At 41.8% G+C, this 144,179-nt stretch overlaps 2 protein-coding genes across 2 annotated transcripts; one reads left to right on the top strand and one right to left on the bottom strand.

Annotated features, from left to right (window-relative positions):
• Positions 1-31,852: 31,852 nt before the first annotated feature.
• On the top strand, positions 31,853-101,401 carry PTPN14 (protein tyrosine phosphatase non-receptor type 14; the record flags this gene model as incomplete). The annotated part of the gene is made up of 18 exons (XM_084262157.1): positions 31,853-32,026; positions 39,169-39,338; positions 64,159-64,256; positions 66,466-66,533; positions 69,339-69,409; positions 71,149-71,236; positions 73,447-73,535; positions 75,149-75,236; positions 76,028-76,110; positions 78,447-78,504; positions 81,823-81,901; positions 83,218-84,707; positions 87,581-87,724; positions 88,762-88,980; positions 93,041-93,169; positions 94,045-94,279; positions 96,383-96,546; positions 101,273-101,401. The coding sequence occupies 18 exons, from the start codon at positions 31,853-31,855 to the stop codon at positions 101,399-101,401; spliced, it is 3,576 nt and encodes a 1,191-aa protein (XP_084118283.1).
• Positions 101,402-110,505: 9,104 nt separating this feature from the next.
• On the bottom strand, positions 110,506-141,087 carry SMYD2 (SET and MYND domain containing 2). Its single transcript, XM_084261544.1, has 12 exons — positions 140,791-141,087; positions 137,720-137,783; positions 129,359-129,469; positions 127,681-127,741; positions 125,047-125,171; positions 121,468-121,535; positions 119,583-119,685; positions 117,130-117,240; positions 115,324-115,444; positions 114,454-114,628; positions 112,954-113,062; positions 110,506-110,914 (listed from the first exon to the last, which is right to left on the bottom strand). Exons 1-12 carry the CDS (start codon positions 140,970-140,972, stop codon positions 110,834-110,836), a joined length of 1,311 nt encoding a protein of 436 aa, XP_084117670.1. The 5' UTR covers positions 140,973-141,087; the 3' UTR covers positions 110,506-110,833.
• Between the last annotated feature and the right edge of the window lie 3,092 nt (positions 141,088-144,179).

The raw sequence follows: 144,179 nt of genomic DNA, 5'->3' as shown, positions 1-144,179 counted from the left end.
ATGAAGTTTATAAAATATCAAAGCTATATGGCTTATGAGTAGTTCTGTCTATAGTCTTCCAAATGTGATGTGCTTTATTACAGGCTGTGTACGATATGTGTATATCACCACAGCAATTCCAGCATTTTGTGTTGGAAAAGCAACGTCTAGACATGGCCACAAGCTTAACCTCTGCAGTTTTTATCTCTCAGGAGTCAGAAATGTGTCAGACAATGAAAAGGTCTCTTTGTATCCAGGAGACTTTGAAGTACTGGAATCAATTACAGTATTTGTCTGTATATGCCTTTAAAGACTACATGTCAAATCTTTCAAATTACATTCTCAGTGATTTGTATACTTTCATCTCATTCTGACTTAAGAAATATGGCAATGTGGAGTGGTTCTGATGATCTGGTGGAAGACGTTATCAAGTATGTGGAAGCAGTGTTTAAATGTAGATGTGCTAGCTCGTGAACAGTGAGAACTTTACAAGGACAAACTGCAAGGTCAGAGGAAAACAAAACCAAAACACCACCAAATTGACATGTCTGGTAGGACTGAGCACTGATTACTCTATCCTTGGCCTGCCAGGTTCATGATAATAATTGTGCCTTCTGTCCCCTGACCAGGTAGACTCTAAGGCATAGGTGATTGAGACTTGGTTGGGTTAAATTCAGACGTCTTCCTGGAGATAATTATGGAGCAGTATAAGCAGACTACAGGGTTTGAGAGTCTTCTGCAAGAGAAGCCACTGCAATCCACACAACTTCTAAGATATAAAAGTTTAAGTGTTGCAGTTGGGTATGTACTGGCATTGTAACACACCGCACATCATTAAGTTACGTGCTAGGAGAATGGAAAGTTACAACTCAGTTATTCAAGACTGTTGTAAATTTAGTTAATACCTCATACTTCTGACACATCTGTCAGTGTGGTATCATGATTATTTACCTTGGCACTGTAAGCTCCAAGCAGGAAGTCCAGTTGGTGAGCACTGCATCCCAAAGCCTCCAGCGTATACTTACTGGCCACGCTGCCGCCAGCGTAACCTGCAGCCCTGCTTACCAAACCAGAGTGTTCACGTGAGTAGAGGTTTGTGGGATCAGGATGTCACTTTAAAAGGAAATTGCATTTCCAAAGGTGAGTGTGTGAAAGGGGTCAGTAATTCTTGACAGCTTGTTGCAATGTTCTGTTGTATTAAACCTGGAGGATTATTACTTGCAATGTCAATTACAGTAGTTTTTATTTTAAAACAAAAAAAAATGTAGTGGTAAGACGGATGTTCTTAGCCTGAGTAAAGCATACTTTTTAGCTAGATCTGTGAATAAGTAAATACCTAAAATAATCTTTGGTTTTGTCATCTCTTTGGTAGCATGCTTGCTTCCTGTGTTATGAAAGTCGTCACTAGATTAGCTGTGTTTAAGCTTCCTGTCTCAACAGGGTTTTTTCCATTATTTTTACAATCTCTTTCAGGAGGCACTGATATCATGTTTCTGTAATAAAGGTTACACTTAAATTATGTTGGGTTTTTTTCCTGTTGAGATTACTCATTTTTCTTCTCTCCACTTTCTGTACGTTGTCTAAAGTAGCTTTCTAACTCTGCTACTTTCTCAGATTATTGTTTTTTTGACGGCAGATGTTATTGTAATAGCATGCAAGCTAAGAAAGCATCATACTAATTCTGTCTGCATTTGGTGTCCTTTAATAATCTGTAGAAAAAGATGAACAACTGTTTAATTGTATCACTACTCATCCTTACTGTGAAGGACCCCAGGCTTTTAAATGAACTTCTGAGTATGGTGTCTTTCTGTAAGAGCAGCATCCTTCACTGTGCCAGAGCTTGATGACTTTGTATGAGTCAAAAGAGGTCTTTAGCATATGGCATGACAGTGTGGGCATTTTGGTTGCTTGCGTTCAGTTTGTTAGAAGTCTGTGTTTCAGGAAGAGTGGTAAACTCACCTGTGTGATATCTCAGGTTAAACAACAAAAATTGTGTGAATTATGTTGTTTACCTGCTCTAGCCAATCATTATGCTACTTTTCTTGGCCACTTCTGGGGAAAGTGCTGATATTTAATAAATGAACCTTCAACTGTGACCTCTGGCTGAAAAAGTAAGTATCTGAGATGCACAGTGCCGTATTTGTCTCATCTAGGGTGGAGATTTGTTGTACTTATTCTCTTACAATCAAGCATGAAAACTCTGGACACTGAAAATAATTGACATGCTGGATTTCACATGTGCTCATTTGCATAACAAAGCAAAAGGTAAATATAGATGAGGTTTTAAAGCAAAATGTGGAGATGAATTGTTTGACCAGTTCCACCTCCAGTTAGACTATGTGTAAGCATTTTGCCATTGCTGCATACCCACCTCAACCTTCTGCATATCCCTTATGGTTAAATCAATTTCCAGGGCATATATATAGATGACATTTGCTTGCCCAGGTGTTTGTTTGCTTATTAATCTTGGTGAGATTGCAACTTTTAGTTTAAGCAAAAATTGAAGTAACACTTGAATGTCACAGTCTTTAGGCTGGTCTTGACATTTTAGCCCTCTAATGAAACTTCTTTGGCTTCGCAGATGCAGCTGCTGCCTTGCCAATTAATGTTTCTTCATGGATTTCATGTCAGCCCTTGTGTTACTGCCATTGACTGTGTATAAGCTCCTTTTGTGTTTAGCCTTCAGATGTAGTGTTGAGTTAGGGAGTTATCAAAATATTGACTTTTTTTTTTTTCAAATTTTAGTTTTTGGGTGGCTAAATAGTTTCGTTATACTTTGCACACTAGTTGTTACCTAAAAATTCCCATGATGCTTTGTTTCTGTGGTCACTAATTCCTTCATTGTATCATCTAGGCTCTTTCTACTCATGGTAGAGGTGAGTGGGAGGGTTTCCCAGAGTCTGACACAAGCATGAACTAATCAATTCTATGTTTTCCTCATCTGTGGCAGCTTAGGTACAGTAACTTGAGCTTGCTTCATAATAATGCTTTTTCTTTGTAGCTACTGTCATTTATTTCCTTCTGAAAGCTACAAATTATATTAGTGACAGGCTTATATTTTGCATTTTTAGACTACGACCACAGTAACAAGTACCTCCTTCGTTCCCTTTAAAAGATAGTTTCAGGGTCATCTTAATTGATTGCTTTCACTCACTTGCCCATGTTGTACTCTTCATTTGAGCGTCATTGTCTTGATGGTAATGAAACAAAAGCCCAATTAAGTCTTACACTCTACTGGGAAGTAGCTTGCCAGATTTTGACAGTAGAACAAAGGACATTTCATTGACAAATTTCTTCAGAGGCAAATGTCTCAGTGGAGGTCTGTAAAGCAGCACATGTGCTTGTAGGCACTTACCAGCTATCACTTTTAAATTATTTTAAATCTGTGGCTGAGCCTTCTGCTCTGCTTCGAAGATGTGACTCAGAGCACTACTTGTGCTGGAGAGCTAATTTTCATCTACCAACAACGTGGAAGTCCCCTCAAATTGTCATCTTCCTAAAGTAGGTGAGATGAGAGCAAGCGACCTCTTAGCTTCATGGAATATTTAAAAAAAGGGCTGTATGATAAATATTTTTTCTTTTGTATCAAAAGCATTCACTCAACTGAAGTCACTGTAGTTATTACTTTTAATATTTTTGTTTTAAAAACTTTAAGTCTGAAGAGCCACTTTAGGAGTGGAAAGAGAAGAATGAATTGGAACAATGTTTCTTTCCAAGCTGTGCCTTGCATGGCTGTTGGCGTTCATCCTGCTGAGTCAAGTGGTTTGAAAAAGGGGAGGAGACGTGCAAGATGAAGAGCAAAAAAAGGCCCAGAAGAGCCTGCTTCAACAGGACTCTAGAATAATTATTGGACCACTGCCTTACTGCATTAAAACTTTGCAATATGTATGACAAGAGAACTTCAGTTGGGTCCCCAGCTTTCTCTTTTGCTGCTAACTTTCTATTTGAATGCTCTAGCTCTGTATCACTGTGTATCAAAACCGGGACAACAATTGTCAACAGCTCCAAGTATGTGTATAAATTATTATGTTTGATTTCCATCAAGCCGTAAACACTCTTTGTCCTTTGCCTTTTACAAGCTATTGGCTTGGCTATTCCTTGTGGACAGGAAAGCTGTGTTTAATGCTGTGTAAAGTGGCCATCAGTTCCTTGCTTTTATCTGTGTTCAGCATAAATTATTTTCAGCAAGGCCACAGAACGGTGTTGGCCAAGATTTGCAGGTGTCCCTTGTGGAGAGCTATTTCAGGATAAAGGCTTAATCTTACTGTTACTTTCCCCCCTTCTCTCTGTTTCATCTCTCCTTGAAGAACAGTAATCTGGAATGATAGGAGCCCATGGTTGGTCTCCTCCCTCCTCCGTGGCTCGCTGTTGTTGGTTTGGTTTGGGTTTTTGTGTTTTCAGAATTAACCCTCAGTTGGATAAGCTGAAGTGTATTCTTTACCCTTAAGCTTGGTAACTTGGTATATGCTGCCACTGCAATATTTCTAAGGGGAAATTCAGCCCCTAATTATCAAATTAGATGCACATTCTGGTTCTTTGGCATGACTTTACTTCTGCCCATCTGTTAGGTTGGCACTCTGCCCTCTCAGAAAGTAGCCGACCAGTTTCAGCTGAGCAGAGGAGCCAACCAAAGATGGGTTAAGAGAGGCAGCCCGCAGAACACTTTATGTTCGATTCCTCTTGCCAAAAGCTCTTCCTGTTTGCAAACAATGTCAGCTTAAGCCCATATGCTTCATTACATGGGATGACATCTGTGGAGACAGATGCAGGGATGGCAAAACAAATGACATTTGATAAGGAAGGGCATATGTTATGAAACCAGGCACCGCTATGAGTTTAAGACCCTGTCTGTGCTGCACGTGTGTACACAGAAATATAGATTGCTTGTGTATTTTGTTGTGCGAGTGAATTCACCAGCCAGGGTCAGGTCTTTGAAGTGCAGCAGTGTTTCAGGTTTTTTTAGGTGTAACTGTGGGTCGTATGATTTGGTCGTTGCAGATTATTAGCCTAGATCATTATTTTGCTCCTAGTACTCTCTGAATTGTAATGTGCATTAAAGGTCCAGTAGTTTCCACTGTGTAAGGAAATAGGTCTGGTTAATGCCAATGAAAGCCATGTTTTGTAGATGGAGGATTCTGCTGTGGATTGTGTCTCTGAAGGATTTCACTGTTATCTTCCAAAATGGCTTCAAGGAAATGCACTGATTTCAGCATTTAGAAACACATTATTTGGATGTGAATTTTACACATCTGGGTAGACGAGGCATAAAAAAACCCCTTCTTTTTGAGCAATGTCTTTGCACCTTTGCTAGATTATGCTGCTTTTTCACCAGAGGTCAGGTTTCTCTCTAAAGCTACTTTTCTCAGGTACCTCTGCTTTTTGGATTTACAGTGTGAAAATTACATTTAAAAACCAGAAGTTAATTTTAGTTTTGGAGACTTTAAAGAGATACCATCAAATTAAGATCTAGTTAATTCTTTTAACCTGACTTTCATGTTCTAAGCCTGTCTGAGGCAGAGTGAGTAGTTTGTGCTACTTCATCATTGTTATGTGTATGATACAGCAACACATGTGCAAACAACCAAGCACACAGGGTTGTTCTTGGATCCTTTCAGACCAACTGTATCAAAGAAGTGATGGAAAGTTATAGGAGAGGAGAAGGGGAAGCAAGCAGTGGCCCTAGCACAGTAACCTGGAGGGTCAGTCCTCTGTCATGAATCTGGGAAGACATGAAGAAGTAATTTCAGAGAGCCCTCAGTGAACAGGAAGGGAAAAGAAACAAGGGAATTCTCCAGTAAAGCTGTTTTGGTTGCCTGTGATGCTGCCTCCACAAATTCTGAGATTGAGCAGAAGAGTGATTTTGCAGTGGCACTTGGGAAGCAGAACAGGTATAAGTAGATATAAAGTTGGCTTCAATCACAACAGCACCATGCAGGAAGGGGAAACAGCAAGTGAGGGTTCCCATTAATTTGTGGTGAGATAGGGAGGACCTTAGTGCATGTGGGAAAAAGTGCCCTTCTCTGACTGTAATGTATCCTCACTTTGAGGGTATCAGGAAGTCCTTGAAGGAGAATTTGCACCCTTCTTGTGTTCTTCAAAATGCTGATGAAAAACAGTAGCAAGTTTTCATTAAACAAACTTTGCATATAATCTATCTTAACAAGCTGAAGAAATGATATTTTAAAAAATTTTCACTTTGATTTCCATGGTCAGAGAAGTGCCAATCGCAACAATTCCAAGCAAAATGTTTTGATGCTGAGGTGTAGCATAAAGTGATATTTGGGAAGTTCACAGAGGAGTTATTTCTTTCTGTCAGATTTTGGCATGACATACTATTAACTGGGTTTTTAATTTAAAAATTTGACATACAGTAAACATATTCTGTTGTTTTAGAGGACAAGGGGAAAAAAAAAGTAGTATTTGAAATGTAGGTCTTATCAGCCATGCTTGAAAACTACATTTTTAGTGTTTGGGAGAATGGAAAACACCTTTCAAAGAAGGCAAAGAGGTACTGGTAGAGGGAATCTCTCCACTGCAAAATCAAACTATCTTGCACATGGGTATGTTTTCCGTATCTCTTTAATGGAATTAATATTTGGTGTTTACAAAACTGAGAATGTGTTTTGGTATTTTGCCTGGCTTTTTATTGAAAAACTGCCATGCAAGTGAAATAATGTATTTATTTAGATATTTAGAACTTCAACAAATAGGTGCAGAAATGGGCCCCATCTCTCTAACAAGCTGTTCTGAAGTTCTTATACATTTGCATTTTTTCCCTTGTTTGAGGAGCTTGTTTTATTTTCCAAATCAGGTCTGAAATTTTGGAGAGTAGGTGACTTGTAATTTTTCATTCACTGGGATTTATTTTTGGAGCATTTCTTGGAATAATGACATTCTTTCCTTGGCAGCTTAAGGACAATGTTATATTTGCTAACTAAAAAAGCTCCTAAATTGTATATAGCTGTTAAAGGCTCGGGCTGGACATGGTTTGTTGAATTTACAGTGTTATCATGGGGAAACCAATCTGGAGGAAGAGGATTTCCTTATTCATATTGATACAATCACTTTCTCTGCACAGCTTGCTTTCTGCCCTTCCAGAAGGGTAGTTTCACTTCCAGTTTGGAGTAGACAAAGGAATTCACCAAAGCAGTGAGGAGAAGTTTCTGGTTCTCTGGTTGGTCTGGGTTGTTAAGAAACTTTGAGTAGCTCATTTCTACCTCTTGTGTATCTCAGTTGTTTTATCCGTAATAAAGGAATAATAATAATAATATCATCCAATTCTGTCTCCCCAAAGTGCTTCTTCACCTTCATAAAAAAGGTATTGCCAGGTATATTTTCTATATGATGTAAGGTATTATTCAAGTTACACTCATTCCTTAAAGTTCCTCTATCTGAAGTGTATAAATAAAACTTCCCCATGTGATTTCAGAACTGGTTTAGTATCTACAAAATGCAATTTGTGATAGCTGTCCAGACTAGATAAAAATTCAGTGCAAGTAATGGATTAAATTGTACAGACAGAGATGTGTTCTGGCATTTCTCTTCTCTGTATTAAACAGCTAAAAATTGGATCTACTTGTAAAATACGTTTATACTAAATTGTCTGGATTTTGCAGAAACCCAGGGCTTCTGGTGCAATCCTCCATGTCAGTGGCGTTTATACACTTTGCAGTAAAATTGACCTTATTTTGCGAGAGGTCGAGGACATCCTTATGCAGATCCCTCTGCATGTGCATCTACCTGTAGCTTTTCCTGTTGAAGGATCAAAAAAGCATTTTATTTATTTGGTTTCATGATGAATTGCTTTAAGTTATTGCTCTAGGCAAAGTAGCCTGAGGAAAGGCTTTGCTTGGCCTGCGCAGTATTTTAACAGCAGCGTTGCTGGAAACAGCAGTCACATGGAAGAAACATGTTTGATTTTCCCCTTGTTTTTCTCCTTTGTGTGTTGACTGTCAGTGTTGCTGTGCCTTCTGTATTTCAGTGTGCTGCAGAGAGATATTCTGGGTGCTTTTTTTTGTGGCTTTTGAGGTTGGCCTGAGTTTATGGGACAGGAAGGGGACTGCCAGGCACATGAGGCATTGCAGAAGGTGCTTCAGTAATGGGAATTGTCTTTTGTTTGCTATTTACTTTTGGAGAATTGCTGCTCTTGCCTCCTTATGTTGCTGTTAAGCGTTTTTAGTGTGTTGATTTTTCCATGCAGGCTCTGACATTCTGCCAGCCATGGGACCAGACTCTCCCCTCCAAGCCCTCTGGTCCAAGGCAACTAATATAAGCTGTTGTGATTTTAGGATCATCACTCAGAGTTTTGAGGAAATCCATCGCCTGGTGTTACCAGCCCAGCAGCTGCATAGGACTTCAAAGCTCTAGCTGACACACTGGAGAAATAACTTTTATTTACAGAAACTCTCCTGTCATCGCTTATTAGAGAATTTAGATGTTACAGGCTTCCTTAGGTAGATTATCTCCAGTAGTGATGGCTTGCATTGAAAAGCCTGTTTGCTTGCCCCTGTGGTACAGTTGTGGCAGCTATCTTGAAAGGAGGAGTGGGACAGCTCTGAGATACCATCTGGACCAACTTGAGGATCAAAACAATTCTCTTTTAGAGAAGCACTGAAAGAAATTGCAGAACTCGAAGGCTGCCACATCTTGCTAACCAGGTGTTCTATGAGTGCTGAATACATTGACACCTGCCAGTAATAGGGAAAACAGTGAGGTGTATGACTTGCTACTTTTTTGAAATGTCCTAAATTAAAATGACAGATCTACTTCAAATAGGTAGCACCATTGAATTTATTAAAAAAAAAAAAAATGCCTGCATTGTACTGGCTGTAGAATAGAGCAATAGAACATTACCAGAAAAAGAGGGATTTACAAATGATCATGGAAATTCCATTCCCTTAATTATTTTCTTTAAAGAGACAACTGGCAGCTTAGCTCATGGTTGTTACAAGATTCAGAAGGGTTATGACACTGCAGATCTCTCCTAAGATATTAATCCTAACCATGATAGCTAATGATATTAATCCCCTGATGCAAATTTTCCGCCACTGTGATCATTTGTGCACAGCGCTTTGGAGGCCAGGGAGAAAAAAATGTTAGCAGCTAGATGGTTACTTGAGGAACATGCAAGTTAAACACCTGACATCTTGTGAGTCACCCTCCAAGTATGTGTGATGGAGTGATGGTTAACTGACTGCTGCAGTTGATTAAGACCAAATGTATCTGAAATGTGAAACACTTTATTTTTGAAGGTAGTGAGGAGTTCACTGTAACTCCTCACCCATGGCTCACAGACCTTACTGTAATGTGTCTGTTGTTAAAATAAAACCCCACTTGTCCACAGGAATAGGTTTGTGCATGAAGTATGCATTTGCTATTGCCAAGTAGTTCCAACATTTTTAACACATTTTTAAATGTTGTTGTTAATTGTTTTCTAATTATAATGAGGCTCAATGAGAATTGCTACACCTGGTTGCTTGCTGATTGATTCCTTTTTAATGAAGAAACTTGTCTGTTCAGAAGTTTCCACGCTCTCTTGACTTAAAACTGCATCCGGGCTCTGATTGTGAGAGCAAAATGCAAATGTTGTACTGACTTTTTACAGTCCATATATTCTTCAAAACAAAGGAAAGTTCAGTCTTCCGGCACAGATGCTAGGCAGGTAAGATATTAGCATAAGTCATGGCAAAATGCCTTTTGTAACACACATGTGTTGAGAACACACAGGGTAGGGATTGAAGGAGTTTTGCCCTACCCGATGCAATAGCTAAAGGCAGAGGTTGTTGTTCATCACAAAGTTTCATTTAGCTGTATCAGCTTTTAGGAGAGAACAGGATATCATCTAGTAAGCCTCTAACAACTGCTGTAAATAATGAATCATTTCAAAATGTGATTATGGTTGTAATCCTGAAGCATGCAGGTTGGACCTGGGCATTGACAAACAGGTCTGTTGGAGAGGCAGAATGCCATTTTGCCTCCTGCAGCTGTGTTGTCACTGACCATTACTTGTACAAGCAGCTGGTTATTCAAGTGCTTAAATATAGATCGAGGAGCTTAATAGTAAATAGCTATTTAAACAATCAGTGTTTCTAGTACAATACATAAGCCAAGATTTACTGTTGCAAAAGATGTCTGAGCAAACAGTAATGATACTATGGATTAAAAAAAAATGAAGAAAATACAAATAGTGAAATTTTGTTCTGGATTCGCTTGCAGTAACTCATTGCTGGAATGTGAAACAGTAGTCCAAAATTAGCCAAATTGTTTATAGATGGATTATTGAAATGATGAAGCTGTTTGGAATGTGGGGTTTTGAAACAACTAATCCAGGGCAGTGCTTGTGTTTTGGTAGTTTTGTAGATGCTTTTGTATCTTTGGAAGGAGTTATGACCATTGTTTCTGGTACTGTACATACTTAGTGCACAAGCTTTTAGTAAATTACCATTGTTAGACTCTCATCTTGTTAAACAAACATAGATTGAAACAGATTCCGTGCTGTAAAAACAACCTCATGCACGCCAACTTCTTTGTGCATGTGGGTTATGTATCATTTCCCCTCAGGAATTAACAACATACCTTGAACTCTACTTTTTAATTTGATTGAAAGAGAGAGCCTTGCACACAGAATAAAACCTCTTGGACTCTAATCTCTTAATCTCCATAAAATGCTTGAACGTTTAGCTTTGATAATATATGAAACAAATCTGGTGGTCCGTAACATTTCTGATGCGCATTACCACCACCCCCTGCCCCCCACCCCCTTTTTTTAAAGCAAAAAGAAGTCAAAGCAGACATTAAAACAATATATGACAGATGGGCTGGTGTTGGTAAAAGTTAGCCCTCAAGCATGAAGACATTCCATAGCTCTAACTCTCCCTTCTAATATGCTGGTGGAAAGTCATTTTGGTGGCCTGATGATGATTCCTTTGTCAGTAAAAGTTTCCCAGCCAGTGGGATCACCGTGTACTTTGTGGACTTCTGTATTAGGGCTTCTGATGCCAAAGAAAGGACTTTCCAGGAGTAATGTCAAGAAATGGAACTTTTTCAGCTATTAAGCTTTTGCATTTGGGGACAGAGCTTCTGAAAATACGTGATGTCTTCCTCGTGTTTGGGATCAGGAACTGGTTGAGATCCAAAACTGGGCAACTGAAATGAGATGTATGTAGTAGTCCCAGCACTACAATAGCCTTTACAGTCAAAGAAACAGCTATGCAAAAATAATCCTATGCAAGGCAGAGGAAGATCTTTCAACTCTGTTTCCTACGTATACTTCCAAAGGGACGTAGTTCATGGGATACTTCAGGATCCAAAATGGAACTTACTTCCCTCCCACCTTCCTCCAGGGTAGCAGGAGAGCACTAAGCCCTGTTTTTTGGCATATTTGCATAGGTGAGGTGATCTCCAAACATGTTGTAACTATTCTGCTATAATTAGTCTTGTTGCAAGGAGGTTCAGCTTCTGGTGTTTAAGTCTGTAGGGCTGGAAGAGGGTGTTTTTTTTGTTGTTGGCTTGGTTTTTTGGTGGTGGTGTTTTTTCCTTTTGGTAGGTGCAATGGTTTGATCCTTCCACTCTAAATACCTCATATGACTTGAATGTCCTTGGTTGTTCACATGCAGGCAAAATATACATGTTCTAGAAGCACTTTTAGCTTGTCAAGTAGATACCTACCCTTTGAATTGAGCCACTTGTCCCTGATATTTTTCCAACTTTTGGGATCTTACACTGAGATTTAAATAATTAAAATGGCTTCAGAGGAGGACTGCCTCTCTGAAAATTCTGCTCCAGAAATGCTTGTAGGACCGAATAACAAAGAAAATGCTGGCATTATGTGATGTGTGGATTGGATTGGCAGGAAACTGGACCGTGGTTAACTTTTACTCATGTGTACTGAAAACAAACCGAACCCGACACCCACACTGTTGGTCTTGGTCTTTAAAGTTTTGTTGGCAAAGCTCTGCCTTTTAGGAGTGGGGAAAACAAGTCATACCCACAATAGACACAGTTGTGCTGGCAAAAAAGCTCAGTGTAGCCTCTGCCAGTTGAGTGAAATCCTCTGGCGTATGTATTTTATTCCATTCACGGAAGAGGCTTGGCTACCCCTTCCCTGTGCCCCATCCCTTTTTCTCCAGCCCAGCAGAAACTGTGTCTCTGCTAGTGGGATTCATGGAGATAATGCTGCCGGTGCAGTCCCTTTTAAGCATTGGTAAGCCATTAGAAGAAGCTGCGGTCGTTTCAGATCTTAATTTGGTTTAGTAGATAAAGAGAAAAATGCTATCAGAGCAGATAGAGAGATCACTTGGGTGCAGAAATTGCATGAAAAGAGTAACACAAGTCCTGTCAGAAGTGCCACAGCCTCTGATGAGATTCCTTGGGACTTGTCATTGTAAGTGCACTGACTTAACTTTCTCAGTGACATGGTTTTGCCTGGAGGCAGCAGTAAACCATCAAAATATAACAGGATATCCTGGCATGACAGGGAGAAGATCTCAGGGATCCAGGTCTCCCAAGGCTGTGACCAGCTGATGTAAGCTATTACCAAGTGAAAACTCCTGTTTTGGAATGATTTTTCATTGTTTGTTTGTTTTCTTTTTTAAACAGAAAAAGTTGTGTGGTTTTTGCACACCAATAACTGCTCATGGAAGATAAGAAATTGCAGCAGCCAAAGCTTTAGATTTATTGCTGTGGTCAATTTCCTGTTATTTTTAATAGGATACGGTCCCTCCACTTCTAAACTAGTGAGCTGTATCAAAGGGACTGTATCATGTTTCAAACTGCTCTGGCTTTTGGGTCTTGAACACATGCTTGTGACCAGGGACTGGGCTTCCTAAATAACTTTGTCTGGTTTAGCTTTTTTTTTGTGCTTGTGTGTGAGTTCATGGATACATTTCAGCTCCTTGTTACGGGGATTTTTAGGAGTCTTTGGTTTGCTTTAAAGTCATATTGTTTGAATGGAAAAATTTTCGGTCGCGGTTTGCTCTGCACGGACAGTGGAACACAAGGACTACCTGATTATCAGGGCACCACTGGCCCAGCGCTCAAGCCTGGGTCACTGCATGGGTCAGAAATTAGGGAATTCTTGGCTGACTGCTGGGAGGGAGATTCAGCTGCTTTGCAGTGCCTGAGTGGCTGGAACAAGGGGAGGAAATCTGGCTGGTAAACTTTTAGCAGATAGAATTTGGGTTAAAAAGCAAGGTTTTAACAGAGGGAAATAAGCGTCACGTATCAGTATTTTCCCTTGATTAATTTTATTTGGGTTCCTTTGGCTATTTTAATTCTAAAACATTTTGAATGCTATATGTAGTCAAAATAGTTCAATGTTCACATGTGTGATAAAAGTAAGGAAACAGAAAATTGAGCTGGTCACTAACCAAGAACCACATAGTTAGAGAGGAGGAAGATCCGCTGGTCCTAGTTTATAAGGTCTTGGTAGGACTTTGAGACGGGAGTGTTAGTGCCCTGCGTAACTTGCTGCAATTATGCAATGCAGTTGTAATTTGGCAAGCTAAATTCGTCATTGTGAATGTTCAGTGGCTATTTCTAGACTATAGTAAATTTCAAAACTGCCCTTTAAAAAACGCTTTGTTACTTTGTTTTTCAGTTGGACTTTCTACAGGCCTTTTGGGTTTTGGTGGGTGTGACTAATTTTGTCCTCAGACCATCTACTTAAGTGAAATTCAATTTATTTGTGTATACTTTAATGATTTTATTAATCAAGATAATTAAACTGCAGAGAACATTGAACGATATGTGTATCCCTGAACAGTATTTTTGCCAAGTTAAAGGATAGGGTATATATGTCTTGGAATTTCATGTTAGAAGCTTCTCAGTTTGGATAACAACCTTTCAGTGTCCAACCTTAAAAGATGGTGGGCATTGTCATACTTTTGAGAACATGATAATCCAGTGGTTTTTCCTTTCTCAGTCCTTCTGGATAATATGCTTTTGCCTTCTGTTAATGGTATTGGTAACAAATAAAAACAAGCATTTAAGTTCATCCCAAGATTGCTAATTTGATTTCTTACAATAAATATTTGTGATTGGTACATTTCTGTGGTGAGTTTCTATATGTAAGTGCTGAGGAAGCAAAATAAACGATTTTCAAGTCAAGGTGACCTGGAAAGTCTAAATAGGATTCAGGATGTCTTGAGGACTGGACTTTTGTCTGCTGATTCTGGACAAGAGATCAGAAATACAAGGCAGGTTTGACTTCTGAAATTGATAGTAATTAATCTTTTCAAGGAACTAGTTAACAGTGTATTTAAAGAATGAAAGTGTTTTACAAATTGCATAATACTACCTGAAGGTGTATCTGAATTATAAAGCTTGTTTATAATTGAAGCTAGCTAACTCAGTGGCTAATTAGACAGTTAGTAGTTCTCAGGAACCCTGTTCTGTTGACAGGAATAAATTTTGCTGGAAGTGCAGAGTAGTGACTTTTAGTAAGGGAGCACTACTATCTGTAACAGCTTTTTCAGTATATCTAATGGCCTTTTCACATCTTAGTTTTGGCACAAGTTTTCCAGCACTGATGGTCCCATTTATAAGGACAGTTCCTGCTCCAGAACCCGTAATGTGCTGGGGTTTATCTACTTGATCTTTGTAGATGCTTGCCCTTTGTTTACTGGGACCTCTTCACACAGAAACAATGTATCCTATCGTGAACATAAATATTTTCCTTTAAAGGTTTCAATATGTTTATTATGTTGCTGAAAACTAAAACAGAAAATAAACTTTAAAATTCAAGCATGCCGGACTTGTTTGTACAGTTATGGTGGGAAAGAATTGAAGCTTAGCACCCAAAATATTTCAAAACAGTGCATTTCCAAAGGTTTTCTGTAGCTTTGTGTCAAGAGAAAATGCATTCTCTGCAGAAGCTTTTGTGTTGCCAGTTCTTTTTTTTTCAAAAAAAAAAAAAAAAAAAAGAATGTTACTTTTGATTTCAGAAAACTTTACTAATAGTGTCCAATGTTTCCTGGCTAGTTTGCTTGCTTGCTTAAGCAGATTTGTTGGCTGCTTATAGCGTTCCAGACCATCTACATTTCTATCCAGGTATTTGTTTGGAGAAATGTGACTTTCTTAGAAAGTGAACAAGTTTCAATTGTCTCTTGGATTATTTTTTATTTTGTTCTGTTTTCCAGTCTGTATTCCTGTTGGGATGTTCATAGTACTTATCAGTTGTGGGGTTTTGCTCCTTTTTGCTTGCAAGAACTATAATATGTGCTAGTGTGTTTGCATGCAATAAAACTGTCTAGCTGCTCTCTGCTTCCGGTTCTAGATACAAAAATTTCCCAGCTAAGTTTCTGAAGGCTTCTGTAGAAATTCTGTAAGTCAAAGAAGCAATGACTTTGGGGAAAAAAATGCATATAAATTACATGTAGATATTACAGTTACTTTCATGGAGTCGTATTGATGCCATATAATTGTGCTCAGTGCATACTAACATGGTCAAATTGGGCTTGAAAATGGTTGCAAAGGTTCTAAAGGTATGATCCTTCTCAAAGCTTTTCTGTTTTAGAAAAATTAGCTTATCAAGCTGCAGTACAATCTGATGGCCTTGATTGTAGTCTGTCCATTACAGATGCAGAGCTCACCAAAGCCTCGTTTCCCTCATGGGCACTTTCCCAAATCAGTCCTTACTACCTTCTGTGCACATCATGTACTGTCATAGTTCCTTTCTGTGTGATTTGTAATAACTATTTGTTTCTTACCATCTTTTTCCCTGCTGCTGGAGCAGGAGAACTGTTTGTCTTTCTAAAATTAGATATCCATGGATACATATAATATTTTTCTCTGTTTAAACTTGGCAGATTAAATTGCGTATGGAAAAGTGTGTTCCACTACAGGAAGTCTGCATGCTGCATTCTTCATTTACAGGAGAATAAAATGTTACACAGATCATTTCACTCTTTGTTCTGTAGAAGGAAAACAATACTTATAAAAGCAGGTTTACACTAATGTCTATAGCCAGGCTCTTCCTCTGTTGTCATTGTGGTGTACTGAGGGTACCACCCTGTGAAAGGGACCTAACTGGATATCGGGGTACTGCTAGGCATGTCATTTTAATACCACATGAGAGTTTTTATGTCATTCCTGTCTTCTTTCCCAACTGAAAGAGGCTGTTTAAACCTCCTCAGCTGTGTGGGCCGTTATTTAACATAGGTCTTCTTGCCTGAACCTCTCCCTTCAGTACTCAAGATCCAAGACAATCTTGGTTTGTAATTTCTTAAGACTCCACAGGTAGTAGTGGTAAGAAATTATGTACTTCTTTATTACTTGGCTATAAAAGTAGTTAATTTTGTTTCTAGAACACATTAAAATATATTAAGAATATTCAAAGGAAAATCAAAGTGCGGTATTGGAAGGCTTTTTCATGTTTAGGGTAGCAGGAAGCCTTGATTCCAGAATGGACTACCTCACCTTGTTAACTTTTTGAAACTGCTGTAATATTTTTCACATCTGTACATATATATATATGTATTATTCTCAATTCTGTGAGGTATCAGAAGAGCAAAAGTGAACCTCCAGGAGTTGATAACAATATGCTAATGTGGACTTATTTTCATGGAGCGGTCTAATTGCTCCCTTCTGCTCTCTGAATAATAACCCACATAAATGGATTAGCCTGACTCTTGAAAATAAGTAATGAGCAGTCATGTTGGGCTTCTGTAGTAAAGTTGCTAAAAGAGAAATTAGGTTTGAGGTGGTTTCTAGCTTTGTTTTAGATCAGTGGTGAGTCCCATATTTTTGTGCATTTTTTTGGTTTAGAACACAAGCCATTTGAGTTAGGGCTGCTTTTTACTAGCACTCTGCAAGAAAAACATAAGATGAGTTTTGGCTGAAGTTAAAAAAAGTGCAGGTCTGGTCTTCTAAATTGTGTACATTACATGGGATTCATCCCACCCACTATTTACGCCTTCAGAACAATTTTGAGTCTTTTACAAATTGGCCAACATCTGGAAAGATTTTTGCCCTCTCCTGTCTGCATTGAAGAGATGTTTTCTCTACGTTCTTTGCTTACCTTTGTCAGTGGTTTTCCCCCCAACCTCTCCATTTTATGCCAAAGTGATAGTTTTTTTTCCTCTGTGCAAACTAAATACTTGCTCTAACTTAGAAAGAAAAAAATTAAAAGGCTGGGGTTTTTTCTCCTGTAAGGGTGAAAACTTTCATACCTCATTGTAAGAAGAGGGTGCTATTTGGGGTAAAAAATCTGTTCAGTCCAGTGACCTGAAGAAGGATCCTGCAGATATGAACTTGATCTTCTGGCTCTACTAATTAATTTAATTTCAGTTGTGAAAACATGGTAGAAGATTTTGTGCTGCCTTTGTCACTGTCAGAAGACGTGTATCTGCCAGCACATGCATCCCACTGCCAGTTGAAGTGATTGGTTTACTTGAGTGTTAGGAGGTAGTAATGAAATTTGTCTTATCATGAGTAGCTGGTGTCAGGATGTTACATCTCCCAAGCTGGTGCACTCGTAGTAAGAACTGAAGATACCTGTCACTCTTCAGAGTTTAATTCACTGCTGTTTTTTATGGTGCAGCTGGGCCATTGCTTACAATAGCTGTGAACAGCTAACGCTGCATCATGCAGGATCTGATGGTTCAGATGGGATAAAGTGGCTAGAAAGAGGAACAAATGCTTGCATGGTGTGGTGTTTAATGGTCCCCAGTGACACTTTGTTGGGAAATTAGTGATGATTGGTTTCCTCTACCAGAACACCTGATAGAGTAGGAAGATTGCAACAAGCACATGCTTCTTGGACTGTCTGTTAGATTTTTATTTTTTTTTTTTTTTGTGTGTGTGTGTGTGACCTTTTGGGATTTCCTGTCAGTCCTGTTTATCTGTGAGGGTTTGCTGTTTGGGTTGGGGGTTTTGATTGTTTTTTATCTATTAGCTTTTCTTCAAAACTCTACTTTTTTTACTTCTTACTCTTTCTTGATATTACTGTAATGTTTATGGTTGGATACTTTGCTGTATTCTTTTTCCAGTTGAATTTGAGGCTTTGTGATTCTAACAGTTCCATATTATTTTTGGCATAAACCGTAGTATTAAGAGCCAGCTATATTTTACACTGAGCAGTTTGTATATTGAAGTGTAGAAAAAGGACTGAAAAAAATGTAATGGCTTGATTTTTGGGGTATGTAATCAATGGTTGCCAATGAAAACCGGTGTTATGAAATCCCATAAGGATATGAACGATTTTCATTAAATCTTCTTGGCTTGTGACTGAAGAGAATCAAAAAGGTACATGAATAGTCATGTAACCGCATTTCATGTTCCTTGCTTCTAGAAACTATAAAAATAGCTGGGTACAATAACAATAAATTCATTATTCTTACAAGGATATCCTGAATTTGACATGCCAGTATATGACTTTGAACTGTAGTCTCACTTAGAAATGGAGGTTGTTTTGAAGATAGCCCTTCAGAAGGATTCTCCTATTTATGCTATGTGAACGCCTGTGTTATATTTAGTCACTGAAAATGCTTTTCGACTGAGTGTCCTGTGTTCTGCAGTGGCAGGGGGACTGGCTAGGGAAGATAGGAGCTGTGCTTTCTTTCATGAGGATACATAAAACTATCTTCCAGTGATCCCATTGTCTCTCAGAGTCCAGGCTGAGATGTGCTTCCTCCTGTCTCTCTCCCACAAGAGCAGGTTATAAATCCTCCGTACACTGAGGTGTGGGACAGGGGTTTTTACTGCAAACAAAGTCTTTATGTAGCTGAAAGGGAATACTTCAATTTTGTCATAATTGCGCTGCATACATTCCAAACCAAAGGCAACGTAACATCTTCATGAAATCTACTGTGTGGTGGGCTGGATTTCTTTTTTATTATTTTATTTTATTTTTTCTGAAGCAGATCTGGTGAGAACTTGGAAATGGAGAACTGAATGTCTTGAGTTAAATCTTGTATTTTGACAGCAGTCTATCAGTATCAAGAGGGAAGAGTAGAGCTGGTGCTATCTCTTAGCTGAATTGCACTTCATGGGGTTTGTCAACAAATTGCAGGAGTTTCTCATTCCTTACTCTGCATGGTCTTTGTAATGGCTTTATCTGTAGCTTCATCCTTGGCATCAGTTCTGTAAATAATTACCCTGTGACCCTTTGGTCCTTAGTAACTCTTTCAAAAGCACAGCTAATCATTTTTTATAAAAAGGGCAGACCGGTTAATTCTTGGCAAGTTTGTCTCGGAGCCTTGTCTCTGCAAATGGAAATGATGAACTTTAACAGTAATAAACAGCTTGGGTGGAATTGCAGTGCACTGGACACTTGGCAGGGAGCGCTTCTCTCCCACTGACACTGTTGCCTCATGCAGTACGTGTTGCTGTAAGACAGCATCATGCGTGGGTTTTATCTACTCTGTTTTTTTCTCACATGCAGCAACTTACTACTCCATGATGACAAGAATTTATATTATCACAGACATGTCTTTGGGGTAAATTGTTGAATAAAATTCATACTGGTATCACATCTTGGTCTGCAGTTTGATTTCTGTTCAACTTTCCACCATCCTGTGGTGGTTCTGGAAAGGCTGTGGTTGGACACATGCCTCAATCCCATGGGTACAGGTTAATTGATTTCACAGGAGTGGTGGCCACAGTTGAGAGCACTTTGGTAGGCATGAGTGTCTTCACAGCTCCCAAGGACAGATTTTACTTCCTTTCGTTTAATGCAACCAGTACATCCATGTGACATGGCCTACTTCCGCAGTAGAACTGGGGATTATGAAATTTAAATTCCTTTTTCTTCCAAGTGGATGTAGACATAAGGTTTCCTGCTGTCCATCTTGTGGCTTGTGGGCTTGCTGTGCTAAATCATTTAGCTCCTTTAAGACATGAGTGTGATCTGTTCATGTCTACATTAAGCTGCAGAGGAATTTGAATATCAGGCTTCAAGCTAAAGAAGTGAGATGCTTCCAAATTGCCAACCAGAGACAGAATTACAGGAAGAGCTGTACCACATGGGCTTTCTCCACTCATTTTATTTGTTCCTTGTTTCTTCCCTTGCTTCTCCCTGTGTTCCAGTTAATGCTGAGTGTAAATGTTAGGGATACCCCATACCCTTAGACTTCTGGGAGTCCAGTTATGTGATACCAAGCAAAAGAATACAATATGTGCAGGGAGATTGTTTAACCATTCTTATTTATTTATTTATTTATTTTACTCCACCTTCTTCTGTTCTGGTGTTTAAGTTTTATACTTATTTATAAGAAAATAAGCTTACATTAAAATATATATATATTTTTTTTTGCTTATATTCAGTAGCACTTTGATGGCCCCTGCAATGGATCAGAGGCCTACTTGAGAGACTTTGATATACCCATACAGCAAATACACCTACCTGTGGTCATACAGAAGGTGTTTTGATTTTATGAGTTGTGTTTAGATCTAGGTTTGTTTTATAAAGGTTGCAAGTTAAATTTGGAGTGAACTTAGCTTTTTTTCATGTGAGAATTAGAAGAGAGACTGAAAATCTAGCTTCTGTTTTAAATCTGAATTGCTTGTAAAGAGCAGCAAAGTAAGAATATGATGATACTAGCTATTAATGGTTCTCTCTCTCCATGTTCATATGCAAAGTCTATTTTGTAAGCTAGGAAGGGTCACAAGCTTGTAAGTCAGTTTTGGCCCTTTGTTGGTACAGTCATATGCTAGAATGTTAACATAAAAATGGATTAATCTGGCCAAGGAATAATGCTGGTTTCTTTTATGGAAGAATTCCTCTTCAGCTTATGACCAAGTAAAAGTTTCTGCAAAGGATTTTTTCCTTCTGAGGTGTTACAAAGCAAGAACCTTCTCTAATAAGGTCAGTTAAAAAGAATTAGGCTTTAATCTTATTAAAAGCTGATAACCTCAAGTATGATTCCAAATAAAGCTATCATCATTAGTAAAGGGTGAGACTTATGGCGAAAGGCAGTAAAGCATTTATGGAAGCACTGAGAGCTAAGCAAAGAATGGCATGGCATGATTTTCAGAATTTATTACTGTGGTTTTGTGCATAAAGCTGCAACTTGTATTTTACGCTCCAAAACTAATAGAGTTTTACTAGCATTCTGAGCAAAGCTGTTCTCTTGAATATAATTAATGACAAATAATACATTAGAGGAAATAAGCAGCCAATCTAAACTTATACACTCTAGTACTGTTATAACTGAAAAAGAAAAATTTTATTTTTATTCAGTGAAACAATATGGAATTACAGTTTGTGCAATTTCTTCCTCTGTCAATGCAGTTAGCAATACTTATTGGAATACTGTGGAAGTAAATTAGTAATTTTTCTCCCAAGCTTTTGAAAAACATTCTGGTGTTGAGGATTCATATTAACAGCCTGACTGGTATGTAAGGCATAAGAGTTTCCCTGCTAGAAATTATCAGGAAAAAAAGCATGACATCTGTAGTTAATATCTCAGTTCCTATGTGCTAACCAGGTAACTGTTTTCAAATCTTGTTTATCAATACGATCTGCAGCAGAGATGAAGGGAGAACGCAGAGGGCTGCTCGCAGAGAGGGGTCCTTTTGTAGCCTTGTAATTCTGAGACACCGGTCAAAGGAGTCAGTCGCTTCAAAGGAGGCCCTCTGTACCCCCCCGCCTTTAGCCATAAATCTTTCTTCTAAGTATTTTGACTGTTTCAGGCTAGTGTTTAAGCCCACACAGTGGGCACTGGAAAATAATCCTTTAATACAGAAAGAAAAGTACCATTAGCTCATTTCCGGCAGCTATTCTGTATTTCAGATGAGGTGTTTTGCTGTGGAAACAAACGCAGTTATTCATAGGCTGCGGCTGCGTGATTTACATCAAGGCCTATATTCAGTAAAGATAACAGATTTACTTTCTTCATGCATGTGCTTGCAATATAATTCTTCTTTGATAGAACTCAAAGGAATATTTTCAGCATTTTGTAGCATCCATGTTTTAATACATTGAGCAGTGGAGAGGCTTTTTTCCATGCAAGTTCAAAGGTTCAGGTTATGATCTTGCATGAAATAGCTACGTATGTAAATAAACATGTTCAGATATGGGCTAGGATGTACAGTGTACATGCTTTTTTGTTTTATTTTTTCTCTCCTGCCCCATCACACTTCGCTCTTGTTGCTTATCTGCAGGCACACTTCCTCCATTGCATTATCCCAGTTCATTATCCAATAACTGAATGGGATCAGCTGAACCTCACTTGGGAAGTAGACCATTGCTTTGCACTTCAAGAAAGGGAACAAAGTTTTATTCTTCCTGCAAGCCTCCAGGTCTAGATCTTGCTTCGCTTGGTGCCAATCTGGTTACTGACATCAGTAGGGACAGCAGTGGGTCCCGTAAGAAAAGGGCAGATTTGCAGTTTTGAGGGGCCACCACATTGGTTACATTTGATTTGTTGTAAGTTGAGTGCTTCTTGCTGATCTTTCCCTTCTCCCTACAGTTGTACATACGATTCTTCAGGTTTTACAAGGCAGGTTTTTTGAGAAAACGTTTTCTTTCCTGTTGGGCAAAGGAATCTGAATACGTTGGAACCTCCTTACATTAAATTGGTACCTTTTTGGCGTTTCCAGTCTTTAGAGTTGGAAGTAGTGTGATGCATTTTGTAATCTTTTGTTATAACCCAGGTTTTCCTAGTTTTGGCTCATTTGAAAGACTATCATCTCCCAAGCATATATATATATTGAAGAAACCAAAGGAGAATGGGAGGTACACAAGCATGACCACTGTTTCAGTAGAAATTGCAGAAACTCAGCTGTATTAAAATCAAAAGAAAGGTATAAGCAGAAATATCACATCTTTATTAAGCACTGATGACTGCATATTGCCAGGGTAACCCACCTTTCTGGCAGGGTCTTGGCTGAAAGCAGCATTGCCTGAGCGCAGCTAGGCAGCTTCCATTCTTCAGCTGACACTGGGGCAATGGTACCTGTGGAATGAGCCACAGAGGCAGACATTGCCACCTCACAAGTGTTGTGGCTAGTTGCTTCTTAATATCCAAGTGCTCTCTTGTCACCATCCTCTTGCAGAATCCCAATACAGAAGTGAAACTGTGGCCGGCTCTTGAAAACAGGTTTGTTTTTTGGGTTTTTTTTTAATGAAAGCAAAATAAGTGATATTTGACCTTTTTTGTCTTCATTTTATAAAACTTTTATTGCATCATTTGAAATTATAGAATAACTGGCACCAGTTTGTGCTAGTGCATGTTTATCTAGTGTGAATGTACTAGGGTATATAACTTCACTCCATATCTGATTCAATTACTTGCCTGTATTAAAGTTATTGCTTCTGCTCTGTGTGTTACCCTGTGTTTAGAACCTTTATTAGCAGTTTTACTCGTGTCTTTGTAACATGAGAGAATAATGAAAACATGCTGTAAGAAGTTTTTCTGGGGGTTTTTACTAAGCATATCCTTCCCTGTTTTTATAATGGTTTTGCATGCCTATCAATCACGTTTAGCAGGAAATGTAATCTCCTGTAGTCACCATAACCCTATGGAGACTGAACGAGTTGAAAACCCTTCACAGAGGTGACTGAAAGAAAAAGTAAATTATGCTGATGCTATGTTGCTCCTGATTGTAGCCAGTGGGGTAAAATATGTCTAAAAAGTGAAGGATCCTGGCAAATCTTCTGAGAAGTTTTAAGGCACTTGGATATAATTGAATTTAGACAGTTGACCCTTACAAGAACATTAGGTTGTCTTGATCTTTGATTGCTAGGAAGTGTTTAGTAAAACTTAAGGATGCCTTTTCTGAAGAGTGGCCTGTAGAGAACCGGTGTGGTTCCAGATCTGAAAGAAGGATGTGCCAAAATACCAAAATGTTGATCTCACTTTTCTGAATGGTTTGCCCATGTGGAATACATAACCTATCTACATTTCACAATATTAACTCCACTTAAGGACATTTGATTACAGAATATATTACTCCCTTTGAAAAAGAAAAAAAAATGTGTGTTTTGAATGAACTGGCTATGTAGGAGAGTAACGTTTATTCTCATGTAGGCTTGCCATACAGGAAGAATGGAAATGTGTTCTGGGGTGTTCCCTTGCCTGCTGAGACTAGCACCCTTCCTTGGGCTGTGATTCCGCAAATCACAGCTGACCTAACTGACTGCTATTAATTTAGGTGGAATTGCTCTTATTTTTCCTTCTGACCTGTGTGGTTCTGCTCTTTGCTGTACAGGGTGAGCTACTCGTGTTGTCTCCAACCCTGAGCAATTTAAACTCAGTAGCTGAGCTGAAGAGGATCCTATTCTATTACTAAGTTAGGGAGGTGAAGTGGCTCAACCAGGAGGAGGTCCCAGCAGGTTTCCAGAGCTGGCATAAGATAAAGTGATGAGCTCTGAAATCAAGGAGGGGAGGGAGAGGTGAAGCTGCTGCAGATGCCTGGCATGGACAGACAGACAGTATTTCCTGCTTGGTAAGGAAAACTACTGGCGTCTGGTGTTTTGTTTTAACTCTAGGGCACTAAGTTCTACAAGGTGTACAGGTGAGTGTTAAAAACTTCACCTTCATTACTGATATTCTTGTGGATTAAAACTGATCACAATGGCAACCAAGGTGTCATTTAGGTTTGTTACTTTACACAGTGATTACTCCTAACTTGAAGGTTTACCACAAAGGACCCCAAAAGCATCCTTCACTAGTATTATAAAGACCTGTTGGATTGTTGAGGGTGTGTGATCTGGAGTGATGAGTAAGACAGTAAAAACTAAGGCACTCACTAATTTGCAGTTCAAATAGTTTCAGTGATAGAGGCTGTCAGACAGTGAGATCCACAAAAATACTTGATGCTTGTGCACCTTCGTGCGAAGAGTAATTAGGTGCCTGCCTGATAGATTTGTATCCACATAACTGTGTAGAGCTGTTCTGTGGGTGCACAAGAAAGGTGGTTTTTACATAAAAAGAGTGGTGCTTTTGCAGGGGAAGAGAGTATCTAACAAAGGATGCATCTACTGACATTTATGCACTTCAGTCACTGAGTATGTACTATTGCAACAAAAGAGAAGAAAGGGTAGAACTTTAACCGGTCCTAAGTGGAGTGATTCTTTTGACTTAAACCTCTCTAGGTGTTTTATTTGGGCTACTGAAAGCAGAATCTGACCCAAGTGGGATTTGGTGAAAACATATGACAACTTACATATAAAAAATCTTTTATAGCAAAGATGGATCTGATGGGAAATTGATTTATATATATATATTTTTTTTTTATTTTTTTTTATTTTTCCTGGGAAGGGAAACCTGTGGTGGAATTGGGAAAGTAAAAGTGCTGAGATGATTTTTGATCTTTGGCTACTGTGTATTGGTGTCTGCTGATGCACAGTAGCAGTAACAGTAGCAGTTGTCTTCTGCTTTGAATGTCCCGAGGTCCCCGGCATCTATTCATGCCCACAGATATGGGATCTCTAGAGGCTTAGAGACTTTGAAAGGTCAGCATAGGTTATTGCAGTAGTTATAAAAATGAAAGTATAATTTTACACTTTTTCCAGAATGTAGAGGTGAGAATGTTTATTACTATTTGGATTATGGTAAGACTTAAATCTCCCCAAGAATTTTTAAAGATTTAAATGCCTGGGGATGAGGTCTGTGTCTTGCCAGGGGCTGCTTAAACAAGTGGTTGAAATCAGCAGCCTTGCAGCAGAAAGCTTATATTGTGTAAGGGTTAAAACCTGCTTTCATCTGTCCAGAGATGAATTTGACTCATAAGACTTTATTGGGCTTGATAGGAATTCCACACATAACTGTGAGGGATACAGATACCTTGATGGGTTCAGGAATACTCCTTGCCATGCTCTACCTGCATAAAACTCTCACGTGAGAGCAATCAAGGGAGAAAAAGCTATTTCCCAGGGCGAGATTTCCTTCTCTAGACAAACTCAACTGGATGGAGATGGATTGTGCCAGGCGTCCTGTCTCCCATACGCTGTTATTTTTACTCTTCCCTCAAACTGTAGGCTCGTAGGCTGCTCGCAGCTTACTTTAAACGCTGCGGTCTTGTGCCCAGCCCAGGGTTACATACTTCTGTTAGGTGTGCTGCTGCTCCTGCAGCGCGAGGAATGCTGGAGGGGTGCCACGCGCTGTTGGTAAATACGGGCTCCAGTTTGACAGTAATTGCTTTCTTCCTGGAGTTTCAGAAATTACGTATAAAAGCAAATGAAGTGAGAGAAAGCATTCTGCTTTCAATGCCTTTCATATCAGATGCTATTTGTTACTTTATTTTGCATTCCTTTGAATGTAGTACAGTTAAATCTATGAAGTCTGTAATAGAGGGGCAAGTTGTGTACTTGGAAGTGTCCTGAGAATTATCTCGACCTCAATTATTTATAAGCCTTTCTTCTCCCCTGGCTTAAATAAATTTAAGGAAGGAGGAGAATGCCGTGTGACTGGAACAGTGCCCTTCAGCACACAAAGCAGCTTCTGATGTATGGCCTCTTCCTCCTGAAACACTTAGCAGCTTCCCTTTGCTCCCTTCAGTCTGTCTTTTAAAACTACTAGCAAAAAAGTCCAGTCAGTCCCAGCTGAGAGAGCAAAGGAAGAATTTTTCATGTTCCTGGCTTATTTTGGTTGTAGGTTGTGAAAGGGTGTAAAATATTCATTTATTTGTGTTGTAGTGGTTTGGCCTGGTTACAGGTACTGTCTCATAAATAAATAAATAAATGTTTTGGAAAGGTGCAAGTATCTGTGTCAGGTAACTTAAACCCCTCTGGAGACTTTTATACTTTATATAGAAACTAACCAAGCTTAAAAATCAGAAGGAATTCTGGGTTACATACTGGCCAGTCAGTAGCGTTACTGCTCTAGTCATGATAAGCCTTTTTCTCCCTAAATCACTACAGTTGTGCCGTCTATGGATTGAAGGTGCCCAGCATTGTGCTTGGAATATACTCTTTTTTTTGGAATATACTCTTTCTTGTATAAGAGACGTGTTTTTTACTAGCTCTGTGTATGTGAATAACAGTGTTGCATTGCTGAACAATGGGGCAGTGGTATGTCTTGAAATGTTTTTTGTATAAGAAAGGATTTTTGCAAGAATGCTCAATGATTCCTCCTCTGTCCCCTTGCAAGATGCAGCTCTGCCATGGGGGAATCAGATACGTTGGAGAGATCATACATCCTTTGCCTTTGCACAGCCAATATACTGGCACGGCTTCCATGTGTAGGATTGAGTGAGATTATGGAGCCCACCATAAACCACCTATGCTCACTTCTTTAAGCTGCTTTCTAGTGAAAGTTGTTAAGAGAGTTTATGTTGTGCTTGGGATGAGATCATGGGTTGAAACTTTACTTTTGTTGCATGTCAAAGCTATTTTAATTCTTTATCCTCTTTTCAATCTTCCCCATGTTCCCTGTTGACTTTTTCAAGTAAATAACATAAGAAATAGAATTTCAGTGTCTATGGTAGTAAAGGAGTTGGTTATTTGTCCAGGTTTTTTCTTGATTTTGCTGAAACAAGAGTGTATTAAACTTTACCAAGACTTCTGTAAGTCAAGGTATCTCTTCTTTCTACTGATGAAGTTTAGGATGAAGTTAAGCTTTCAAATGAGCATGTTTTGCAACGCAGTCAGAGTACTCTGGCCTGCTGCTGCTCCTGGAAATGATGTTCAGTGCACCTCTGTGCCTCCATTGCCCTGACCAGCCTCACATGGGGCTTCTACCCCATTCTCGGCTCACAGGTCTGGGACCTCCATTTCAGGTCAGCCTGGGGCTGTCTGTCCCTGTCTGAGCTCTGTGGTTGCTGCTCTCTAGCCCTGTCTCCTCATGCCTCTGGACCTGTTTCTGCCCTGGCCGTGCCTGGAGCTGTCGGTGGACTTGCTTCCAGCAGCAGCTCACCTACTGAAGGACTATGCTGCAGTGGGTGAGGACAGAACTCTGCTGGGGTCACCCGTGGCTCCCAGCTTATACCCCGTCCTCGGGCAGCACTGATCCTGCTGCTCCCTGGCAATACCCCTGCCCGCACTGTCATCCACGTGTACCTGTCCAAGCCTTGCAAAAGTCTTTAGACTCTCAGACTGTTAATTTCGGAGATATGTGAGACTTTTAGTGGCAGGCTTTTGGTTTTTAGAGGGACCTTATTTCAACTTCTGATTTTGAGGTTTTACTTTTGAATTGGTATTCATATCAGGTATTAGTGATAGGTCACTTAAAGATGAGTGGTTTGATGGGCAGGTAAATTGTTTGTGCTTCTGCAAAGTCATTTTTTATATTATTATTTTTGTAGTTGTGTTTCTGGAACATGGTTGGGGATGTTATTTTTTTGTTTTATATGCCTACTGAGTAGGTGCTTTTAAACCAAGGGAATTTCCATTTATCAGAACATTTAAATTCCCAAGCTTACGCTCCTCCTAAAACCCTTGTTTAATTCAGCATGCTTGTTAGAGTAAGCTCAACTTGCAGAGAGCAACTGATATATAAATTTGAAATATGACATGGGGAAAGGAAGAAAGAATCCAAAACAATCAAAATATGGGATAAAAGGGGAAAATACCTGAGGTTCATAAATAGCTCAGTCTAGTTTCTTTCCAGAAAAATAAACCCTTAAATATAAGATTTCAGTTTAAAAGATTTTTGTCTGTCTCTTTCATGCCTGAAATAATCTTAAATCCTTTATTAAAAGTAAAATGAGTTCATGGTAGCCTTTTTATAGGCTTGCTTTAATTTTTTTTGTTTGTTTTAATTTGTAGTGAAAGTGTGAGTTGGGAGAGAGGAGTGTTGCAAACGCCTGCATTGTTTGGTTAACTTGGTTAGGGACGTGGCTGCTCTTTGGCAACCCTTTCAAGCAGGGAAGGAGATCCTGTAATGAAATAATCCCTCACTTGGAAGACCAAAACCCTTCTATCTCCAATCTTCTCCTTTTTTGGGTTGTCTGCAAAATAACCCTGAATTAAAATAGATGCTTCTGTTGCCTGTAAGATTAAAAACCATAAAGAAGCTAAATACCCTGTTTGCTGTAGGAACCTCTAAGTGATCTGCATCTTTGATATCTTATTTAGAAAGTCTACCAGAAGCTATTGGAGTGTCAAATTAACAGAAAACCCAAACAGAAAGTTGGACAAACATTCAGGAGATGTGTAAACAGAAAAGGTAGCCATGCATTGAGTTGAGAATTAATAATTGTTAAAGGCTGGACCAATTGGAGACGGTTTAAACTGTCCCAGGCTCACCATCCCAATTCATTCTTTAATTGGATGCTAATTTAAGTGTGACACTTCATGTGAAAGAGCTGTCATCAAGCATTCATTTACATCTTAGGGCAATTAAAAAGTAACAAAAACTCTGTTACTTGAAGTGCATCCATTAACCTGTTTGTATGTCTGTGTCTTTAGAAAACGGTGTTGGCTGATCGCCCTTGGCAGAATTGAAGAAAAACCTTGACTTTTCTGCTTCTTGAAAAACAGAGGAAATAATTGTCCTTGTTTACCTGAGTTTATGGTATAACCGTGAGCAGTTAATCTGCAACCCACGTTTACATGTCTGTTAACACAGGAATCGGTGGCTTTATTCCAGAATAGCACATTTGTACACAAGTCTTGTGAGATGGCTTGTCCTGCAGTAGCTGCTATAGCATTCATTGTGCCTACTGAGCAAGGCCCATTGCTTTTTTCATGCTAGCACTGATTTAATCTTTAGGCTGCTATTAACCATACAGTTACTGTACTGCTCATGTTCTGCGCAGAAATGTGCAAGATAAGGTGGTTTTCAGTTGAATTGGCGAGTTGAAACTCTCTATGTGTCCAACTTAAAATAATCTGCAAAGCCTGAGACTGAACAAAAATGCTGGCCTTGATAAGATGTAGTCCTCCACACCCTTCCTTCCTTGTAATTTCCCTTCCATTCTTCCCACTTTTCAACTTTGTGCTGTAGCTCTGGATAGGTTGGTAGGCAAGGTAGTTGCCAAATAGTTGGCTAGGGGTTAAAGCACAAGCTGGTCCATGCGTTGTAGCACATAGATCTGCTGCCGTTCTCCTGAGTGATGTTGGACAAGCTGGCTAATGTTTGTTTCAATTCCTCTTCTGTGAGTCATGGGTAACATGTCCCTGCCTCATCAGATTGCTGTGAGGATGTACTCATGTGTCTTTGATGGTTTCTAATGTTACAGTGATGCAAGGTATAACAGCTCTCTGGTGCAGTCATGTGAAAATAATACATTATGTCTGTGCCCATGAAAGTTAGAAATGGGAGGTTTAACTACAGTGGCTAACTTGATAAGTTTCTTTGCACTTCAGTCAAACAGTCCATGCCCATTCTCAAAGTCTCCAGTTTTGTCTCTGATAAAGCTAGTAGACTCTCCAGGGCAGTAGCACACCTAACTAGTGAGAGGTAGCTTGTGGTTTTTTGTTTGTGGGGGTTTTTTTGTTTGGTTTGTGTTGGTTTAACTCTCTAATAGCTGCCAAGATATACTGGCTTTGGAAAATACACTTTATCAAATATAGGAGAGTTAAAGTTTCTGGTATAATGATAATCACTGTAGTCAATCAGTCTGCTTCTAATAATCTCCATAGCAACTACATTCAGTAAAAAGTAAAAATAACTGATTCATGCAGTTCTGTGCCAAATGATACATGAGCAATGTACTACTACTATGTTTTTGAAATGTCATAGCCAGCTAAACGATGCATGCTCTACTTGCAATGCTTTCTGTTGCTTCTCTTAAGAAACAAGGGAATGGGAGCTAGTTTTTGTTTCTAGTACTAAGAGAAATGTGCTTATAAATGCCACTGTTAGTGTCCCGCCATCTCTTTCTCCAGAATAGCAAACCAAGGAAGGCTTACGAGCAAGTAATTTTCTTTTTATTTTGTTCCTCTGCATGTGGAAAGTGGTATTTTTAAGCTGGTTATGCCAGTACAAATGCTTTGCTTTGAACTTGAACCTGCTCCTAACTAAACTGGGTTGGGTTGTTTGTTTTTTTGTTTGGTTGGTTTTTAAAGTGGACCTTGGAGATGAGGATCATATCTTCTTAAATGCCATTATTTCTGTATCTCTGGTTGTTCTGCCTGCATTGTATTTTGGCTTAAATTGCATGTGTCCCTGATAAATTTTAGGAGTAGTAATTAAAAATAACATCTAGAATATGTGTTCTTTTCCTCCCACTCGGTTTTATCCTGATCTTTGGCAGCTGCTCCTGCAGTTACTCATTCCACCTGAAAGGGTGAAATGCAGAATTACTTTGGAGCTGAAAGTGAGCAAAATGTCAGGGATTGCCTCAGAGGAGCCTTCTCTGAAATGGCTGGGATGCTTCGTGCCTTTCACATGCATGCTTAGGGTTTGATTTTTTTCAGAGGTGCTGAGCGCCTGCATTTCCTGCTGACTTCAGCCAGCCTTTCTTCTTTCAAAATCGTACCTCTTTTAAATGCCTCTATTCCTTAGCTTTTTAAGCTAGCTTTCAAAGCTGGCCTGAGGGCACCAAAACTCAACTTGAAGATGATGTTATAGACCCCTGTGGTGGGGGTAATGGTGGGAGAGTTAGCACCTCTGGATGTGGGCCCTGTTAGAGTTGCTGCTTGTACTGAGCTTCTCAAAGAATGGCTTTGCAATTAAATCTGTGCTTTAAATTCAGCACCAAAATAGATTTTTGAAAGATCTGTTGTATAAGGTGTTCTTTTGGGAGATGTGTAAGTGCCTGGCAGTCCTGTGGGTGGAGGTGTTTATTTTATAGTTGTAAATGTGACTCAAGCTTTTTTTTTTTTCTCCCCCCACTGGTCTTCGGGAACATCTTATTTCACACTTAACTCTACTTACTTGTATGTATTTTGCAGGAATCCCTCGAAACTCACGCTGGGAATGGACAGCTACCTCCATTTCTGGAGGAGAGTAGTGCCAGTTGAAGAAGCTTGCAAGGCAAATCGACGAGTGTGCTGATAACTCTTGGAAGAGCACAGGGAAGGGGGTGACCTTCCAGGCTAACAGCCATGCCTTTCGGGCTGAAACTGCGACGGACCAGACGCTACAACGTCTTGAGCAAGAACTGCTTTGTGACAAGGATTCGTCTGCTGGACAGCAATGTGATCGAGTGCACCCTCTCCGTGGAGAGCACCGGGCAGGAGTGCTTGGAAGCTGTCGCACAGAGGCTGGAGTTACGTGAGGTAAGAGTAACCCGGGAAAGGCCATCTGTCACTGTATAATTTGACACGTTTTTAGCTCAGGCAGTGTGCTCATTTGAATCATGTTATTCTCAGAGCTGGCCAGATACGATCAGCAGCTGGAGCTTGGACAAACATGTTCTGGTTGCATGAAAACTGAAGGCAGAACGGCGCTCAGGATTTTGTGTTGTTGCTCATTCATCATCGCTCTGATAGCTCTTTGTAATACGAAGATGAGGTTTCTTCTTTTCTTAGAAAGCAATGGCTGTTACTTGCTCAACTGGGATGCCAAAGGCCAAGTTACAGGAATTTTTATCTGAAGGTAACCATGGCTTCACCAACAGTGGGAAGGAGACCACAGGCTTTTAAATACCCCCCTTCATATAAATATATTATTGTTACTAATATACTGAAAAGAGGCAACAGCTGTATTAGTAGAAGTTTGAGGACGGTGGGTATTTTTTGTCATTTTGTTACCTGAAACATTTTACATCTGAGACTCTGAAAGACTTCCTTTACATTCTCGGTGTTTCTGAAAAGACTGAAGAAACCCAGTTTTACTGAAATCCTGTACTTACCTCTTGCTGTAGAGTTCGTTATTCGTTTTAAGAGTTGCAGCCTTTTTCAAAATCTGTCTCCAATGTGCACAGCACAAATGAACTGTCTTTTACTTGCACAGAAGGTATCCTGCGTGTTTCTAGGCTTTTGCAAATCACAAGTGGAAAACCACTGCCTGAAAATTGCTGTGTTATCATCTGCCTGTCCTGGCTGATGCTTTCTGTAAGCATAGCTGGGAAATGTAATAATCTTGCAGTGTCTTACATTTGTTGCTCCCTGGCCCTTTGTAAGGGCAGCACCTAGAAGGTAGCATACAAATAACTAATGCAGATGAAAACTAAATGAAAACTCCTTTTTGTGCATCTAATAATGATAAAGAATGGGAGAAGAATCTCACTCTGTGTGGGTGTGTGTGCAGGATAGGCAGAAGAAATGTGCAGGCAGGAACAGGGCAGAGAGTCAGAATATTGCATAGTGATTTTTCATACTTTTTATTTTAATGTGGGCTTCAGTAGAATTATTTTCCTCCTCCTGTTCTAGGGATGAAGAATTCCTGGTAGTTTTCTTCTTTCCTTTTTCTTTCTGTTGCTGATGCTTTAGGGTTTCCTTACAGAGATGTGAGGGTCCTTCCCTTTCCTTCCAGTGCAGAAAGGAGTGAAATGAGTGAAGTGATTTTCCTTCTATTCCTTGTGGATTTATCTAGTTGGTACAGCAGAAGTCTGGATCTAATGATTCTCTCTGGAGGTCCACCTGCATTTGAGAACAACAGTCCCATCAGCGGGTTAGCATTCTTTTCCATAAAGCATTTTGTGATTTCAGAATGGGTTTTGTTCCGCTTTGGAACAAAGCCCAAAGTTTCAAAATTTTCCAAAGAGGAGAGACTGGACAGTAAAGTAGCAAAGGAACTTGTTTTGGTTAGTGTTAAATTTCATGGGGGGGTTCTGTTGCTTTGGTTTTTGTCTTTTCAAAATTATTTGTGTCATGCAAAAAGAAATATTTCAGCACAAAAAGTTTGTGTTTCAAGATAAAAAATATTTTAACAACACAGAAGAGAATGCTTTGATGTTGTTGGAGCACTTTCCCCTTCTTTCATCACCCTCCCCACTTTTTTTTTCTAAACAAAGTTTTGGCAACGTTGAACAAATTTTGTAAAGTTCAGATTTCAATAGTGCAGCATTTTTTTGATAGAAGGCTTTGGGGCTTTTTTTAATTTATTTTTTCCTGATTGATTCTGGTAGCATCCTTTGCTGCTTTAAATGTTTAGGAGAGAATTACTGACCTCTTTCAATTTTGAGAGGGTCTCCCTGTATCCTCTTCTGCTCCTTTCAAGAGCAATAATTGCAGTAACTGTGCTTGGAGGTGCCTGGTGTTGGGTGCTGACCTTTCTCTCAGACCCAAAATTCAACTCCTCTTCTGCCCCTGTTGTCTTCCTGTCATGTTTTGTAGGGAAACAAGGCTGATTGCAGTCATTTGGTGACTCTTCCCTTCCCTTTCTGGGCTTATCAGCATCTTTGAACCTGCTGACCAATCAAACTCTACAACAGGGTCAAAAATATTTTGACAAACTCAGATTTCTGCAAGATATGTGCAGCTAGATAGCTGAGTAGACGAGAGAAACCCATTAAGTGTACCCAGGGGAAAATTCTTGCAAGTGTCCATATCGGAAAGAGGCATGTTCAATTCTCCAAATGCAGCAAAACTTCCACTGGAATATGCTTTAGAAGACTGATTAGTGTTTATAAATATCTGAAGTGTGGGACACTCTTGGCCAACCTCTTCTCAGTTGTCTGTGGAGACAGGACAAAGGACCATGGCTTCAAGTTGGAGCACAGGAAGTTCTGCATCAACATGTGGAAGAACTTTTTCACAGTGAGGGTGACAGAGCCCTGGGACAGGCTGCCCAGGGGGTTGTGGTGTCTCCTTCTCTGGAGATATTCAAGACCCATCTGGACGCCTATCTGTGCGATATGTCCTAGGGAACCTGCTTTGGCAGAGGGGGTGGACCTGATGGTCTCTGGAGGTCCCTTCCAACTCCTACAGTTCTGTGCAATACTTTCTCTTAGAAATCTTATTGCAAACTATGATGTACAAGCAAGAAAGAAACTACACTTCATTAAATCCCATGTTCACAAAACAGTACTGAAATCCTGTTTGTCTCCTTCATGCAGTCTCAGGTAAGAACATGTATTCTCTTAAAAGCAAAGATCAATTTTTGCTTGATACTTCAGTTTGATCTTGCATTTAAATAAATTCCAGGTGTACCCCAACTTCTACCTTCATGTTAGGATGCTTCCTTCTCACGCTTGAGGCAATTTCTTAGAAATAAACAAAAAACTGTCCAAACTCCCCCTGCTAAAAAGCAAACCTGTTTGAGATTACTGTATGCATTGTTGTGAAGGACTGTCGATCATTATACCACACATGACTGAAAAACAGTGTCTAATGGATTATGCATATTTCTATTTGATCTCTGGGGAATGCAACTCCCTCCCTGACTGAGTCAGGGTTCAAGAATAGGTCAGTAGAAAGTGTAGCTGTGTAACTACTGTAAAATCTCATTTTATCCTTTTCAGCAAAGCTCTTGACAAAGCATCAGGTCTTCTAGCTGAACAGTTGCTGGATCTAATAAAATGAGCTCTTATGCCAGCATTACGTAAAAAGTAAAGACTAGAAGAGGAGAGGAAGGGGAGGAGAGAAAAGACAAGGTCAGAAATAGAATTTATAATCTTGTATGTGTGCAGGTGTTAAAGGATTTTTTTTTCTCCAATATTATGGCATTTTTCCCTTCATGTGAGACTAAGTGAACCTGCTTGAAGTAGCAGAATAATCTGTACAAATTTGTGGTGAGATCTCTCCTTTTTGTTTCCTTAATTCACCCTATAAAATAAGTTTAAATCTTGAAATTCTGACTTCTTGTAAGGTGGCGAGTCCTTTCCAACAAGAATTATTCTGTTGAGCTGAATTTCACAATGGCACCTCCAACACTGTGGTGGGTGGTGATCCAAGCACCGCAGGTAGATGCTAACTGCTGCGCAAGGGTGGCCGCTTGCTGCCACTCCTCAGGGCATGACTGAAAACCTGTGTTTGGCAGCCAGGTTGCCTTGAAGTTTGGCTGGATTTGACTCTTCTTGCCAGCAAAGCTGGGAATGGGGTTCAGGAAGCGCTTGGACAAGAGACCTTCTAGGAACAATTAACCGCCATAAGTGGTGCCTCCCTCTCTGTGCGAGTGCCCTGGGATAGCAGGGTTTGATGCCTTTTGCCCAGAGGAACTGCATCTCTGCCTCTTTCTCAAGAATAAATATTTAGTTGACCGCTTAGCCTCATGCTTTAATAAACATCAAGCCTGTCTGGTTGGATCCTTTTGAATGAGATTTGCTAGTTTAGTAAGTGTCTGTCCTGTCCTGGTGCTGATAGTCTTTCTCTTTTTGCCTGACATAAGGCAGGGGTAGTTCTGGACTTGGGAGTGTGGCTAAGTTCAAGTCCAAAACTAATATATTGCCTTCTGAACTGGCAGCTCAAATGTCACCTCTTTTAAGACTTCTCAGCGCAGGTTTTGTGTATCCAGTTTTCTGGCTCTCCATATTTTGAAGACTGCCTTTTCATACAGTACTGTTGCGGTGTGTGGGTGCCCTAGTTCTTGTTCACTGCTTTAGCAGAGGACCGCAGTTGCTGGAGGAGTATAAACCAGTTTCCTTGTACCATGAATGAAGTCATGTGGAATAGGTAAGACAAAGTTTAAAAGTTTGAGAGAAAATTAATGTAAACTCTTTTCTACCAGAGCTCTTCATGTATTTGCAGATTAGGCAGACCAAAAGCACCAGCAACTGAAGCTCTTTGCAGAATGGATGTGTGTGGATACATTTAGAATTATGAAAAGCTTTCCTTCAGTCTGTCAGCTGTGGCTGGAAGAAAGATTCTGTATTTTTTTATTCTTTAGAAATGAAAGCATCATTCACTTTCTTTGCCACTTCGCTGGTGTACCTGCTAGAGCAGTCCATGTTCTTTCAGAGCCTCCCAGGTGCAGGTGTAAATACTTATTCCATGAAAACTGGAATGAAGTCAGTGGTTCACTGTACAGACAGACATCAATCCAGCTTTTAGAATCAACCTAGTTTTCCATCAGATGCTTATAGGGGGGGAAAAAGATCCCATTTTTATATCTAGTCATCTAACTTGTGGGGTGTATGTACTGCAGAGATGTTTTGTGGGTAGGAGTGTATGGCAACACATGACGAGTTCTGTAAGGCCTTCTGGACAGTCATTTGGCTGGTCCTAGCATACTGAACTTCATGGCGCAGCTATTTCCAGTTCCGTGTTCCTCTGTTCCTGTTTGGGAATCAATTATGTTCCCCAGGGAGAGAGTCTCCTCAGGCATTCACAGCGGTGGCCACAGAAGTCCTTCCCCACTGTGGGTTGTTACAAAATGCTAACATTTTCAAGAAGGGGGTAGGTGGCTGACATTGAAACATCTGGGTTGGATGTCTCTCCAAAGTGCATGTGCTTGTGACTCTGCTCTGCAGTCCCTGTGCTTCACCTGCGATTGCTCGATCCTCTCCAGGTGGCTTTGCAGGAAAAGAGTTGCCTTTTTGTCACGTGAAATGCATGCTGCCATGGTCGGTCTGATCTATCTGCTGTAGTCTAGAAGCTTAAACACCGCATTCCCTTCACTTTTTATTCCTTGGAAGTGACTCAGGATTCTGGATTTGTTACTTGAAGAGCCTTTCTACTGTAACAAATCTAAATTTTGGTTGCCCCTCTGCCCCCACTCAAAGGGGAGGGACTGTGCTCATTTGAGCTCTGCTTAATGGCAATACCCTTAATCCTTTGAATAACTCTTATAGACTTCAGACTCCAAATCATCACAATTGCTAGATGCTTTGCTTGACACTGCAAGTTTGGATCCCAGGTGAGGTGAATGCTTTTTAAAGTAACACAGGAGTACTGCTTTCACAGCTCTGCACTGCTGCTGGCTGAAGATGAGCTGCCCTGCAGTGATTTTCAAGAGTTTGTGTGTTAAAGGATTTCCCTTATGAGGTTGCAAAATCACTGTGCTTTTCATGCCTTCATGTGCATTCCTTTGCTTTGCTGTCCTCACTGCCCTGCCTTCCTTCATTTTAATCTAATTACTATCGTGGTGAGCTCATCAGAAACAACTTCTTATCTGGTGATGATTCCAGAGGGAGAGTAGACATGTATCAGTGAATTGGTTAGGTTTAGGCTTATCCTATGGGAGATTCTGGCTTCTTGATTTGTTTGTGCCCTGGATTGATTGGTTTATTGAGGATACTGTTCAATTCTAGAAGGATACACTGCACTGATTCTCTTAAAAAAACCCACAAAACAACAACCAAAATACAAAACCTAGCTTGCTTCATTGTACCAAACTGAGCTTAAAAAGAAAGGCCTGCGAGTGTTAGATCTATACTACAGGTTTGTCAGGCTTAATTGAGGAATCAAGTTGAATTAGTTATTACCTTAGTTAAATGTTAGTCTGGACATTCTCCAAGGTTGAAAAATATGTACGTAATGAGACCCTAAAGTAAGTACACCTGCACTCCAAATCAGATTTTTTGCATATGATTCTCTCTTTCATGCCCTCCGCTATAAAACAGTTGGAGCAGTGTTGTCCCTGCTGACTTGTTATTTCTCAGCATTTTGATTTTTCAGTATCGCATTAGTTGCCCTGGTGTTGTATGCTAAGTCATGCTACATGCAATGGTTTTTAGAGAAGTGTCCTCACCAAAGCAAAACAGGCTTTTTGCAAAGTGTAATGGTTACAATTTTTCTGCTACTTTTTCACTTTAAATCATGAACATCTGGGAAATCCAGTTGGTGAATATTCTTTCAGGTGCTTATTACCAATCTGTAGTATTTGAAGCTCTCTCCACCAGCAACAGTCCTATGTGGCTTATACAGGAGGCACTACAGCAACTGAGAGTTACAGGGATAGGAAATAGCTGAGGTTTTCAACTTGGTATTTCTGTAAGAGCCTAGAGCAAACAACCCGTGTGTGTGGTGCACGTTTTAAGTGTAATAACTTTTCCATTATAAAACCTTGTGAGTGCATTAAAAAATGCAAGCATGTTGTGTATTGGGTAAATAGTCCTGGTATTGGTATGTGCATTCGGAGATGCATGTGGGTCTGCCCTTCTTTTATAGTTGGAAGAGTCCTTGTCCTTTGCCTGGAGTGAGCCTGATCCAAAGTCTTGTGAAGCCTTTGTGCTTTGATCCAGCCTTTGTTTTGCTGTCTGTTCACAAGGCACAGGTGTAAAAGAAGAAAGACTCAGAGACTTTCAGTAAATCATTTATGTCACCTGTGCCATAATGTCAGCTAGAGCTCTTTAATATGTATTTGGGAGAGATGGTAAGGGGCAGATAGTACTCTGTGAAGCATATTATGTTGCAATATTAATTTGTCTCTAGGATTGTCCTAAAAATTAAAAAGGATAGTAGAGAAGAAGTTGCTCTGACTTTGCATGTGGACAATTTGCACAATACCATCTGTTCTTATTTGCATTCGTGTCGTTGATTGTGCATGTGATCTGGCTGAAAAAGGTAAACCGACACTATTTCGTTTCTTTATCTAGACACACTACTTCGGCCTTTGGTTTCTCAGCAAGAGCCAGCAAGCCCGCTGGGTTGAACTGGAAAAGCCTCTGAAGAAGCAGCTGGACAAATTTGCCAATGAGCCTTTGCTTTTCTTTGGGGTAATGTTCTATGTGCCCAGTGTTTCCCGACTGCAGCAGGAGGTAACAAGGTACGTGGTTTCCTTCTGTTATCATTATTGCGATGTAGGTAGGAGGGAACGGACAGTTGGTCTGTTTCTGGCATTCAGTATTTGCTTAGTTTATCATCTGGTTCTTTTATTTTACTGACAGTTTCCCAAACAGGAATAAGAGAGAGAAGTCGCCACGTGATTACATTACATGGGGGAAGGCAGTATTGGGGAATGATTGTATGTGACCAACTGTAGAAACAAAAAGGAAATAATAGACCTATGTTTAAAAACCTGACATAAATTTTAAAGGGGACTGTGGTGACTGTACTTTTTTTTTTCTGTAACCTTCTACTGACTAAAAGGAAGCCACAGGCAAAGGACACATACAGTTTTAGTTTATTATTCTTACGGCTACTTGTGCTTTGCTGAAAGTGAACTTTGGCATCTTTTCTGGGTTTTGCTCATCCCACTCCTGATTCTTCCCCTTACGCTTTACAAAGGGATTAAAATTGTTAGAGGGTATTATATTAGTCCTTTGATTATGAGCAGGGTGCATCTTTGCAAACAATTCAGTGGGAATTACTCTTTTATTCAGAGTTCTGTGCTGCAGTTGTAACAATGCAACTGTTTTGAGGGGCTATTCTTGTAAACCACATCACTGGGTGGTTTTTGCACATCTGTGCTGTATTCAAATTTTAAAAAAAAGATTATAAAAAAAGCCCACCTCACCCAAAAAGGGGTGGGATTGTTTTCTTCTTAACCAAAATTATTCATCTATTCTAGAGCCAGTTGCATCAGCACTACAAGAGGTAAAGCTTGGAATAAGGGTGAGGTCTAGAGGGTGGCAGAAGGCTCCCAGCTGGAAAAAAAGTTCTGTTGTTGCGCACCTGAAATGCATCATGTAGTCACAATGTTTAAAAACCATGTATAAACAGTGGAGGAGAGGCTTCAATTCTGGAAGGTGTGCAAGGTGTGAGGCTTTATTTTTTTCCTTTTGTATTGCAGATTGTGTGTTTTAAAGGATTTTTTTTTTTCTTAACACTGAACTGGAGAATTGACTTTGGTAGGATGCAAGAGATTTGGTTCTTAAAATGTCAGCTGTCAAGCAGTCCCTTGACTACAGTGTATGCAGAATTCTTGCCAAGCAGTGGGCTGAAAGCATCACAAAACTTACATTTCCCTGGGAACAGACTGAACATCAACGCTTGTCTGTATCTGTGTGTTCCTGCTTTGAACATGTTGGGAGAGGGAAGCCTCATACCTTTTCCTTCAGAACTATTACTGTGCAGTCAGAATGTCTGAAACCTTCTGTTGTTCGCTTTTCTCAGCCCAGTCCCGGCCTAGCTGTGTGCAAGGAAGCATTGTAGCTACTTGGATGCTATTACCTCTTCAAGCTGCAGCCTGCAGTGCTGATTGCTCATTCATAGCTCACCTGCAGAGGTGTATTTGCTCATTCTGCCCAGGTTGGCAAAAACAAAACATTTCAGTGACAAGTGAACTTCCCAGCACTCTCAATTGGTGTGGCTGCTGAATTGGGGTTTTTTTTCTTTCTGAAGTGATTGATAACATAAGCTGCAGCGTCTTAGAAGTGCCTCTTACTTCTCTTTAAATGTCTGTAGCAAAACCAGCAACTTACTAATGGATCTCAGATACAGAATAGCCTGTTAAGATTTTGTTGTTGTTGTTTCCTGGAGTGTAGATGATCTGATGGCTGTAAACCTTCAACTGGGCAATTGTAGGCAGATGTGGCAAATCTCATGTTTCAAGTAATGAGTGGTGGGGATGTGGAGTTGTCTTCTGACAAAGGGTGAAGAAAGGCTTAGTCTAAAATATGACTAAATGGGAAGATGGGAGGGATTTTTAGTAGCCTTTTTTTGCCTTTGTTTGCTCTTGGTGGACTGATAAAACATTTGTTTTGAAATTGCAACTGGCTGCTTTTAGAATTAAGTTTGATCATGGTCTCTACCATGGTGAGGTAGGCACTAGACTCACATACTCAGTGCCTATGTATTTAACTTGTAATTGCATACAAATGACAAATCTCTCTTAAATGCAAAACTCCTGATCAGATGCTTCATCTCCTCCTGGGAAACTGCAGAACCACCACAAACAAACCAACCCAACCCCACAACAAAACCATCAGCAAAGGCTGAAGCTGAAAAGGTAGTGACAGCACTGCTAGCAGTGAACTTGTTACTGTTGTAACCTCCTCTTGGTGAAAACCTCCCCACTACTGAGCTTGTCTGGCCATGTTTGGAGCTTGAGGTGAAACCCATCTCTCAGTCCAGGCTTTTAGTTAATTGTAGACTTCAGAATTTCCAGGGTTGATTAATATTCACTGAAGATGATGAAAAGTCATCTGAGAATACTACAGAAAACACTTAGATAATCCACAAGTATTCAAAAGCCAAGGAACTGTTCTACTGAGATGGTTCACTTTGCCTCTGATCTGTGTCATTACAGACTTTGGCTTGATAGCTGGTTTTGAGAGATATGTCCCAAACTGAATATTTCTTCCTGATTCCAATTAATGTAGCCCCTTCACACCTCATGTGCTGTCATTGCAAAGAGGAAAAATGATCAAAGGTTTTGTTGGTTGAGAGGAGCATTACTTGTGGGGTTGCTCAGTGGGCTTTGAGGCAATGTTCCTTAATCATTTGTATTTGAAAGACTGTCTTACTCTTCAAAACAATCTGTGGACCATTTTGTATTCTTCTGCTGTTTGGCAGTTAGGACCAACCAGAGGAATCCTTGTAGAAATAAGTCATTTCATATTTAGGTGAAGCCATAATAATTTATTTATAAAATCGTAACTACTTTACATTTTATCGTTACTGTTGGAAGCCTAAGAGGCTAATTATGCCGCAGGCTCCTGCATTTTACGTGCCTGGAGGTGTTGGTAGTGGTCAGGAGCTCTTTGCAGTTTTGCAGGTAACTTCCTGTACTGCACAAGCCAAATGTGGATGCAGAGATAGGGGTAACACTCCCTCATAGGTGAACAGAATGTATGGAAACCTGTCTGCATGTGACATGCTGGGAGAGGAGTACAACAGTAATCTAGCATGAAGTCAGTGCTGTCCTTCAGAGGTGCAGTGGGCACGTGTCAGCTGACATGCTGAAGCTAAACAAATAGCAGTGATAGCTAAACAAATAGCAGTGATAACCATAAAGTTGCAGAATTATTGAGGTTGAACGGTACCACTGGAGATTGGCTGCTCATAGCAGGGACAACTAGAGGAGATTGCTCTAGGACTGTATCCTGTTGGGTTTTGATTATCCCCATGGATGGGGAGACTCCATACTGGAGTCCCTGGGAAATCTGTTCTAGTGTGCAGTCACCCTTACAAATAAAGAAGGGAGGTTTATGTTTAGAAGGGAGTTCTTGTATTTCAGTTTGTGTCCGAATGACCTCATCATTTAAAGATGTGGATGGGGAGAATGGGTTGCCTGGGTTGGCCATGATCACTGGTTATTGAGGACCTGTAGAGGTTCAGGTGCCTGTCATATAAACAATCACAAACACAGCTATAACTTAATGTGGGGTGTCTAGTTAATATGCTAAAGATGTTTCTGATAATATGAGAAAGAAGGGCCTGGGGAATCCTTTGGAAAGAAAGTAAGAAGAGAAGACTGCCAGAGCATCTTATTCGGCTAACAGCTAACAGCTCTTTGAAGTCAACCTCTGAGGCTTGAAAGATGAGGCAGAGAGTACTCAGGGGCACACATTAATTGTTTTAGTAGGTCAGATCGACTCTCTGGCCTGCAGTTCTTTGCTGCTTCTTTACAAAATTGACATTTGTTTAAAGATGCAGACATTAGTGGTGTGGAGTTTTTTTCCTCCTCAAAGGTAAGTGGAGCACTGGGGCAGGGTAAGAAGTGCCAGCAGGACATCATCAGTCTTGTTCAGTGAGTGATTTTGAGCACCAGTGGTGAGGTTAACCAGGACAGCTGTGTTCTTTGACAAAAGCTTCCTGCAGATGTCCTAGGGTAATGTACCAAAAGCAGCCACCAGTTGTAGAGTACCTGTCTCCTGATCATGACAGTGTTACTGTTATACCTTCTTTCAAACACAGTAGCATTGTACTCTTGGCATTGGGTCCTCTCCTGGCCTTCTCCGAGGAGAGCTGTTTCCTATCCTCTAGTCCTCTTATTTCTGTACTTTTCTACTTTGTTTATTTTATTTTGGGTTGAGGGTCTCACCTGTAGGTATCCCCTCATCTTAATCCTGTCTCCTCCAAGACCTCAGTGACTCTATCTCCTCCTTGTCTAGTCCTGCATTCTACCTGCACTCAGTCTCACAGAAATCTGGGGATTTATGAATTAGAGGGCCATGATAATTTTGCAAGGTGTCAGTAGGAGTTTCACCATGTTGTGATTGCTATAATTTGAAAGTTCTAGAAGAATTTATGATAAACCATGTTAAAAAAAACCCCAACAATCAACCCACCAAAAAAAAACCCCTCTCCAGGCTTGATGGAAGCTACAGCAGGAGTCATTTAGGTGGGAGTATGGGGGTTGGCACATGAGCAAAAGGCATTTTTCATGGAAGGATACTTAGACAATCTCTTTTTAGTCATCCAGCTGTTCTCAGAGTGAGCAGCCATCGCAGGTGGTGATGCTGCACATGCTTTTGGCATATTTAAAGCACCTGGGATCTGCGTACTGTCTGATATAAAGCAGTCTTTGTGATACCCTGTAGAGTAGATATTTGCATAGATTAGAAATATAAATCTGCCTTTTATTTTATGCTAACTTCTCAGAGGGGAGGCATCCTTTCAACCATTTATTTTTTTTAAAAGTCTTTGTACAGTGTCTAAAGTAAACAAGCTTGCTTTCACTGTGCTCTTTTTCCAAAAACAGAAAGCCCACACACTCTTGGTGCTTTCTGAAAATGTGGGTGCGATGCTGCTTTCTGCAAAGTATCAGACAATTCATGGTCCATTCCCCCCTCCCCCCCCCCAGTTCTAAGGGAAAGCTGAATTTACATGTTGTTCCCCTCAGTATCTCCATCTTTACACGTGGTATAGCTGTGCCTTGTGTGAGGAATGAAGGTGTGCTTTGATCTGTTTTTTCTTTCTTTTTTTTTTTTCTTTTCTTCCTTGGAAGAAGCTTTCTCTATCTTACTGTGCTATCTATATCCAGAAATACCTGATGATGTTTGTGCTGTTGCAGACTGGGGCATAATCCCATGAAGTGAGAGCAGTGCCTAGTCTGAATGCTACCAGTGGGGCTGGGTCCCCATGGTGCTGTGCACGGTAGGTCTGGTATGCACGACTGTGTAGGGAGGGATGTGTTCCAGCATCTGCACTGTGCTGCATTGGGCTTTTGCCCCAAGTTCAGCTGTCAGCTCTGCTTTTTCCCTGAAGAACGTGCTGTACAGCTTTCCTGTGAAAGAAAACATGGAGTGTTTGGAATGGGGTGGCTGCACCTGCAGAGTGTGGGAATGAATGTGTTTGCAGGTGGAAAATTAGAGCCTGTGGCTGCCAGGCCTGTTTTCTGAAGGGCCTGTCAAAAATTGGCCTGCAACTTACTCTTCTCTAACCAGCTGAAGACTTACTTCCCCTGATGTTTTGCTGCCTATCCTTCACCATTTCTTGTAGCTGTCTCTTTGTGTTTCTCTTTTAAGGAAACCCCCCACTTTTCCCTTTCTTTATTTTTCTTCAAGTTAGGTGAAAGATTTTTAAATGAACATTCTTCTAAAACCTACAGGGCTACAGACTCTTAGTACTGCATGAATTTCTAAATCATGTGAGGGTAAAATAGAGGGGGCAGAAATTAGTGTTTGCTTCATATTTGCAGGGAAAAATGATCTGGAAAATCTACTTCTTTTTTTTTTCTTAAATTCTGGACTTTTTTTCCTTCCCCTCAAAAACGTCCTTCTTAAATGTCTCGCCTAGTTGAGCTTATCTTTGCTTTTAGTCTGCTTTGCTTTCCTTTTTCTGAACAAGCTAAAGTTTCACATCCTCCTGTGTTGCTAGCTTTTAATACAAGTACAATCAGCTGGAGTTTTGCTGTCTTTATGTGGTGCTTTTAATTTCTGTGTTAAGGCTGGATATCACATATCTTCCTGTGCCAGCCTGGTTTTGTGGCGAGCTCGGTGATGTGGAACTCTTGGCTGTTTCTTCACCTCTGGTAGATAAATAGGATTTTTTTTAATGCCAATGGTTCTTGGAAATTCAGCAACACTTAATTCTTTTTCCTGCAAAAGCACAGAAAAGTCTCATACAGTATGGAAGAAGAGAGATGTGTAGCTAAGTTAGATGGGCCAGCAAATGAGTGAGAATGGAGTGACATAACACAAGTAGGAAGGTGGACTATTTAAGAAAACACAATGCCTCTCTTACCAGGAGGTTTAAGCCAGGATGTAATGATTCAGTATTGCCAGTCTGAGAGGGGAAAAAAGTGATTTTCAGGCAGCAGAAGCCTTATTGCCTAATGTGTCTTTTCCCAAGAACCTCAGTCATTTAATGTTTACTGTGTAATTCCCACCACATGTTTTAAGAGCGTACCTACTCTCTCAGAAAGATGGTATCCGGGAGCCGGCTATACAGATTCCAGAGAAAGAAATGCAACCAGTTTCTCATTGTCCTCTTTTCTGGGAAGTGTCCTGACTGCTGTCAGAGCATGTGCTGATCAGCTGTGCTGTGCTTACAGGGCAGCTCTGCTCACCCCATGCAGAAAAGGCCGTGACACATGGCCCACTCTCAGCACTAGGAAGAGCTATGTTGGGGCTGCCCAGCTGGGAAGACGATGCACCTTTTCACTAAGAAGCAAGACTATTCTCTTCAACAAAGTATCAGTCATCAGAATGGTCCCATTTTTTTAAATGTTTATTGTTAAAAAGTCTCTGTTGGTTTGCTTTGTCTGTTTCATAGATTGGACTGGATCCTTGCATAGAGTAAACCAGCGTAGCTCCATTCTTCTAATAGAATATTTTCAACTTTATATATGTTTCATATATATCATATTTCTGTTTTGCAGAGAGCTATAGGTCAATGGGCTGTAATTTTAAATGATTCCCATGAATTAAGGCAATCACTGTTATACATGGAAGTTGTATCAGATGAACAGAAAAGGATAGGGTGTTCTGTTGGTATGGCAGACCTTCAAACTGGAAGATAATTTCATCCCATGAATCCTTCCAAACCTTTTTCTTCTCAGCTAAATGATTTGGAGAGTCAAATTACTGGAAAATTTTTACAGGGGAATGGTAGGGAACAACTCTAAAGTGGCACAGGGTGCCAACTGGCCCACATGTGGTAGTACTAATTATTTCTTTTACAACTGCAGAAGTTACTATACAGTGCTGCAGGTCAGTGCTGTGTCATGAAACTCTGTCAAAGAAGAGCTAGGACAAGCACCAATGTAGAAGTCTCATTCATGAAACAGTGGAGTGGGGTCTCCCAGATGAAGCAGCAACTTTGAAGCTGAAATTTTATAAATCAACAGGAGGCAAAGAAATTTCTGCTGGAAGAGAATCCTATTTTGGTTTAGATTGCAGTCGCCACCCTGCCTGACCCTACAGGTCCCGGTCCTGATCACAGTCCTGGGGCTGACTCTCTTGTGACTGGAACTGCACCCTATTTCCCAAGGCTGGAAAAAAGGCAAGCTCTAGGACACACTGCTTGGTTGGGGGGTGGGGGGGGGAGGGGGGTTAGTCGTGATCTCCCAGGGAGTTCTGACTCCCCAGGGATCACAGCTCTCTTCTGTTGGACAAGACTGTGGATGGGTTGTGAAGCAGCTTAGTGGTGTTGGCCTTTGGTTTCGTGGGGTTATTCTTCCTTCCAGCTGCAGTGATTTGGGACTAAACAGCAAGGTGCACAGCCTCCCCAGCTGCAGTCAGGCAGGGGAGCAGCTCTGGAGCTGCCTGTGAACTGGATGAGTCTTAAGAGCTGTGGGTGGCCACCCAGGCTTAGACAGTCTGGGGTATTTGCATTTTGGTGCTCCTTTGATGGTTTTATTGTGTTGTTTTAATTATTAGACTTTTAATATTAGTGGCTACTGCAGCATTAAAAAAATACACAGTAGACTTGTAGCCTGACTTGCTGTAAACAAGCTGATACTTAATTAGCTTTAATGTTGTTTTCAGACAGCAACAACAAATAATGTGGAGTATTTGCTTGGGTCTTCTTGTGTTCATATTATTGCAGCATATGCATTGTTTTGTTTTTCAGTAATATTCTTGACTTGGTTATTTTTGGATGTGTATTTTAGTGGATGTTTAAACTTTAACTTAAAAATGAGAAGGCAGGCCTAAGATTCAACATTAATTCCCTGTTTATAAAATAATTTGCTGAGGAGGGCAAACCCTTCTCCCAGCTGACTTTCTTCAGTGAATGGGGAGCTTGTTCTCTGTGTGTTGGTTATTGAAAGCCGAGCTCTTTGTGCCAGATATTTTAAGAAACTGTTGACGCTTAGATCTAATCTATTACATTATACTGTGCTTTTAGAGCAGAAAGTGAATGTGTTTTCATGTGTGTGGTTGGGCAGTACATATGTAGCAATTCTAAAAAATAGCATTGCGTAACTATAAATACAATGTTGGCTACTTCAGCCTGCATTCTTGCTGTAGGGTGTTTTGGAGGCAGTGGCTGTGAGGGTTAGAAATGTTGTAACAGGAATGTCTTGGCATTAGGCAGTATCACATTTACATCTGATCATGAAGAAATAATACTTATTTTATGTTCTGGGGCTTAATCACGTGTTCTTACATATCAGTCTCCTGATGGGAACTGGTTTTATGTCCACTGTTAGTAGAAAAGAGACTTCTGGACTACTCTAGTCTTTTTATTGGGCCTTTTTAAATGGCCACAAAGGTTACATTTGGAGTTTCTACTCTTCTCATATCATATAGCTACACCATTTATGTACAGTGCCAGAGCTTCTCACTAGTCTTAGGCGGACCAGCTTGAATCCTTCCACGACAATCATGCTGGTGGAGACATCCACATTTGGGACATGGCACTTTGTATCTTCCTTTACAACCCATCTGGGCATGTGTGCTCTTAGGGACACTTGTTTGAGCCTGTACATTGGTTGGTGGCCTGGGCTTGCACTGAACGTATAGCAGCCCTTGCTGACTCCCTCTGGGGGGGGGGTGAGGAATGTGGATGGCTTGTATCACAGTTGGGAACCAGAAATTATTCAGGTTATGGGGGTTTTTTTAATTCTGCACCTGGGTAGAATGATGCAACAATTTTACTGTCCATGCTTGAGACTTTATTATGTTAGGATTTTCCTTAAACTTTTCAGCTCTTGAAATGAGGTAATGATAGGAATTTCAGTCTGGGATATTTCTTTTTTTCAGGTGTTCACAGTAAAACTCAAACTAGATTGGTAACAGAGCAATGAAATAAAGGCATGAGTGGTATTACTCCAAGCACTGTGTAGCTTTCAAGAAACAGAAGGAAAAAGTGCACCTAATCTTACCAAATAAAGCAGTTTAGTTCTTCATTAATGACATGGCTTTGAGGGAAATTGATTCATGGCCCATGAAACATCAGAGAATGCAGTGCATTAGTTATGCAAATATTTCAGAAGTGCAGAGGTATCCAGATGGATAGAAAATGTAGGTATGTGCAGCAGGACAGAGGAGGAATCATATCCTTCAATCTCAGGCTGGAAGGGACTCATAACAAACATTGAGCCCTACTCCCTGTTCCATGCAGGACTAATTAAACTAAACTATATGACTAAGACCATCATCCAGATGCTCCTTGAACTCTTGACAGGTTTAGTGCCGTGACCAGTTCCCTGGGGAACCTGTGACTGACCACCTTCTTGAAGAACCTTTTCCTAAAGTTCAACCCGAACTTCCCATGACACTGCTTCATTCCATTTCCTAGTGTCCTGTTGCTGGTCACCACAGAAAGCGACTGTTTATGGTTAGGATACATCTGCAAACTACCATGTTAAAATATCTTGAATTGCATAAGACAGTCGGAATTGAACCTTAATTCCAGAAAGAAGAGCTGAAGGTCCATGAGACTGTTTGAACCTGGTACTTAGGACATTTTATTGTCCTTAAGGAGAAGGAAATAAATGAAGCATTTTGAAACTTCCTTTAGAGCTGTAACCAACTTCTGATGCAGGAGAAGGAGTCTTCTGCCTTTCTGCAAGGAAGTTAAAGCATTTTCAGTGCCCTATGTGTTTATTCTGTGATATCTGACAGTTCGAATGGTGCTGATGCTAGAAATGTGACCTCCTCTTTTTATTGAGGAGCTTGCTTTCTGTAGGAAGCTGTGTGTTTGCATGAGTCACACGTACTGCTTTTTGTTTCTCAGCCTGTGAGGAAGCTGCCCTGGCTGCTGCTGTTGATAAACACTTGTGTTACGTGGATCACTGGGATAACCTGGAGCATCGGTTCTCTTCTATTTAAATCCTGTCCTTCCTGGCCCTTGGCTTTCCGTTGTGAGATTTCCCAGTGCCACACACACATACGGTTGCATATTATTGGCTGTGCTGTTAACAGTACCCATTTTGTGTGTGTGTTTATGGAAAAACAGTGGAAAGTCTGCTTGTATTATCTGAATGTGTCCACCTGTTCTTGTTTTGTGTTTGAAGCAGGTTATCTTAAATAGTGCTGAAAAGTGATTTTAAACTTCATGAAAACTGACGCTTTTTGAAATTAGATTGAAAGTTGCATCCTGCTTCCTTTGAACTGCAGGCTGCCTTAAGGTAAAAGGGTGAAGGAATGGATAATAAGCTTCTACTTACACAGCTGGAGGATTTATTCAGAAGAAGTTGTGTTTATCAACATGTCCAAGCTATATCTACTCACACCTTCAGCTAGGTATTTACTCTTAGCAACTGTCAGGCATAAGATAGGATGTGAAGATACAAAGTGGCAAACAAAAACTGGACTTTTTTAATTAAAGCTTCATTTCTAAACAGAAATAATATTTTGTAGACTTGAAATTCAAGTCTAATATATACTGATGGATGGGAGCATCCTGACCTTGCCATGATGGACAAAAGGGGCTCCCTGCCTCCTTCACAGAATCACTAGGTTGGGAAAGACCTTTGAGATTGAGTCCAACCATACCTGTCCTCTACTGAACTGTATTTCTAAGCACCTCATCTACCCATCTTTTAAATACATCCAGGGTTGGTGACTCAACTGCCTCCCTGAGCAGCCTGTTCCAATACCCAATAACGCTTTCAGTGAAGAACTTTTTCCTAATGTCTAATCTGAACCTGCCTGCTGCAGCTTGAGTCAATTCCCCCTCATCCTATCACCTGTTGCTTGGGCAAAGAGATCAACACCCATCTCTCTACAACCTCCTTTCAGGTAATTGTAGATGGTGATAAGGTCCCTGCTGAGCCTTCTCCAGACTAGACAACCCCAGTTCCCTCAGCCCCTCCTCTTTTGCTCTCCAGCCTCCTCACCAGCCTCGTTTCCCTCCTCTGGACACACGTTAGGATCTCGATGTCTTCCTTGTAGTGAGGGACATAGTATTCGTTGCCTTCTCTCTGAAACAAAGACTGAGCTTTGATTGGGAGGTTTCTGTAAGCTTAGTGAAGAAGCTTTTGCTGTGGTGGCTGCTGGAAAGACTCTCAATAGGATCAGTTTTGATGGATTTTGTTCCCTGAAGGTTGTTAGTGTATTGTCGTTGTCTTAAACCAGACAGAAACAGCTAGAAGCAAGTAGAAGGATTTTCCTGTAAGGCAGAATTGCTCCTTTCATGCATGAAAAGAAAAGATAATTTGAGCTAAATTAACTGTCACTAATTCTGGGGTGAAATAGTTCTTTATTTCTTGATGCACATATGCTTCTTTAAAGCTAAGATACCTTTTTAAAAATCTTTTTCTCTTTGTTTCATTTGCTACTGACATCAGGAAGAACATTGAGATTACAGTAGTTGAGGAGTTTTTCCTGTATCTTAAAAAAACTAAACAGCATCAGAGGCAGGAAGAATTTAGTTCCTTGGCTTTGCTGTGCTTAAGTTACAGGTTTTAAAAAAATTTGTAAGGACAGTATTGTTTTCAAAGGGAATGCTACCACGTGCTGGAAAACTATGTGCTGGTAAGGTTTCAGGGCATCTATTATGTTGTCTTTTCAGTGTTTCCAGTGGTCTCAAACCACATCAAAGGGTTGATTCTGAGCTACTAGGTGGTGGGTGTTAATTCAGTCTGCTGTTGGGATTGGCCACAGCTAAGAATATACAGGGTCTGGAAGCATTTGATAAGTGCGATACTGGATGCAGTTGAGTTTTGTGGGTGTGTTGTTACATAACATCAGTATAAATGTCTGTATGGGCATCCCTCTCAACTGATGGGATGCACAGAGCAGAAGATTTGGTTTACAGCAGCATGGAGGAGATGTGAAAAGTAATTTGCTAGCCTGAAAATAGCCCATATTTTATTTCACTTTTATGAAAATAAACAAGTTTATGGAGCTTTAGTATGAAACAAGTGATGTGCTGGTACTAGAACTGTTTCCTTTTACTTCCTTAATTGAGGAGAAAAAGTAGAAAAAGAAAATAAATTCATGTTGCCCATAAACTAGAAAGAGCATTTGCATAAAATGAGACTCTTTCAAATCAAAGACCAAATGACACTTGCTTACTTAGGAAAGAGAAGCATCTTGTCATCCACTTCACTTGTGATTGCCCCGCCAAGGCCATGCCCACCTTTTCAGAGCTGGGTTCTGACCTCTGACATTAAGGTGTTGTTAAGCATAGCATTTCTGGGGGGAGAAGGTATTGTGCATGTTTGAGTCTATTTGTCAAATTTTTAGGCAGAAGAAAGGTCTGAGTTATTTCAGTAGATACCTATTTGTTATTTCTTACTTGTGGCTAACAGTGGGAGTTCAAGAGATACTCTGGTATTCCTGAACACGTAATGTCTGTCCTCATCCTCTTCTAAGAAGTTTTATTATAATAGCTATAGACATAGTTACTGTCACAAAGTGATTTTGCTTTCCCTAGGAAAAAAAGCAAGTAAACCAAAAGAAAAATTAATAGAACTGGAAAAAGGATAAGAAAAGCGGAAAAATAAGAAACACTCGTCATTGCTAAGTGCTTGAGTCACAGAAGTGCCCATCACCCTTTATGCATGTTCTCAAATGAAGATAAAAATGATCATTCCTCGCTCACTGCTTTTGTCATTTAGGCCATTGCAAAGCACTTCAGTGCCTTATTTTCCCCTTTAAGGCACAGTAGCAGTGTATATCACTGCAGAATGAGGTTGCCTGTTCATTGAGGAGAGCTGTGTGCACAGTGAATGTTATGGTGTACCTCATGGGCTGGTATGCTGCTTCTGACTTGTCTCCCGGTGTAGTTTAAGGCGCTGTTTTTAGCAGATGAATATGTTACCAAGGTTGGGGCTAATATTCTGATTATCCTCCCACGTGATGCATTAGCAGTGACTACCTCTGGGAATTGCAGGCTGCTACAGAATATACTACTTAAAGTCAACATGACACAGACCAACCCTACCTCAGTCATGTAGTTTTTCCTCATGGACCCTCAAGAATGAAGGTTGCTGTAGACTTCCTGTGTAATCAGTGAGAAGAAATGGGCATTTCCACAGCATGATTCAGGACTCCTCCATTGGGCGATTCCTCCATTGTGCGTAACTTTCCACATTCTCTCTTTCTTCTATGTGTCTATGAAAAAGGGAACTGTGGCTCCCTGGTTTTCTGTTTAGAAGGTCCAGATTGATGTCTGAAATGTGGCTATGGTACCAGAAAGAGGGTTCATCCAGTGGCAGCAAGCTGTGAGCAGACCAACCTGTGCTTTCTGATTGGCGTTTCTAACTACTTTTTAAATTCTGAGAATTCAGTAAGCAATGGAAATCTTGGTTACAGTACCACTGCCAATTTTCAATTAAATTTATTGAGTTTTGATGGCTGTACTGCAGGCTGGAGCAAACCTTCTCCCTTCTCCTGTAGCTGAGAGGCAAACCACAAAAAATAGTTCTTAACATACCCTTTTGCAGGGAGCTGAATACCTTTAATATCTTTTGCCTTGCTGGCAGGGTATAAAGCTAAAGGAGCTGGATGTCGGCACAATCCTGAAGTCTGAATGTGTTTAAAAGAAGTGTTTGTGTGGAGGCCCTTTTGCAGCTGAAAATCTCAACAAGAATTTGGCAGAAATCTCAGCGTCGGAAGATGGCAGATTCCTGTGCAGTGAGATGTTTACTGGTTCACTGTTTTATCTTTGGCAGCTGGTTTTCCACTTGATATCTTCAGCTGTTTTTGAAGCTTTTACAAAGAATAATTATTCATTTCATGAAATTGATCTACTTTACCCACCCACCCAATGGGGCATTGATTCAGATATTTCTCTGCAACATCCCGTCATTATCAGAGCTGTGTTCACTTTTGCAGGATTGTGTCCACTGGGATGTTGGAACTTCCTGGGCCATGGTTTTGTTGTGTGATGTACTGATGCGTGAGGTGACTGTTTTCAATGATTTCTGTGAAAACAGTAGGTCACCAAGCTCTTTGGGAGTTGGAAACAACCCGAGTTGTCCTGTTTTCTGCTGGCAGTGAGTACTAACGTAGGTGCTTCAACAATCTTTTCACAGGAATATGAACCGTTGTGTTGATTACCTGTAGACAGGTGGCAACTTCATTGTATCACACTTCAAGCAGTGTTTCTTTATTACCAAGGCAGATTACTGTAAAAGGTCTTAGAGAATGGGCTGGATTTTATCTTCCTATAAGGTAAAATTCCATAAAATCAATAGAGCTTTCTTGGACCTTTACTGTATAAGGTTGGGATGCTATCTGAAGTTTGTACTGATAGGGATTTTCTAATGAGTTCCATAAACACATGAACAAGGTTTCACTGTAGGCTACCAGAGCGTTTTTTTTTTTAAACTTCAGGTTGAGCACGCATTCTGTAAGTTTGAACATGTTCACTGGCTCTTTGAGTGAAATAATACCTGAATACACTTGCATGCTGCTCTATACCCACAAACCAATCATTCTGTGATGTGCTTCTGGATGCTTACCTATGCATACCAGTTGTTTTCTGGTATACCTGTTCCCTCTGTTCAACTTTGGCATCAGTACACAGTGGTGCACTTTTTAACCCAAAAAGGCTGGTGGACCTGTGTCATTGTGGAGTTTAGAGCCATACTGGAGGGGAATATTTAGAGTATATACTGAAACATGAGATGGGGTTTGTGGGGTATATACAGTATGTTTTATTACTTGAACTGGGATAATGGAGGGGAGGAGGAGCATGGGGCAATCAGAACTCTTCATGTTTATTTTGTGTCCAAAGAATAGTTTTGCATTATGCCTGTACTTAATTTTTTAAAAGTTATCTATTTATTTTCAGCGTTGCAGAGTATAAGCTGGAGTATACATATGTTCTAGTTAACTCACCACATTTTTTTAGCATGATATTCTAACCTGCTTGGCCATTAACCTGGCTGGCTACCAGGAGAATTTTCAAACTGTTGACTCATATTGCTTCCATATGTAACTTAAACCACCTTTTCCCACAGTGGAGACAGCTTGAAGGTTAGCTGCGTTTTCTTTTCAGGGCAGGGAACAGCATATTTTGAACTGAGTCAACACATATGAGTAAAGGAATTAAATCTCAGCTATTATTAACTTTTTGGGGTCTAGTCTCATTTTTTGCTGAAATCTTTCCAAATCAGGAAAGAGCGACTGGGGTTTTTTTGTTCCTCATCCCCATGAGGTTTAGTAGTCTTCAGCATACATAACCATGTCTCATCTTTTCATCTTTACAGCTGCCGTTGCTGTCTAAGGATTTGGGGTTGCAATTTGCTCTGTGTGTAGGGGGCCTGATGCTTCGAAAATGTGACTAATTAAGTGGGAAACAGCAAGTAGGCTGCATGCTATGTCATCTTACTGAGCACCTATATGTAGGTGGAGCCTATATGTGGGAGAATGACAATAGTGGTCTTCCTTTACAGCGTTCTAAGATCTGTGTGTGAAAAGCAGTATGTGGCACTGCAGCAGTTTACCTACCTGGCTCAGTTATCCATTTTTTTAATGGTCAAAGAAAGAAAGTGAAGCTAATACGAAAAAAATAGTCTCCTGTATTATAACCATCGAATCTCTGTAGCCAAATGTAAGCACTTTTTCAGTTCGAGTCAGGAGTGCATAGCTGAGTGTGTATTTAAGCTTAACTATGGGAGTAGTCTGAAGTCAATAGGACTGGCGTGTCGAACAATACGCTGTTACCATGTGCTTAGAACCCAAACCAGATGGGTAGGTAGCCATGTGGCTAGCAAACTCTTCATTCCCAAATGCTTTATTCTACCAATTCTGTGTAATATTTACTTGCAATGAATGTCATTCTTCAGCTGAAAATGCTAAAATACCTATCTTTTTGCATTATATAATTTTGATTGCTTTGCTTTACTTTTGCAATCCCACTGCTGCCTTTGTGAGGATGAATGCTATGGGGGTGACACCGAGGCCTGGCTTTGGGCTCCAACTTGTAGGGACCAAATGTAGTCTTTGTTGAGGGAGAGGGTTTGGAAGACAAGAAAATAGGCTTCCACTCCTTTTAAAAAAAAAAAAAACCCAAACCAACTCTAAAAGGCATGCTGGAGTTCTGTGCTGTATAATTTTTTAGGCATTTGGATTAACTCTGATAAAATTATAGGTGGTTGTAAGGGAGTTTATTGTGCTTATAAATTGTAGTGGGGCTCCCTGTAATTTGTTATAATTAATTCAAGAGTTCAAGGGCAGAAAATCAGCATCAGGTTGTGGCATGTCTTCCTTTCTTGCTAAAGCATGCCATTACTGGCCTTTTTATTTAAGGTTTCACTTTATGTTTGTGGGTTTATTTGAACTTGGGGTATCTGAAAAGTATAATACACTCTTAACAAAAAGTACAAGTACAGAGAATGGACCTGTTGTGGTTGGGGGGTTCCTTTTTAAATATAGAGAAATTGGTGGATGCTGTAAAGCTGCTTCTGCTGGCTAAGCCTCTTGCAGGAGGGGTGCGTGTTTTGGAAGGCTTGTGTCATGTCTGCGAGCCGCAACAAGGCCTGAGTGCATGTCTGTGCTTGTGGCCCATCAGAAATGGCAGGAAAAGAAAAACACTCACAGAGCACTTCTTTACAATCCAGCTTCAGTCTTTTGCTGCCAAGAGAACGCTGAGTGTGATGCTGTTACCTCAGTCTACCTGCCCAGGGTCTCACTAGCCATCCGCTTAACACTGGGTACCAAAGAGCCACAGCACTTTGACACCAGGCTGTGCTGGAAGCAGCTGCTTATACATGAGAGGTTATAAAGCACATGCAACTCTCCTAAACAGTCCCATGTCTGTTTGCAATAGATATGGGCTTTTTTTGGTGTTCATTTGTTTTGAATGCTCCCTTTGACTGCAGAAATTTTACTTGAGTGATTCATGCCAGGAAAAGAAAAAGTTTATTGCTCTTCAAGTTCTTGTACTTTGTATTTGTATTTGAAACCTTTGTCACCTTTAAAGAATCAGAGGAGGTAAACATCTGAAATCTTGTTACAGGCTCTGTTTTGGGGAATGCATGCAGAATAACAACCTTTCAGTAGTAAAGTGATGAAATAGAGGTGGTAAGCAACAACTAAGTAGTGCAAAATTGTGATCAGACTGGTTTCAGGTGCGCAAAGGTTTTCCTGTTTTAGTATACTTAGCCAGTATACTTAGTGGACTGTGTAGCTACACCTTAAATTTTGGAAGAAGCTGGCCTTTGGTTGGACCTTCACTTGTCAGATGTAGTTAAAAAAAAGCCTTTCACTGTGTACCTTGTTGCAGCTCACAAAGCAAACCATCCATCAAGGCTGTGTTAGTTGCCCATATGTTCAGAAGTTGCACATTGAAACAGATGGCAAGTGACCATCATTGTGAAATTAGCCTGGTTTAGGCAAATCCTCTTTTTTCCCCTGTAGCTATAAATTGATGCTTTTAAAGATAGAGATTGAGCAATGTGGAAGTATGTGCTATGAACTGTTTTTTGATCTGTCCTCTTTTTTTTCAGTGAAAAAGACGTTAACCCAGCATTGTTGCATCTCATTAGGGAAGGGGAAGAGGAATGACATGGATCTTTCCATGTATTCCTTTTATTTTATTTTTAGTTTGTCATGTTTTCCATCCAGCTGCTGGAGGAAACCAGGATGTAGGCAGTTGGATGGTGCTTTTGAACAACCTCGTTTCTCAGCTATCTGAAGCTAACCTAACCTACCTTATAAGGTTGTTATGATAAAGGAGTTCCTACTCTAGAAACTGTTGCAACTATACTTTCCTATTGGCATGGACGGTTTGAGCTTCTGAAGGAATTTCCTCCTGCCTGTGTGACAAAAGCTCTTTCGTCTCCTTCACTTGTTTTCTTTTTTTTTTTCTTCCCCCTCTGGTAAGTCTGCTGATCTTTTTGAAGGTCTCTGACAGGGTGTGGTAGACTTGTTCTCAATAATACCCTTCCAAAAATATTGTCCTTTAGTGGAAGCACAGCCATTGCTTTTTATATTCTACCACAAATTCCAGATAAATGGCTATTGTCTAGTACTGTGAAACATCAGACTTTTGCTAGGAGAGAAGTTGATGAAATTCCAAAGGGAGGAGCGAGCTGGAGATGTTCTGTTTATCAACATCATCTAAGTTTTTTACAATGGCAAAGACAAGGCCTTAGCACTCACTGCATTACTGACGATGACATCATCAATGTATATACTCTTTTTTTTAAGTGCTATTAGATTAAGATGTGCTGATTGAATCCTTGCATGTAAAATGTGTTTCAGCATGCTCAGGCCCAGAAATCATAACACCATCTTTGCCAATATATACTGAATGTTGTATGTGAAAAGACCAGTCTTGTCTGCTTGCCTGCCTTTCTTTCTTGCTCTATAAAATCCAGTCTTAAGTTTGCAATCATTTTTGTTGCACCAAATGACCCATGTGAAATAAGCAGCATCCAGTAAGTAGTGTTCTGGATAAAGATTTGGGAACAAAACCTAGATGTCCCAAACCTGACTTAGTTTCCTTCCCAAGTTTACGTGAGTGACTTCACCACCAGCCATGTGCAACAAATACTCTATTCATAAAGTTAGGCTAATGGTCATTAATACTATTTAAAGGATTTTTTTTTCTCAGAGGAGCAACCAGTAGAAGTTAAGAATTATTATAATTGTCTTGAATATGTAATAAACAAAAATAATCTTTTGGTTCTTATCAGCTAGTTTCTTTCATTGCTCATTGAATGGTGGAGTCATTGGCTCATCTAACTCAAAGGCTAAGAAAATATGAAAAGAGAAACCCACTTTGTATTTTAAAAATAAACCATATAGGTGTATCTGAGTTCTGTTGCTAAATACTATGAAAGCCAAGATGATGGCAGATTTTAAGGTGTGAGGTGAACAATAGACGCATCAATATCAAAGCTAATGCTTAAAATAATAAATGATAAAAAGACTCTGTTCTGAAGAAACTGTTTCCCTGTGGGCAGGTTGTTGCATAAGTGTGTATTGCAGCCTCTTTGCTCAGAAGCATATTACCATAGTAAGATAAACCCAAATGAGCTGAGTAGAACTGTTGTGATTCAATGAGGTTTTTATTGTGTTCCTCGTTTTAGAATATCATATTATACTCTAATTGCTTTTTTTTTTGAGTTGGAAGACAGCTGAAAGTTTTAAGCTAAACCACTTGTGGGCCAATCTGTCTCTCCTTTGAGTCTTAAAGGCTTCTTATTTTGGAGAGATGAAATGGTAAAGCAGTTCTTGCTTCCTCCAGAGAAGTTCAACTGCATAGCTATGCAGTTATCCAATAGATAGGCTCGACGCCAAAAAGGTACCTAATGAGTTATAAAAAAGTTAGTCATGCCACTAATTGCATCATTAGAAATGATTTTAAAGGAATTGTACCTCTTGGGTAACTACTACATGTTTTGTAGTGCTTTGCTGTATTTTCAGATACACTCAACATAGATATTTATTAGTGTTGAAACCGTAATATATTTATCCATACTGGCTTGAAATTTCCAGAGAAACACACTGACTGATTTAAAAATTAAAAAAACTTTAGAAATGTTTCCTGCTGCACTATGGATAATGTGTATATTCCAAACCCTTCTTGTCCCTGATGTGCAGAGAAAGTACGTAAAACCAGGGAAAAATAGCAAAAATCCAGGCTGATCACAGAATAGCATTTAAACGCTATTCATCCTTACTATCTTGATCCTGTCACCTTTTTGTATGAACATATAGATCTATGTATGTGCATGAAATACCTATGTTTAGATTGTAAATCCCTGGGTCAATAACCATGTTTTGTTCTGTTCTTGTACGTTTCCGAGCAGAGTTGGATGCTGATTGATTACTAAGGCTACCGGCTCTGATACTTCATTAATATTAATTCAATATTATTTGCATTGTGGTTCTTTGTGGAAGTCACTAGTAAGAAAATTGTGAAGATGAAGTCTACCAGTGTGATTACTCAGTAAAACTGACTTATTTTCTACATGTATAAAACAGCAACAGAGGTTATACATCAGATAAGCAGTGGTGATGGAAGGGCACAATGAATTCAGTGACATTATACAAACACCCTCTTTTTTTTGACATGACAGATGAACAAACACAAATCCTGATCTTGGCAGGTCTGTGCATAATTGTACAGGCAAAAGGAGTTCCTTTACGTTTACGCAGCTACAGCTGAGTCTGCATCTGGATGTTGCTACTAAATGTTTAACGTATCTCCTGCTTACTAATAGTATTTGGAGCTTTTTTCTCTGGTGTAGTATGGATTGCCAAACTGCAGGTATAGATTCTGGAGTTAGGATGCTGTCTCATAAGATGCAGCTTATTTACTTTATAAAAAGTGTGCTTTTTTTCATGCAATAGATGCAAATACATGTTTAATGTTTTCTGCGTTGGCTAAATAGAGTTGTGGGAAATGATATCCTTATAATTATGGCTTTGTTCAGACTTGTTGTCCACTCCCATTCCCCTTGGAATTAGCTACAGGCTGGCAAACTGTAGTAGCCTTTATTATATAGAATACAGAATGGCTCTGCTAAAAATGTTTTACCCAAAATCAGCAGCAAAGTTGAGACATTTCAGCTCTCAGTCCACTTGGCTATCTCACTTGCTGTCTTCTCTGCCCTGCTCTCCCCTAGCATGCCATAATGACTCTGTGGTTAAAGCTTTGTAAGTCTTACTTTTGCATTTCTTGCCTTTTATTGTTTGGGGGAGCAGACTGTGAACTCCTCTTTGTTCGGTTTCCATATGCTTTTCCAACTAAACCACCTAATAGGGGGGTTATGAAATGCATGTTTTTATCTGCTGTTTTGGAACAGCTTTCCTCAGTGTATCTATAGATGAATAATTTTTAAAATGTTTGATTTCCCTCAAATTATAGATCTACTTTTGAAATCCAAGTGAACAAAGAGCAGTCTCAGCTAACATAGTGGCATAATAACAGCATGTAACGTTATTTCAGATGGAGGAGCCTCCTTGACAGAATGTGGGCCAATTTCTCCTCTCCGTTGGCTGGGCAGAGAGCCTGACCACAGTTTTGCAGCATGGCTGAGCCATGAATCTGTGGCTGGTAGAGCTAATAGAGCCTTCTAGCAGAGTTTCCTCCAGGGTACACTCCTCCTCTTCCTTGACAGTGGAATTGGCTGCTCCTAACTCATGCCTTGGGAAAGGAGATGCCCCAGTTCGTGCCTTATGTTGCAGCAAGCAAAGGAGATGTTGGGGACACCTTAGGTGGGTGACCCTTGGCACTGCCAGTCTGGGGATAAAGATGAATCTGGTAGAGACCGTAGGTTTCTGCCTCAACCTTCTTCAGTTTATCCTGGCACTTCCACTGAAAAGTGTCAGAGCCTGAGCAGCTGATTGCTTCTCTATGTCATTGCCCGTGAAAGGTGGCTGACTTCTCCATGAGATTTTTTCCTCATGGATACACTAGTTAATGTCAGAGAGCCAATATGTATTTCCTTTGGACTTCTACTGCATGTTAATCTCTACAATAAATAATAAATCCTGAACTGTTATTCTGTTACAGCGTTAGTAAAGGCAGTGCTGTACCACAGTGTTGTAGACTAGTCCTATTAAGATTTTTTAAAAGTGACCTATTCCTGACAAGCAGAGTGAAACATGGGCAATTGGCATCTTTCTTGTAAAGTGGGTGCTGACTGATGTCTTCAATTTTTTTGAAGTATCAGCAACTAAAATTGCAAGTAAATCCCTTTCTTTTGAAAGTCTGGATTGTAATATTTGATACTACAGTAACTGCACTGACTGATATTTTTGATTGATGCTTATCTAACTAATCCTTTCTATGGTTTTGTGGGTACTGTGATTGCAATCATGCTTCCACTAAAGCTGACCACATAGAGCTAGGATGTCACTATAAGATACCTTCATGTAGCTGCTTCGCGTTTTAACAGCAGCTCTAACTTCATGGCAGATGTGGAGTTCCTTTGTTCTATTGCACTAGAATATCTAACTCCTGTGAGTGTGTGTAGCCCTGATATAGTTAGCCTGCTTTCAGGGTTACAAATCTCAAAGACCAGCTCCAGCAAACACTTCTCACCTGCATACTTGATAAAGCAGCTTACGCCAAGCTTGTATGACAGCGTGCATGTTTTCAGAATTGGGATTTAGTCATTGCAAAGAAGTAGAAACAAGCAAGATTCGGTCCAAGAGCAAGTGGGGCTGAAGCATGGGGCTCCAGCTGAGAAGCCGTATGCTTTTTAACACTGCCTCTCTTAATAAAATTTCAGAATCTCCTCAAGTTTTAATCTTCATTAGGCTGCACGAAAGCCAGATCTAAGCATTTTAAATGAGTGTATATTTTTCCTGTTTGAAAATGTTCTGCCTTTCATATGGGAGAGAAAAGGGAAAGAGGAAGCCTAAACCTGTAACCCTACAACCACCTCTTAAGCTCATGCAAAAGTTGTGAACTCTGAAGGGAACTTCTGGGACGTGAAGAATATGTGCAGAGGCCTTCCCTGAGAGGATTTCTCTGCCCTGCAGTGCCTCTAAACACCCTGCTGCCTTGAGAGTACCCGTCTGGCCAGAGCATTGGTGCTGTCTAGTGGCAAGTTACTGTATCTCACATTGCTGACAGAAGAGTTAACTGAAGAAAAATGTAAAATCCTGCATTTGATTAATAGCCCTCAAAGCAGAGGTTGGGTTATGCTGGTTTTAAGCACAGAGGTATTTTCTGCTGCCTCCACACCGAATTTAATGCTAATATTTCATTGGTATAGCTAAGGCAACCTAGTCCTTGTAGCGTGGTTGACAGTGGTTCTCCTTGCCAAGAAGGAAAAGCTAATTGTGTTGGTTCTGGGAAAGTGACTTACTTGTGAGCACACACATATGTCTGAAATTGTTAAAACAAGACCAGAACAGTTTCTTTGCTATTCCCAAAAGTAAGGTCAGAGGTGGTGTGCTGGTTGCAACTAAGCCCAGTTAGGAATCTAGGGTCCTCAGCTTTTCTGATGGCTCTTTGCAGCCTGGCTTGCAGGGGTTGCAGTCTCTCAGGATGGCTATAGGTCTGTGTACTGTTACTTTCTAATCCGGTTAACCTCAGGCAATTATCTTTTAAATCCATGCCATTTTGAGGGGATGCCTTTTGTGTTGGGGGTTGAGCAGGCATGCAGCTGAAGGGACGAGTGACCTCCCAGCCTGGTTCAGCCACAGCCAGAGTGGTGTGTCTGGCCACAGCCTGAGAAACCCCTGTGGTGGTTTTTGGGGTTTCCTAACCTGGGCCACCCAGACACATTAGTTACCATCAGCAGGTCTGGGGGATGGGTGTGTGAGGCTGAGTGCACGTGTGGGCTGTGGCTGCTACACTGGTGTTGTGGTTCTACCTTTGGCCTCAGACCTGATGAACTGTCACACGTTGGCTGAGAAGGAATTGCGTTTCATCACAGTTGGGACAAATTATGTACATCTACATGAAAGATTAAGCTGATGAACCTGAGATAGTTATATCACTGCAACTCAACTGTATTTGATTATTGCCATGTCAGTAGCTGATGTGGTGTCCTTGCAGTTGTGGTTACAATTTCTTCAAGAGCCTGTCTTTCCTCTGCCTGGTTTTACTGCCAATGCCATGCAGGTAGCTCGAGGTAACATGCATCACTTCCTGCAGTATAGAAAGTTATGGCCTGTTGAGAAAGATGTCTCTACTGAGCTTTAACCTGGTGTGATGGAGGGACTGCTACATATCCCTGCTTTTTGGGCCAGGTCTGCTGTGGCTCTTGTCAAATTCAGTGGATAGGAGGAATGTGTGGATGAGGACAGTAACTTGTTAACTTTTTTGTGGAAAGCTTCTTGTTTGTCCTCATCTACCCTATTGCAAATGTAAGGTGAAACATGTATGTTCTTTTGCTGTGGTTAAAACTAACATAGTTTGTCTTGTGATTAGTAACTGCGGATCAGCAAGTGCACAATATTAGAAGCTGGGTTTGCTTGATTTGTATGTCATAAGTCATCCTTACAGATGGGGGAGCGGCAATTAAAAAAAGCTATATGGACCATAGTTAAAGTTATGTCAGTAGACCAAAGCATATTGCTAAATTTCTGTTACTTCTATCAAAACGGTGACACTGGTGTAAAAACAGAAGTAATATGAAACATTCTCATTCAGCATTGGTGATTGAATAGTCTTCGGTAATTCTAGCAGATGTCCCTCTTCTATGTGGTCTAGGACCAAAATTAGAACTTTTTATTTTCCTTTCCATTCACCTGGAAGCCTTACACATATAGGGATCATTTTGTTGTTGTGGTAATGTGGAACTTCTGAAGCCAGGCACAGTCTACTGCTTAATAGCCTGACCTGTTTGTGGTGAGTTTTTCTTGCTTTCAGCAGTCTTTTGTTCTGTAGATAATGTACAAACATATAGGTGTTCTAATTTGTGCTCTTTTTTTTTGTGTCTGTAGATATCAGTATTACCTGCAAGTGAAAAAGGATGTTCTTGATGGTCGATTACTTTCTTCATTGGAGCAGGGAATTCGACTAGCTGGTTTGGCAGTGCAAGGTAAGGTGACGTGACCAGATAGCCCTTTCCCACTGCTGGCTCTTTCAGTTTGTTCTGTATGTTGACTGGGCACTAACTAGGGCCTTGTGTGACTCCTACTCCCAACAGCTGGGTTTTCTGTTGATGTAGTGCATAGATGGACTGCCATTGATGAGACGCTTGCGCCCTCAGGGAAGGGACGATGTACCACATCACAGAGTTCAACTTTCCTATTTCTAAAATCCATGTTTGTGAATCTGTACAGAACTCCAGTTCTTCCAACCCCAACCACGGAGCACTTTGCAGTAATGAATTTGCTTCACGTTCCCTGGTTTGAAATGCAATTACATCAAAGAGCATAGCTGCAGCTTTAATTTCACCTTTAATTAAAAACTCGTTTTGCTGTATAGTGCTATCTGAAGTATGAAAGAACACATGACCATAATTGTTATGTGAGTTAGAAATTAATAATAAACTACTTCTTAGAATGTGATTTTTTTTTTATTCTGAGTCTCCTAAGGACAATGATAAAATTGGGATCACATAATGTATGTGGGCAGAGGAGGAAGCCCTGTATTTGGGAAAGTATGTTTCAGTCCATCCATGACTGACTATGAGAACCTAAGGTAGAGTTTCAGCAATCATCCTCTGGGCATGTCCTCTGATGAGAGGGAAGCAAACATGAAGATTCAGTTCTTGATAATTAAAGGTTCAGTGGACAATAATGCTAATATGATCTTCCTTAGGGCAGTAAAAATTCCATTTTGGTATCTTATTTCTTGGTTAAAAATTGAAGAAATAAATGTTACCTGTCAAATCTTGAAATGCTTTATTAATTAAGGAAAAAAATATATATTATATAAAAGATAACACACCAAATCCTGCAATTCAGGTCAATGAAGTTTATCTAGTAAGTAAGCTAGGGCTTGATGTGGTCCTGTGTTTTTGGACCTTTTTGTTAACTTTGAGTGAGTCAGTCTTTGTAATGAGTTTGAAGTAATCACTTTTGTTCTGAATTCCCTATATAATGTATTACATTTCAAAAATGGTTGCATCAGAATTCTGCACCTAATCTTGTTTGCTTTATTTCTGACCTTGCATTACTCCCTTTGTCCTTTGCACGTGATGCAACTGAGGATATTTGAAATACTTATTCTTTTTAAACTTACAGACTCTGTTTCATGTCCATTTTGATTTCTTTCTGTTTATGTTAAAACATAACTCTGAGGTGAAAACAAAATGAAACTGCATTTTTGGCATCCTGCAGTACGTGAAATTGTCTAGAAGCTTTGAAAGAATGTTTAGCTAATAAGATTTATGGTGGGAATTTCCAACTTCCATAATATGAGGATCTTGTAGATGGCGTTTGATCCAGTTCAATTAATATAAAATAAAAACCTCCTGGCAAGATATTCTTTTGATATAAGCTGTTGTGTATTTAACAGATAGATAAATATAGGCTTTGTTTGGGGGTTTGGAAGTAGTTTAGCCTTTAGGAAGCATTTTCAAACTCCACAATTTTGAGGATACGTAGGCAAGAATCATCAGCCTGACATATGAGTGTGAGCATGGGGATGAGTAGTCTTAAGGAGATGTAGAAATAGTAGAACAGCAAGTAGAAAGGTGTGGGCTACAGTTAAATTGACTCAGTGGCTGCAGAAGGATAAGACCTCCCCTCCCCCTTGCTCTAAAACATGTTGGTTGTTGACAATTTTTTATAGAATTGACGAGTGCATTTTAACCTTCTAGGCTGTAAAATTAAGCATCTTTTGTACAATTGTGTAGAACTGTAGTGGAGGTAGGTTATTTTTTTTTAATTATTTTTTTTCCTGGTCAGGGCTGGAAATGTTGAAGAATCAAAAGTGTGCTCCATTTTTAAAGAGGCTGAGCCATCCCGGCCTTGTTAGATGGTGGTATTAGTTCATAAAGGCTATGGAAAAGAAACTCTTGCACTCTTGATGGTTAGGCATTGAAAATGGTCATAATATTAGGGATCAAAGGGAAGAAATTACTTGTTGGATGTTATTTGATCTCTAGTAATAACACTATTATTTTCAGACCTCCATGCTATTTTCAGACCTTTCAAGCTGAAGTACAAGCAGAAATCTTTGTGCTGGGCTGTGGCTTCAGAGGACTCGCCCACTTGAAATTAGGCATCTGCACAAAGGTTGAGTGTGGTCTTAACATGTGTTGAAAGTGCTAAAATGAGTAATTGTGTTGTTTTTTCCAGCGGATTTTGGAGACTATAATCAGTTTGAATCTCATGACTTCCTCCGAGAATATGTCTTGTTCCCTATGGTGAGTTCCTTATCCCCCTCTTTTGTGGTCCCTTAAGAATAATTCCTCCATGCCTCAGAGATAGCTTTGTTGATAACAGAGAAGGAGCACCAATGTGAAACTATTAATAGTGGAAATAAACTTAGCTCCCCCAAACCTGCAACATATTTGATTGTATCTAAATTAACAGAAGCTGTGGAAGCTTAGCCTTTTTCTCAGTTCTTGTTAATCATCCACTGGGAATAGGTGTCAACAGAATAAATTTACTAGTTTGAATCAAAAAAAGAATTTGCAACTATTTAAGATGTATATTAGCAGTACTGCAGTGTTACTAAAATGCCATAACAAGGGGATATGAGAACTATTGCTACAGTAAATGATGTGCCACAGGACAAATCATGCAATCTTTCCTAAAGAGAATGTGAATTTACATCAACTATTAAACTGAAGTGAAGCACAAACCAGGTCTTCTCAAAATGTTCTCTAGGGACTGAGCTGTAAATTTATTTTAAATTTACATTGGAAAATGGCAAATAATTTGAATGCTGAGAGAAGTGTTTTAGGTCACTAATGATGTTAGTATATATGGTGACAAATGCCAAGCACTTGCAATCCATGACCCTGAGCTTCTCTGCAAGGATGGATTAAATGGGGGCATAAAAACCCTGCTGAGGTTAACGCTGTCTTTATCTTAGATAAAGCAAGGCCATCAGCACAAGTTTTGAATGTAAGCTTCATAAAATGTGAAAGATCTTGGAATTCTTTCTAGCTGAAAAAAGTATTTGGAAGTGAGGTGGAGTTCCCATGCCCTGAGTGTAACTGCCTAGAAGTTAAGGCATCTGGTTTCCCTCTGCAATTAGTGGAGCGGTAGAGGGAGAATGATTCATCTTGCTGTAATTTGAAGGCTTGAGAAAGGCAATTCCAGAAGCATTTCATCCCATTTACCGGTGTTCTTTGTACAGGAGCTACAGCAGATAGTCCGTTCTCAAGTCCAAAAAGCCGACAGCTACATAGTGTCTTGAAGTGAATGTGCAATTTTGAGTAGTAGACAGAGTTCAATTCCATCTCAAAAAGAGTGTCAGCAGGAAAAAGGGGAATTCATGAATGTATCAAGATCTGAATATAGTTGGAATGTGGCTTCCGTATTGACCTTTCACTAAGAAACTTCTGTTAGCCTGACTAGAGGAGCAGGATTTCTATGCTGGGCTTCCTTTATCTATAGATAAGTAATTGATGATCTTGTGTATAGTTGATGCCTTATGAAGTTGATAGCCTAAGTGGGGAAGAAGATGGCTGCAAACATAGAGAAATGTGTCACAAGCTGTCTTTGTAAATTACTGAACTTTTGCAAAGTTCTTTCAATATATTGATACCTCTTTTCAATTCAGAAAAAAATAGGGAAGGATTTAGGCATCTGGATGAGCTTTCAGGTGGTTAATTTTTATGTCCTTCAGCAGTTCACTCTTTGGGCCCATCTCCTAGGGCCTTCATTTTTAAGTCAGCTCTCCTCATAATGTTGTGCTCAGCTCTCTCCTGTCTTGCGTGTGCTTGCTTCACAGTGTCTTGCCTTTCATCCGTGCTACTATCACTAAATTTAACAAAATCAGCGAAGCTTCTGCTTCCTACAGTCTTTAGAAGCCTACTCTTAAATCAACCGTTTCTCTAAGACGGTTCTTTAACTACCTGTCTTCGCTCTTCTTGGGAGGAGAGGATAACGTAATAGTAAATATTTCACAGCAAGTTCAGTGACAGTTGCGAAGTGCTGCAGATATAAACTAGTCCTGAAGCAAGTGGGAGGATTTGAGTGAATCTCAGGCATAGGAAGAGCCTCCAACAAGAACGTTGCTATAAATTCATTAGTGAAGTGAGCTGGTAGATGAGGGAGGGGCAGCTGCATTAGTACTGTTTGATCTTGTGAGGCTACAATGTGTGTCAAATGGCATTTCTTCAGCAGGGAAAAGAACAAAGTTATGTACACAGTACACCCCACAGGTGTGTGGTTGTGCATAGGCATGTACCATGCCATTTTTCATTAGCGCGCTGCCACTTTCACATTTTTCTGTGGCAGAAGCAAATATCGGAGGGGGAGGGCCCCATTGAGCAAGAAACAGGCAGTGTATTTAAGTACATTACATTACATGCAGCCTTAAGGCTTTTTTAAATAAAAGTAAGGACTTTGAGGTTTTGCAAGAAAGGTTTTCAGCTTCCTTTTTTTTGGCCTAAAATTTATGAGCAGACTTCCTTTATTAACTTGCTTCCAATTATCTCAGAATTGTTTCTACCACATTATTAAATTTGCAGAACATAAAAATTTCTACTCAGTTGCAAGTATAAAATATATTTTATTTGAAGAGAATGCTAAACTTTTAATCCCTTTCAACGAGATGAAAGGACTACCTGTAGGTTGCAGGACAGAAAAGAACCATGATTCTCTTTTCCATGGTCTATCCATTGTTTTGGGCTGTTTCAAAACATATATATTAAATTGTGTACTTCTAAGTGTTTTTAAAGACTGTTTGGCCCTTATTTGGGAAAAGATCCCTTGTCCATGCTCTGTAGTCTGTTCTCTATTTTGGAAAAACAAGCACCTTATCCCTACCCAGTTTCTTTTTACTCCCATCCCCAAAAACGATATAAAAAAGCAGACCCTCATGTTCTCTTCAGCGTTCCATGAATTTTCAGTGCAGCTGAGGATAGGTTCTCTCTCTGTAAAGAGCATGAAAAGGAAACTATCCTGAAATATCTGCTGTCATAATTCCCATTCTGCATTTTGTCATACCTCTCTTCGGATGATTAGTTTTTAGTGCCACTTCATATTTTTTACAGGACTGGACCCAGGATGAAGCTGTCTTAGAAGAGCTAACACAAAAGGTTGCTCAGGAGCACCGAACTCATAGGTGAGCTCAACATGTTAAAATTTGGATTTTTTTTTAAATATTTTTTTCTATTGTCCTGCTACTCCTAGGACTTCTTCCTCCCTAGGCTTTTCTGGCAGGGTAAACCAGCCTATCTTCGTGTTACTATTATGCTACGTGTCGCTGGATTTTTAATTAGTCTGTTACAAAAGAGTAGCTGCCTCTTGTGAACACAAAATGGTTGGGGAACTTAATCCCAAATAAATGAGCATTTGCACCATAAGGTTTAATGAGCATGTGTAACACTACTAGTGCTCTGTAGTAGAGTCCTTTCTCTTCTTGGTTTCATTTAAGTCCTGATGATGAAAGACCCTGTGACTTGATCAGGGGTGGTCCAAGGGCCTGTCCGAGGGATTTCTCTCATTCAAGAGAAGGGGATACAAACGCTCTCAATGTAATGGAAATTAGAATAACAGGAGTTGGGTTTTAAGTCTAGTTGTGGAAAAGATACAATCTGCTGTTACTAGTTAATGAGCTAGGAGTGTATGTATATTCAGTGCAAATACCTTCTTTGTAAGCAGGCTTCTTTCCTCTCATCTAGGTGTGTTGCTGGTGCAAGTACTCAAACCTCTAAAGTGCTATTCTTTGGAAAAATGGCAGTGCTGATACATCACTGGAAATAATCTTGTTTTACGTTATGAGTTTGCATTTAAAGCTTTACTGCATGAAGTACAATAGGAGTATTAGGTGATGGGTGCAGCACTCCCCATTACATGACAGAAAATGGTTGTAAGAAGGGGGCAAATACCAATCTCTAAAACTTAAGGTCATTCTCTGAGTTTCAATGGAAGCTTGGGCCTTTGATGCCACCAAAGGGTTAGCTTCCAAACTGGCCATGAGCAGGCCTGGTTCTGTTCTTTCTCTGCCATGGGCTGCTTGTGTGATCTTGGTTAACTCACAGACTTGAAAGGAAAGATTTCCCTCCCCTGCTGTGCCTTTTAGAGCTATTTCTGCAGCCCAAAGAACAAATACTTCTTCCTTCAGCAGGTAGATCGCATTCCACCCCCTATATGTCCGTCTTTCTCACAAGTATTTGCCTGGTTCTCGTATTTGTGTTTGTAAGCTGTTGTAAGGAAGAGCAAAGAGGAGCAACGTTAATACTGGACTTCTTTTGGAGCAACCTGCAATCTATTCTGACCTGCTTTTGAGAGCTGAAATCTGTCTGAATTCCTGAACTGTGACAGCAGCATGTGTGGACACGTGTGTGAAAGTTTTCAGGTGGCTTGTCTCAGTTATGAAAGAATCTTCTCAACGTTTGATTTAGTGCCTCTGTTTTTGAACAGCCAACACGAAAATGTAGGTCGTCCCTTTTAAGTCATTTTAAGCAACTCCTGTGGATTTGTATCCTGTTTATGCAAATTAGGACCCCTGTGGCTCAAATTGGCCATCCAGAACCAGACACAACCTGATGTCATGGCTTGATGTTTTAATAAAGCCTGGAAAATATTTGATGTGTGCAGAAGAGAATAAGCATTACGATCATTTCAGTTTGTTCCTGCTACAGTTCGAACTGTGGTTTGTACCTTACCTTAACAACATTTAGTAAAATTCCTCCCCTTGCTGGTGATGATCCTAGTGTTGAAAGTTATCTTGGAGCGCATTTCTAGGCAACCTCTCTCAGTGTCTTCTAGAGGGGCTTGTGAGCATCCCATTTTTTCACTAGTATTTGTGTGTATGTATAACACTAAACCATTTGCTGTCTCTTGTTACTCTAATTGCAGTGGCGTTACACCAGCAGAAGCTGAGCTAATGTACATCAATGAAGTGGAACGCCTTGATGGGTTTGGGCAGGAAATTTTTCCTGTGAAGGTATGTTAGTGCATATTATAAAAGAACCTCTGAATCAAACGATGTGCAAAGCGTGTGTGTTTCCAAAAGAGATTGGACTTGTTTCTGTGTTCTGGAGGACGAAATGACTGCTGGTAGTTTGAATGGACATTGCAGCACAAGGGTATCTTAGGTCTTGTAATGTTACTTTTCGTAAAAGGGGTTGCAAGGGCCTGCTCACTTGGGAAGCAAAGGGGCTAGGGCAAGTGAACCTCAGCTCTGGTCTTTAAACAGGATATGAAGATAAGAGGTTTTCATGTCTTTATGTTGCTACTTAACCTTTCCTTAGTTTCTTACATGTGCACACAGGTTCTCCACATATTTCAAAATTGAGGGGAAGTTTCAAGGTTTATTTTGCATTTGTAGTCACTTGCCCTTTGCTCGAAGCTTCTTTCTGCCATGGGCAGTCTGCCTGGCCTTATGGGGCGCATGCCACCGTGATAAAGTTATGCCAAGAAACTGAAAACTGCTGTTACCAAAGTGATCTGTTTCTCTTTGCTAGCCAACTCAGCTACTGTAAGTGATGGACTGCTGGTGTTTTTTCTGCAAGTTAAAGTTGACTTGGAACTTAAACCAAAGAAAGCTCCCCCCCCCCCAAAAAAAAAAAAAAAAAAAAAACCTTCTGCTGCAGTCAGAATTGACCCTCTGGCCAATCTGAAAATTGGCCTGAAGGGGAGCAGCTGAATGGCAAAAAAAAAACCCTTCCCAACATCAAAAAGTATGGAATGTTTATTGCCAATGAATGAAACCAATATTTTCCTCAGATTATTTTGGATTAATGCTTCATGCTGCTGCAGAGGATATCTCTGTTGGAACTGTCACTGGATATTATTTGCATGTCAGTACAAGAAGTATGAACAGTGGACAAGGTGCTCTGCAAAATTGCAGGAAGTTGTTGCCCTTGTATCGGAGCAGTTAGCTGCCTTGTAGGCAAACAGAATTGCGTTCAAAGGGAAAAATGGAAGTCATCTCTTTTGTTCCCATTAGAATATGTAGTCTGTCCTCTAATCGGGCTTAAATTGAAGATTGAGAGCCATAGGACCTCTGTTGACTTGGTGGTGTATGCAGCTCTGTAAACCAGTGCATAGGCTGGGGCTTGAAAATTGGCATCCATCACTTGTTTGCAGAAGGCCTGAAGCTGAGGAGTTAGAAACAGGTGCATGTGCTCCCTTGCTGCCTTCTGAGGATCAAGTATGGCCAGGCCAGAAGAGCAGCTCTAATCTAATCTATTAAAATGCAGGCACACCTGATGGTTTCTAGAATTTGTTCGTGCATAGTGTATTAACATCTCATAACCCTTTCTTCTAGCAGTTCTTCTTAACCACACTCTTTGTATTAGCATGACTTGTATTTGCCACCTTAAAGTGTGAATCAATTACTATACATGCAACTGTGGGGGGCTTTTTTCTTGATAAATCTGGAAAAACCCCTTTGTCAAGAGCATTAAGCTTTTAGCAAAAAAGAAAGTGGTTTTAAGGAAAAAAATGTTTGCAAAATGGAATGGGGGCACGTGGTTTTCAAACAGGAGCCTACAAGGAGACATGGCTAGGCACAAGACCCATAGAGACTCTGAAAAACAATGCAAGGTCAGCAGACATTGTGCTTCATGCAGATGAATATTTAACCCAGTAATTGAAAAACAATGGAGGATATACCTGTGGAGAGAGACAAGTACTTTCTAGAGTGACATGCTGTGAACTTCTACACAGACTACTTAAAGGAGGAACGGTGAAGGGTATAGCTTTTGAGAGGGATTCCATCTCCAGGTGTGGTTTTCTCAAATCTCAACATGTTATAACGGGTGACTGGAGAAATGCTTTGAATGTGAAAGAAGACTGTTGCTTTTGGGAGTCATATGGGCTCTAGATGGCTGAAATCACAGCAATAGGGAATATGTGCTGTTATACAATGAATGCCTGTTTATGGTGTGCGTGCTGTTCAATATAGGAGAACCTTGGGCTCATTTAGCCTTCGTCTGTTCTCACTAATCAACCAAATGAATCTAGTTAAGTGCTAACTGCTTTGAAATAATGAAAATCTGAGTCCGATCAAGCAGCAAAATAGAGATTACTAGTAAAGAGTTAGTCCTGCATTCATTCTGAAGAAGGGCTTCTGTTTAGTAGTTCAGCCTGCATTTGTATGCATGTATTGGCCAGTCTTTATTAAACTGATTATGTATTCATTCTCTGCAGGATAACCACGGGAATGACATACACCTTGGTATTTTCTTCATGGGAATATTCATAAAAAACAGAATTGGAAGGACAACTGTGATTTATAGGTAAAAGATAGGGTCTTCTATATTTAAAGTGAGTTTATTTTCAGAGCTCCACGTGTGGGGCTTTTTCCTTACTTACATATGTGACTTCAATAGTGCCAATCCTCTAGCTAAGGAGTAGTCACCTCGCTGCTTTCAGAATTGGCCTCTTGGCCGTACGAGATGTGATAAAGAATAATTTCTGATGTCTCTGAATGGGCTTGACAGCAAGAAAGATGTAGTTGTCTGTCATCTATCTTGTTCTACTTACAAGGCTTTGATCCCTTTTCTTTTCTAGCCTTTATGTCTGCTTCTTTGATGCTTCTGAATGCAAATCTGTTAAACCTCACGGTTGGCAGCCTAGGCACCGAGCATTTCTGAAAGTCTGGTTGCCATATTTAGGTGCCTCACTGAAAAATCCCCTGAACTTTCACATTCAGTAATTTTGAAAATCCTGGCTGTGTTATTTGTTTATTTGTTCTGCTGTTCACTTTGGTTATTAGGAATCACATAAGCCTTTCCATTAACTTTCTTCTGTGTGTTTTATTACTACTTATAAAAGTTAGTTCTGTATGAAAATGTTGCTAGAAATCACCATGATTCCAGGGAGGCTACAGTTTCAACACAATCCTTTTTGCTGATGGTTTAGTGGCTATTTCCATTACTGTCAGTGTTAACCAGAAGTGGATTTTTACTTGTCCCTGTTATTAGCAGATGAAGGTTTGTGTTTTATGGGGAGCACTGATTTTTAGTCAGCGGCTAAGGCTTGTATCAGATATGTTGGGTGTTTCTGCCTTAAAAGGCCTTTTAGTGGTCATCTTCAGAAACGTTAGGGGTCCCATTTCCACATAGCTGATGCTTTGCATATTTAATTTTGAGAATAAATTAGATAATCTTTTAACTGTGCCAGGTGACAAAAGCAAGGAGTTTATTTACATGTAGAAGTGATAGGTGGTGCTGGGATCCTTACTCTTTGCAAATATGCACTTCAAGCATCCTGCCATGACATGAAGAGGAATGCATGCTGCAAACAGAACAAACAAGTCCTTTCCATCCCCCTGTGGATTGCATGCAATGTACGCAAATGTCTGTCAGCTATTTGTAAGATTATAACTCTGATCTTGGGTAACCTGACAATTACTTGGCGGGGGGGGGGGGAGATTGCAAACATAAAACATGGTATGAATAGCCTACATAACCGTGTTGTCAACTTAACCTTTCTTAGGAAGAGTTGGAAATGGCATTTGGAGAGGAATGGCACTTTAAAATGAAAAACAGCCACCCAACAAGAGAGACAAAAAAAGTTTATTGCATGTGGTTAAAATCAATCTGTCAAAAAAATTCAGAATAATGTTTATTATTAATGTATTTTCAATGTGTCTGCTTGTGAGTCTTCAAATTTGTATCTTTAAAGAGAGCTTTTAACTCTTCTACTTTGGGTTAAGAGCTGAATATCTGTTTCTCCTTAACCAGAGCATGACTTCCTTATATTCCGGACTGTGTTTCTTCACCAAACAGCTACTGAAAACCTTTCCCATAAACCAAGGCTAATGTTGACTAAGGGATTCTTAATGTGTTTGTGAAATGTTTGAATGTATGCGTTGGCAAACTCTATGCATTTTTTTTTTACTCTGCAGGTGGAATGACATTGGGAATATAGCACATAACAAGTCTTCAATTGTTCTAGAGCTGATCAACAAAGAAGAGAATGTGCTCTTTCACACAGTAAGAAAAAGACCTAATCAGTGTCATCAAGAAAGCTGCTTTTATTTCAAAAAAACAAACCCAAACCAAAAAAAAAAACCCAACCATTCACTGTTAAATTTCCACTTTCCCAAAAGGGCATATTCACCATAAACTCTCTCCCTAGCAAAGTTCACATTTTACTTTATGCAGAGAGCAAAATTAACTTCATTTAGCTAGCAATATTTGTATTGTCTTCCAAGCATCCCAAAATACACTATGTTGGGAAGTCTGCAAAGAACTGAAGCCCTCGTTGAATGAAGCATCCACAGTGCCACACTGTCTTCAGGCTGGCATAAATATAGCAGCATAAGCAGTTGTACAAACTGGGCATAAGCTGCCATGCATGCACATGCTGGAACTCAGAGTGTTCTGTGTTGTTTAATATCAGTGCTGTTCTGTGTTATTTAAAATTGTGCCACATCTCCCTGAACCATGGCCAGTACAGAAACTGGATAAGCAAGCTCGACCCTTTTTGTTGTTGTTATTTGGTTTTTTTACTCTTTGGTGGTGTCCCTCCTCCCCTCCCACTGTGACTTAGTAATGAAGTGGCAGCATGCAAAGGCATGCCACTGTATTCCAGTAACTCAGTACCTTGAATGCTCTTGAGGGCACTGGACATGTTCTTGGCAACAGTATTCTGTACACGACAGACCTTACCATGAGCTACTGCAATTGGATATTTAAAATTCTCTTTGCTACTTCTTGGTAAGAGTAACAAAACAAATTGTTATGTTTTAATTTTTTTCCCCTATTTTTTCCTGTGTTTAAAGGATGATCTTGAAAATGCCAAATATATTTCACGGCTGTTTGCAGCAAGACACAAGTTTTATAAACACAACAAAATCTGCACAGAGTGAGTATTCTTTCTTCAGCATTATTTTCTGACACCTTGCTTTGGAATTGCTCTGAGTTTTGGTGTGTCTGGTTTTGTTTATGTAGTCACATATGTCAGTTATTCTTTCCCCCTTTCCCTTTTTTTCTTGTTTTAACCACCAGCAAGATCATACAGTTGAGAAATGAAATTTCGTTCTGAGCCTTCTGGGGGCTGATGTTCCCCAAGCAGTCAAATCTGACAGAGTCTTAAATTGAAGCTCTTGGTCTCTGCCATTCGTAACCCAGTGTGTTAGTATAAACCAACACACAGTGAAATGTGACATATGTTAACATGCCAAAATATCAATTGCAGTAGCATTTTGAAGATGCACTACCCATTTTGTGGTGAAAGGTCAGTGGAAAACACACCTCATCTTCTAATTTGGTGCAGTATAATTTATCTCCTTATGTGCATCAAATGGGAGGACACCAGGGAAAGTTAATCTGCATAGCCGTAGTAGCACAACACAGCAGAGACTGTAAATCTGAGCCTAAAGCTCATTTAGGCTCTACTTCAAGCACTTACTAAGGAACTGGCCTTGAGTTAGTCCCCTCGCAGAGGTGGATTCATCCAAACTGAAGGAGGAATTAATAAGGCTTCAGGTACAAGTCAAAAGTTGGTTTATTAGCTATGCTTCATTTATACCAGCACACAGCAATTTTACTTTGAGATAAGTTTTACTGTGATAAGTTTAGACTTTGAGAAATTTTTGTGATATTGAGCATTTGTATAGCAATAAGAACATGCAAAACTTACCAGCTTCGCTGGAAAGATATGAAGTTCATCTCTATCAGCTGCTCTAGTTAGAGCTGGACATCCCATCTGTTTAGCTGGGTAGTGCCATCTGTTGGGAAATAAAGTCAAAATGATGAAGGGAAGATTGGAAGGTCTAGCTTTCTAACATTACATGTTGCCCTGCCTGTGGCAAGAGGGTTAGAACTAGATGTTCTTCGAGCCCCCTTCCAACCCAAAGCATTCTATGATTCTATGTACACAGTATATTAATGTATGGTGAGTTAGTGTTGGGAAGACCAGTGAAGTGAACTGTCTAGAGTGATCTTTTCACTTAGAGAAGTTGATTAGATTTCAGATGGCATTTATAGCTCTTAGGAGATGAGTGGAAGACCAGAAAAGATATTAGCAGCATATAGCACATTTCAGTAGTCTTACACTAAATGTAGTTTTAATGGTTTCAGAGGAATTGAGTTAAAAGGAAGCTCCTGGCTGTCACCTCTATGACAGTCAAGAAAGAAAACGAAATACCAGAGTGTGTCATTTTGGACTATTTCCCCATTGAAGCTGTGTATTGGGGTCAACAGAGGACTGTTCTGTTACAATTCATAATCCAGCCTGCAGAAACAATAGCTTTTGATCATGGTTAGTTCTAAACACTGAGCCATAAGTGTGTGGGTACCGTGAACTGGGTGTATGTAGTGGCTTCACATACAACTTAGAAATATTTGGACTAATAAAGATAGGGAGCATCATGAGGTCACTGAGTGAGATAGCTGGAATTTAAATTATGTACTTTTGCCATGAGAACAGCTCTCCTTACTAGTCTCATGTGGTATCAGCTTCTGTGTTAGAGCCACGGATATTGATAACATCATATGCCGATGTGTGTTTGCTAGCCAAATAATTTTCCTGCCCTCTGTTAAAATGATAGTTGTTTGTTTTCCTGTGTGCACTTCCTCTAATCACACATAACATCATTCACCAGATCAGAAACTCTAAGAGGACAAATTCCACCTTTCCTCTCTTCACGTAAGCACTATATTTCTGCCTCCTTCAACTTGTTTCTTTTCCTTCCTAATTTTTTTTCACTTCCACCTTCCTCCTACTGCACCTGGATACTCTAACATTGTGTATGTGGCTTCGTTAGTATTATCTAACCCGGTTTGCTTCTCCCCCCGCCCCATGATGTCTGTGCATTGCTTTGAAGTGATTGCTATGAATTTCATAAAATTGTCATTATTTTAATGTGCACCTTAAGTCACCTGAGACTGTGCCTGTGTGCCATGTTCAGATTTTATTGCTTAAGAGAAGCATTTGATTCATTTTTAAACCAGAGATTTTCTTTCTTGTGTTTCCAAGTAAGCCAAACAGGATAATGAACCGAAGGCATGTATATTCTGGCACTGGAATACTTTCTCTATTTGGAGAAAGACCTGAATTATTTTCATTTATTCATATTTTTTTTTTAGATTTCATTAATGAGCAATAGTTAAAGATTCTTCATCTCTTGTTTTTCCCACACATACTTGAATCAGAACTGAAGTATTGTAGCTTCTAGAATTTCTTTCTTTCTTCCACAGACAATCAAATTCTCCTCCTCCTATCCGACGACGTCCCACTTGGAGTAGGTCATCCTTGGTACGTGCCATGGTGGGGTCTTTAGAAACGGTATAGACATTCTTAATGGGACAAGGCATTGTGTAAGATGGAATATTTTTGAAATTTCAAATAAGCACATTAACTCATCTGTTGTAGGCAATGTGATTGGAATGAGCTTCAAGGGTGTGGCTGCCCAGGTAGATTAATTTAACTGGATAATATCACCACTGAGTTTTAAAAACTACAGTCTTTGAGGCATTATATTTTTATTTCCCCTGCAGAAACTGAGCATCTTTTCTAATGCATTGAGGTTATATTTCATGTGTAAGGAAAATAATCCTCTAGAACTCAAGTCTCTGGTGCTGTATACATCAAAACCTAGTCATTACATAATTTTACAGCTTCTCCTTTTACATTTCTTCTATTCCTCATGGTTTTTTGTCAAGTCTGCTAAGAATTTATCAACTTCTTGGCTTGAGAGCCTTTTTTGTGTCTGAAGTTACTATGGTTTTAAGTAAAACTATTATAATCAGTACAGGATTGTGATTCAGTTTTTCTTAAACTGTATTTGTTTCCATTTAACTGTTCTCCATAAATACTGTAAATCTGACAAAACTGGATAACTGTTCCCTGAAATCTTTATCAAAAGCATCTGTGAGAAACTTTCTCCTGCTCAGCTCTAAGGACACATTTTTGCATCCAATTTTAACATCTAGCATGTCTATTTCCTACAGTCCCTCAGAACCCCTTAAGTGCTGCTCCCTTAGACAGAGGGCAATACCGTCTGTGTGCAGGTTGCCAGTTCTCACTCGTGAAGTAGGCTATGCCTCCTTTGTAGACCTTTCCTGAATAACTCCATCGGCCTTTTGTTGTGAGGTGGAAAGCTAACATGGGCAGGAATGTTTTCTTGACGTATCCCTACAGTGTGGCTGCAGCTTGTGAAAATGTTCCCAAAGCAAGCTTAAGTGGGTACTGATATTAGGATGGCTTTATCTTTGCAGGGTTCAGTATGGGATGTTTTTCTATCTGCATATATATGGTTCATTAGATCTAAAAGTTGCCTTCTGTGTTTCCCAGCCATTGGCAGGAGAGCTGTTGTAACCGACTCCGGATTTCTTTGTCCTTCCAGTCTTAGCATGTTTCTAAAGTGTCATGATGCAATAGTCAGGCTGTGTGTTATGTTCTCTGAAGCATATTTATAATATTAATATCTGTTAGCTTGGTCCCTGGAGATGACTATGAAAAACTGAAGGTGAAGAAATGAAATATGCTTTGCGTTCTTACGCTCTCGCCTCAGATATGTATCACATGGGGAAAAAAGAGACCTGCCTTCTGCATTAGATATGAAAACTGTAAATCTGCTTTTTCTAAAAAAAAACAAATCCTGCTGCTTCTTTATGTTTTGAACATACTATGAGTTGGTTTCTTTTTTTTAAAAAAAAACCACCTCAGGAAGATCAAGAGGAGGAATGTGTGCTCATCAATTAAAAAGCGAACTGGGCTGCTAACCGTTCGTGTTGAACTTTCAGCTGCTTTTTTCATAATTGTTTTGTTAACTTGTTGGAACAGTTCTCTGTGGGCATAAAAAAAAAAAGCCCTCCTAACTGTTGTCTGCACTGTACATACCTTTATACACCTACCTACTCATTTGTCTCCTATGGTAATAAATCAGTAGGCATAAATGGGAAGTGGGATCTTTGGGGTGAGGCTCTCGACTTCACTGAGGATCATGTTTTTTACTTTCAGATTAAGACCCTTTATACAGTTTTGGCATCACGCTGAACCTGTATTTCATTAACTACTACTACTTTAAAGCCATTTTAAGATCTTTCTCTTTCCTGTCAGACCACCCAATGATGCTGGTTTTCCAGGAAAATCCTCCTCAGTGTAGGCCATGTTAATATGATGATATGTTTAATAAGCTGATTTAAAAAAATATATAAATCCAGGTGATCCTCAAGTTGTATATTGATGTTCTGCAGCCCTCAAACTTCTCCTGTTTTGCCAGAAGAGTAATATAGGCCTTCAAAATAACCCAAAAGCAAAACAAAATAACCCTCAACAGAGTAATCTGTAATTTCTTGCAGATACCTTCAATAACATGTATCACAAAGCAAACTGTTTGCTCTAGATCTATATGTTCCCAGAAGAAGTCACTTTTTCTATGTGTTCTTCACCAGCACTACATTTGTTAGGCTCTCCAACATCTTGTTTTGTTCCAGGCTAAGCTGTGCTACTCAGGTTGCAAGCAGCAAGCTCCTCTGCCCAGGTTGTTCTGTGAGAGTAGGGCCCTTGGAAGTAGTTGTTGCAGCAGAAATATTGCCTGTCATCTTCCAACTCTGGCTTAACACGGCACTTTTGTATGCAAAAATTCACGTGTGCTTGGTTTCTTTGATCCTCATTCCTTCTCCCCACTTAGAAAATGTAAATTTAACCCCTTCCCCACCCCCTCTTCCCTAGATAACATGCGTGGGGCTCATTCTGTGCATGCAAATATAAATTCTTTGGTGTTTCTTTTTTACCTTGGGCACCCACTTTAATAGTTTGGGCTACTTGAATCAGCCTAGATGAAAAGCCCCTATTCCTCTGTGAAGGGAAGACCTGTCCATGAGACAAGAGTGTCTTCCATCTCTTTCTGCTTGCTTTGTGTATCAAAGTATGTCTTCCTAAACTTAGCTCAGCAGCATCAAACGGGTGCTAAAGGGTGGTTGCAAAACACATCAGTTTACCGATGGACAGAGGCAAAGCTGGTGGATAGGTCAGCTGTGAGTGACTGCTGTAAAGGAATCTGCTGATTTAATGCTGAATTTCCCCCTGCGATACTTGTTGTGTTAAAAAGTTTGTTACAGTGTGGATTGTTGGAGGAAAGCTCCAATTGATTCATTACCTAGGGAATCCAATGGTCACATAATTTCCGGTGATATTTGAAGTTCATATGTGCTCTTATTGCTTGCATAACAGTCAGGTCCCTGAATTTGTTCCATCTCCTGCTTCTGTCCTGGTTAGGTGTAAGGTTTGGTTTGTTTTAATTTTTCAAGGGAAGGGGCTTTTAATAAACTTTTGACAAGTTCTAAGTGAGCTGGGAGCCTTGGGTGTTGGTTTCTGTAGTGGCTGAGCTTAAAGGAGTTTTAACTGGTCAGCTTTGGGCTCCCTAACAAAATTTAACAAACAATTTACAAAATGTTCCTCTCTGTTCTATAAAGAAATGCCAAGCCACGTGTCTTTGGCTGGGTAAGAAAGCAGTATTCAGTGGAAAGGGCATAGAACTGTTTTTTCCTGTTTCAGCTGCAAAAATTGTAGCAAATTAAGTTCCTAATGCTTTTTTTTTTTTTTTCCTTCTCCCCCTTGTACTTTCAGCCAAGACAACATCCATTTATACTGCCTCCTATGCATGTCCAGTGTGGAGAGCACTACACTGAAACACATAATTCACAAGGTACTTAAAGCATATATTTTTCCTTTAACGGGCTTCAGTTTTATGTGTATGCAAAGTAGCTCCTACCCCCACCTTATGTCTAGATTTCTAATGCCATCGTGGTCAAATGGGAGCTGCTGCTGGAGGAGAGCTAGCAGTTTTAAAGTTAATGTTGCAGTAAGTCTTCTGTTTAAAGTCCAATTTCAGTTGTCAAATTTCTCTAAAATGTCTGTGTGTGATTATATGGACCTTAAACTTGGTATTCCAGTTCAGTGAGCTGAAAAAATAATTTCTAAGGGAAGTATGATGGCTGTACTCAAAGGCAGTGCCAGCTGGGGCCAGGAAAAGACATGGATTGAAGGGAAAATGAGGCAGCAAATATCTTTTACTATAGGAAAAATCAGTTTCCTGGTCATGGGACTGTGTATTTAGATTTTTTTTTTTTCCCCTGCTGATTTTTCATCAACATCAGCCTGCATTGTTAGCCTTCTGGACTTAAATAAGGGTAACTATTTTTACCCCCATGTTTGACAATTAAATTCTCTAAGAGGTTGTACTGGTTTACTTTGATCAAGGTTGGGAATGGAGCCCAGCCCCTGAACACCTTGAGTCTCGCACCCATAATCACACGATGTTTTGGAATCACATTAGCCAGGTCTGTTAGGCTATGTTCCTTCCAGTGCATGAGAGGTATGGTTGAAGGGGTCTTGCTGTTCAGTATAGCTCCTTGCATATGGTAGATTTGGCCTAGTGGCTGCTGGTTTTTCACTGTGAAGCTGAGGAGGCTCTGAAGGGGGATATTCTCAATTAGGACAATGAATCTTGATCACCTTGCTGTGGTGTAGTTCAGATCCTCAAAACTGTTGATTGGTATGAGGTAGGGTTTCCAGGTCCATAATCCTTTGAATCACATACAGTAGTGCATCATCAGAAAAGGCAGGAGAATTTTTAGGATTGCTGTATGCTAGCAGCAACGGGTGTTTAAGGGGGTGACAGCAGCAATGAATCTTTTCAAGGATGCTGAGGGAGGAGATGCCCCTTTGTTCTTCCTTGACACTCCAGGCAAAAACACTTCCTCTCTTTCCCCTTTCATGTCTCCCACAAGGACCTGAACTACCATATTTTGCTGTTGGGAGTGTTTAGAAGAGTAGCTTTGTTTTAGTTCTATTGCAGTGATCTAAGGATTGTCCCAGGATCAAGCGTTCCCTGTGGTTGTTGTTCGCTGAGCTGTCTCTGTAATCATTGGTTCAGACTGCATTTAAAGTTTTGTAAACATCAAATGTGTCCTTGTCCTTGTATGTTAAAGTTGTCAACGTCTTTACCTCTGCTCTACACAGATAGCATTTTCCATGGAAATGAAGAAACTTTCTACTGTAGGTCTCAGACCAGTTTGGACAGGTGTCCAATGGACTTCAGCTACTTGAATGGAAATGGACCCAATGGAAGTGTATGCAGTGCCCACAGCATGAACTCCCTCAATCGCTCACAGAACTTCATTCAGGCATCTCCAATGTCCTCAAATCTGAGCATCCCTGGAAGTGACATCATGAGGGCAGACTATATCCCTAGCCACAGACATAGTGCAATCATAGTACCATCTTACCGGCCAACTCCAGACTATGAAACTGTCATGAGGCAAATGAAGAGAGGGGTGATCCAGATGGATAGCCAAAGTCAGTCTTTGAGGAATCTCAATATTGGAAACACACATGCTTACAATCAGCCGGAAGACCTAGTTTACAGTCAGCCTGAGATTAGAGAGAGACATCCTTACACAATTACATACGGGCCCCAGGGTGGGGGCTATAACAAGCCCGTTGCCCCAGCTGACCAAATGAATCCAAATAATGCTGCGCAGAGTAAGACAGCAGCCAGCGCCATATCCCACACCGTCAGCACGCCGGAGCTGGCCAACATGCAGCTGCAGAGCAGCCAGAGTTACAACACCACTCACATGTTAAAGAACTATCTCTTCAGACCCCCGCCTCCGTACCCTCGCCCACGTCCTGCCACTAGCACGCCGGACCTGGCGAGCCACCGGCACAAATATGTCAGTGGGAGCAGTCCTGACTTGGTCACTCGCAAAGTCCAGCTCTCAGTAAAGACCTTCCAAGAGGACAGCTCGCCAGTCATCCGTCAGTCACTGCAGGAGGTCAGTGAGCCCCTCATGGCTGTGAAGCACCATGCAGCTGTGAACAAGCGCCACAGTTTGGAGGTCATTAGCAATATGGTACGTGGTATAGAAGCCATGGCATTAAAAACGTTGAACGCCCCTCTGCCGCGCAGGAACACTTTGCGGGAGCAGGTGCAGCCAGAAGAGTCAGTTCAGATGGGGCATGAAGTTCAGCAGGTTCCTCATTATCATCATAAAAAGACATTCTCTGATGCCACGATGCTGATACACAGCAGCGAAAGTGAAGAGGAAGAAGAAACCCCCGAATCTGTGTCACGAATAACAGCCCTCCACGAGAACATGGAGTATAGTGCTCAGCTGCAAGCTGCCTTGGCTAGAATACCAAATAAACCTCCTCCAGAGTATCCTGGGCCTCGTAAAAGTGTCAGCAATGGTGCCCTGAGGCAGGACCACGTTAGCATTTCTGTGGCTGTAGCCAGGGCCAAGGCCATGAGGCCAGGGCCTTCCAAAGCCATGAGTGTCTCTCGAACTGATCAAATGGCAATAAACGGGTCTTCACTTGGGCCCTCTATCTCAGAGCCTGACCTCACAAGTGTGAAGGAGAGAGTCAAGAAAGAACCTGTCAAGGAAAGGCCTGTGTCTGAAATGTTTTCTATTGAGGACAGCATTATAGAAAGAGAAATCATGATGAGGGTAAGTGCCTTCCTCTGTTGCAGTGGTTTCTTGGAAAGTAATAATCTCATAGGTCAGTCTCCATACCAGAAATCTGTTGGATCAGTAAGCCATAGGGAACATGTGGGTGAGAAGATACTGTTTTGCCTGAAGTTAGAAAATGTGGTATCAAATGCTACAGACTATTGGGGGTGTGTGTGCGTGTGTGCGTGTGTGTGTGTGTGTGTGCGTGTGTGTGTGTGTGTGTGTGTGTGTGTGTGTTAAAAGATGGGTAGATGAGGTGCTTAGGGATATGGTTTAGTAGAGGACAGGTAGGGTTGGACTCGATGACCTCAAAAGTTTTTTTCCAACCTTGTGATTCCATATGGCCATCGAAGGGGCTGATCCTGTGCACCGTTATCCGGCTTGTCGCTTCCTCTGCAGTGACCCCTCAGCTGCTGGCCAGATCCCTCTCTGATCCAGCTGGCGATGCTGCTGCCCTGGCAGCAGTGCCAGCCCTTGATGGGGATGGGGATGCTGACAGCAAAGCCCCCTGCACTGCCTGCTCCCCTTCTGCTTGCGCAGTGCTCTAGCCACCACAGATTTGAGGGCAGGATGGGTCTGAAATTCGTTTGCTGAGATGAGGAGGAGACTGTGTTTTGGTGCAAGTGGTTTATCTCTTATTTGCAGGGTTGTCCAGGTAAGTATCACATACAACATAAGGGAAACTGACTGCTTTTTCACATGCTCTCTTTGAGTGCCTTTCCTACCGCTTTATATGAGATAGTTACCTGAATGAAACACTAGTAGCTGCAGAATACAGAGTGCTGGTTTTGCCAGCAACTAAATGAGTGACCACATACCTAATTATAGAAGTGCCAGATGTAGAGGCTGGATGGTTGAAGATCTGGATTGTTTATTTTTTAAAAAATATCCTTAAGTATGATAAATAAGGTCCGTTTAAACTTGCAATGAATTTGGAATAAAAAGCATTCAAAGGCTTCGGTGCCACTGCAGGCAATGGCAGAAATCCGAAGGGTGCTTACCATCCGTGCCTCACTGATAGGCTGGACGCAATGCTCTGGGGAGTGCAAGTGCAGGTCCAGAAACCAAAGCATGTGCCATAGTTTGGTTTGGGTTTTTTCACAATTGAGATCTGAAACAAAATCACAAAACATCAAAATGGTCCAGAGCGGAAGAGTTGGTAATGTACTAGATCAGTAATTAGGTTATTTGGATACTACTGTATAGTCCAAAACAGTTTTCAGGTACGCATAGAGGTTCTTGTTTCTTGGTGATCCTTATGCTGATGTAATGGTTAGGAATCAAACTTGGGCTGCCAAGTTCTGTCATGGAGACTGAATTTACTCCTTGCAGGATCTCAAACTTTAAACTTAAAAAGATACTCGTCTATGAAAGATAATATTTTGTGAGTGAATGCTGTAAGCGCTGATGCAACAACAAACTTAGGTATGCTCTTTAGACCTTCTGAGTGAAGAAAACATTGAGAAGCAGGAACCCAAAGGATTTTAGGATGGAAATGAGGGTAAGAGAGCTTAGAGATGTTGTGAGTACTCTTCCTCTAAATGATCATTCAGATCAGCCTTTGGTCAAAAGGTGCTGCTGCCTTTTTGAAAGTAAAAGAGTGGTCTTAGCATTAAGCTTTTAAGGTGGTTTCAGCCTAGATTAGCAGTCTTAACACATGCAGACCTTCCTTTTGTCACAGGAATCACATGTTATGTTAATAGTAATTTGATGACTTTGACCTTTTAAAAACAAGCTTTTCTATTTTGCTTGCAAGTAGTAATAATAGTAAAATACCCAAAGGAAAAAACCTAGCATTTTCCTGCTTTCTGGAATTAAGAAAGCAGAGTGGGTTTGGAATTTTTCTATTTTTTTTTGTCTTTTGTAAAATATTTTTTTGTTTGCTTGTTTGTTTTTTTGAACTTCATACTCTGGAGGAACCCAGTGGTGAGGAAAAAGCACACAGGCTTTTTGAAAAAGCAAGCCATTTACAAATGTCTGAGGGCGTTCAGATTCAGCAGTGTTTCCAGGCGCTGAGCTTGGCCTGTGTGGTAACCGCAGCTTTCATATACATGCTGTGAATCAGGCTTCCCTGTTTCTCGTCTCTCCTTCCAAATCCAGCAGAAAGAACTGATAAGTAAATGGCATAAAAGATCAGTAACTCATCTCCTCCTGAAGGAGGTCCGTTGTCTTGCTTGACCTTTCAGCTTCCAGTGGCATAAGGAGGGCAGCAGGATGGATTTAAACGTCATAGTTGGGTTCTCTGTGTCACAGCATACTGTGATGCACGTGTGTGATAAACCGTATCTCTTCCTGGCTGGAATTTGGAATATTTAGTTTCTGGAATTCGTGAGCTCAGTTTTTAGGGTGAAATATATCGTGGGTGCGATCTGAATTGCTGCAATAGCTGAGTGCATCAGAAGACTTCTCATTTTTAGCATTACTGTCACTGAAGAGAAATAACTGTCCCGTGTTTTGCTGTTTGTTGTAACAGGATGAAATTACTGCTTTTTAAAAGACGCCCCAGGTATCTTGGCCTCAGTAGCGCCGCTTTAACGTAAGAGGGGGATGCTTTGTACGTCCTACTTTCAGAGTAATGTTTGCAGAAAAATGCTCGAGATTTTATTTGTGTGTCTTTAGATGGCATGTAAACTGTATTGTACACTGGGATTGCTTCTTTGAAATTAAAATTCTGGGCTCATGTAGGAGCAGGCCTTTGAGGAATAACAGGAAGAATAGAGGTTGTATTTGAATTTACGATGCTAATGGTGATCATCTGCATTCCTTGGCCAGAGAGTTGCAGATTTTGGAGATTAAAAAAACATTCCAGCATTTTACTGGCATTATAAATAATCACACAGAGATGAAAACGTGCCTTTTCTTGCCAAAAGAATCTAGAAAAGCAGAAGATGGCAGGCCTGGAGGCCCAGAAGAGGCCCTTGATGTTGGCAGCACTGAACGGACTCTCGGTTGCTAGGGTTCCAGTGCCGGAGGACAGCCAGGATGAAGTCGCCAAGGTGCCGATGGATGAGAGGGTAAGATGGAGGCTCATGAGATGTTGCTTGTTCCCTTTGTTCCCAGCAGCATGATGTTTCTAAAACATTAAAATTTTATTTAAAATGTGAAAAATATTTTCTTACAGTTTTTCCGGAGCCATTAACAGAAAAGGTCTGTGTTTAACACTGGTGAGCCTTTGGACGCTGATGAAGTGTGAAAGGTCTTGAATGTTTACTGAAGGTGGTGAAAATTGAGGCATTTCAGCATTTCATGTGACCGTACAATGTCTCAAAACACCAAGCTGTAAACATAACATTTTGCACATTTTTCACTTGATCAGGCAGTCTTTCCACAGTGATCATCCATAGATAACTCCTTTCATGTTCTGATACAACTAAAGAGTTCAGTTAACATCTCTAATGGGATTAAATTTTTTAAAAATGAAATTGTTTGTGTGCTGATGTTTGCGCATGTGGGGGTGTCTGTGCGTATGGAATTCCAGAAATTAAAAACAGTCACTGTCATCAAGGCTTGAGAAACATATTTGCAAAGAATCTTCCTGGCTCTCTGTGTAGAAATTTGTAGCCTTGTATTGCCTGGTATGCAGATGATGGAACTTAACCTTCTCCCGTACGTGTGTGGGGTTTGATACGCCCACAGAAATCGCGTGTGTGCAAGTTAGGGAGTACTGTGAAAATGTGGACCACACCACACTTTTTACAGGGTGATCTTCTTCCTAAAAAGGTAAATTAAAAATATTTTTACATGTGCCTGTTGTGATGAAATCACATACAAACCCACGCTGAGTTTGCGTTTAGCGTGGTTTTGCTTCTTATGGTATCAGCCTTAAAAATCTGTGAAGGTGAAATGTAAAAATATAAAATCTGTTTGTGGCTACATTCAGTAGTAATGAGATTGTGGCCTGTGTCCTCAGATAACTGCAACTGGAAAAAAGCAGTGAGCGAGTGTGTGCTATGACCATACGTTGAAATTCAAAGAACTGATGGATGTCTAGTGATAAATGGTTCTTCCCAGAAGCATTAATGGATTGGTGTTCCTCTTTCTTAAATCTTAGTGCAAAATCTTGAAGAGGAAATTGGAAGAGGGGATGGTGTTTACAGAATACGAGCAGATTCCAAAGAAAAAGGCAGATGGGATCTTCACCACTGCTGCCTTGCCTGAAAACACTGAGCGCAACCGCATCAGGGAAGTTGTTCCTTATGAGGAGAACCGAGTAGAGCTGGTGCCGACCAAAGAAAATAACACAGGCTACATCAATGCTTCGCATGTAAAGGTAAAAGCTTTCTTGAACCGTGCTTTGCAAATGAAGATATGTTAAAGCTTTGTTTGCATTTCTGGGCACACAGCAGCATTTTGGGTAACTCCACAAATGCTGAAAAGGTAGCTCAGTCAGAATGCATCGTTGTGCCTTTGGTAATCACAGGCATCACTAACACACCCATCAACTAACATACATGAGTTGGTTGTATGCTAGAGACTGGGAAGGCATTTGAGAGGCATCTTTACTTTTTTATGCCCAGCTCTGCCAGATGGTTGCAGAATGTCTCCGTTGGTTAAGGTTGTTAGAGACACTGTGTTTCTTAAACACGTTAGATCAGTCCCGGTACCTCCAGTTCAATACTGTTGTCGTGACCCTGTATCTGAAAGAGAGAGCAGCTAAGCATGGGGCAAGTAGATGTCACTCCTAGAAAGCAATTTAGTCAGAGCTTCCACCAGTGGAAGTTTTCAAGTCGAGATGGACAAACGCCCTCTGCTCGTTCAGTGTGTGTTCTGATTTATGGGTCCCAGCAGCCACGCAGGCCGCTGGGATGCTATCTATGTCAGCCCATGCAGAACGAGTCTTGCAACCAAATGGTGCAGCCTGAAAGAAATACTGCACAAGGTTTGACTAAAATGTTTTTTTCCCATTTACTAGCATATAGGATAGGATTTTTTTAAATCAAAATTGTGGCTCCAGGTATACAGTTTCCTACCCAAAGGAAAAATAACTAACTATAAGGAATAAATGTTCACACAGATACTGCAGCTACATATAAAAAATAACGTTTATTCCTTTTATCATGAGAGTTGAGTGACTTTTAAAAGAAAACTTTTAAAGTATGTTTTGATAAAGAGAACACCTCACTGCTGAGGTCCCAGTGTCTCTGCTTGGATACTGCTTCTGTGCTTCAAAGTAAGTTTTCATTAAGATAAGTCAGATTTCTTCTTGTTAATTCAGTGTAGAAAGAATTTAAGATACGGGTTGACTCTGTTACTTACAGACGTTGCCAATTTTAAGTGAACTGTCCTGCAGTGGCTGCAGTTGCTTGTTTTTCTTTAAGCTTCCAGTAGCAAAGATCTTTGTTGGCTTTTACTTCTCTCAACGTAGAGTAACAGCAGTCCTGTCCCTCAGATTCTTTTTTTTTTTGCCAGAAAGGGCTGTCTGCTTTTTCTCATTGTCAAAATCCAAACTAAAAAGAAAAAATTACAAATAATAAATAACATGTCCTGTTAAATGAATATTTTCCTGGAGTAAAAGCCCTTTAAAAGTTTAAAGAGACTTGCTGGCCTCCTTGGTTGTGATTTACGGTGTTAAATCCTATTGATTCAGAACAATTTCTGAACTAGGATCCTGGCAAGTTATCACTTTTCTACATAGCCTGGTAGGTAGCAGATACTGAGTTTTTTGCATAATCAGATGTTGCTTATGATGATGAATTTCTGAGCCCAAAATTTTTCATCTATTTTGTTAGGAGGCCAAAAAAAAAAAAAAAAAAATTCCTAACATAAATTATGCCCACAAAGCAAAAATAATGGAAAAAAAATTATTTTCCCTGGCCAGTTTTGAGTCCATATTTTACCTTTTGTGTCAGAGTTGGACAGGAACACATCTCTCATTCGTAGAGCACCCAGGAACAGGGACAAATGTTTTAACGCGTGACAGCGATCCCTGCCAGTGTTTGCCCCTCACACTCGTGGAGCTGCGTGCGGAAGCCAAGCAGATGTGCTTTTGCTTAGGAGGTGAAATCGCATCTGCCAAATTTACCTCAGTAGCAGAGAGAGTGTGTGTGTGTGTGTGTGTGTGTGTGTGTGTGTGTGTGTGTGTGTGTGTGTGTGTGTGTTTGCCGCCCAATATCCAATTTTTAATATCCTGCAGTCAGGACATTAGAATGCAGTAAACATTCCAGGCATCCCATTCCCTCCAGACTATTTATGGTCCGTTCGTATCATGTGCCAGGAGGCTGGATATTTGGACCAGAAGTCAGTAGACAAAGAAAACTCCTATATCATCATGATAAGATCCATGCCTGGAGGATTCCAGCCTGGTCTGCGAGCCTCACAGTTTTACAGCGTTTCTCTGCTTACTTACCATCGACCTTTGCTGTTAAAATACTGTGGTCGTCACCTATTCCAGAGAGATAAAGTGTAATTAAATTTATGGATTAAGCAAAAAAGGTTCTTAAGACCACTTCACCTGACTGCTTGGGCCAGGTCAGTATCCACTGAAAAATCTCAGCAACACTGCACCAGCACTCAGGGCTGCAGCCGAGCGTTGCCAGCACAAGGCCAGTCCACACGGGAGACACCAGTTAGTGCTGTGTGGTTTGTGTTCATTCCCACCTAGGATAAGAACTTGAGGAGCTTCCAGATCTTTAACTCTTGTTCATGGAGAAGGCTGCATAGTAGGAAACAAGAAACTGAGCTGCCATACAGGGCTGCAAAACCATTTTCAGCGCAGTGAAAAATGTGTTACTGTGCGAACGCTCTGGTAGTTACAGGTGTAAAACCCCAAGTAGCTCAGCTTAATGAACAGCTGTTTGACTAACGAATAAATCGACTCTGCTTATGAAAATGTATTCAAAGACCTGTACCTGAAACGTAGTGTATGCTTAAACCTGTCAGAGTTATTGATTGTTTCTTGTAATGCTGTCTGCCAGCACCTTGGTATTTATGGATGTGTCAGCATTTCTGTTGTAAATCATCTTCCCTGGGATTTATAACTTTGTTGTGAGAAGTGGCTCTGGGCTAACATGTGGAATTAAGAGGTCTCAGCCTGAGAAGGGAAAATATTTTAACTTTCCAAAATAATTAGTTCATCTGGGTTTGCTTTTTGCTGGTAAGCACATTTTCCACTAATATCTAGTAGCTCTAGAAGTGGCTGGGCTTTTTACCTAGAATGTTGAAAAATGTTTGAGGTTTTTTTGTATAAACCCTTTCTGATATTTAGCAAATAATGTGTCATAAAATATTTTTTTACATACAAGTGATATTTTTATTTTATTATTTTTTTAAGCTGCCTAAGCATGAAGGTCTGCCTCAGGTAAATGATGCAGTGTTCTATACTGGTTAACTCAAAGGCACTTCTAGATCTATTTGGGGTACTGTGTAATTTCTGGTGTGCAAACCTGTGTGTTAGTGCTTTAAAAATACTTTTGTTGTGTGTCATCATGCAAATGCACAATTTTTTTTTTTTATAAGATATGGTTGGCAGCCAGGTTCTGTATTGGGAAATACTTACATGGCTACAGCTTGAGATAGTTTTAAATTTCAGCCGGTGTTTGAAGTTTATTTAATGTGCTGGATTTACTTTATAGTAGTTTTCAGCTTCAGAACTGAGAAAAAGAGAGCGAGGAAGAATAAGTTGAAGGGAAGCCTGCCTTGATCTCATCACTGGCTGTCAACAGGCCTATCTGTGCTCTGCGTTCTGTAAAGTGTAGGGGCATGACTGCATCCTCTGGAGACAGCTTGGCCACATCTTCGGCAGTGATCAGTGTAGTAAGAATAGGTTTAAGAAATTATTTTCTGGCCTGAGTGAAAAATAGAGGGAGGTCCTAAGCAGCAGAGGTGTTGGCTTACCTCATGCAAAATCTCACTTGCACTCAGGCTTCCTACACCGCTGTGTGCTAATTTGCAGCACTGAGATGCTTTTTTAATGCATAAACACTTCCTCTGGTGCTCTGCTTTTCTTTCATTGTGGGTCTGTCAACAAGCCCAGGGAAGTCCATCAGTTGCTTATTGTACTTGAGCCATATCAGAAACAGGGCCTCAGAAAAAAGCCCCCACTTTTTTTGTCTGCATGATCCAGATGCAGTGGCAAGAAAAATAGATGACATTTTGTTCAAGGCTTTCTGTTTACGGGCATCAAGAAAGGACTTGGAAGCACCAAGTATTGTGTGTTGTTGGCTTTGTCCTTATCAAAAGGATGGTTCTTGTTCAAAATTTTGAACAAAAGTGGAAGAACAAAGAAGTAAAGGTTTCATTATAGTCTCTTTTGTTTAAAGGGCAGTTCTGGCACGGACGCTGCCGAGAATTTCGGCACTGACCATATTTTTACTTCCTTCCCTTACTCCCAGGTGACTGTAGGTGGGGAAGAGTGGCACTACATTGCTACCCAAGGGCCTCTGCCACACACGTGCCATGACTTCTGGCAGATGGTGTGGGAACAGGGGGTGAACGTTATAGCCATGGTCACAGCTGAAGAGGTATGTAAGTCACAGAATAATTCAGCACATCTCCCCTTACTGCCACTGTAGCCTGGTTTTTCGATCAACATCCCTTTTCCTCTTACCCTGTTTGAACATAGGGTCCTGTTGCTACAATACTCTGCAACTTTCTGATATTCCCTTTGGCAAGTACTAAAGGGAAACAAACAGAACCCTCTTCCCCCCGCCCCAAGCTTGGCTTCAGATAGGCCAAACCAAACAAAGGTGTTTCCATTGGAATGCGAGAGCTGAACTGCTGCTGGTTAAACTGACAGAGATTTCCACCCCATCCAAGGCCAGTGCTGCATGCCACCACTCCTATCAGCTGAAGAGAGACCAGAAGCTCTTGTTTCCCTAGAAGTGTCTGTATCAAAAAAAAAAAAAGTCTTTTTATTCTTATGCCAAGCAAAACAGTCATTTCTCCTGTCATCCAAGAGCGATGTGCAGTGTTATAAAAACTGGCACACGCTGCTACCTAACACAGAGTTCTGCTTTGTGCAAATCCAGGGAGGGCCCTGGCGCATCAAGTCACTGCCCAGTTCCCCGGGCTGAGCAACAACAGATACTTAGAAGCTGCTGAAGACGATCTCCTTCCATTTAAAGGAGAGGCTTCCCTGAGAGGAGAATATTTACTGAGGTGTCTTAGGCAACTTAGGCTTCTGCCACAAGACATTCGTTCTTAAGGCATTTTAATGCTTAGAAGTATTACATGACTGAGAGTTTTAAATTACTATTTTTTTTTAACTTTGTGGGATGCTCTTTGCTCTTTCAGTAGTTAGAAATAAGACTAGCTGGCTTGTCTGCAGTTATATGCCCTCTGCAGAGAATCATAATTGCAGGAACTAATGGCTATTGTTTGGTTTTTGCTTATTAAGGAGGGAGGAAGAAGTAAGAGTCATCGTTATTGGCCTAAACTGGGCTCTAAGCACAGTTCAGCCACTTACGGGAAGTTCAAGGTGACAACTAAGTTCCGCACAGACTCCGGCTGTTACGCAACTACTGGTCTGAAGGTCAAGCATCTTCTCTCTGGACAAGAGAGGACAGTGTGGCATTTGCAGTATACTGACTGGCCTGACCATGGGTGCCCAGAAGAAGTCCAAGGGTTTTTATGTAAGTTTTTTGTAACTTGCTTGTTAAAATACACCAAGGGAAAGGTTGGTTACGCTGGATTCAGTTAATTGCACCTAGTTAAAGCTGGGATTGATATTAAATGGTTATTGCTGTGGCTTACAAAGGCCTCAACTAGGTTATGCTTTGTTGTGACTTGGAGACAAAAAAAAGTGGTATTGAAGAAGTAGGAGCTAAATTGATTGAGGATTTTGGTCCTGGAAGACCTGATTATATAACAGGGGGGAAAAATCAGGGTCATCAGCAGTGCTAAAGACTTGGGAAATTTCAGATAATAGGATACCTCTGCCGGCTGATCTGTCAGTGTATGTTATGGCCCTTCCCAGCTACCTAACGAGTGTAGGACAATCTCGGCTGCATGCAGATGTGATTAGAGAGAATCAGATGTTAGTGAAACCTGGCACAACCCTGGTTTTCCAGGAGGCCCTTATTGTTCACAGCCAGCCTTTAGTAGTGTGGAGGCACTGGGTTTGTCCCAAAAGAGCAGAGGCTCCATCACATAGGCAGCAAGTCTGAACTCACTGCCACTTGCCTGACTGTACGCACCTCAACAATGGTAAGGGTCTTGCCAATGAAATGCAGTCCTGGTTCAGGCATTGTTGAAAATTCAGCTCTTGTAGTCATCTGTAATGAGTTAATAACGCTTCCTCCTTACCAAGTAATAAACACTGCCATAATAGGAGTTCAACCGTTACTTAACTAAGCCACATCCGTGGCACTATGGTGGAGATCTGGCTCTATGCAGAGATCTTTTTTACCACCAAAGGAGTCAGTACATGGTGTACTGATGCACTGGAAGTGCCTGACCTCTTAATTCCTGAAAGCTTTGCAGTGAAGTCCTCTCTCAGCAAGGGCCCTTAGCTCCACTTGAGTCTTGACACAGCTACAGTCCCTTAGTGATCCACCCTCCTTTACGTGGTATGACCTTGGTGTAAGGAACACTTTCTTCCTTCCCCAGTCTTGTCGTCAGGGCAGAAGATAAAAATGCCACTCCAGCTTTGGCGGAGCAGTGCCACGGGATCTGTCTTTAAGGCAGAGTTGTTTCCCAGTTTGTTTCCTACTTTGTTTCCCCTGCCAACCCACATAGCTGTGGTTGGACATGGCAGTAATTGGAACCTGATTGTCCTCAGTTCCTCTGTCCCATCGGTTGCCACCACGAGCAGTCCTGTTGCACTGTGTGCATTAAAACACAGCTTTTCTGATGTTGGTAGGCCTCCAGCCAGAGCCTGCTTGTGTGGAAGGGTCTGCTCAGGCTGCAGTGCCGTGTCACCAAGAGCCTGGGCGGAAGAGTTTGGCTCGTGGGTAGCTAAGTGGCTACAAATTATGAATCTGGTTGTATCTTACTGGGTGATGTCTGTCATCTTTGTCATGCATCCAGACTGTGCTGGAGTAATTTCTAGAGGTCAGAGTTGGAGTTGTAGTTTATGGTGGCACTTATCTAACTGTGTGGGCTTCCAGTAGGTAAGGATCTCAGTGCCATCTGACAGTAGAATGCGTTGAGCAGCACTGGGACAGTCACGCAAGACGACTGTTCTTGATTCGTGCGCTTTCTAGAAATGGCTTCAGGGGAAACAAAGACAACAAGCTCTCAGGAGGGCTTGTAGCTGTTGAGAAACAAACCCTGAGCGGCGAGGTGGGTGATGTTTCACCTCATTCTAGAAGGGAGAAACAGGGCAGATGGATGCTCGCTTCCCATCTGATACTGGCTTTGACAGGCAGCACTTTCAGTGGGACTTAGCTGTTGTTTCAATCCCAGCCTGTTAATAGCAGGAATCGCTGTAAGTAATGTCTAGAATCATCTGCTTAGGGGACCTGGAGATTTGAAGAGGGAAAGACAGAATTTAATTTTTTAAAAGAACTATTTAATTTAAAGGAGCAGACTCCCAAGTAATAATTGACACCCAGCTGGTACTTGCTGGATTCAGTGCTGTTCAGTGCACCCTGGCCAAATAATTAGTATGTTGTAAAAACCATAAATTATTGCCATTTTGACAAAGAATGACTTCTCCGTACTCTTTTATTCCCCCAATTTTTTACACTTAGACACGTAGATGTTTCCAACCTCATCTGCATTTTCTCTTGCAGCTTACTTGGAGGAGATACAGTCAGTGCGTCGCCACACCAACAGTGTGTTGGACAGCAGCAACAACTGCAACCCTCCGATCGTGGTTCACTGCAGCGCAGGGGTAGGAAGGACCGGAGTGGTTATCCTAACGGAACTGATGATCGGGTGCTTGGAGCATAACGAAGTAAGTCAGCTATCTCAGGATAAACCCTCAGCTTGACTAACTTAGTCCTTGACTAACTAGCTACGTTTCTATTACCTCTGTGAGACACGGGCCTCAAATGCAACAGATTTCCCATGGCAGGTTACTTGTAGCTGTCTGTTGAGCTGGCACCCTCTGTGCTTTAGTAGTATTATTTTAATACATTCAAAATTATGGCATTTTTCTCTCTTAAGAATTCAGACCTGCATTTAACAGTTTAGAGGTGGAGTGTTTACAAGGACTATGTGAGAGGCTTGTTTTTATATGTATTTATATTAGAAACTCTTTACAATTATTCCACTACCCAGCTATGTTCAGTCTGTTCTGCCCATTCCCTCATCCAATTATTGAGAGGCTGGAGAATAATTCCAGCTTCCTTGCTCTTTTAACTAAAGTTTTCTGCTGTCTACATTCAGTCCTTGGACTCCCTCCTCTCTCTTGCATCAGCTCTGATCTCTGGAGTGAAACTTAACTGTGTCTGAAGAAAAAGGCGTGTGTCTGTTGGGCAGTAGGATTTTAGGAACTGCAGCCATTATTACAAAACTAGTAGTACAGCCTGGAGTTAAGATTAAGAGCACCAGCAGAGTAACTACATGTAGCAACTCACGCTTTGTGTCACTGGGGAACTGTCCAGGAAGTACATCACACCTTGACTACCAATGTGCCACAGGGCTTTGACAAGACAGCTGTTGAAACTGGGGGTTTCTGTTGCCAGAGAAACTGCTAAAGGACCAAAACACCTTGTAGAGATGAGAATGCCACAAGAATGACAGACATGTGTCACCCCCCCTCCCAGTAATTATCTGTTGGGTGGATTGCTTGAAATGCAGGACTGGACATATGCACCAGAAATGCTCACCTGCTCCTGTGTGGCCACAGAGGAGTTATCAGCTGGAGCCTTTCTGCGCCAGGCACTATGCAAAGTGCAACTTCTGGCTCGTTCAAAACCCCAAGTCCTAAAGCAGGCAAATATCAGTGCAATTTCCTCTTCATCACTATTTTTTAAAGAGGTGATGCAAGAAGACCTGTTTTTTTTCTGTGTAATGCCCCTCCAGCAGCTTGTTATTCTGTATTTAAAGGGTCAAGCAGAGAACCTGGGCTGAGTTCTGCTGCAATGGGCCTTCTCTGACTCAGGCTGGGCCTTGCTGGAGGTGAAGCTGTCCTTTAGATTCCTGCCACAAATTTCACTTTTCTTTTTATGTGAGAGGGGGGAGGATGGGGAAGGAGGAGCTGGCCCCGAGAGAGAGTAGCCACAGGTATGTGGTTTGGGAATCCTGATGCCTTCCTCTGCTGGCTGCTCCTCTGTGGGGGCAAGAGCTCCAACTCTTGAGCCAGCTTGACTTCTTTTTGAACGTGCTGGCATCTGGAAGCAACTGCTTCTGTCATTTGCACAGCAGCCACGAAATCTCTGCCCGCCAGAGGAAGTCTGTCTGGTTGCAAGAGCCATACCCGAATGCTACTGTGTCGCTGTGTCTGCTTTGCAGTAACCTCTGTAGGCAAACGGTGTGCCAGGAACACACACTAACACTTGTGCAACATTTTTGCTACCTCACTTTGTCTGCGGTTACAGAAGCCACCTATTTGGCCAAGAGTAGGTGAGTAGCAAAGGAAGCCAAAGGCGGTACTGCAACATCTGAGCATGGTGGTGAGCCTTGACACTCAGAAGAACTCTCATCAACTTCTCTAGGAGCTGATGGCAGTGCTCAATAATAAGGGATTTCTCTGATGTCCCTTAATTAAAGCATTCTTTTGTCTCGATTAATGGTGGAAATCATCATTAATATTAAAGAGAATTTTCCTTAAGGGGTTTGTTGCTCTAGATCATTCTAAGTTAATATTTTTGGTTTGTTAGAACCTAATTAAAAAAAAAAAGATTAAGAATCATAACATTTTGTTATTAGCAAAGCAGTATGTTTTCACTTTGTGACAGATGTGGCGTTCTGCGCAAGGGAGGGTTCCTTTTCATGCAGCAGTCTTACTGGTTTGTTTTGAGTCGGGATAATTGCCTTTTTTCCCTGAAATGAAATTACTTAATACTTCAAATGCTTTAGTCTGATGAACTGGCTGATTTCTTCAGAAGCGTCCTAGCAAGTAGATTTATTAGTGGTAACCTTTTAGTGATAAAAGGTAAAAAAAAGGGGGAGAGAGGCTGACAGCACTGATACAGACTGTCTTGGAAAGTCTGCAGCAGGGCTGGAACTAAAACCAGAACTCTTGATTTTGAGGTTTCAGGTTTAGGTAAAAAGCCATGTTTAATGAAACCCTGTACAGCTGTGGTCACCGTGCCTATTGGATGAGTCTGAAGCCAAGTATCTTGTTGCAGGGATAGAGTTTCAGTAACTTGCTGTATAGTAAGTAACATGTCACATCATTACACTTTTACCATTGTAGACACGTAGAACAGAAAAGTAATTGAGATCCTGCTCTACCGAGTTATAGTTTGACCTTGGCACTGGGACACTAACAACTCATGACTGCAGCTGCAGTGAGTTTTCATAGGAGACATCCTCTAGGTTGGGAGTCAGAAATGAGTTACATTTTTGTTTGTTCTTTTTGCAAATGCTACCTTAGCAAACATCATGCCTCTTCTTGACATGTGCCTTGTCTTGAAGGCGAGTTTGAAGACACCTCTTACCTGGAGTAAAGCATTAACTACAAATAGGAGGTCAAATAGGCAGGATGAGTTTTTCTTTCATTTCTGAGATTAAGTCAAAGCTTAATCCATTCTGAGGAGGTGTGTGGATTGCTGTGTGCCCAGTAAAAATCAATGAGCTGTCAAGCACGGAACTGCTGAGAGGGGCCATGGTGTGCAGGTCAAAGCTGGCCTGCATTTTTGTTGCGGCTGTTGAGGTGAGATCAGGTTCCGCGTGACTCTGCCCAGCAAGGACTGTGTGGCTTTTGTAAGCAACCGAGTCCACGGGGAGGCTTTCTCCAAGTTAGCCGAGTTAAGGGGAAGGAGCTTGCGCTTTCCTTTGCACCCATTTGAAGATAATATGCCATTACTCATCACAGGTCTTTACGGTTGATGACTCTGTAGAGACGTCCTTTTAGTACAGCTTGTAGGGGTGCGTGGCCCAGAAAGTGACAGCCTGAGTCAGGGCTTGTTTGCACAGTCTGGAGACTCTGCCTATTATATGTAATGACAGAAATTGATACACAGTGTGAGTTTAAATGTTCCAGAAAACTTCCAGTGTGCATGGAAGCAGACACCACACTCAGTCATGCCTCAAAGTGTTAGCAGCAATCTTGTTTCTCTGTTCTTTGTCATTGTGCTCATAACGTTCCTCACCTCAGTCAAAAGACTGAGTTCCTTTGTCCTTTGTGTTTCTGGGGTGGCAAACTGGTATTGGAGGTACAATTTGTGTGGCCTGATAGAGTAACTGTTCTTCAGCTGTGCACCCTGAACTGCTCCAGAGCTTCCCTGTATCTTAGTGCTTGTATTTACTGCTGTTCTAGGAAGTTTGTATCCCTCATCTTGGGTCCTATTATGTGACCTCTGAATTTGAGTGGGCAGGCCAAGCTTTGTGGATCAGTGGCTTCTGAGTAGCTCCTTGTGTGTCTGTTCTAACAGGTAAAACATAACAACATCATAGGTTGGTTGCTTCCCAAATGTTGATGATGCGATGGTAACACCTAATGAAGCTCACAGTGATTTGTAACACTTTACCTCCCAGGCCTCTGTTTCACACAGCTGATTTGTTTTTTGAGTCAGATCATTGCAGGATATATGGGCCTCAGTGTGCTGAGTGGGGTTTGGGATGTTCTTTCACAGGGCATCTCCAGACTCGTTCTCCCTTACTGGGCAGAGTGCTTTCAGGGCACGCGAGTGAATTTCTTTTGCATGAAACCAAGCTGAAAGATGGTCCCTTGGAGAGCACCTTGTGTCACAGCTGCTAGTGGAGGTTCAGTAGATGGTGACAGACCAAGGCCTGGAGTCTGTGCAACATGTATTTGGATCCTTGTTGCACTTCACAGATGTATTTCTTCTGGAGCATTGCTTGCTAGCATAGACTTGGCTGTGGGAGGTCAGGTGTCAGACTTTCTGGATCATTGGGTGGCAGTGAGTTCCCTTCTTTTTTAGTGGCAGGGTCACTGTGTTTGTCTGCACTTTTGTTTTTGTCCAAGGAACCTTTGTTCTTAAGATCCTGATGCCTGTTTGCCGTTTGAAGAATCTCTCAGATCCTCCCTCTAAGACTCTGTCTGAGCACGGATCAGAGCGCAGCGTGCGAGCGGCCATGGGGCCTGTTGATGTACTCAGTGGTAGGGTCTGAGCTGATCTATAGAATCTTGGCTGCTTTAAGGTTTGTACTAGACCTTCCAGAATATACATCTAGCCTTTAACCTGAGAAAGTACAACATGTTGGGTTTGTCCTGCTGAGTTGAAAACAGGTACGTTGAAGCATAAGAAAACTCCAAAGAGAAGCAGCCCTTTATTCCATGTTCACTTGACAATCCGCTGAGGGGTAATCAGTGGTGCACAACTGGAAGACACATCTTTGGTTGCCTGCTCCTTACATCAGTGAAGACATTCCCATAAGCTTCGGTGGGGAAAGCACTGGATGCACAGCAACCTGTATGCTGCTGTAATACTCCTAGAAATGAAAGTCAGTGGGGGAAAACCTCCTGTGTCAGGTAACTGATGGTTGAGATGGTGATTGTGTGATTTCAGGAACTGACATCCTTGTGCTTTTCTTTCTTTGCTTTGCAGAAAATGGATGTTCCTGTGATGCTGAGGCACCTGCGGGAGCAGAGAATGTTTATGATCCAGACCATAGCCCAGTACAAGTTTGTCTATCAAGTGCTCATCCAGTTCCTGCAAAACTCCAGACTTATTTAATCTCTTCGACCATCCCAGACCCAGCTTTGTGGATCTGACTTGAACCTTGCTGTTGAACGAGGGGAACTGCCTTGACAACACTGTGTGCATACATTGCACTTTTTAAAGTTGTCTGGAAAGTAAGGAATGATTGTTCTTTACTAGAGTCTCCCGTGGATTATTTTATACAAGATATAATTTATTTTTCTTGGAATAACTTGTGAATTACTTTAATAGTGTGTAAAACTTATAGCAACCTTCAAACTGAACCACATTTGACATGACTGGTCTGCATTGTAACATGTCCATAAGGAAAGCAATCTTCTGTAAAGGTAGTTTACTGGCTTTTATTTTGCTATACAGCTTCCAAATGAACAGTTACTCAGCCATGGGCTTTCTCTCACACAAGAGCATTTTGGACCCAGGTGTGTGGCTTCCATGGTAAAAAAAACCCAGAGCTGCTAGATGTGAGCTAGAGCTCTGTACAAGTGGAAGCTGAGGGGACATGGTCCTGGGTGGGGAGACCTGAGCCTCTGCACATGCAGCAGAGTGCGTTCTGGAAGGCTCACACACAGGCCATTGTGAAGGCAGAGAGTTCCACAAGAATTATGGGTTTAGATTAGTCCTTGAGAAAAGCAATATTGGCTCTTTTAAAGGAGGCCTTTGATACTGCCTGGGATCTGTGAAGGGATCCATGAGGGATGAAGCAGTTCAGGGGAAGCACGGTGTCCCAGAGCAGGCTGAAGTCACCAAATGAAGGAGTCTTTCTGGTAACTTCTGGGATGTGGGTTGAACAGCAGAAGAAACTCAACTATAAATGTAGCTGAACAGAGCCCCTCACCTCCAGCACCTTCTCGTGAGTTACAGTACAAGTTTCACTGCCATGAGGCTCACCTCCCATAGAAAAGGAATCTCATTTAAGTTGGGTGTCTCCAGTTGCCTTAGTTTCACATGTGAGCAATTGCCTTCAGGATTGTAATCATTGTACTTTCTACTCACTTGAAGGTTGTCAAAATATCAATATGGTCTTTCCTCCATATCTGAGTTCTCCAAATAGTGACTTGAGAGCGTTAGCTCAGAGGCTGTCTTGGTTCTTCCCCCATCACTGTCTTGTGGTTGATGAGCAGGTGGAGCACTCTTCCTTTTGGTGCTGGCAAACTTCCCTTTATTAGGCTGCTTTTATATTAAATTGCACCCGTCATCCGTCTGCTTTGCCTGGCCGCTTTGGATTCTTCCTCCTATTGATTATTACTATTTCATCCTGGGTAGTGTTCAGGGGTTGCAGTTAAGATTAGGGGGGTGTTGTATAAATACATAAAGGAGAAACAGTCCTTGCCTGAAGAGTCAGAACAGAAGAGGGAAACAAACCTCCTCCGCAGTGCTACTACGGTGCAAATTCTTAACCAGTTTGTCTCAGGCCAACAATCAAACTATGGCAGAGCTAAGAAAAAAATCCACGTGTCCTAGAAGCTTCTCAGCAGTGAGACCTGTCCTCCTGTGTCTCCCTCATCCTCAGTCCCTCAGCACTGGGTAGCTGTTCTGCACAGTTTAGCACCTATTCCTTTCTGCAAATGGTTTATTTCACTGGACTAAATCCCGTTGCAACTTACACTGTGTGTGCACAGGGCAGCATTTACTTCATTACTTAGAGAGAGCCATTGTAGCTTCAAAAAATCTAAAGGGGAAAAAAAAAAATGTGGGTTGTGGTGGGGCTCCCACACTGTTATTTCTGGTCCCTGCACTGTCCCCTGCTCACACCAACTCCTCTTTCCCAGCTCTGCACAGTGACACCCTCCTGCAGGTGGTCTGGCCATGCTTCGACTCAGCAACACTGTCAGATCACAGAATGGATCAGGCTGGGGAGGAGCCCTGGAGGTCTCTGCTCCCATCCCAGAGCTAAATTTAAGTCACAGAATGATCAGGGTTGGAAGGGACCTCTGGAGAACATCTAGTCCAACCCCCGTGCCAGAGCAGGATCACCTAGAACAGGCTGCACAGGGCAGCATTCAGGCAGGTTTTGAATGTCTCCACAGATGGAGAGCTCACAGCCTCTCTGGGCAGCCTGTTCCAGTGCTCTGCTACCCTCACAGTAAAGAATTTCCTCCTCAAGTTCAGGTGGAACATCCTACATTCAGGTTTGTGCCCACTGTGGCTTGTCCTGTCACTGGGCACCACTGAAAAAAGACTGACCCCATCCTCCTGACACCCACCCCTCAAGTATTTATAAGCGTTGGTAAGATCCCCTCTCAGTCTTCTCTAGGCTAAAAAGTCCTGAGTCCCTCAGCCTCTCTTCGCAAGTGAGATGTTCCAGTCCTCTCATCATCTTCATAGCCCTTTTTTGTACTCTCTCCAGTAACTGCCTGTCCTTCTGGAACTGGGGAGCCCAGAATGGCACACAATATTCCAGATGAGGTCTCATCAGGGCGGAGTAGGGGGAGGTGAACATCCCTTGACCTGCTGACAACACTTAATACACCCAGGGATGCCTCTGGCTTTCTTGGCCACGAGGGTATATTGCTGGCTCATGGTTAACCTCTTGGCTTGCTCAGGGTCATGTCCAGCTTCAGAAATCCCCAAGGGTGGAGATTTTGCAGTCCTCAGAGCACTTGATGCAAAGCAGTTATTCTGTCACTGTGCCATTATCTGTCCTGGTATCCCTTTTCCAGAGAAATGTCATCATTTAGTCCTATTACTGCTTTTCTGTTGCATCCCACCTCTGAAGCCCTAAGGCTACCGGCACTTTCAACTTCAGCACCTATGCTGCTAGCTGCCTTTCACTAAAATCAGTGGGAGCTTAGGCACAGGCTCTGGAACAGAGTATTTCTTACATGTACTTAAAGCTGCGCTGTGCTCCTTGGTAGTGTGCAATACAGCCGTCAGGCAGCAAAGGTTCTGGTGATCTGTAGCTACCAACAGACAGCGAGGAGTTACGTGGCTGCAGAATCTCGACCATGTTCCTTTTAGGGATCATTTGAGTTTTCAGTCAGCTTGAGTTTTCCTCTAATTCCTTCTGCCGATGCCAACGTATCTCCTGTTAAATTAGCAGCAACCATTTAAAGTCTTTTCGGCAGCATCTGCATGATAATTGTACAGAGACGCTTTATATCTGGGAAGCCAGCCAAGGAATAAACCTTGAAGCAAAGTGTATTAAATTAGTTATCTCGTTATAGCTTTTTGAATAATTTCCTAATGATGAATTAAGTTTGAACTCGGAGCTGTCAAGTCCCATTGCTCCACTTGGACGTGAGAAGTAGAAAATCAGGAGGGAAGAGAATCTGTTCCTGTGTCTTATTATTCAGCTCTTCTTGGCTGAAACGTGTGTGCTGCTGTTTCCGCAGTGAGTGTGTGAGAGAATGCAGGGAGCTGTGTCTCAAAGGAAGGAAATGAAGCAAATGTGTTTAGTGCAAGGATGCAGCATATAGGCGTCTTAGAAAAATATTAATTACAAAATGACACCGAAAATCCTTTCCAAATTAAGTCAGTGCCTATTAATGAGCCAAATAAGTGGCCACATAGTAAACAGTCATTCCCAATTAGCACCTGCCGTGGCCGGTATGGCAGATAGAGGCCGATGTGACTCACTTTTTCCCTTGTGTTGTCAAAGAATGGCCATTTTAAACTTTTCCTTTCATCTGACTTCAATGTATTTTTTCCTGCTGGATTTTATCTTGACTAGATCTGCTCGTGTCATAAGTGAATTGGGCTGGTGCGTGCCTTCAGAGGTTCCCTGCCTCCCCAGCACACAACCAAACCTTGGCACAGCGGTGGTTTATGATCGAAACATGATGGTTTTGTAGGGGGAAAAACTGAACCTTCTGACTTTGAGCCTGTTGTCATTTTATCAGGCCTAAATGGCTCAGGACGTGTTTCCTAACCTTTAGGGTGTGACAGGAAAATGCACTTTGCATCCAACTTCCTTAGTCATAGCAGGGATGAGCACGTGAAACTTAAAGCAACAGTGGTGTCTAGTTTGCGTCCTGCAGGCTTTAGGAGCAGAGTCCCCAAGTAGAAAAGGACACCCTGGAGTTGTTGTCTGCTGCCTTGCATGGGCCAGGGATTTTTGACATCAAAGCATGGCAGTGGGTAGTTCTAAGAGACCAGTTCCATCCACGTGAAGTCTGGACTGAGCATCTTGCAAAGATGCATCATCAGTGCATGGAGCTGCATCTTAAAATGCTTGATGCAGGCAGCTTCTCCCCAGGTGCCCACATTGCAGCCTGGCACGTTTAGCCTATGCTCCTAGACTCTGAGAGATCTTGGATAAGCAAGTGGGCCTTGGGAATCTATTGTGAGTGGTTTCCTTTCTGTGCACAATTAACCTGTTTAATTTTGCAATTTAACCCCCCTTTTTTTCTTCAACGTCTTACCAACCATAGTATTGAGGTTGCCAGCCCCAAAGGCAACCTTTGGGGATGATGGGGAAGATGACAGCCGAGTCGTGATGCTGTTCAGTGCTGTAGGTGTCCCGTTTCCCTCCTCCACAGGCTGCGTTGGAGGAAGGTCGACATCAACTGCTCAGGTCCTGCTTGTTGCAGTTCCTCCCCAGGCCTGCCCTGGAACCTCCAGTCCTTCATTACCCAAGGAAAGATGAAGCTTGATCCCCCAAACTCTCTCCTGTGTAGGTACAGAAGGACCCTAAATGGGACTCTGCCTTACTGGGAATACCTTTTCCCTAAACTGGTTTCAGCTGGCAGGAGTCAGAGCTGTGAGACCTCACTCAACCTATTGCTCACGTAGTCCCTTATGCAAAGTATAGTGAAGGACGTTTCTGTTCCGCTTATTTAAATCAGCTGCCTCAGCTACAAATATTATTAAGTATTTGCATGGTTTAAAGAGCTTTTTTTTTTATTTAATTACTTTCTTGTAAACAGGCAGAAATGCAAATGGCAAAGCATAGCTTGGGAAAGAATGAGTGAGTGTCAGTGCCTCAACAGAGAGGGTTGTTTCAAGCTAATACATTAGTTTTGGATGCGATAGTTGCTACGTCTGTGTAGTCCTCAGTGACTCCAAAATAAATGCTGTTGGGTGATCATGGACTCGCCTGCAGCTGCAAACCTACTGGGGAAATTCAGCCTCTCCTGCCCGTGCTGCGTGCTCAGCAGCCGGCTTGCCCGGGTCTCCTGGGAGGAGATGACAACTGAATTAGCGTTGTCAGTCTCTTAACAGTTGGTGAACTGTGGACTCAGAAGATGAAGCATCACCATGGCTGGCACCTGCTGCGGCAGCTCTCCTGCATCACTGTGAGGTCAGAGTTAGATCTTGCCACTCCTTGTGAAAAAACAGAGTGCTTTGCAGCCAGAGAGCTGGGGGCATGCATGGCATGAAATGAAGGATGCAGCATGCTGCAGGAGCAAGCACACAGAACTGAGCTTGAGGGGGAAGCACAGCCTGAAAACATCGTTTGTCCACCCCTCCCTAAAAATGAATGGAAATATGCTGCTGTTTAGTCCAGGTCACAGGGAGTTCAGAGATGTGTTTTGACGGCAGCAGGAGAAAGGCTGCAAGTCCAAACCCCAAAAGCAGTTGTCCCCAGCTCATTCTTAGCATTCTAGAGAGGTTCTCTTGTAGAAATCTGGTGCTGTTGGAGCCATCTGAGATTTTGAGAGAGGAGGATGTTTGACGCGCAGCTGCCTGCAGCCCTGGCTTGCAGGGATTGTGGTCTGAGGAAGGGAACAGTGGGTTGCTGGGTGAATAACCAGAGAAACTAGGGTTAGATTCTGAAAAGGGTTCAGCGCACAGGTCAGAAATATTGGTGTTTGTATACATATTTAAGGTAAATAAATGTTGTCAGTGTTTTTCAAGCAGCTTGGCCTACAATTGCCTCTGTTCATCTCAGCCATTTTTCAGCTGGTGTTTCCTCAAGGTTTCGTTGCTTACACCCTGTGTGCACCCTCCCCAGGAGTTTCCCATGTGCTACACCAGCAGGGCTTTGCCTGGGGAGGGGGAACTGGATGCCAGGGCTCTCAACAGCAGTCTCCACTGAAGAGCCCCAGCTACGTATCAGGAAGGGAAAGCTGAATGCTTCTGCTCATCCCTGAAATGAATACAGTGCTGAAGGCTTTTACTCTTCCAAACTGCCTGGGTAAAGGACTCAGGTGTTTTGGACACCCAGCTCTCTAGCTATTTCAGGGATGGTGTTCCCTGATGAGACAGGCAGGATAGAAGTGAGGAAGGCTTCCCACAAACTGTGTCCATGGCAGGCTGGAGGCTAGTGGCTAGTAGTTAACACTGCAGAAAGAAACAGGAATGCAGCTGGAAGTGAGTGCTCAGGCCCTCAGCACAGTTGGCACCAAGCCTTCCTCAGGGGGACATCGCAGTCCGCTCACTGTGTTTAATAACTACTGATGGATCCATCTCCCATGGATCATAGTACCTGTTCTGTAGAACCTGTTTATTCCTCTGGCCTTCACAATGGCCTGGGTGGGTGAGTTCCACAACTTCATTCTACATTATGTCTATAAGGTCTTCCTTTTTGTGTATGTTACATGAAAGTATTTTCTTGCTGCTACTCGGTTTTTGAAAGAAAACAAATCTTTAGTGCCAGAAACACTGTTAATAGAATGCTTATCCTGGTGAGATTGCTCCATATGGAAAACATGTTTTCCTCATTAGTAAAGTACCTTTTTTTGGCTATTTTACAAAGGAAACAAGTTTACACATGCAGATGACTGTAATATTCCCTTATAGAGTTCTGTGGGACATGTGTTAAGTGAAATAACATGTTTAAGTAAGTTTTATGTCGCTGGATTTTACTGTCCTGTTTTACTTCAGTATTTTGATGCTCCCTGTTGTATTCCTTCTGTAATGCCGTACGCGGCCATTTAGCACAAAACAGTGATCCAGATCTCACCACCACAGCGTACGTGCACAGTCTGTAGAGAAATGAGACAGCAGTTTTGTGTGTGTCCCCCATCCCCCCCACAGGGCTGAATGGCAGAACTGTTCTATGCCACTAAAAGCCTTTAAAAAAAATAATCTATGCATGCTATTTTATATTCTAATGTATTATTCGTATCAGTCCATAAGCTTATGCTTGTCAGTTTTATCTTGTGTATAGAACTGATTACTTTTGACAGTATTTTTGCACTGTTCCTTTTCCTTTCCTTTTTATAAATTTCTATTCAGCATTAATTGACTGCAATATTTTTTTTACCCCTTTCACTGCCTTTGTGTAAATAGTTTCTTATACGCTTTTGCAAATCCGAGAGTGCCTCCCGTCACTAAGGTTTTTGGTAAGGCTGTCCTTCATATTCACAGTATACAATAAACCATTTTTTTCAAGGAAAACTATTCTTTGGTTGTTTCCTGAACCAACTTAAGGTTCTTGTTGTGTTTATGTTGGTTTCCTATGTTAAATGGCAGGGCAAGGCCAGTGAGTTTTGAAGGACCTTCTGTAAACAGTAATCCTATTTTCACAGCAGTGAGGCTCCTGCTGCAGCGCACACCGGGCTAACGAATCCTCCGGTGCTGAAGTCTAGTCTGGGCTCTGGCCAGCCCTCCTGTCGTGAAGGATGGCTTCCCTAGGCCAGGGGCTGCTTGATAAGATAATGTTTAGATAACAATAGACTCATAGAATCACTTAGGTTGGAAAAGACCTTTAAGATCAGAATCCAGCCACAGCCCAACCCTGCCTAGTCCACCTCTGGACCATGTCCCCAAGCACTTACCTGGGCAGCCTGATCCAATACTTGACTACCCTTTCAGTAAAGAAATGCTTCCTGATATCTAACCTAAATCTCCCCGGTGCAATTTGAAACCATTTCTCCTCATCCTATCGCTTGTTACCTGAGAGAAGAGACTGACGCCCCACCTCTCTACACCCTCCTTGCAGGTAGTTGTAGAGAGCGATAAGAAAAGGAGGATGTTGGGAGACCTTAAGACTAAAAAGCCCCAGCTCCCTCAGTTGTTCCTCATAGGACCTGTGCTCCAAACCCTTCATCAGCTTCACTGCCCTTCACTAGACACACTCCAGCACCTCAACATCCTCCTTGTATTGGGGGCCCAAAACTGAACACAGTATTCAAGATGCAGCCTACCAGAGCTGAGTATAACAGAGCTATCACTTCCCTACTCCTGCGGGCCACACTATTCTTGATACAGGCCAGCACACTGTTGGCCTTCTTGGCCACCTGGGCACACTGACAGCTCATGTTCAGCTGGCTGTCCACTAACACCCCCAGGTCCTTTTCCTCCAGGGAGCTCTCCAGCCACTCTGCCCCAAGCAAGGCATCAGCTGGTGCCCTCTGCCTTGGCTTGGCTGTAGCTAAGTGCCTTTGGCATGCTGGACGCCTAAGATGTGGTGCAGTTTTACGTACTCCAGCACACTCTGGCCAGAGCACACTGCACGCTGTCAGCAAAACAGGCTGACAAGACCTCACTTTCTAGCAGTTTTGTTTTCAGAGCAGTGCCTACAAGAATGAAAATACAATGAAGCTCTTAATGGTGAGTGATGTGATCTTTCCTCATACCTTACAGCTTTCACAGCTTGTAAATAATGGTCATGTAGATATGTTGTGGAATGTATTTCAACTTGTGGGTGTGTACTTCCAGCACCTATTCTCCCTCCTTTTCCTTCCCCATCCTTAAAAGCAAGCTCCTGCCATTGATTGAGATGGAGAAAAAAACCCTCAACTTCAGAAGTTCTTCCTCTATCTGAACTAACTGTTAATGTATTAATGGAATAGTTTTAATTTGCTGGAGACAAAGGTATGACTACAAGGAAATATGAGCTCTCCCCCACAATAAATTCACTCTAACTCGCAAAGGGGATGACAAAGCCGGCAGCTGCGCAACTCATGTCTTGGGCAAGCCTTTCAGCGCCCACAGAGGTGCCAGCATTCCCAGTATGACTGAACTCTAGGTGCTTACTAGGATGACTCCCCACAGGTTACCTGGCTGAGGGAACACGTGTAGCTTTCCTTTACAGAATGCACCACCCCCTTTCCCTCAGGTAAGCCACTGCAAACAAACATGATCTGTGAAAAGAGGACCTGGATACTAAAGCAAACAAAACATCTGCAGCCTTTGCGCATTCACTTGCGGACCAAGTGAAATGACTTAGGCAAAAGTAGATGCCATAAAACTACTGCACTCATGCAAATGGACAGGTGGAATCAAGAGGGGTCAAGACCACTTTATTTACTTGACACAAATAAGATAAACATTAAAATCCATGAAGAAAAAAAAAAGGCCATTTTTGCAGGAGAGCTGCCAAAAGGCATAACCTTTAAGAACCTGTGGATGCTTCCTTAAAAAAAAAAAGAAAAAAAAAGGAAAAAAGGCAATTGTAGCTGTGTGGAAGGTAGGAACATTTTGCGAGGCCTAAGTGTGTTTGTCATTCCAATTATAGGACAGAACTGTGTTCATACTCTACAGCTTATCAAAGCGCTCCTGAAGGTTTCCATAACAAGGCTTTTTAAATAAAGGTTTGAAGGATTGCATAGATTCAAAGGCTCAGTGGTCCTCTAATTCCTTTTTGATCTCTGAAATGTATGGATGATCTTTCCCGTGTGCTACTTCCATGATAGCAATTGCCTATGAAAAGAAAAAAAATATTCACACAATTGATTCACACATAACACCAGGCTATAAATACTCTCTTTAGAGGTTTGAAACAGTCTGACACCTCTAGCTACTTTTTGTCCCCTTGTAGTCATAAACCCAGTAGGAAATAAAATGAAATTCAAAACTAAGTAATAAAGGTTTTACATTCAGAGAATACATCTTTCATCTTAAAGGATCCCAAAGCACCTTTTAGATGATATTCCTGACAAAACTACTTTGAATGCAACCAGCTCCGGGACAGAAAACTGCACCTGGGGTGGGTAATATTCTGGCAGAGGACTTAACCGGTATCAGATGGAGCTCTGTTCCCACCGATTTATCCTTCAGCTGTCAGAGGAGCTGGCCCACTGCAGAAGTTGCCTTAAGGCGTTTCAGCCTTGGTTCTGTAAACCCTCCACCGGTTCCAGGGGCTACCACTGCTCTACCAAGGAAGCAGTCTGCTTGGGCAACCAGGGAGGTAAAAGCCAGATGCTGTCAATCCTATCACCACTGTGCCAACCCCCCTCTCACCTCCAGCCTACTCTGCTCCTCAGAGTGTATGGTTTGGGCAGCTAAAATCACTTGCGCTTTCCTGCCCTTATCCACGCTGCATTGTAGAGTAGACGTAGAGGCAATGTTTCCTATGTGGGGGAAGGACAGCAGTGGCCCCAAATAAAAGGCAGCAGTAGGCAAGACTGAGAGAACCAAGTCCGGAGTAAGTCTAAGAATATTTAAAGACCACAGTGCTAAGCTCAAGGAAGAACTTGCAGCATCCTAACACTCAGAGCCTTCAGTCCTTCTCTCCTCAGGAAACTATTAAATGATGCTCTTCTGTTTGTTAAGGTGAGCCAGTGCAACACGAGGCTTTGGTTCCACCTCAGCAGCAGCGAGAAATGACTCCATTCCCCCTCCTGCACAAAAGCAGAAAGGAGGGCTGGCTGGGACCAGCCACTTGCAATCTGACAGAGAACAATGGCTTTGTTTTTTCCACTAAATTCCAACCATCAGGGGCTGGGATAACTTGGGGCAGTTCCTGCAGGCAGCTTTTGGAAGTGAGTCATTAGAAAATGTTTGTGTTAGGAAGCTAACTATGCCAACAAACCTACCTCCAGCTCCCAACCCCCAGCCCCTGGTCCCACTGGCACAAATCCCAGTTTTAGTCAAAGCTTTAACACCCCGTGAAGGTAAACCTACGCTAATTTTAAACTGGGTAACAGCTAAATTTCAGAGCACATATTCTTGTAGTATCTTTCACTGCGGCTGGGTGGCTCTGTGCTCGCTGGCTAGAAACTTGCCAGCACCAAAACCGGTGAAAACTCCATGTGACATTCCACACCAGGTCATTATGTGCTACAGTAGGCACTGGTGCTTAAGAAACTAAATTAAATTCCTGTCCAAGAATAATAGGGGAAGAAAATCAAGAAACATGGTACAGAGGAACAAAAGCGTAGAAGAATAAAAACCTAAAGAATAAGGAAGAGCCTCAGAAAAAGGGGTGAAGGGAACTGCAAACCCAAGCGCTGTACTTGCCCGTTTCAGCATTGCCAGATGCACTGAATTCCCTTCAGCTATTTAAAACCCAATTGGTTCCAGAACAAATAACCACCAAAAGCACGCCTGGTTTAACTTGGACCTAGAAATTGGATATTTCAATGAAACCCTGTGTGCCTTTTGTAAGAGCCAAGCGTTTTTTCTGTCCTTACCTAGGAACTGAGGGGAGCTAGGGTTCTGCTTCAGTTACGCTAGTACAGCTCTAGCTCAGTGAAGAACGTTACAGCAAGCACTGAAGTACACTGCTCACTCCAGCTGCAGCAGTAGGAGTGTGGAAAGGTATGACCCCTCGCATGTGAGAACAGACCTATACTGTGTCTTTGGAAAAATCCAAACTCAGCCAAAAATCCAGTAACCAAATCTGTGAACACATGGTGCATTTCCTACTGCGCCAGGCCTGCTGACAGAGCAGCACGCAGCGCTTCAATGATCCCATGCCCCAACTGGTATTATTAATGAAGAAACCAGGAAATAAATACCCTCTTCAGGGCTTTAACTCCAGCCGTCCTGTTCTCCAGTGCCATATACAGTCTCCCTAATTTCAGCCACATGGAGGCAACGTTCAGGGAGTAGGAGGGATAATGTTTACTGCAAGAGAGAAAGAAACTCTGCTTTATTAAACCTGGCAGTTTCATAGCATTTTCCCAGACCCCTCTCAGGGGACAAGACGCTGCCTCTTCTTGCCCCTGCCCAGTCACCGCTCATCCCCTCTGCCAGGACTGCCAAGAGTCAGTGCCAATCGCGTCTGGGATGGGGACGCCTGTCAATTGGGAATTGAACTGAAACCACCATATGCCTGTGAACAGCTGTCAGATGGCAATGACTTTCTGCCACTAGTTTTAATCTCGCCAGCTACAGAAAGAGCCTGCATTGTTACGAGTTTTTGGAGCCACCCTACACCCGCAGAAGTAACTGCCTTTTCCACAATAGCTGGTCTTTAACGGAAAGTGAGGGGCCCTCAGCAGCGCCATTCTGCACTCGCACGCACTGAGCTAGCAGAGTCCGGTTCAGCAGAGCTGACCTGGAATGCCAGGCCAGGAGCCAGAGAAGCTGGGCAAGTCCCAGGGAAGATAAATAGTACTGAGCCCCCGGGGAGGAATGTTGGCTCCTTCTTTGTATCGCTGCTCTCTGCCAAGTGATCTGTGACTTTAGGTTGGCATCTGCTCCAAAGGGAGAGCTTTACTTACGCTCCCCCCAGCTGGCAAGAAAGTCACGTCTCAAGTTGAGAATCTGCTTGGGAAATTCATGGCAGGATCAGAAACAGTGTGTAACTGGCGGGCTCTAACGAACGCGACCACTACTGTAAAAACACAGAAACATTTATCGGAGAGAGAGCATCAACTTCTCACAGCAGAGGCTGCGTGCTTCAGCCTGCACCTTGTCCCCCGCCCCCAGCTCCAGGGCAGCGGGGACCAGGGGTGTGAGGGCACCCACAGCCCCTGAGCCCACGCACTGAGCTCGGCTCCAGCTCCCTCTGCCGCTCAGCCCCAGTCGGGCCAGGGCTCTGCTCCCAGGCACCACCACGGCGCTGCCGCTGCAGACTGAAAGCACTGGGATGGGGCGGAGGGTGGCTGCAACGGGGTCTGGGCCTCCATTACCTTAAAATGCTGGCTGCAGATGCAATGCAAAGGTCGGCTTTATAAGGCTTAGGGTATGGTAACAGCAGCGTTCAGCTAAGCAGAACGAGCACAGCACCCAATGTACAAACTTATTTTGAGAACTTAAAGCAAGGATTTCGGAGGCACCTTCTGCTATACACTGCAGACCACATTTCGACAGTAACAAAGCCTGTGCCAGCGTTATTACATTCCTTTTCAAGTAGTGATGTCATGGGTAGGTAGCGTGTTTATACAACACATACTGAGAGAAGTGATCTCTGCCCAAACTTGCCTTAATTATTCCGATTACTGAATTAGAGCACACACTCACACACACACACACACAAGAAAACACCCAACAAAGACGACTCTCGTATTTACCTGTAGGGTCTGATAATTTTTTGCCCATAACGTAGCGCACCTTCCCAGTCCTGCACGTAGAGACAGACACCCATGGCCTGGTACATCATATGTAACATATAAACATTACTGTCTTCAAACACCGCACCCATCTTGTCCAGGCTGAGTTCACAGATCTCCAGTAATTCACTAGGCGGTATGAAGAAGTCAAGGAACCCAATCAACAGATGGCCTCTCTCTAGACAACTACTTGGTAACACCAAAGGAGAATCAACTTTAACTTCTTCAGAATGGTTCTGAGAAGTGCTCTTTTCTCTCAAATGGCATCAAAGCATCTATGCTACAATCCCAGAGCTACTCCGAGGCACTCTGTACTCAGAAGTATTCTGCTCATAGGCTTATTCGCTCTCCTACTTGGGTGTTCTTCCCCCTCCTACCCAGAAAGGGGAATAAGGGGCTGTAAGACCAGCCTTCAGAAGCAGCCCTCCCGAACCACTGCACCAGCTATGTGTAAGAAGAAGGGGAAGCGAAATTCTCCACATGGTGGGTACTGAGTCAGGCATGAGACACCCTGGTCTGCTTCTGGCCTGACAAATCTCAGGTTTTTGTCTGCTCTGCAGCACGGTTACAACACGGCAGCCTCACACAGGGCCTCTCTCTGTTACAGCAGCCTAACACAAGCACACACCTGTGCCACGGGGCAGGCAGCCATATGCTGCGCTGTTAGAAACAGAGAACCACACAGGAAGGATCCCACAGTCCCACACCTCCAGCAGAGTTTAACTTCTAATGGGGACAGTATTGCTCCTGCTGGTACCCTGAGGCAATCCAACAGGTAAGATTTTTAGGTCACGCACCAAGCCAGTGAAGCCAAGGTGAGACAAAGGATATATTTGTAGTGTTTGGCTCGCCTGAATTCCTCAATCACGTTCCTGGCATATTTGATCATGTCCCGTACCGTCTCTGCTGATGGCGGATCATTCAGCTTGCGGATTTCCAGTTTCTCTTTGTCCTGAAGGAAACACAGTGGACATTATAAATGCAGGTTCCAAGCCCTACAAATAAAGGTGCACCTGCTACACAAAATTACTCTAAGGCACAGATGGGAACTTAAGCTCTTCAAAGGATGTAAAAAACAAAGGTAGAATATGCACCTGCACGTCTTCTCTAAAGCCTTGTCTGGGGATCCTAGAACCCTCGGCACCTTGCAGTTGATCTGCTACTTTCTACTTGCAGGTCATCCCTTTCTTTTAAAAGGCCCAAGAGCTTTTCGATTTTGTGATAAAAGCAGTTTTACACAGGAAATCTCACTGCTTCCAAGAGATTAGGAATTAAAACAAGTTTAGTTTTAGGGGTAGAAAAGGCCCCAATTCCAAGTGATACCTCAGTGGAAAATTAAATACAGAAAAGGATCCTTCATATCTGCACCAAGACCACAATTCCACATACTTTATTATTCCTGCTGGACAGCTCCACTTTCTCTCATCTTTCTATCTTACTACTTCATGAAGAGTCAGCTGCAATCTGAAGACAATCACATTGCTGATGGATTTCTTTTTCCTTTATTACTTCCTCTGCCAGCTGAAAGGTCTATGGAGAACCCTTCCCACGCTGAAGGATGCTGCCTGACAGTTGATTCCAAGAGTAGGATGTTACTGGAAATCACAGATGAAATCCTGGCTGCAGTAAACTCAGTACCAACATTATCAAGGTAACTGTGGGGGAAAAACACTAAAGTATCAGCAGAATGGCAACATTAGAAAAGATGACACCATTTAGAAAGAGCTGATGATTGTCTGGTCGGTTTTGGAAACAGCTCTTGAAAGGACACCTCTGTGAAAATAGGGGTAAAATTGACCTGGAGGATCAGAATATACCAGCTGGACTGATCTTGGCTGGAATTACAGATGAGCCACACAAAGCTCTGTTCTTCTAGAGCCTCCAGTGAAGGAGGCCCAAAGAGTTGCACATGTACTGCCACTTCCGTATCTGTTGGGTCTGATGAAAAAAAAAACCCTCAGCAGTGGTTTTCTTCAAAATAACTAACCCTTTTCTTCAAAATAACTAACCCCTTGTTTTGCTGAACACCGTCTGGACGTCTGCCTTTGCCTCTGAATGGCACCAGGTGATGTCTAACAAACATAAATCTGGCCTGCACATCACCAAGGGCTGTAACCCAGGGCCACCCCATCTGTAAGAAGACCAATACAACACCATTGCAGGCATCTCCAAATCATTAATGGCATACAACAGAACCTAGAATTGACCAAGATGTCCCAACTGGGAACTGCAGTAGGACTCTATCCCAGAACAGGACCCCAGAAATGACGCAAGCAAGATTCACTTGCTGGGAGCTGGCAGAAAACACACAGTTACTAAAAAAAGAAGAGCACTGAGCTAAATTCTTTTGACCAGGGAGCACAGACACAGTATAATTACCTACTTTTCACACACTTTTCATCTTTGCTTTGTAGCTCAACTTTAAATATGCCCCTACCGGGAAATTTCCTGATGTGTCATGATTACAGTGGAAAGAATGAGCATCAGAGTCTTCCAGAAAGAAAAACAAAACCACCCCCACGCCCCCCCTCATTATCCTACTTTCCAAAATATAATTAAAGCAGATAGAATATTACATCTGAGGTCCTGGGTAGGTGCCTTGACAGTCAGAAAGATATTTCACATTGATTTTATTACCTTTTCTTTCGTAACGCACTCCCTGCAATCACAATTAAAGAAGTATGAGTCTCTTAACCGGTCATTTCTATCCTCTGTGGGATACAACAGGTCAATGTAGCTGGTAAAAACCTACATGGTAAAAACACAGCAGTCAGTGAAAAGCAGTGTAACAACACTATTTATCACTATTAGTTCTGGTACCCGTAGTATGACAATCACGTATCACACACGTGTGAATCCCTACAGCCCCAGCACCTGCCTGTTCCCTCACATGCCCAGCCCCTCAGCAGCATCAGGAGCTGCCATTTCTGAATGCAATCTGACAGAGAAGTGTTTTCTTTCCTATCCATCACGGAATTTCCCTCACACATTACCCTGGTTTAGACCCAGGACAGCAAGATTTAGGTGTGGCTAAGGAAATTATCCCCACATATATCCTGGGCTCCTGTCAGACTACTCCTGTTGCCTACTTTTCAGAAGTAAAATAATCATTTTGAGTATCCAGCCTAGGATAAATGACAGTGGCCTGGATTTTTGGAGGCTGGGATCTCAGATTTTTCTTTCTGAAACCTACAAAAATTGGGGCAACAGCAGTCACTAGCTGCTTTAGAAACTTAGGACAAGATCTTTAGATCTCTGAAAGGAAGAGAGGCCTGGCGTTCCAGTTCTAGGAGAATGAATATCAGATTTACTTCAGCAGCAATATTTTAAAGCAAAGAAAACCTGCTTTTGAACAGTTTAAAGGCTCTTCACATACACTATTCTTAAGTTTGCCTCTACTTCAATGGTCTTCAGAAAAGAACCCCTGTGACTAGCTTTAATGCTCTGTTTTTAAAATGAGATCTCGCCAAGAAATGTCACATGCACAGTGCAGTTGATCATTTTGCAGACCAAGGAGCAGCTTTAGTTCCATTTCCTCATTTATAGTTATTTGAAATGTTTTGCTCAGTCTTTATGCTGAAGGTTTCTTTTTTCTTTAAGGTATACATGTAATTACTTCATACAGTACATATTCTTCTTCTCCTTCTGTGTGATCTCCCTCACCCTCCATTCCTCCCTTCCCTATTTTCAAAGTGTGCAAAGTGCAGGAGCTCCATTTACAGCAAAAACTTTTAAAATGCTGCGATGCAATGGCTGCATGCAACCTGAAGATGGAGACACAGGCCAAAAGACCACACCAAGCCCAAGCAAATCCACCCACTCACATTTATAACATTTTTAAGTGTCAGAAAAGAAAATGCACAGAAGCCCTGAGGTCCTGGAGAACTGATGCAGCTTCGAAGACGCAACTCAATTAACAGAAGATGCCAAGCAAGGGAAATACTCCACACCTCTACCTCTCCCAGTAAGCCCTCCCCAAAAATGCTGAAAATGTCTGGGATGCCACAGTAAAATTCTGAAACCAAGACTGGTCCTTGTCCATCACCTCCATGCATCCACAGTGGCTGTCAACCTTACAGGCACACCATCATCAGTAAATGGAAAGAAGTTGCTCAGCTGCACCACTCACCCCTGGCTCCAGTAACTAAACTGGCTCTGTTCACAATGGTGACCAGCTATCATCCACAAAAATAACCTCTCTCCCTTTCTTCACAAGTGGTATCACATCAGGAAGCAGCCAGAGATACCAAAATCAAATTTGAACATATCTTGATCAGCATTAAGCTCGTCCACTGAATTGACATAAAAAAATGAACCACTGAAACTCTCTGCAAACTCAGTCCCCAGAGAGCATGTCCCGTACATTCATCCCCTGCAGATATTTGAGCACCCTCCTCAAGTCTGTTTAACACTGGTTTTTCTTTTTTTTAGAAGCAAAAAGCAGCTTTGCCCTGAAGACTCCCTGCCAAGTTCATCATTTGATTAAGACAGTTTCAAGATAAACCCTGAGCCTTACTCAATTTCACAAAATTTTATCCACCACTGTTCAGCTTCCCTCCACCCAAAAATACATTCTTGCTCTTCTGTGACTTCCCAGCAAATGCGACTCAGGTGATATGACCAAGTCCCACGTTTTGTGGATGCTCTGTCCAAACAGAAGTCAGAGGACTTATCTGTACCCATTTACCCTGTTTATTCTGGCTTCAATTTCAATACGTTACTATTATACTGGGAACTATTATAGCAGTAATAATTTGCTTTGATCTTGTAATTTCAAAGCACCAGGCAAACATCAGCAAACTCAGCCTCATTTTACAGCTGGGTAAACTGAGACAGAGGCTGGCAGAAATGCAGTGACTGCTGCAGGTGCCCTTCCCTTGCTCTACCACAAAATAGGATGCTGTCTCCAAGAATCATTTCAGCCTTCCAGAGCCACCCCAACTTTTCCAGAGCAACATCTTACACTTCTCTAAAAGCAAAAGATCCTTCCTCCCTATTATTAAATTGTCATCTAATTGAAATGAAGCCTGAAAAGCACGATGGATTCTACTTTTAGGATGCATGTGCACAGAGTACACTCAAACACTCACCTCTTCTCCAGGCTCAATGTCTTTCACAGCTCTGACTTCGGCCAAGGTTCCCTTGTAAGTTACAATCACATTTGGGCAACAGCTATGGTTCATCAACGCAACACTGTAAAGAGGGGAAAGTAAATCTTTTTCCCCACCACCACCAAAAGCAACAGGTAAAACATTAAGCACCACTTTGCAAAAAAAAAAAACAAACAAAAAAGTCTGAAAGTTTGAGTCGGTGTCTCTCTGTATGCTGATCTTACTCTGAGGCTTAACATGAAGGTAACCTTGGGAAAATCTGTTTTACTGCTGTTTATTCTAATGATAGGGAGAATGGCTGTGCTAATGAATCATTACAATTTTTATATCCTATTATTGCAGGACTAGGCAAGTTACTATTTTCCTGTCCTTACAGTGCTGCAGGACAGCTGACTGGGGTGTGCACACAGCTTAACTACCAACATCCTTTTTAGGTACCTATGACAGGCAGCCTATTTTCCTCAAAGGAGAAAGAAAAAGTCATTTAACCTGAAGGATACAAGCCAATACAGGAAAACAAAACTCATTTGCTGCATCACAACTTGAGACGGGTGTTAAAATTTTCAGCTGGCTTCTCCGCAAGCGTCAACAGCCTCAGTGTCTGAAGTGGGAGGGAAGTGATCTCTGTCTGCTATACAAACATATGACATACCCAAGTTGGACCACTACAGAGAAGTACTTCCCCTTACCAGTAAGCTTGAAGAAAGTGCAATTTACTGCTTATTTGAGGTGAAACGCGTCATTTTAATTTTTTCACTTCCAATCTACCAAAAAAATAAATTGTCTCTTCAGCGTTTCCAGCTCACAGGCATAACTGTTAAGTAGGAAAGATCTGGCTCTTGCATGCTGAGCAAACAAAGGATGGAGTCAGACACGTCTCCAAAACACCCTGGTTTAACACTCTCCTCTCCCCACCGTGACTCTGATCCTAGGCATTTCAAGGCCTTAATTTCCACTCCGTAGATCAGGGCTGTGGACTTCAGACACACCTGCCCCAGGAAGGAGAATCTGTGAAGCAAGTGCTATCTACTACTGCCTGCACGCAGCACTCGGCACAACCAGGTCCTGCTTTCATCGGGCATCTGCGAGTGTCAGATTACTGTGACACAGATAAACTACCGGCAATCTGTGCCGCACGAGGAAGTCAGCCGAAGCAGGCAGCGATAATGCGTTCAGCATGGGGTCTCTAAAGAACAGGGGCACAACATTAAGTGGGAAGGACAGACTTGAATAGAAGAAATGTTCCTCAGCCTTCAAGTGAGCTGTGCTCCCCCGTCCACAAACTGCAGTTAACACTTAACATCTGCAGTTTATTTGTAAAGCTAAGCAGCTTGTACGCATTTTTTCCACTGTCATAGCAACATAAAGCATCGTGGTTTTTAAAACATCTGAGGAGGCTGAAAGAAGGTATGAAAGGGGATTTACTGTTTGCCAAGGAACAAAGGTAGAAGGGATGTTGTTCACAGAACACCAGGTGAAGGATTATACCCCACCAAAACAGAGTTGTGACTAGAGCGAGTCACCTGCAATCCTTTTCATCTCACTTTGCTCATTACATGATGTCCCTGTCCAGAACCTGCTAGCCAAATAAGTAATTGTTTCCTACCAACCCACATACAGTTCATTATCTAAGCTTCAAAACAAATTACAAGTGCAATTTTACCAAAATTACCCAGATTTTAAAAACAAACAACAAAACCAAAGCTAATAATTCACTACATTTTATTAGCAAATTCAAGATAATTAAAACAAGATAAATTGATTAATTAGATTTGTTTTGGTAGAGATCTACTTCCATACCTAAGAACCTTTGGTTTTAAATAAGTTAATTTTATTTTTAAAAAATATGAAAAAATCAACCTACTCAGGAAATATGGCTGATCCTAGATGAGAGAGTTCTTCATCTTCAATTGTGAAGCCGTTACAATTAACCTAAGGGAAAAGAGGAGACTACATCAGCTTCTGGTCAGCTAAGTACTCCACACTGACATGTCACATTCTCGTACTTCAAAGTCAATTGCAGTCATTTGCTTACAATTCTCTTTCCACCTCACCAGTACTCAGAGAGCTACACAACACCTCAGAAAGTGAAGTGAGGACCAAGTCCCTATCCAGAGGAATGTGCAGGACACTAAAGAACTGGCAGTCCGATGCTCAACGCCTGCTCAGGATGCTACATCTTGAGAAGCACTCCTTGAAAGGCCAACCAAGAGAAAAAGGGCTTAAAAAGAGCGCTAAAACATGTCAGAAAAGCAAGGCCACTGCAAGCACAAAACAAAGACTGATGCTGACAGGGCAAAGAGACTTCATTTGGCCATGAACAGTAAAGAGCAGAAGCAGAACTACACACGCAAGGAGCCATGTAGGGATGAAGAGCAACAAACTCAGCCAGGCTGGGGCAGTACAGAGCTTTAACGGAGCGTATGTTACAGAGACTTGCCACAATGACGTCTGTCACCAAGGGCTGCACACATCAGCTACAGCTAAAGTACATATAAAGAACAACAAAGGCAGTGAGAAAGACTTGAACCTAATAAAGGTGCAGAAGAGGAGGGGACCGGAAAAGGACAGAGTATGAAAGGAAGAGTATTCCCAATTTAAACAGACACAGGATCAAAAAAGCTGGTTCACAAATATTTCTTATAGATTCAAGCAGGTTTTAAACCCTTCTCTCTGACTAAACTCAAGGGAATCTCACAGTATTTTCAGCTTTGTTTCATGTGGTTTGTGACACTAAGTGACCAGAATGTACCTCAATCAAGTATTTTATTTCACTTGCAGGGAATGTCACACACATGCAAACACAGCGAGAAACCTTTCCACATCCATCAACATCTCCCTACATCATTAAAATGTTCACAGAAGTGCCAGAAAAGCACTAAACCAACTACTGTCACATGGCCAAGTCCAGCTGAAGCTACAATGGGTGCAGGAACAGCCAATCGAGTACAGTGTTAAGTGTTTTTTCTGGAAGTTGACAACAAATGCAACCAAAAATGACACGTTCCACAAGCTGTAATGCTGCTCAGGTTGGAATACACCAATACTCTCCAAGGCCACTCCTCAGGTCTGAACTGTTTAGGATGGGTTGACCATCAAGGAAGTGTCTTGTTTCTCTGATTCACTCCCAGGTATCTCTGCTTGATCTTTATCCTGCTATTTTTAGCAAGGTAGCATCCAAAGGCTCCCTGTCTCTCAAGATGAGCATGCTACTGCACTAGCCAATGTATGAGCATACCTGAACCAAACCCAAAATCTAACTGCTGAATACAAAAGCAATAGAAGGGAAAAATTCTATCAACAGCAAGTGAGAACATAAGGCTACAAAGGCTGACACAAAGAACAGCTTGCTGGTGCTGAATCACAGGGAAATATTTAAAAATATGTAGTAAGTTATCATCAGCTCCCCTCCACTAAGCCAGAGACAACCCACTTCTTCAATGCATCATACCAGAAATGACACAAGAGACAAGAATGAAAGAGATGAGATACCACTGATTTCACCAGATGATTCCATGACTAAAAAAGGGAAGGTGGAAAGAGTAAAGAGGCGACAGCAAAAAAACCCACCCTAGAGCTCAAGACTGTTCCCAATGGTGGGAAAGAGAACATGCTAAGGGAGGCACAAAATTACGCAGGCTTCTTCGAGGGAAGGATGAGATGCTGGAACTCGAGGCAAGAGAGAAACTGAAGAGTATGACAAGGTGAGACTGAGGAGGAAAAGCACCAGTCTCAAGAGCTAGGCACCACAGGGACAAAAGCCAGTGGACTGATACCAGCAGCTGGGGAAGACAGCAGTTAAAGGCAAGGATGGTTTGCACAAAAATCTCTGCTCCACTCAAAAGCAGCAGTTACACCTTAGCTGTGTTCAGTAAGAAACATCAGACAAAGCCCACAAAAAGCAGTGAGCGAGGCGGCAGAGGTACCACAAGTCCCAAATGGCTTCCCTGAGCCACAGAGAGGGAGAATGCCAAATGGAAGAGCAAAGTAGAGAACATGAGGCCAGGGAAAAGCATAGCAGCAAAACAAAGGAGCAGCAGACCTCCATCCGTACTACTGCATTTAGGTCAAGTTAACTAATTAGTAGGACATACCAAATACAGACATGTCTCCCCTTCTTCTAGAAATATCTATGCTGCTGCTAAAACCTCAAAAGGTTCTGTCCTATAAAACACTTTTGAGGACCATCCCGATGACCTCTGGAGATTTTAGTTCAAAAAACTGCAATGTCCACAGTAGAAGATATTTATCTTGTGATCAGGATGAGTTTAAGGTGACACCCAAGGGTGTCATTAGACATCTACAGAGAAGACCAGGTTGAACAACAGTTCACAAAGTCAGTTAAAGTACAATGATCAGTGAGGGCTCGTCCAGGACAGGAATGTTGTCATGATAGCCAAAATAAGGTAATTCTGGCTACATTCAAACAGAAAATAATCAGAAACACCACCAAAAAAATGGATGTTCTGATGTCTTTTACAGTATTCCTCTGTCAAATACAAATTGTAAAGTCTTCAAAACAGAAAACACTGTTCATTGAAGATGAACGGCTGGCAAGCAGATGCTGAACATGCTAAAGAATCATCCCCCTATAGAATAAGAGTACCACTGTATTAAGGAAACAGTAACTGTGCTTCCTTGTTCATAGATGCCCAGCTCTAGCAACCAGGGTATGGGCATCTCAGCTTTCATCATAGCAGTCCCCATTTGCCCCATCTCAATTTTTTTTTTAACTTAGATGTTTTAAACTAGCTTATTTTGATGTACAGGAGGGAAAAAGAAGAAAATGGATTTTTCAGTATTTAACTGGTGTATTATTCCATCCATTGCAACACATTCAATTTAGAAAAACAGCTGAGAAAAAGAGAGATGACACATTTCAGAAGTTCTTTAACAAGACATCCTGCCCTTCCTTTATCTGTCCAGATGACCAGAAGATCTGACTGCATTTAAAAGCCACACACCAGATAAAAGTTTCAGACCACTCTTTCTACTTCTCTGAAGTTTACTCCCTGCAAAGGTCAAACATAATGATGACCTGACCAGCAAGGATTTCCACGACTCTGAAGCCTGAATGAAGGATTTTGCCTCTGCAGGGTCTCAGACCAGCAGCTTTCTTCTGTATCAGTCCAATAACAGCTGCACTGTGCTTGGCCCACAAGAAGCCTAACAGTGTCTAATACAGGCTGTTTCCCCTTTTCTTCAGTGTTTGAGAAGCACCTCACAGAAAGCCTGCAGATGAGTCTCTCTCCTCACTGCTGAAATGGGGCACAGGCAATCACCTCTGCTCAAGGAAGTGGATCCTCTCCATCAAGCACACTCAGCTCTCCCTAAGATAAGGAAAGAGTCTCATTTCTATTGCCGTTAACATTTTTCCCCTTTCACAAAGGCTAAACTCCTACAGCACCATCCACCTAAGCAGGCTGTGTTCTAGCCAACTTACTTGTGCAAAGAGAACTACAAGGGCAGCATTGTCAGGGTACTCCAAGTGCTTTGAGTAAAAGTGATGAAGAGCAGCAATGTCGTTCTGAATCAGCTCTCTCTTTTCATTGTCTAGTTTGTCAAGGTCTGTGGACAAAGAATACATTCCATTTCAGTAACAGGAACACTTTCCCGTGAACTACTGCTAGACTTAGGTTACAACTGGACCAGACTTAAACAAAAACCCCTCAAGGAACAGCTACTTGGAAGTACTGCAAGAAGTGTCTGTTCTTCCACAAACATAACGCTGCTTCTGCCAAAGCCACACGTGCACTAGAAGAACATGCAGGATTAAAAAGCATTTTCTAATCTCTTCATATTAGCAGGTAATTGGACAGAGATTTCCCTTTCTTGGGAAGAGAGTTACAGTGTTTAAAGTGCACTTGTTAACCCCAGCAGAGACCAGCCAGCCCTGGCCCTCTAGAAGCCTGTCAAATGCAGGTAGCTATCCGGAGCTGTCTAACATGGCATTAAGAGCTACCTGGTCCCATCTACTCTGGTATGAAGTCACACTCAACCTCACACTTCTTAAAACATGCTTTATGTAGAGAAACTTCCTTACATGGCCATAATCCTTTACCAGTACAAACCAGCCCAGGTTCCTGCTAAGGAAGGCTGCTTATTCCTGCTTTCAAAAGATGGTGTCTTTCCCAGCACAGAGGCCCTAACTATTTGTGGCCATGTGTGACAGGGACCTTACAACTGTGGCAGTAACACTGGGGCTAGTCACCAGGCACTCCCCTTGCAGCAAGGGAAGCACGAGGGTGCCCAGGAGCGTGATCCACCTGATCTACTCCAGGCACCTGCTTCCAACAGCAGCTGAGGATGCCTGTATCTTCATGGGCTGGGAGTGACCATCGACAGAGGTGTGTTTAACCTGCAGGTATCCAAGGACAGCAGGAGACGGCAAGAACATGTGGAAATGTCCTGGCATACCTACCAAGTGTATTCCCTTTCGGCTTTGTTCAGAGATTTACCCTCAGGCCCATGACAGGTTCTAGCCAAAGATGTGGCTATTGAACCTTTTCCTGCTTGGCCCATGCAGAGCAAGCTAGATGATCAACCATATGTTGTCAGTCCCTTCTCTCTCAAGGGCAGTACTGGGAAGCGTTTTCCTAATCCTTCCTCTCACAGTGGCAGTGTCACCAGCTCACTCCTGCCCCAAGAAAGCAAACAATTCCTCTCCAACTCAAAATAACAGCAGAGATGAAAACATGCAGGAAGAGAAAAGGCTGTACAACAGTGGAAGAAAGGAAAAATTATTTGTAAGAGCAGATGTGTATGACAGGAGAGTCACAAAAAATATTGAGGAAAATTAAATGGAACCATTCAATGAGAATTAGGACAAATCACAAATAAGACATTTTGAGCTTCCAACAGACAGACAGATGCCTTTGCCTCTCCTGTACAGGGTGTTGCGAAGTGTACGGCAACTGCTAAACATAGCAAAGGTCTGCTAAGAGATGAGGAGGGTCAGTGAGGCAGGAGGAAAGGGTTCTTACTAGCCAAACCAGAAAGAAAACAAGGGCTCCTAGAGGACAAGGGGCACATTGCAAGAGAAAAAAAATTTCAGCCTTTTAGCTCCTGAATTAATAAATTATTGCAGACAAGCTGCAATGCAGAAGAATATACAGAAATTACTTCAGCTCTTACCCATCCTCTTCAACCTCAATCCTGCTAACCTACCTGTAAAAATTATCCTTGCCTTAGGCAAAGTCAAATGTTGGCGTATTTCCCCCCTTATTTCCCCAGTTGTCCCAACAGCTGTGACAGCAGCTTTTGTTCAGGAAGCAAAGACGACTGTAATCTTGCTGTGCTTGGTTACTCTGCTACCTCAAGTCTAGCAATGACTGCATGTATTCAGCATTTTTATAAAGGGGTTTGGAAGCCAGCAGAGTGAAAAACGTGAATATACAAACCTATTGTTTCGTTGCACATTACCTCTAGCACCAAGACAGACAAACAACAGACCAGTGAAAACTCTGCCAGGATGGTTACTGGTCCCCTAGCTGCTCAATTTCTAACTTTGCCTCACCGGACGTAAACAGCAGCCTTCCAGTTAAAAGCAAGCCATTGCCTCATCTCCTTCCTTGGATTATTTTGGAGCGTTTAGGACATGGAATTTCAACACAATCATATATAACATGTCAGATTTGACTGGCAGTGACAGATACTGAAGCACAGTCCAGAGGGTTCTGCAATTAGCCCCTTAGTCACTGTCACCATCAAGCAACTGTGCTGTCTCTGATTTTATGCCTCCTGGTAACAAATACCAGCTATTTTAATTTTACAACATTACAATTCTCAAAAGACACTAGAGTACCAGAAAAGCCATGAGATGGATGTATGCTATATAATTAATTCTGTCTAGGTTTTCACCCTTGTTTCAGAGTCCCCACAAGCAACTGGGGGGGTGGGGAATGAACAGCACTGCACTTTCAAAAAAAAAAAGAACCACCACGATTCTCTTTGTTTAGTCCTTTCCTTCAACTGGAGTTGGATGCACTGAAAGGTTTTGATGGAGAGGGACCACGGGGAAGCAAAACATGAATATAGATAACTGCCTCTGTTTACCTGCAAGCCTTTTTTTACTTACGTGATTCAAACTCTTTTACAGCAAGCAGCTTCTCTGACTCTGTTCTTTCAGGGTGAATTTTCTAGCAATAAGGAGAAAAAGAAAAAACAAGAAAATATTTTAATATTTTAACTTGGCAGTTTTGCCTACTCATCCATAAGCTGGGCACTCCTACCCGTAAAGCAAACCCCCATTCATGCTCTATGGGTTCTACAGAAGTTTATGAACAGCAATGAGTTAAACTGACTGCTCTTTGTAAAGCCACAGAAATACTCTCTCCGCACCAAATTAGGCAGCCAAAGATTAACTCCTATCAAATTTATATACAGTATTCTAAATATGTCATTTGCTTTGTTCTAGACACCCAGAAAGCTGCTAACAACGGCAAGCAGGCAGGAGACAGGCTTCGCTTTGAGGAAAGTGAATAAACTGACTGTTGACAGAGTTCAAAAGCAATGCTCCATTGTTGGCCTAAGGCCACTTCTTTGTAATCTTGGCCATTAAATATGGCTTTGCAGGTGGCCCAGCAGCTGAGGTTCAGGGACTATGGTTTGCATATTTAGCTTTCATATGACATGTAGGGTTCTCCCCCCTCCCTGTAAGCGATAAAAGCACAAATTTATTCCAATGACTTTTTGTCATTAAACATTCAATTTTGTTTGTGGATCAGTACCACACCATGCTTTAATTAAGTCACACACACATACATTCACACACACATATCTACACACACTGAAAGGGTGCCGCTACCTTCCCAGCAGGCCACCAAAATCCTCACTGCATACAATATCCAGGTTGCCCTTGTCACATAAGCAGACCTCAATCACACAAACATGCTTCAAAGAGGATTTGGTTTTGTGGAGAGAGTTCAGAGCTCTACAAAGATACACAGCATAATAACCTTGAAATTCATGACTCCCATCCCCTCCCTGTAAGCACTTGTGTTATCCTCAGTGTCCATGTTCTGGGAACACTGAAATGGAGACTGACATGGCAATCTTGTCTCCTTACTAATAATACTCTGTTTCTCTAAAATCCAAGGGCCTGAGATCTCTCTCTCTAATTCTCTTTTTCACCAGTTAACTCCAGTAATCACAAACATTTATACCTGAACACCTCAGTGGTGTTTCTGACACACAAACGTACCGAAAGTCACACCCTACACAATGCTATGCAGATAGAGTTGAAAAATAGCACAACAGCAAACTGCTTCATAAAGACATCAGTGCCTGTAGACAGGTAACACTAGAAGCACTCCTTAGAGAGTAGCCACACATACCAAGTGTCATTCTTCTTTCTCTTCACCACGTGGCCTTGGTGCTAGCCCACACGTGTAACCAAGAGCTCCTATCTACCACAATGGAGGCTGAAACACCACGCACGTTGCGATACCATCAGTAAACTTCTCCAGACCCTGTTCAGTGGCACCCTGACAATAAGTTACAGCTATAAAGCTTAAAACACCACTAGTCTTTTGCCATCTTCCCTCAAAAGTCCACCACTGGACTATGACGGCCCTGACACTGGCCTGATGGCCAGTTCGTTCAGCTGTTCATGCTCCATATTACACCCATCTGTACACAGGAAGCTAGTATGCATCCACTTTGCAGGGACAGTTACTCTCGGTCAGTTTTCATTTTCCTGCCTTCCCTGGCACTCAAAGCAGGGATGTACCTCCCAAGTCTAGCCTCCTGCTCACCTGTTTGGCAAGGATCCTCGCTGTTAGCCTCACAGTCTCCGAGGGATTCCAGTTCTGCCCAAAAGCACACATGGCAGAACACTCGAGCTTGTGCATTGGCCAGTCTTCCTTCTGAAAATGTAGAAAAATATTTAAAAAAAAAAAAATCCGTGAAGATAAAGTGATGAAAAAGAGGATGCAGCAAGTCCTGTCAGATCCTAGAGGTCAAGTGAAATGTGTTTCCTTTAAAAAAATAAGATGACGCTCACTAAATCTGAACAAAAGCTTGAGTCACATTTAAGGGGTACAGCTATCCTGCTTTTTTCAAACAAATTCACAAGGGATGAATTGAGGTCAGAACACCTTTACTTATTCAATGGGAAAAAAAGAATTAAATGACGAAGAAGCAAACAGACAATATGATTTATAAATCACCAGTTCTTATTGTTCGGATCAAGCACGTGAGAACAGAGCAGGTCTGAGCTTGATGGCTTTATTGGGTTCATTTCCATTTAATACCTTGGCCCCTCATTATGAGACGACCCTGCTGTAATCAGGAGTAATGTGTCTGAAGTCAATGGATTCACAATCACTGGGAGAATCAGTATATGTAAGGTCAAAACCAGACCTACCGGATAGAATTATCAGATTTTTTTCATCAAATGTTGTACAATAAGAGTAGGGCTTGGCAATGAAAACACGCTAATAAAGGCAAACACCTTTTAGTTCATAATGTGTAGCACATTCCTAGCTCAACATACAATAACACTCAGAGTGATGGCACAAACCACTGGCTTTTGGCACTCCACAGCCTTCCTCCCAAGCAACAGAACCTTTCAAAGACGAGCACAGAATCCCAGTTTAATGCTTTGCACTGGCACACAGAATCTGGCATGGGAGATCCTCAGACTGCATCAAATTTCTTTGAATAAATAAAAAAACCCCACAGAAATATTCTTATTTCTATATTCAAGCAATGCACGGTTATGAATTTCTATATCTCATCCCAGACACACATTTATAGCACTGTGCTGCAACAGAACTATAGTGTTCTGCCTCTGTAGGGAGCATCAAGTTTTGTTTTCAGACCAGTTTTAAACTGGTGGAAAAGAGTAGCAGAGGAAAGAAATCACAACAAATCTCACAAATCTGTAAGTGACCGAAAGCAGAAACTCGAAAGTTCTTAATTCACCTTACTGTGATTTACTCAGTATCACAGACCCCATTTTAGCCTACTAAAAAAAGAATAATTTAAAAATTAAAAAACCAAGCCAAAACAAACAGCCAGCAATACAGCCCATCAGTGTGACTGAGCGGCAGAAGAAACAGTTTCCCCCAGCTGCCAAGCCACTGGTGGCAAGAGCCATCCGAGACACCCTAGGCTATCTGAAACATGAGACCAGTAGATACTATACAGGTCTACTGGGAGATGCTCTACTTGTCAAAGGTACAGCTGGAGGCCACTTAGGACAACAGAAGGCACCTCAAACAGCCAGCTGAATCAGGACCTCCAGCATCTCCTGCCTTGGCTGGACTGCTTACTTACATGTTTTGCAGACCAAAACAAAAGCTGGGGTCACTAATTTGAGAGGTAGCGCACCAAAAATTCTTCCATTGGAAACAGCCATTTTAATTGCCCTGGGTATGGTCAACCTTGGGAGTTGATCTTACTAGGAAAAGAAAGGTTAACACCTGCCCCAGCCTCACATCAGATTTGAAGCAGTGGGTATTCAGCCCCTCACAGCATCAAGTTCATTGTCCTTGATATCTCAGTACGGTACTTTGAAAAAAAAAAAAACCCACATACAGGCTGCTTGAAATAAGCTCCATTGTAAACATTCTAGGGGGATCCAGCAATACAGACCAGGAGATCCAAAATAGTATATTACACTGTAATCATGTCATGTGGAATTAGACTCCCAACTCTCCTACAGCTGTCACGCTACAAAATGCATCCCCTCGGGAGCCTGTTTCCTACGTATGCCCCAAGACCTTTTTCTGGAAAGTTCCCAATAGCCTTTGCTTAAGAATCCACAGGCTAATGGCTAAGAGGAGAGACAGAGAAGACCTCCTCTCTCACCCCTTCTTGCACACCCACAGTGCCCACCAACCTCAACGTGACTGCTGAGTGTGCAAGAAGCAAAGGCACAGAACCTGAAGTTTTGCAGGACCCTCATCCATACACACAGCAGCTGAATAAACAGGTGAGGTTACCTGGTAAAACAAACCAAGAAAGAAATCAAAATGCAAAATCACGTGCCTGTCTCAAAGCAGTGTTTTTAAAACCCCCTTTGTTCCTTTTATTCTTTACACATTGTTAATTAAAATCTTTCCCCAGGCAGAATCATACTGAGTTATATGAACTAGTAGGGAGGTTAAAGGGACAAGATATGGCTGAACAGTGCAAAATGAGATAAAAGCCTAAAAGGCCACAAGAAGAGAGAGACTGATGACTGAGTAATACCTGGGATGGAAACACTGTGACAGCAGCTTTCCCTGCGATCACAGCAGGACTGTATTTTTCACTCTTTTCCACATTTTTCTCTAAATAGTTTGAATTATAACAGGTAGCATTGTTCTAGTTGAATCCCTAATGCTACATTAATGATATTTTCTTCCTCTTTTCATTACATCTGCAGTATTTTTCCCTTCATTTAGGAGTGGGTGACAACATTTTTGGAAGGGAAGTTCTTTAAAACTTATGCTTTTCACATCAAAGCATGGAAACAATCTTCTCCAACAAGTTCTTCAAAAAAATTCCACCATGCAGAACTACTGGATTAATTCCCAGAACACTGTCGTATAGCTCAGCATAAAAAACCCCAACCCAAACAACAAACATAATACTCTAAAAAAAAATAAGACTCAAGTCCAAACAAATGTCCTCACACCTCCTTCCTCACATGGATCTTTTCAACAGGATGCAAAATTTCTGTTGTATTTCACTTGATTAAAAAGAAATGCCAATACCAGACAGAAATGCTAGAGAAGCCAATGCAGAGGTTCAGCCCACTTCTTCAAAGGCTGAAGGGCCACTTATGCTCAAAGGGCATCCAACTCCAATTGAATTTCAGTGAGGCAGCCTCTGATGTCCCATAGTATCCAGCAAAGTTCTCTGATATGGTTCTTCACCAAACAGTGAAGGTAAGAGTTTCCATGTCTTCACAGACATCCTTCCCTATCATCATTTACTGAATGCTGGGAAACAGAAGGTATTTGACTTCCATGGGTTAATGTTCGAAAGGTTCACAGGAGGCATTTATCAAAGAAAATTACACGAAGAAAGCTTTTGCATAGGGGGACAGACACTTTATCAAAGCAATCTTAGGCAGGGTCTGGCAGTGTTACATTTCTCTTGCGCAGAATCATTACAGAAAGAATTCCATATTTTTTTCTACAGCTCACCAAGGCAGAGTGGGCAATTTCTACAAGGTCTCATTTCATACCCATCTGCTTGATGCTAATTCCAGGTCTACAGCCACATTGTGAGGCTTGCTACCTGGTTAAAAATACATTTCCCTTAGCCAGAAATAACTACAGCACTCTTTAACATGACATGTTAAGAAAAAACTGTAAATATTTTGTTCAAAAAAATATGGAAAGTTGTGACAAAACCATCTCATGCTGCATTTTGCCTAGCTGATCTCCACTCTGTCTGGGAAAAATAATAGCTATGCGTAATAACGGAAAGAGGAGCTCCAGTAGCTGGTTCAAGTTCACCAGTTCCACAATTGCAACCACACAGCCCTCTTAAAACATTTCTCTTCAGAGTGTTTCTGCAGCTAATTTCTGAGGACCAAAAATGAGTGCAGGTCTCCTGCTGTTTGACTAAAATTATTATAATTTAAGAAGTCAAGACCCGAACAGCTGCAGATGGGGTCTGAAAGCCACGACTATAATAACAGGCCTGTGCTTCGAGGAGGCAATAGTGGAGAGCAGAATGGTATGAATCATCTGGAAATCACAAACCCTTCTAAAAGAAGAACTGGGGGTGGGTAAAGCAAGATGCAGCAAACCCAGGCTAGATCCTACTAACTCACAAAACATTCAAGACAGGAAGGATAAGCAGTGAAGACTACTTCATCCCTCATATGCCCGGCACAGAATCATAGAATGCTTTGGGTTGGAAGGGACCTCAAAGATCAGCCAGTTTGAACCCCATTCCACAGGCAGAGGCACCTTCACTAGACCAGGTTGCCCAAAGCCCCATCCAAGCTGGCCTTAAACACTGCCAGAGAGGGAGCTTCTACAACCTCTCTGGGCAACCTGTTCCAGCACCTCATCACCCTCATAGTAAAGCATTTCTTCCTAACATCCAATCTAAACCTACTCTCTTTCAGCATGAACCCGTTGCCTCTTGTCCTATCACTACACTCCCTGTCTCACTTCCTGTAGGACCCCTTTAAGTATTGGTAGGCCATAATTAGGTTCTCTCCAGAGCCTTCTCTACTCCAGGCTGAATAAGCCCAACTCTCATAGTCTGTTCATCTTTATGGCCCTCCTCTGGACTCGCTCCAACAGCTGCATGTCCTTCCTGTACCAGAAGTTGGACACAGCACTCCAGGTGGGGTCTCACAAGAGCAGGGTAGAGGGGCAGAATCACCTCCCTCGACCTGCTGGCCACACTTCTCTTGACACATCCCAGGACACAGTTGGCCTTCTGAGCTGCTAGTGGACACTGCTGGCTCATGCTGAGCTTGTCATCAACCGAGACCTTCAAGTCCTTCTCCTCAGGGCTGCTCTCAATCCATTCTCTGCTCAGCCAGTAGTTGTGCTTAGGATTGCGCAGACCCAAACGCAGGACTTTGCACTTGTCCTCAGTGAATTTCATGCAGCTCGCATCAAGGACTGAATCTACATCTGTGCAAAAACCCATCTTAATGTAGATCAAACTTAGGGTTATCAATCTTAAAAGCTAAATAGTAGACCAACACAGGCAAAAGACTCATGTTAGCACTAAGGGAACTGAGCCAGGGCCAGCATGCATGCATATGTGTGTGTATAGAGAGCCCTAAACAAATCAGCCACTGTAACATGGCAAGACTTCATCTTCCCCTAAGTTCAGTCCCTCGGACTACACTGTGACACCACCTTTCCCAGCAACAGGGGCAAAGGAACCAGACTGCAAAGCAGGACTTGGTGAATGCATAAAACACCTGGCACATGGCAGGAGATGTACTCTCTTGTCATTTGGGGGATCTTCAGCAAGTCAAGTGTACCTTTGTGTAGCTATACCCCATTTGCAAAGCCGGGAACACCACAAAAGCTGCTGTGAAGCTTCATTCATTAAATGCTTGGGAAGTACTTTAAGAACCTCAAAACACAGATATTATATGGCTCAATAGAGTAGGAAATACATACTCTGAAAGAGAAAAAAGTATTCTCATTCAACAGCAACATGGTAAAGAGATGACAATGTCTACAGTTTTAAAATCTATGAATCTGAAAAAGACATCCAAAAAATCATTTTCTGCTGCACACTTTGGCACCTTTCTCTTGTCTCCCTCTGATCCTTCCTTCCTCACCACTAGAAAGAATTCCTACAAACTGAAGCATAGCAGGTCTTTAAGAAAAAGCTTTTAAAAAATTGTTTTTCTATCCCATACAATATACTTCATGTGATAAACAGCTGTCAAACTGAATTATATTGAGTTATAAGGTACTAACAAACACATGAAAACATACCACATCCTTGTTGGATACAGGTCAATTTTAACTGAACAGAGCAGATACAACCTTTACAGAGAAAATTAACTTTAAAAAATAAAAATCAAATGAGCAATGCCATCACAACTCTCAAGCACAGCCTTGCCCTTTTATCAGTGTTGCATGAAGAAGTCTCACATCCAGGGAGGCAAAAAGGCACACATTTACTGCACATATCAGTGTTACAAGTTCAGTATCAAGGCACAGATGTCCTTTTTGGCTTTGACAAAGAATTGCTGAACTGCTGAAAAGTGCCTTTGAACAAGACAGGGATGAAGATGCAGTGCAGATTGTCTGTGCAGCACGTACAGTCAGTGGAGACTGGCTTTTAGAGAATATTATGCTTGAAGGTAACTTTGAAAGAATGTCAAAGAATTCAGCCTCAGCAACATTCATAAATTTCATCAGTCTGACTCAGAAATGCCCAAAACATGGAAGATAATCTTGTATCAGCTAGGGAGTCAAATGCCATATGCGTATCACCAGTGAAAGTGAAGTGCTAGTGCCTCTGTATGTCACACATTTGTCTAGATATCACAACATGTAAAAAAAAATCTTTGTATCTAAAGCATCATACATCATACTACACACCTCCATGCAGAAAAGACTCAATTTCATTGATTTATCAGACAGGCAGGCTTTTGCTGTACCATATCTCCTGTAGTCTTAAGGGCACTCAGTTCGAGCAGTTCAGTGTTTTATTCTTGGAATGTGCCCCACTAAAGAAAAAGTATTCTGACCACAAACCCCTCACTCCTCCCCAAAAATCCCACCAAATTAATAAAGCAATGCATGTATAGGAGACTCCATAGGGAAAAGAGATTTAAAAAAAAATCCTTGTTCTTTCACATAAAAGTATAAACTTTGTCAAGGCTAGAACTTGGGACACTGGGGGAGGGATTGAACAATCACAGAATGACTAGGTTGGAAGAGCCCTTTAAGATCGAGTCCAACCGTTCCCATCCTCTACAAGGGACTTGGAGGTAAAAACAAAGGACTGTGGATCAGCAGAAATAAGTTCTAATGCTTCCACCATGATATCTACTTGTTTTGGGTTTTTTTCTGGCACAAGTGATTGAGCTTCCCTACTTCAGTAAATCTTGCTTACCTGCTTCATAAACCACTATGAATATTGTATGGTAAAAGAAGAACTCACAATCTCAGTTAAAATGCACTGACCTGCCAATAAATTCTTTTTTCAACTATTTCCTTCCCTCATCTAGTTAAAAGCTTCGTAAAAGAGAATGTCACATGGGAACTCTTCTTACAAATAAGCATTTCTCATGAATGAATCATGGGTTTTCTTCACACTGTCTTTAAAACTCACCCAGATTTCTCTCAAGAGCCTTAAGGATGCTCATACAGTAAGCGTTCTCTTTCTTCCCTGCAACTGCTGGCTGCCGGTCTTTCAATATTCTGTGAACTTTTGCAAATTTTGTAAAAAACTTCTTTCTTTTAAACATTTTGAGTGCTCCTGGTGCTTCAAAACCAAAACACCTTTTGATTCACCCACAATTCACTAAGACACTATAGGAAAGCAGGAATCTGGGGAGGCAATAGAAGGAAAACTAACGGGAGGCCAGGCTTGCTTTGTAACTCGCGCAATGGGAGAGCAAGATACACCCTTGAAATAAAAGCAGCAGCCCGCTCCAAAGTGCTTGGGAACCGAACAGCATAAACCACACCATCTCTGACCAGATAACAACAATGGAGAATTCTTTGCATGCAACTCACGCACTCAACAGCACGCTACCATGCAGGAGAAGGTTTGGATTATTTATAGCTGACAGACAGTTGCATGCCATACCTTTGGTGACACAAATCCTTCATGAGCACTGTTCCATACTCTGTGCCCAGCACCACAGATCTTACATCGCTTACATTATTTAGCTAGCAATCCAGTTGAGATTTTTACATATAAACCGGGTAACTCTTCCATATCAAGTTGAAAGCCCACAAAGGTCAGATACTAGTTCTGGCAAAAATAGTGTTGTGAGGTTTTGTAGTTTCTTTTGGTTTTGGGGTTTTTTTTAAGGTGCTTATTCTAGTTTGAAGTAAAAATGAAATTAAAACTGCATGCAAATATTTTTGGATGTCTACATATTGCTCTTCTTTATTGTATGCTTATATCATCTTTTCAGGGGCTTTCAAAAACCAAAGTGTACCAAAAAATAGTTTCGAGAAGGAGTGAGTCAAAGAGAAAACATGGTAGGTTTCAAATGGTTACAACTACCATCAGCTGTGGCCACTCAAAATATTTGCAAAGATCCTAAAAAAATCCCAACAAAACCCCTTAAGATAGCCATTTAGTGATTTGATTTTTACATTAGTCACAGACTCTCTTACCAGTTTAGTGAGCTGCTGTTAAACTATCTGGTTTGTGCTTAAAGAAATCCAGGCATAATTAGTGGGCTGACAGGCAGCTCTAATCAAAGTCTTGGTGGTACCAAGCCCTGGGGCTACTGATCTTGAAAGACTCATGCAGACCATGTCCAAATCCTGTAATCGTCCAATGCACAACTCCGTGGTCAGCATCTGTGGGATGCTTAAACCTGCTGGACTACTATTAACCACAGCTTCAATTAAAGACTCTCAGTGCCACACAAACGGAAAAAGCGGAGCTCAGCAACCCCTGCCCTCCTTCCTCCTGCATCCTCACAAACTGCATTACCATACCTGACATTCCACATTGCAGTAAAAGGCCTGTTTGCATCTTCCACACTTGGACAATCCTTCTTTCCTTAAAAAAAAAAACAAACAGAAGTTATTCTATTATATAAATCTGAATTAAATACAAGTGCATCCTGCGACACTTTCTGCACAGTATTTTACATTATACCATGAAAACCGTATTTTCTTCAAAACTGTACAACTACAGCTTGAATCCTATATAGCAGACACTTTTTATTTATTTAGAGTTTCAAAAGCAAGTTTTTCCTAACACCTGTTACTATGCAAAAGCACTCTGCTGTCCTGAAAAATTGCTGGGTTTGGAAACATGTTATTCTATGCTGTTTGACAGACAGCATCATTTTCTGCCACTACATGATGCACACTGAGAGCTAACTTCTTGTTTTCCAAATGTCCCAATTGCTCTGCATACCTGCTCACCAATATTAACCCTTCACATCTGCTCTGCCAGCTCCATTGCTTCTCTGTCTGCTTACAGAAAGCATGACTGCTATTCCACATGTAACCACCTCCCAACATCAAGAAAACATGCTGCATTATTAAACACACTGTTTGATCTCTGGTCACCACATAGCCTCTTCCTGTCCCACTAACATCCGCTCCAATACCTGTGTATCCTAAGGTGACCTAAGCCTCACACTCTCCTTTTTTTATATTTGTATATATCCTCCCAACACAGGAACTGCCAAAGGGAAGTTCCCTTTCTGCTCCAAGGTGCATATGTTGTAGCAGGTGCCGTCAAAAATAGAGCACTTGTTACCCAACACATGCCATTTTGGTGTGACAGCAATAGGGATCTTTCAGCAATACTGAATGCTGTAAGATGTCTACACACTGTCCCCAGTATAAATGGAAAAAAAAATAATCTTAAAGAATTAATTAGAGTAAAACAAGGGTAAATGTCCTTGTACAATGCGATACTGCACAATGCTTCAGAGGTCATTGCCATTCTAAGTCCATAAAGTGTAGCAAGTCTTGACGTCCTCTGACTGTTCTTCCAAATTAAGAAGTGCAACGTGGGCAAGTCAGGCAAACTTTATGACTCTGCTTGCTGACCGTACATACCTCAAACATAACTACATATTTAAAGTAAATACTATCAGCTATGTATTTCAAGTAAATACTACCAGTCTCATTCTGCCCCTTTTACTACAGGTCTTGTGGCCACCTGGCAAAGCTTTGCTAGTGCTGAGCCCATAACCTTCCTCTTAACCCTGCAAGTTCAAGCAGCACTGTTCAGATTCTAGTGTGTGCTGGTTCAGTGATAATGCAACAGGGCCTAGACACAGAACACGTGTCTGAGCACCGGCAGATCAAGTTCAATCCCTGAGATGCCTTTCCTCTTACTGGAACTTTATCACGCTAGTATAAAATAGATTTCAGGCTACTCCACTGTAACTGCTATGGTACTGCATTTGGTGTATTCCTTGATCACTGTGCTCTTCCAGAGAAATTTACGTGGCAAACAAGCAGCATTTAAAGAGGCTTCTCCTGGAGGTGATCTTTAAAAGCTATGATTTAACTATTATGTCTACAATGCTACTTCCTATCAACAGAGCATGGAAACTATTCCTTGGTCTTTTTACAGATAGAAATCTTCTGGATGTGATAAAACCAGTCAGTTTCTTTGGCACTGGGGGGATTTGTGGTTAGGCACAAGAAAAAAAAAACCCACACAAAACTTAGGGGCTAAGAAAAGGCACTGGTGCAAAGGGGGAGAGCAAAATCACCCAGGTCTATAGTTCTTCAAGTTAATGGGACCCACTTCACTGACTTCACTAGGATCTGTAAGTCACAAGGTAGATAATATAATGAAAAAAGAAAAAGGACATGGTCAAGAAACAAGAGAAGAAAACAAATGAAAAGCATAAGTGAGTTAAGATTACAAGAGATGAAAATACCTACTAGAATATAATAATTATATTCTTCAGTCTACCTCAGCATACATATGCAAGCAATTCTTACGCACTGATAAAAATAGCATAAGTACAACAGTTGTTTTTCTTTACTGAGGCAAACACTAACATTTGCTCCAAGCTATCCCTGTGATTTGTCATTAACCTGCCAAAGGTCACAAAGTACTATACCTTTTAAAAATGTGGTCTGACACACCACGGTGTCACATCCACACCTGTTTTTTTAACAACCCTAAACTATGCTGTGTTTCTGGGTTTTGATTGGGGTTTTTTGCTGCAGCAGCTGATATCGAGAGGTTTACCACAACCAAGGGAATACTTGCAGCAGGTCAAACCGCCCCGCACGCAGGGTGAGAAGGGCAGCTGCTGAGCCCCCAGAAAACTCGGGCACCCCACTCAGCCTGCCAGCAGGCCCGCCGTCAGCTCAGGCAGCACTCCGGTTCCAATGCTCACAGCAGCTGTGTAACGAGCCTCTCACACTGCCCGTGCTTTGTCCTACCAAAAGTCACTTGCCAGAAGGCTACGGTTTCAGACAGAGAAACTGGAGGATACAGGTATTTCTGTACATTTCATTACAGGTATTTCAGGTATATACGTATTCCAGCCATACCTACTCCACCGGCACCACGGAAATGCAATGCATGAATGAGGCAACGGCAGACCCCTTCCCCCATTAAATCCCGGGAATACTGCGTTACTACAAAACCCGATGGAGCCTTCCACGAGAGCGAGGTGTCAATGTGACAGCCAGAGCTCGCAAAGAGCGGAGCTTCACTTATACCCTCCTTCTCCTGAACTGTTCAGCAAGGAAACCCAGCTTCGAGCTGTAAGTTTAGTCACGGCGCTGCCGCCGGAAAACCACGAGCCGGGGAGGAGGGAAGTTTCGCCAAGAGAAGCCCCCGCAGCCCACTCCCACACCCCGGCAAACGCTCTGCGGGGCACCGCTGCCACGATGGGGGCCGGCGGCGGCGAGGAGAAGGCCCGCTGGCAGAGCAGCGGCCTGCACGCCGCTGACACGGACACGGCCGGAGAACGCCGGTGGGCCGGACCGCCGCTGCCTCGGGGCGGGCCGCCCCCGGCCGGACCGCGAGAGCCGCCCCGCCGCCCGCCAAGCCCGCCCCAGGCCTCCCCCGGCCCTACCTGGCGAAGCAGCCGTCGCAGTGGCTGCCGCGCTCGCTGACGGTGAGCACGGCGGTGTAGGCCGGGCAGCTGAAGAGCAGCTCCCCGATGGCGTAGCGCCGCCGCGCCCGCAGCCCTCTGCCCTTGCCGGCGCTGATGAACCTCTCCAGGCCGCCCGGCTGCGGCGCCGCCTCCGAGCGCATCCCGCCGCGGGGAAGAGAAGGGGCGCCGGGGCAGGCCTCCACCGGGCTCCCTTCCCGGTCCGTGTACTCTTGCAACGGGCTCCCGGGGAGGCCGCGACGGGGGCCTGCCGGGTCCTAGCGCGCTGCGGGGCGCCGGAGGACCGAGCCGTCTGCCCCTGCCCGTCGTGCGGCGCGGGGAGCGCCTCCTCCGGGCGGCGGGGAATTAGCCGGCGGTGGCCGCAGAGGGCGCGGGCGGCTACGCGCCCAGGAAGTCCCCTTCCCGCTAGGGGTATGGCCTCGCCGGGCCGGGCTGGAAGGGGCTGGAGCAGCTTCGGCAGGCTGGGCTCTGGACCCTTGGCTTGCTAGGAGAGCCACCTGGCCCACGGTCCTCTCGGCCCACCCGCCGCGGGCTGGCATCGGGGGTGAAGGCTGCCTGCCCATACCTCCACTCCCAGACGTGGTGGAGGGCTCCCCGAGACCAAGCACGGACCTGAAATTTGTGCAGCGAGCACCCCAGGGAAAGGGCTCTCTCTACCAGCCTCACAGCCCCTACATACAGTAACGACAAGGCCTTTGAAGACAAAGTGCTGCAGTCATGAGCAGTTCTGCTGCTCAGGTCATGGTGGCCTTCAGGTGCCATGGCCTGCTTGATAACTAGGGCAGGACTCACCTCATCTCATGCAAGTTTGGTGCCACTCAGATTTCCTCTCCGCCCGTCCTGGTTTACACACCCACTGTAGAGCTGTGATGGCAGGGGGACCCCTGGGCAACCCATTTCTGCACTGGTGGGAGGAAGCAAGGCTTCTGGAGATTGTAGGGTGGACAGGAGATGACAAAACATGAGGGGAAGGGGCTTCCACAGGTGGCCAGCCTGTCCCTGCTGTAGCTGGGACAGCTCAAGAGTCCAGATGGGGCCTTGGCCAGCCCAGTGATGTTACGTGTGGCTTGTGGATGCCAGGTTTAGGTTACAGATCAGAAGCTGGAAAGCCAACTGTCCTCTCTCCTGGTGTTTTAGGATAGTATCCTGTAGTCTGAGCCAAAGTATCCCATGGAATTAGTGAAAAATGTCATAAGGGATGGACTTTTCTTCAGTCAACAACAAAACAAAAATGTCTGAATACGACAGCGACAGCCATGTTGTAAAAAAAAAACTCCAACAGCAAGAAAATACTGAATTTATGTGAAGTATGAATTCCTATTTTAGAATTATTAAGAATAAATATATTACTGAAATCTAAATGCCACCCAAGGAAAACCAATAAAGCTCTCCGTACTCATAAAAGTTCTGCAGCTTTGTGCCCAAGTATTTTGCATATAATTATCAGTTGTATGACACCCTGATAGAGCACTTAAGAGACTGTTCCTTTGATAAATAGAAGTAAAGCACTGAAGTGAATGAAAACATTTTTGGTGCCACTTGTAGTTCATAAACAGTGTAGGTTGATGTAAGAATCCAAAGCTTGTAATCTCTGTTGTTAGTGTCTGCATATTTAGTTTTGCTTAAATTATTTGTACAGTAAATCATTGGTAAGCTCCTTTTTGACTAAACATGCTGGTTGAAACTTGAGGCTCTACACTTTCAGAGGGAAGTAAATTGAAATGGAAAGAAAAGAAGTACGTTGAAGAAGCAAACTTGAAATAAGAAATTACTTTGCCAGAGTACTTTGAGGATGTTGCTAAATAAAAATTGATCCAGAAGGATCAAGACAAAAGGTTTAGATTTTGATATTATTAAGTCTAGTATGTGACAGAGCTATTAATTTTTACTAAAGGTGTCACTGAGACAAGAATTTAGCCCTAAAACTTAAAGAGCAGAGGTACTTTGTAGCCATTCAATATTAACATTCCAACCCAGTCTGTTTCTCTGGATAACTTAAGTAGAAACACTAAAACAACAGTTGAGCAACCAAGCAAACAAAATGCAGTTTGTAAAAAGAGCAATGCATCCTGTACTGCCCCACTGCAGGTATGGAGTGACAATCTGAGGTGCAAGGCACTTTCCCCAGCATCACAAATGTCCACCAGGTTAGTGCTCCTAGTCCCAAATGAGCCACATCAGAGCTAAGTCAGCAGACTGCCTGAGCTGCAGTGCAGCTGTGTCTGCAGCTGCCCTAACCCCATCACATTTCAGCTGTGAGGCATCTCCCTGGCTGTGTAACCTCAACTGTGTGCGGGGCTGCCCCGAGAATCAGGATTTGGAAGTACTCTAGCACCCTAACAATAAACTATCCCATATAACTAACGTATTTTACATCCAGCTACCTATCTTTAACATCTTTGATGTTCTCATCCTTTGTGACATGATGAAACTATTTGAGGCACTGCAAAAATATTTTGCTTTGTTTGAATTAGTTAAAATGTCACTTTTTGACATGGGAAGAGCAATGAGAACAGGCTTAGCCATTGAAAAAACATGTTTTCACCCTCTACCACTGAGCTAAATGTTAATTGGGATCCACTGCAGATCTACAGGCAGCAGGGATGGAATTAGTGTATCCAGTTGGAAGAATAAAAGCAGCATCTAATTGACTAACCGAGTATCCCATCTTGTGTACGAGGACTACCATTTACTCTGTATCCCAGTTCGGTGTAGATTATGGATGTCTGGCTCAAAGGTCTGGACTCTTAATTACAGGCATTTCTACAACTAAGTATATTTAAAAATCATAATTGATAATGTATTTGCTCTATAAACGAATTGGCATTAACTGGGAGACTGTCCTTACGTTCAATCCAGTTTAGTTGATGGGTCAATTATAGCTAGACAAATAGAGTCACAGCTCCTAAACCCATCCACATCAATACTTGCAGACACTGGTAAAATTGAACAATTCAGCATTTGTTTGTGAAAGCTGAAAACATAACATTATATGCTCCAGTAGTGAAAACCTGGTCACGCTGAAGTCAGCGACAAATTCCGAAGTTCTTTAATAAAGTTAGGATTTCTTTTTTGCATCAAATAACAGTATGTCCAAATAAAAGAAGGCTAACAACTCACACACATTATCAGATCACTTCTAAACTATACCTTGCATGGAGTCATAGGTTTAGAGAAGCCTGTGGCGTAGGTTCACTGATGAGAAGCTTGTGAAGAGGTTTCTTTTTGGGAGAACCAGCTGGGATGATGGCAAACGTTATCACACTCCTGTTCCACATTATCACCCTTGTTGAACAGCTGACAATTTGATTACGCCTCAGGTAATGAGGAAAAATTTGAATTTCAGTAGC

The sequence above is a fragment of the Gallinula chloropus genome (genome assembly GCF_964237585.1).
Source record: "Gallinula chloropus genome assembly, chromosome: 3".
Classification (NCBI taxonomy): domain Eukaryota; kingdom Metazoa; phylum Chordata; class Aves; order Gruiformes; family Rallidae; genus Gallinula; species Gallinula chloropus.
This window is presented reverse-complemented; position numbering and strand designations above follow the sequence as displayed.

What these genes read in the sequence shown, in the direction of transcription:
- SMYD2 (XM_084261544.1), bottom strand. Translation starts at nt 140,972, where the DNA reads ATGCGCTCGGAGGCGGCGCCGCAGCCGGGCGGCCTGGAGAGGTTCATC. An exon ending in TGTAAAAGAGTTTGAATCAC is followed by an intron (nt 125,172 to 127,680) that starts GTAAGTAAAAAA and finishes CTTTGTCCACAG; the next exon opens with ACCTTGACAAACTAGACAAT. An exon ending in GGATCAGCCATATTTCCTGA is followed by an intron (nt 119,686 to 121,467) that starts GTAGGTTGATTT and finishes CCCTCTTTACAG; the next exon opens with TGTTGCGTTGATGAACCATA.